This window comes from Cyprinus carpio, chromosome A9 (assembly GCF_018340385.1).
Source record: "Cyprinus carpio isolate SPL01 chromosome A9, ASM1834038v1, whole genome shotgun sequence".
NCBI classification, from domain to species: Eukaryota; Metazoa; Chordata; class Actinopteri; order Cypriniformes; family Cyprinidae; genus Cyprinus; species Cyprinus carpio.
In genome coordinates this window covers 7,426,677-7,558,817 of record NC_056580.1, presented here as the reverse complement: position 1 = coordinate 7,558,817, position 132,141 = coordinate 7,426,677, and the positions used below count along the sequence as shown (strand labels likewise).

General features: G+C 37.0%; 4 protein-coding genes across 10 annotated transcripts; 1 reads left to right on the top strand and 3 right to left on the bottom strand.

Moving 5' to 3' along the window:
- Positions 1-40,803: 40,803 nt before the first annotated feature.
- On the top strand, positions 40,804-51,390 carry LOC109055015 (serine/threonine-protein kinase SIK2-like). Its single transcript, XM_042763344.1, has 14 exons — positions 40,804-41,107; positions 41,529-41,728; positions 41,895-42,011; positions 44,391-44,454; positions 44,905-45,066; positions 45,287-45,411; positions 45,721-45,844; positions 45,936-46,156; positions 46,547-46,696; positions 46,790-46,900; positions 47,231-47,456; positions 47,541-47,792; positions 47,895-48,120; positions 48,391-51,390. The coding sequence occupies exons 2-14, from the start codon at positions 41,576-41,578 to the stop codon at positions 48,872-48,874; spliced, it is 2,415 nt and encodes an 804-aa protein (XP_042619278.1). The 5' UTR covers positions 40,804-41,107; positions 41,529-41,575; the 3' UTR covers positions 48,875-51,390.
- Positions 51,391-73,517: 22,127 nt separating this feature from the next.
- On the bottom strand, positions 73,518-85,898 carry LOC109054956 (cystathionine beta-synthase-like protein). 2 transcript variants are annotated; one of them, XM_042763345.1, is made up of 15 exons: positions 85,775-85,898; positions 84,118-84,465; positions 82,882-82,988; positions 81,048-81,182; positions 80,857-80,936; positions 80,546-80,750; positions 80,081-80,172; positions 79,395-79,520; positions 78,917-79,001; positions 78,725-78,830; positions 78,533-78,610; positions 78,147-78,281; positions 76,348-76,456; positions 75,982-76,066; positions 73,518-74,215 (listed from the first exon to the last, which is right to left on the bottom strand). In XM_042763345.1, the coding sequence occupies exons 2-15, from the start codon at positions 84,456-84,458 to the stop codon at positions 74,037-74,039; spliced, it is 1,863 nt and encodes a 620-aa protein (XP_042619279.1). In that variant the 5' UTR covers positions 84,459-84,465; positions 85,775-85,898; the 3' UTR covers positions 73,518-74,036. The 2 variants fall into 2 exon arrangements, with proteins under 2 accessions (XP_042619279.1, XP_042619280.1); XM_042763346.1 differs by having other exon boundaries at positions 73,518-74,173; positions 85,775-85,897.
- An 8,153-nt stretch (positions 85,899-94,051) lies between these two features.
- LOC109054955 (splicing factor U2AF 35 kDa subunit-like protein) lies at positions 94,052-100,630 on the bottom strand. Its single transcript, XM_042763075.1, has 9 exons — positions 100,317-100,630; positions 99,699-99,786; positions 99,560-99,623; positions 99,394-99,443; positions 97,347-97,445; positions 96,809-96,975; positions 96,643-96,688; positions 96,471-96,556; positions 94,052-94,367 (listed from the first exon to the last, which is right to left on the bottom strand). The coding sequence occupies exons 1-9, from the start codon at positions 100,358-100,360 to the stop codon at positions 94,217-94,219; spliced, it is 795 nt and encodes a 264-aa protein (XP_042619009.1). The 5' UTR covers positions 100,361-100,630; the 3' UTR covers positions 94,052-94,216.
- A 7,321-nt stretch (positions 100,631-107,951) lies between these two features.
- Positions 107,952-130,180, bottom strand: LOC109049585 (nectin-3-like protein). Of its 6 annotated transcripts, none has more exons than XR_006160774.1 (5): positions 110,228-110,332; positions 109,951-110,023; positions 109,753-109,861; positions 109,012-109,160; positions 107,952-108,909 (listed from the first exon to the last, which is right to left on the bottom strand). XR_006160774.1 is itself a non-coding variant. In XM_042763353.1 (5 exons), exons 1-5 carry the CDS (start codon positions 129,765-129,767, stop codon positions 108,875-108,877), a joined length of 669 nt encoding a protein of 222 aa, XP_042619287.1. In that variant the 5' UTR covers positions 129,768-130,180; the 3' UTR covers positions 107,952-108,874. The 6 variants fall into 6 exon arrangements, 3 of the variants coding, with proteins under 3 accessions (XP_042619287.1, XP_042619289.1, XP_042619288.1); XR_006160776.1 differs by having other exon boundaries at positions 109,951-110,070; positions 110,228-110,292; XR_006160775.1 differs by having other exon boundaries at positions 110,223-110,291.
- Positions 130,181-132,141: the final 1,961 nt, after the last annotated feature.

Here is a 132,141-nt window from a genome sequence, read left to right as displayed (position 1 = left end):
AACATACACAAGAGCTCAGTTTTGACAATAGATGTAAACCAGTTGATACTTTCCATCAATACAGTTTACTAAATAATGTTAATTTTATTTTTAAAGTTAATTTTATATTTTTGAAAAGCAGCTATTAAAAATTTAGCACAAAATCTTTATTCTGATGTGATCCATTGGTTTGTCTTATAAGAGTTTGTTCTTTGCTCCTACATGGACATGTAGTTACATACATACCTGTCAGTTTTTCAAGTGGAATCACAGCGTGATCTTACAGGACAGTAGTGGCACAGTGTGTTAGTAACAGGTTAATGTGAGGCTCAGCACATGGAAACACAATCATTCACTCGAGTGAGATTACCTTAACTTCTGTTAATCCAATGAAAGTGTGAGATATTGAAGATTTAGCAAATTTAAACAAGGATAATACTTTATAATAACTTTCATTAATACATCATTAACAAACAATACATAATGCGTAACAGATCTTTAATTATATATTCAAATAGCTAGAAACATGAGATAATGTGCTTGTTAATGTTTACTAGTAAACTTTTTAAACATTACCTAATGATTAACAGATCATTATTACATCTACATTAAAATGCTACAAATGCTTTATAATGTGCTTGTTAATGTTTACTAGTAAACTTTTTAAACATTACCTAATGCATTCAAAAAGAAACTTGTATTAATTCATTACAATTTCAATATTTATTTCTTTTAATTTTGTGATTATGTAAGGAAAATTTGTGAAAAGGTTCAATACCCGAATCACACTCAATGTGTGGTTCTCAGTCTAGTCTGTTAACTGCTGACTTGACAGTTGTCCAAAAGACGACAATGGCACCTTTGCACAAGGACAAGACACAAAAGGTCATTGCAAAAGAGGCTGGCACACAGCTCTGTGTCCAAGCACATTAATAGAGAGGCGAAGGGAAGAAAAGAGGTGTGGTATGAAAAAAAGTGTACAACATAGGGATAAACTGCACCCTGGAGAGGAGCAAAAACCCAGAGAAAAAATGTGGGGGAGAACAAAAGAGTCTGCCGCTGGAGTAAGTGCTTCAAGAACCACTACACAAAGACGTATGCAAGACACTCGTTTCAGCTGTCGCATTCCTTGTAAATCTTGAACAACAGACAGCGTAGTGTCTCGCTTCAAAAAGGAACATTTGCTGAATAGTCCACATTTTCTAATGATGAAAAATTTTGCATTTCCTTTGAATATCATTGGGTCCCAGAGTCTGGAAAGAGAGGAGATACACAATCCACATTTCTTGAGGTCCAGTGTAAAGTTTCCACAGTCAGTGATTGTTTGGGGTGATGTCCTCTGCTGGTGTTGGTCCACTTGTGTTTTCTGAGGTCCAAGGTCAACACAGCCGTATACCAGGAAGGTTAGAGCACTTCATGCTTTCCTGCTGCACTGAACAACTTTATGGAAATGCCGATTTCATTTTCCAAGAGGACTTGGACTGCACACATGCCAAAGCTACCAGTACTATGGTTTAAAGACATGGTATCCCTGTTCTTATTGGACAGCACACTCGTGACCTTAACTCCATGGAAAATCTGTGGGGGTATTGTGAAGAGAGATATGCCAGACTCAAGAATGAGATGAAGGCCACTATCAGAGCAACCTGCTTTAACTGACGCCACAGATGATCGACTCCATTGCTGCAGTAATTCAGGCAAAGGAGCACACCAACTAAGTATTGAGTGCTGTACACTCATACTTTTCAATACTTTTCAGTTGGCCAAGATTTTAAGATTCTTTTTTCTGAGATACTGAATTTGGGATTTTCCTTAGTTGTCAGTTATAATCATCAAAATTAGAAAAGAAATAAAAATTAGAATATATCAGTCTGTGCGTAATGAATGAATATAATGACAAGTTTCACTTTTGTGGAATTAGTGAAATAAATCAAATGTCAATTATATGACCAGCACCTGTATGATCATGCACTGCAAAATCTGCAAATGATTTTAACAGCTGTTATACAATCATTAAAAGCTTTTATTAATGCATGACACTTTTGCTGCTATTGAGGTGTGATATGGGTATGGTTAGGGATGGGTGAGTGGGTTTAAGGTTTGGTTAAAAATATAATTCAGTTTGATTATTATAAGGCAACACGTTTCAATCTGTTTAAATGACATTATTTTGATAAATTAACAAGTATTTTCTTGAAAAAATGATTTGTTTTCTCCTGTTGATGTATGATTCATGGAATATCCTGTTTAATGATATACAGTAGTATACTTATATAAGTGTTAAGGTAAATTAACATGTTTTGCACCTGAATCCCAATGTGTGTTATGTCTTTAAACTTAACTAACCACGCTTCACACAAACGTTGTTACAGCAGCTAAAAGTCCGATCCACATAAAGACACTAAATGATTAGTGAACATCTATAAACATTTTTAAATGATGAAAGTTTCTACTTTAGATTGGGTAAAGCAAAAACATGAACAAATAATTCATCAAAAATGATTTGTTAAGATGTGTAAATAGTAGAAGTGTACACAACAAATAAAGACCAAATATACGACCTTTAGAGAGTGTGATTATGAGTTAATGAATAATATGTTAACACGATTAGTTTGTGAGGTACACTTAAACTTAAACAGAATTACTAATTAAGATTTTTTCACAACATTTGTAAATGTAAAAAGAGCACGAGAGAATATATGAACTGATGTTTAATGACATTTGTTAGCATTTAAAAGTCCATTAACAAATTAATCATTGTATAATTTTTAAGTCATTTTTAGATTTTTTTAATAGTGCATTATCATATGAATTGAAAATTTAATGACATTTGTAAGGATTAACTAACGATCTGTTAAGCATTATATAATGTTTGTTAATAAGAAGCTTTTAATCACTGTAAACATCTGTCAAAATGTATTTGAAGATTTTCAAAAAGTGCATGATCATATGAATGAAAATCTTATTGACATTTGTAAGCATTTCCATTTACATGAAATAATCATCTGCTAATCATTATGTAATAAACATTAACATGCACATTATCTCATATTTCTAGCTATGTGAATACACACACACTAATGAACTGTTAAACATGATTTAATGTTGGTTAATGGTTTATTAATGAAAGTTATTATAAAGTGTATTAAGAGTATTTAAACTAACCTTCTGTTTGACTTCCTGCCACAAAGATGCTTAGGAGGACGACCACCATCAATGTCTTATTGTTCACCATCGCTGCACAAATCTCAGGTCAGAATTCTTTTTGTCTTCTTTCACCTTTAAATGTACTTTTTCCCTGGTCTGTGTTCTCCTACCTATTGTTTCCTTTAACAGTAAACCTGTTGTACATTTTTATATTTTTTGAATAATGTTTATCAGTTCATAATTCTATCCCACATGAAAATGCTGACTTCCTGTCTTGTTAACCACAGCTGTAATGTGAGAGCATTTTCTTAGTGCGAAAAGATTGCAGTTTGGCAGTGTGTGATGTAATGATGGTGGTTTTGTTGCTTAATTTTGTTGTTTTATCTACCTGGAGGAATGATGAGACTAACGTGACCTAACGTAATTGACGTTTAATTTAGAGTGCATTCAGAAAGTTATTTTTTTTTTAAGTTAGTATTTTTTTTTTAAATACCACATTCACCCTTTGCTATGACACTTAAAATTTAGCTCAGGTGAATCCCATTTCTCTGGATTATCTTGTACACTTTGATTGGAGTCCAGCTTCTGCAAATTGATGACTGGACATGATTTGGAAAGCACACCTGTCCATATAAGTTCTTACAGCTTAAAATGCAAATAAGAGCAAAAACAAAGCCATTAAGTCAAAGGAACTGCATGGAGACCTTAGAGACAGGATTGTGTCAAGAGCTGGAGAAGACTACAAAAGAGAACAGTGGTGTGTTTATTTTTTATTGGATGGAGTTTGTTTAAAACCAGGAGTATTCTTATTGGTGGTGGTCTAGATGTGAATTAGCAAGCAGGGAAGATATATTCACACTTGTTTGGCTCTCTTGATTCTTTTGGTCTGGACCTAAAAAGAAAATGATACATTTAAGATACTGGTTCACTTACTGGTCATTTTTAACATCAAACCTAAAGATACAAAACAAATGACAAAAGGATATGACATGTAAGGATATGACTTTTATGACGTATATATTTAAACATAGCTTACTGAACAAAACTGCAGTGTGCTCTGCTCAATACACTCATTGTATGTGTGTATGCTGCTGAGAACTCTAGAGAGCTTATGTATGTAAGCATAAAAATGTGTAAAGTAGTCAAAACAGCTCAAGGATTTTCTCCATTGCGCATGGAAAAGGTGGGTCTCGGCCCGCTTGTTTTTTGCCCACCAAGGTTCAGATGGGAGTGTTCACACTTCCTTAAATGAACTGCACTAACGGAGCAGTTGCACAAGAGTACATCTTAATAAAACCAACCTGCCAAGTGTGAACACACCTATCAAAACTGGTTAAGCTCCAAAGAGTATGCGGGGAGTTGCAAAAAACTTTGAAACTTGAAGAAGTACAACCATCACCAGTCTGGGCTTTACATTCATCACCTGCACAACACCGTCCCAGTGATGAAGCACGAAAGTGGCATGAGCTCAGGCATGAGCTCAGGGACAGTGACTCTAAACACACAGCTAAGACAATACAACAGTGGCTTGGGACAACTCTGTGAATGTCCTTCAGTGAGCCAGCCAGAGCCTGGGCTTATAAGCCCAAACAAACATCTCTGAAGAGACCTGAAAATGGCTAACAAAGTTTGAGAGGATCTGCAATGTAGAATGGAAGAAAATCCCCATAATACCTCCCAAAAACATGGGGTTGCCTCACTGCCAAGCGTGCATCAACTGGGGTCTGAATACCTATGCAATGGCTTAAGTTAATTCTTTTTAAGAAATTGAAAGTTTTCACAAATCTGGTTTTGCTTTGTAATTATGGAATATGGAATGTAGATAGATATAAAGAAAATTAAAGCAATACTTTTCATACCTGTCCCGGAGACCCTCTTTCACTACACATTTTGGACTCATCAGCTCAACATTTTAGCATTTTAAGGCTGCAACACAGCAAAATGTGAATATTATACAATTGTATTATTTTCTGAATACACTGTATTTCCTGTCCCCTTCTGCTTGGCTCTGATCCCAGTCTGCTTCCCAGAGCTCTGCTGTTATCTTAACCAGAGGAATGTAGGCTTGTACGCTATCAGCTGGTAAACATCACACTGTTTTTAGCTCTCCCTCCTACCCCGTCTCTGTTTGTCTAGGTCATTCAAACTGACCATGGGGGGGTTGTGGCCGTCATGGCAGTTGCGTCAGAAATGACCAGGTCCTACAGTGACACAAGAGAGCAATCAATACAAACACCTTGACACCAGCTCAACTCCTGGAAAGAAAAGAAAGAGCAGTGGTAGGATTTCAAACTGGCGTCAGCAGGTGTGTGTCTAGCTTCAATGTGAGATCTACAAACGCATTTTTTCATGATCCATGAGTCAGGTCTGTGAGTGCTGGGATGATGAAAGGCAATGACGCAGAGGTGTGACAGTAATGCAGACGCTGGTATATGTGTATGTCTCCATGTCTCTGGAGGTTAAAATAAAACTCGAGGTGCTCAGCCCCAGTCCAGTTTGAAAAGTATGTGTGAAACGCAGATTTGACCTTTTAGTTCGTTCATTATGTTGTGTGTGTGTGTGTGTGTGTGTACTACATTAGTTTAGGGGCAAATATACACCCTAAAGTGAGATAAATGTGACAACCTCCCATTTAGCGTCGTTATTTGAAAAAATATACACACACTCAACAAAAAGGTTAATTTAGTTAACATTAGGTAGTGTGCACTAACAGTACTTTCACAGGATTAATTAGTATAGCTTAATGTTCATTAGTATTGTTTATTAAATAATATTCTTTCATAAATTAACTAATGTGAATTTAAAATGTTAAAAATTAATTAATATGTAGAAATGAATATAAACCAATAAGATTTCTGTAAATCATTTAAATGTACCATTAATTGTTACTTCATGCTACCTAATTCATTAACTAATAATCAGTTTATTGTAAGGTCCACACACTTGGCCAAAGGAAGGTATCCAGTGCTGGCTGAAGGTTTCTTGCGTGTTCGGTCTTTTCAGCACGCAAAGTTATTCAATTTAGGTTAAAGACAAATCTGACTCCATTTTATTATCTAATCTGACTCCATCTTAATATGACCTCGAATTTAGATGGTCATACGAATTGGATGCTAGACCATTTCTAATTATTATTATTCTGACATTTGATTATTCCATTTATTCTTTAATATTATTGTACTCGTTCATTCAGGTGCTCATGTCGCTCAAAGATATCGCTTTGGCCTTAGCGTATCTTACGGTCACATTCTCCTCAGTCTTGGTTATTAGACAGAGGTAATTGGCTAATACTTTATTCTAAAAGTACTTTTAATTAGCCCCCATAGATTTGTACACACTTGAATAAAGCGACATTATTTCTAGTCAGAGGTCACGACCACTACTATAGATACAAGCCAACCAACATTACTTTCCCTGATAGTAGTTTTGGTACGGTCATGCCATGTTTCCCCATGTACACTTAACTAGAGTAATATTACAATAAACAGAGGTTAGGCTCACCATATTTAGGTTGATCGAACAACATCCAGTTGACCTAAAAGGAAATTCCCTATAAGCCCTTACAATCTAAGTACACTTGAACTAATACCAAGTGTTAGCCGGATCTCTAAAGATACAGTTGTTGTGCCCTATGCTCCATGTCAACTGAATTTTAGTCCATTACTAACCTAACGCAGGAAATGCGGTAACAAGGATACATCGTAATCTACTAGAGTCAATAATTACAGAGTAAAACAAAATAAAATCAAATGTAACAATTTATTATCAGTCAGGTAAATATGTATTTTGCCAATTACATAACCAATTCAAAAATATTAAATCAATACAAGACTTTAAATTTTCAAAGATGAAGCTAAGAGTAAGATGCATACCTGACTTTTAGAAAAATACATAGTATGAAGTTTGTGGACACACTTCATGCTGTGGGCTCATTCTGGCTACAGAATAGCCCTGATCCTCTTGCAACATTTCCTTAAGTACTTCAGACCAAGACAAACATCCCCCGAGATGGAGAATTGGAAAAATTGGAATTTGCATTAACTCAGGTCCCAGACCCCGGTTTACAGCTCAGTTGGAACAGAAGGTAATTTACATGGAAGACCCTGAAAGAGGGCACTCCCAGTACAGTAAGCAAAATAACTCTTAGGATCTGTATTATCTTTTAGTCTACTTTTGTAAGATTGAGACCATTGTACCAGTTGCACATTTCAAATGATACCAGACATGACTGTTAGTTCACTTGCATTGACATTTTCATGTAATCATTTTGAGCAGACTGAGTAGAAGGAAGGATGGGTGAAGGGATTTAAAATTAAACAAATGGACAGAAGGGAAGTAGGTTTCCTGCACCTCCACTCTGTGGGGTGTCTCGAAGATGCCCGTGCATGTTTGTATTTTCTGTTTTCTCGGGAGATCAAAGTAGCTGAGGTTCTTTTATCCTTACATTATTATACAGGTTGTAAAAACAATGGAACAACTTATAATACAACTTAACATTATTGTATATTTAAGTGTTTCCACATTAATAATAATATTTTTATTCTAAAAATTTAAAAAATAAAGACATAAAATAAATCAAAGGGTAAGGGCTAGTCTGTAATAAATATAAAATCCTGTTAAAATTATTTTGGCAGCTATGGCTGGCAGAACTTCACCATGAAAAAAAAAAAAAACAGTATATAAAACACAAAATACCATTAGGGTAACATACCTGACACACACAATAATGTAATAAACAAATTAAATAACTGAATACATAACACCATTAAGTATATTACTGATAACAACAACAACAACAAATAAAAATAAAATAAACTATATGTGGTGTGTCACACCGGGTCTTCTGGGAATGTACTTTTACTGTTTTTCACTGTAAATTATATGGTAATTCATAGTTTTTACTTGTAAAAAAACAAAACAAAAAACAAATACAGTATGTGGTACAGTACATTTATACTGTATATGGTAAGGTAACTTACAGTTAACCAATTAATAGGTTTTTACTGTAAAATTACAAACATTTAGATTTTTGTAAACGCAATAATGTAAATGTCTTATTCTCATTTAAATAGCTAAATGTGTGAGTGTGTGCAGAAGCCCTTGGCCATTGGACATTGATTCATGACTTATGATGACAGTAATTGTCAGGTTAGTGAAGTGCAAGGAAGGGCTATCAAAAGCATCATTATTTTCATGCCACATTCATGGGAATGGCTCATCGGGTTGTGCACAGTGCACACACGGACACAAATAAAAAGGTTGTGTGCCTTCATGGTGTCTCTTACTGCTTCATTTCGCTCATGATATGCCTCCCTGCTGGGTCTTGTGCATGTGTGTGTGTCATCTGCTTTGCGTAAATGTCACAGTGTGTGTGTGTGAGGTGCAGCCAATGGGGACGAAATCAGATGTGGCGGCCTGCTGTGACTGCACTGCATGCATCCAGATGTTTGAGAGATGAGGGTGTTAGGTCAATATATCAGCTCACATGTGTGTTCTTTTGTCGTGTGAGGTCTCTGGGGTTGGTGTCAGGTCAGAGTGTTTGAGAGAGAGAGATAAGAAGTGTGTATGACAGTAGCCATGCGGCCTTGTGTGAAAATCCAGCAGCCCTGGACAGGGTGACCCCATCAGGAGGGGGGTTAAATATTTATACCAGCCTTCACTGTGAAGATTCAGTCTGCCCGGGGGAGAATACCAGGAAAACCGTCACGTATAATGCTTTTCACATCACTGCTGGATCTGTGAGTGTGTGTGTGTGTGAGAGAGAGAGAGAGAGAGCATGAGAATGAGACAGCATTTTGCAGAGAGATGATGTTTTGTCCACAGAAAATGTAATTTGCATGTGCGTATGTGTTTGTTTATGAGTGTGTGGGGGTAACAGAGAGACTGTTTTGAATGTTAAATGTGTAATTTTAACATCACTGAATGTTTTTCATCAGAATGTTTTTTATTTTTTATATTAAACAGAAAACAAAAATGGTGTGGGGTTTACTTTGAAACAGTTAGAGTAAATTGCACATAGAATTACAAAGAAATTAAGTAATATTGAATTAAACATTACATTTTGAAGTAGAAAGACTGTAATAGTATTTTCTTGTGAAAACTTTGCTGCTCAATGTTTGCGCCTAAACAAACTCCTTACCTGTGGTAAAATCACTGTAATTCACAGCCTTGAGCAGATTATTAGTACGATTCAGTTTATTAGATGCTAAAAATGCTTGAAGGGTTATGGTGTCATCGGCTTTCGTGCCACTTAGACATGGTGCATTAGAATCATACTTCCTGTGTGAAATCATTCAGAGCTCTTGTGCTCGAGTGTTGGTTTTGTGTGACAGCTCTGATAGCACCTGGCAGCTCACTTTAACATGCTGACTGACTACATGTAGGGTATTTCAATTATATGAGAAATTTGCATGCATGTATTGAATAATTCATAATTCGCCTTTTTGGAAGCAGGTCATGCATGCATAACGTACAGTGTAATGGTTTCTCATGTTGTGGGCGTTGGCACATGCAGGCCCTACGTCTTTGGCTTGAAAGTAGTATTACGTTTGTTCATGTGTTGTCAAGAGCTTGAGCTGCTGTTCACATTTAGCCATATAAGTGAACCACAGACAGCAACTTCACAGCTCATACGTGAGCCATCGCTAAAAATACCCGCAGCACACATCCGCCTGCACACACAGGAACCTTGCGTTCAGCACATGCAGTTCTGGTAATGAATATAGTAGGAGGCAGTTTTTGTTGTTGAAGATGTTTATTTGGGTTGTAGATGAGTGTTATCTGCTAGAACAGTATGGCTGCTTATAAGCCTGATATGATCAAAGATTATGAAAACGTTGGAAAACTTTTTTATTTCCCAAATGTGAAGTATATAAAGATTAATGCACAGTCAAAAGGTATCATTGCAAAATAAACTAAGCCAAAGGGACTTCTGCTTATTATCCCACTTATTTATTACTGCTAAGCAGATAAATATATGGACATGGAATATTGATTTGAGTTGAAAGTACCTTGTGCAAAGATTTATTTTAATTTTTTGTTAAATATACATAGAATCACAAGCCACTATTTTAGGTACACTTGTCCAACAGCTCATATCAACACAAATATCAAATCATCCAATCGCATGGCAGCAAGTTATTTCTAACTTATTTCTGCTCATCTCCACATTTTTAATGACATCATAATTTTCAGAGATAAAATGCAAGACAAAACCATTTCAACTATAGCATGTCTATTTTGCTATTTATAAACAGGAGATTTAATAATCAAATAATAAATAGGATATTATTAAATATGAATATTCTTATTATTCCAAACATATGACATTTTATTTGCAGCAGATAATCATGCAACTGGCCACATGAGCAGTTTTAATAGGATCATAGATCTCACTTCTCCACTGTGAATATATCGCCATATGAATCAAGTTTTATCACTGAAGTGCCATGTTAATTAATTTTTTATAGATGTCCACATGAGAAACAATTACCATCTGACCAGGGCTATGGTCAAGACAGTCCGTTGAATTTCATACTGAGCATCAGAATGGTAAAGAAAGCTGATTTAAATGAATTTGAACATGTCATGGTTGTTGGTGCCAGAAAAGCTGGTCTGAGTATTTCAGAAACTGCTGATCTACTGGGATTTTCACGAACAACCATTTTTAGGATTTACAGAGAATGGACGGAAAAAGAGAAAATATCTAGTAAGCAGCGGGTGAAAATGCCTTGTTGATGTCAGAGTTCAGAGGAGAATGGTCAGACTAGTTCAAGCTGATAGAAACGCAACAGGTAATTCAAATATCTACTCTGAATGCTCAATAAATCGAACATTGAAGCAGCAGAAACAGCAGAAGAACACACCAGGTGCCACTCTTGTCTGCTAAGAACAGTTGTTGTGCCTTTTTGGAGACTAAGGGATGTAACACATGTAATGGCATCAGATTAATTTGGCCACTTCTGTACCAGATTAATTTTGTGCCAATTTTTTTTTGATTGGACAGAGTCCAATGTCAACAACACAAGATATGGGAAATGTTTTTCTTCAGTGTTCAAATTTGATAAGCCTATTTATTTAGCTAACTATGCACAGTTATATGATTTACATTTAGTATTGTTTTTCCCTGCTGTTCTTTTCCTCAGAACAGATCATTTTAAACCTGCTTTGATAGATTAACTCAGACAAAGTACCCTTTTCCTGTTTCTCTTTCTCATTTCTTTTCTACTTGAGCTCTGTATTTTGTTACTCAAGCAGCGCGCTGACGTATTTCCTCCTCCGTGATGCAGCCTGAACGTGTGTCTGTGTTTCTTTAATATTATTTTGAGTAACAGGGATGGAAAGTGTGCATGTAATTGTGTGAGTACTTTCACATGTGCATAAGAGAGATGGGGAGGGAAAGGGAAATAAAGAGTGGGAGGAATAACATTTCTTTGCAGTCTGCAATATGGAAAGTCTCCTTGTCTTGCAGGTGCATTGTAGAGATTGGAAGAAAAGGAGGAAGAGAGAGAGAGAGAGAGAGAGGGAGGGATGCTTGTTTTGTGCAGATGATGTATTATACTGATGGAGGTTGTTGAGGAGGAGTTATTAATCAGACATTACACAACACTTCCTGAGCATAAGGAGTGAAAGACGTTTCCCTCTGTGCAGGAATGAAAGACCAGAAATTCTGCAGTGAGCGTAACAAACCGGTATGTTAGCAATCATGTTGCTAAATTAAAAAAAAACAACTTTATTCCATTGGCATTTAACACATGTGGCAGAGAAGTTGTTCAAATCCTGAAATGAGACCAAAACTCCGCTAAAATGTGAGTTCTTGGGCCAGTGTTTGTCCATGTCTCATCTAGCTCTAGGTCATGCACCAAAATGCAGAGGACAGGTTACATCACAGCCCTGTCCTCATGCCTCACATTGCTGTTTGGTGAATTAAAAGCAGTCATTTGATCGCAACTGTTGCTTCTATTTAACTTAGAGGTTAGTCTTAACTAGCTTGATTAAGGTGGTTATATACCTGGATATATAGCTGCCCACTTCTCCGGGTGTGTGTTCACGGTGTGTTCACTTCTCACTGCTGTGTGTGTGCACTTAGATCGGTTAAATGCAGAGCACCAATTCCGAGTATGGGTTACCATACTTGGCAAATGTCATGACTTTCACTTTCACTTATGTCAAAGAGCTCAGAATGAAAGGCCTTAAGAGAGTGGCTTGTACTCGGTCCCATTGTAGATAGTGGATCTCTTCCAAAACCTAGTGATCTGCCTAGCTAGGTAGTATTTTAAGATATAAACCTGCTCCTGACACGAATACTGTTCCAAAAGGCAGTTTACATTAAGACTGGGTGGCATGTACAAGATGACTGTAGACAGGGCCAGAGTAACATAAGGGCTAGGCAGGGCTGAAGCCCTAGGGCTCACGGATGGAGGGGGCTCGTGATTGGCTGTGGAGGGAAGGAAAAGTAGACCTAGAATGATTAGCCAACTGGAGCACCTGAACTTTTCCCGGTTGGCCGATCACCGAAACCCCACCACGCCCTCACATATTAAGCTCTGTTATTAAAGCCCAAAGTATGCATAGTTTTTTACGCATATGTTAGTGCTTGACAGGCACTACTGGAGTGCACAGGAAACAAACACTAAAAGACAAGTGATGAAATGACGTCACCTGATTAAACAACGCGGACCAAGAGAACAGCTGGACCAGACCTGATCTATAGGGTAGTAATGTATGTCACAATTCGATATAATACACAATACTTATTTCATGATACACTGTACATTCATGATGCTATGAACAAAGCCAAATTATAGTTAAAGTGATAGTTCACCTAAACAAAATTGCTGTTAATATACTCACCCTAAGGCCATCCAAAATATAGGTGACTTTTTTCTTAATTAGAACAAATAAAGATTTTTAGCTGAAACCATGGACCTTGGTGATTCATAAAATGCTAGCCAATGGCTACCGTTACTTTGAGAGTCATAGTCAAAACATCTAGAGACAACACAAAATTAATACCAATGGCTCCTGATGATATATTGAGGTCTTATGAAGCGAAACGGTCAGTCTGTGCAAGAAACTGAACATTATTTACAATGTCATTAACTGTAATCCAGAGCCTCAGGCAAATGAACTATGAAATACTTCATCCACTTCTTGTCTGAAGAAGACGTACACAGGAATATCTGAAGCATGGCAAAGAGACGCAGTGTCTTGTTCCCTATTCTCAGGGAACCATGGTTACATGCATAACCTGAGACTATCCCTTTTGAAAGGGAATTTGTGCTGTGTCCCATAGAGGGCGCTATGGGGAACGGTATACCTATGCCACCATGCTGAAGGGATGAGTGCCTTATTGGCTGAGCTAAGTCAAAGACTCAAATGAGTCCTCACCCCTGCACCAGCAAAGTGATCATAAACCAGAGCTTTATCAAGAACGGAGGCCTCAACAGGAGAGAAGAAGCCTAACTACATTCTTATTCTTATTCCAGTGTCCAAAAAGGTTCACAGAGAGCCTAACACTCAGAGCTAACTAGCCTGCAAAGCTCTGCAGAGTGCAGGCCTAAATATACCACCTATTAAATGAGAGGTGGCCTAGCAACACTCCATACTAAGTTCAGAAGCCAAGGAGACTCCCAGAGAGCCTAACAACTTAGCTTACTACCCTATCACTTAGCCAGGGTCTAGGAGCGGAAGCCTTAGTATGAATGACTCTCCAAAACGAGAAAAGAGCTAACAACATCCCACGTTCAGGATATCTTGTAAGGAGGGTCATAAGGAGCCTACTACTCATCATTACTTTTTAAGCGGAGCTCTGGGGAGCAGAGGCCTCAACAAGAGGAGGCCTAAAAATGCTCACAGTATCCAAGGAGGCTCACAGAGAGCCTAGTCAACTTGGCAAACCTACTCTTGTTAAGAGCAAACTGAGGTCTAACACAGACAGAAAGGTCATGAAGCACCCTGCACCTACGCTTACCATAAGCAAGGATTTCAGAAAAGGCATGAAGCAGTCAGCGCATACCCTTACCATAAGCATGGATTTCTGAAAAGGCACGAAGCAGTCAGTGTGTTTTAGAGAAGGCACGAAATGCATTTTAGCATGACGACACTTTAAAACTAGAGGAGGACTGACTATACCCCATGCTCAGGACATCTTGTAAAGGAGGCTCACAGATAGCTTACAACTTACAGGACCAACTGTGGGGTGCAGGTGACCGTAGGGTGCAGATGCTCAATTCGCATCCCTCAAGACAGAGTCAAGCCTGGGTGGAACCAATTACTGCAATGCATTTTGAAAAGCATGCAATTTAACCACAAGTGCACTAGTTCAAACGACAGATTCTATCTCTCTGAAAAGAATGCATCACTGTAAGTGAGTGAAGTGATGTGTGGCCAAGTTTGATGACCCATATTTGGAATTTGTGCTCTGCATTTAACCCATCCAAGCGCACACACACAGTAGTGAACACAGTGGGCAGCCATATTGCTGCGGCGCCTGGGGAGCACTTGGGGAGTTCAGTGGCTTGCTCAAGGGCTGGAAGAGGGTGGAAGAGAGTGCTAGTTATTCACTTCCCCTACCAACAATTTCTGCAGGACCTGAGACTCCAACCCAATCTTCCGGTTACAAGTCCGACTCTCTTATCATGAGGCCACGACTGCCCCTGCCATATAGAAGGTGCCTTACAGAAACACTAACTACTGTCCCTCAGTAGATAACAGAAAGCAAAAGTCTCTTGTAGTCAGTCTCGTGAATGCATCATACCTAGTGCATCCAACTTGCTCGAGAAGAAGACAACATTCCACCCGAAAGCGCATTCCCACATCCCCCGAGAATAGGGACTCCGCGAATGGAGCTTTCATTGAAGAAATCCTTTCAATGTGTGCATTCTCAGGAACTAAACCTACCATACATTTTCATGACTATTAAAGCATTGTAAGCTTAGCTACATGCTAACATGTTGCTTCGAATAAGGACCACTATTTGTATGTCAGAGTCAGTCAGACCAAGCTATTATCTGTGTAGAGCAGTTGTTGGTTGAGGATTTCAATTAGGAAAATGCAGAAGGAAACTGCCTATGTACTGCAATAAAAAAAAAAAAAAAAAAAAAAAAAAATCCAAATAAAAATAGATAATGTCCTGGCAGAAAATTACCAGTACCTTTATTGTTAAGTTTACAGACATTTCCTTTGGACATTTTTTTTTCTTAGAGTACGCCTATACAGTAGACAGCAAGTTAGCATGTTCGGTTTTAGATGTATCAATTGGGATCTGCCAGTCACAAACACTGTCACATAGTGAAAATGTGTCACACAGTAGTAAAATATTACCTGACCTCTGATGAGTTTTGTGCATATATGCAAAAACATGCCATGGGTCGGTAAAATGCATGAAAACAGATCATAAATATCGGCATCAGAAATTTAACTTTCTTGGTGTTATAAATTGCTGCTTTGGAATAAAAGGAGGTTGTCTGCTTGTTCTTTGTATGTGCTTTATGATTAATCTGCTTGTCTGTGCTGTACTTTCAGTGGGTTCCTGGGGCTGCTGAATCCGAAATGTCTGAGTCCTGTCAGTTTTCATTTATGCAGACACGAGAGACACGTCACTTCAGAGATGAATCATGTCTGTTTGTTTGAGGGTTGGACTAGGGTTGGATCTATATTAGCATGCAGTCTTCTTGACTCACCGCCTGCTCTGCACATGCTATGGCGGCCTTCTTCTTGCAGACACTTGTTCTTTGAATTTAAACCATGAGTTTCATTAAGACTGGCTTCTAACAGTTTAATAAAAGAACAAAGACTTCCCTTTCCAGAATATTTGGCCTGGATTTTGAAATTAAATGTGTCTTTTATGAAACCTGTAAATTACTCTCTTGTGTTGCACCACTGCAGTCATTAACGGAAAAGTAACCCACACAGCCCACAGCTAATGACACCCAGCTGCTTCATCACATTTTTCTTTGTGTGTTAAGTGTGAACTATTATCTTTTTTTCTATTTTCCCATCACTTTAACATTGACTGTATTTCCCCGCCTGCCTGCACTTAATGCAGTTGTTTCTGTTTCTACCTAATGATTGTGTATTTGTTTGGTTGAAGCAATATGAATGTATAACACCTTATTCTGGGCTTTCTGTTTTCTTTAACTTGACATTTGAAGCCTGTGGTTAGGTTAGATTATTGGGAGCATTTCAGGTCATATTTTAATAAAAAAAAAATAGATAAATAAATAAGATTGTGTGTATGCATGCATGGATGAATTAAATTATTTATTACATTTAAATCTAATCATTTAAAAAAGGCATCAATTTTTCAATTTATTTTTTTTTTTTTTTTTGTAATATATAACAGAGTTTTTTTTTTGGAGTTTTGTGTGATATATAACACTTGTACATGTGGTCTTTTACATCTCTTATTTATATTTCAGTTTACCACATGTTTGGCAGGTGACGTCAGCATAGCATTTTCTGTCAGTTTATCTTCACTTAGGTGTGTGTGTGTGTGTGGCCTCTACACTGACACTCTCACCATCAGAGCCACAGGGCCAGAACCCACGCTAATCTCATTATCACAGGTAAGTCTCTTAACTCCAGTCATGATAATCTTATCATACAGAGCATAGGGAGATTCCCCTTTTGGGGAGAGACAGGTGCACAGGCTGTTTTTTTCAATCAAAACAACTACACAGCCAACAAATAACTACAGCAAAAAGTGACAGATTCGTCATGTATCAGTTTATATTGTGATAAGTGTAGTTCCTGCTGTGGATCAGTGTGTGACAGATTCGTCATGTATCAGTGCAAAGCAGGGGCCGGACTGTGGATGGAGCCCTCGCCAGGGTGTATCAGTTTATATTGTGATAAGTGTAGTTCCTGCTGTGGATCAGTTTCTCACGTGTCGAGGAGAGGAGATGATTAAGGCCAGCTGCTTTATTGCGTGCACACTTACGCACACACGCTCACACATAGTCAGACATGCTGATGCAAACAAACACACTTTTGTGGATGCAGCATCTCTGAGTCTTGGAAGACAGACAGCACTACACCAAATTTTGTTAAATAGAGGACAACTGACACATTAATTCTTCTTAAGCAATTAATTTTATTTACATGAAACAGGATGAACCCACAGGAAAGAAAAAAAATATCTAAGGCAAAAATCTCTTGTTTTAATTAATGTCTGTAACTCTCTGTTGTTTTTCCATAATGATGAGATTAAAATGAAAATATTGCTTAAGTCTCATGCTTTTCTGATATTTCTCATGAAAACTATTCTACTTATGCTACCATTGAAACCCTGTTTCTGTCCCATCTTCACCTCCCTCTTCAAAAGTGTCATGTGCTTCCTGAGACAATGCTTCTAACATCACTGTTTTTTTCTTCTTTTCTTTTTCTACCTAAATTAAGGCTTGTTAAAGCATCACTCGCATTTTCCTCAGAAAATGTAATACACATGCATTACATTAACTCTCCAGCACACAGAGTCCATCCAAATAGGAAGTAGCGAGGGTGTTGTGAAGTAGTGGTTTTTTCACATTTCGTCAAAAAATTTTTTTGGATGTGGAGTGTGTGTGTATTTTTATGTTTTTTATTTTTGTGTGCTTTTATAGGGGGAAACTTTTTAATTTTGGGGGGAGATGTCTGCTCCATTACATTTGACCTTGTTTAGTCAAATGCCAGAGAGTGCCTTGAAAGATGAAATGTCCTTTAAATGCCCCAAAGGCAGATAGATTGATCTAAAAAAGGGACTTAACTGTGATTCATGTCTACAATTTAACTCTGCACCTGTGTTTGAAGGCCAGACCTGTCAGCTGTCAGCTTATCAATCACTGCTCATAATCTTCTCAAAGTTGCATTGATTATCAGGTCAGAGACTTCCTCTCCATAACCCTGCAGCTGGATGTTATTTTAGCCTGTACCTCAGGGTCTTTAAATGAGTTTTCAGGGTTGAAGAATGTTAGTCAAAATGGTGTCAATTCACACGCCTTATTTATCCTCTGTGGGCTTTTAGAGAGACTTCCTCTCTGAAAATGATAATGTGCTACTTTTGTACACAGAATGGGAAGTTAACTGATATTTAATGGCTCATTATCTGACATATTTTCTCAGGTCTCCTTTTTCTTAGGATTACAGTATGAGAAAAACAAATGTTGAAAACCCCTTATCCAAAATATTTTAACCCTACTCATGATATATTGATAATGGACAGGAGCTTTACTTCAGGGTCTTTACTTGAGGGTCTTAAACTGGACTATTGCATTACATTTGACATGATACAATTGTTTAAAAGAGCAGTGTTAGTAGAAACATATCCCAACAGACTAAAGGCTGTAATTAAAGCAAATGGTGGTTCAACAAAATACTGACACAAGGGGGTGATCCTTTTGCCAAATCAGTGATTCTGTTATTTTTAATTCTACAAACCCGATTCCAAAAAAGTTGGGACACTGTACAAATTGTGAATAAAAACAGAATGCAATGATGTGGAAGTTTCAAATTTCAATATTTCATTCAGAATACAACATAGATGACATATCAAATGTTTAAATTGAGAAAATGTATCATTTTAAGGGAAAAATAAGTTGATTCTAAATTTCATGGCATCAACACATCTCAAAAAAGTTGGGACAAGGCCATGTTTTCCACTGTGTGGCATCCCCTCTTCTGGGGGACTGAGGAGACAAGTTGCTCAAGTTTAGGAATAGGAATGTTGTCCCATTCTTGTCTAATACAGGCTTCTAGTTGCTCTAGTAGTCTTCTTTGTGGCATCTTCCTTTTTATGATGCGCCAAATTTTTTCTATGGGTGAAAGATCTGGACTGCAGGCTGGCCATTTCTGTACCCGGATCCTTCTTCTACGCAGCCATGATGTTGTAATTGTTGCAGTATGTGGTCTGGCATTGTCATGTTGGAAATTGCAATGTCTTCCCTGAAAGAGACGACGTCTGGATGGGAGCATGTGTTGTTCTAGAACTTGGATATACCTTTCAGCATTGATGGTGTCTTTCCAGATGTGTAAGCTGCCCATGCCACACGCACTCATGCAACCCCATACCATCAGAGATGCAGGCTTCTGAACTGAGCGCTGATAAACAACTTGGGTTGTCCTTGTCCTCTTTAGTCCGGATGGTATGGCGTCCCAGTTTTCCAAAAAGAACTTAAAATTTTGATTCGTCTGACCACAGAACAGTTTTCCACTTTGCCACAGTCTTTAGACTGCAACGGTGAATGGCACGGTGGATTGTGTTCACCGACAATGTTTTCTGGAAGTATTCCTGAGCCCATGTTGTCATTTCAATTACAGTAGCATTCCTGAATGTGATGCAGTGCCGTCTAAGGGCCCGAAGATCATGGGCATCCAGTATGGTTTTCCGGCCTTGACCCTTACGCACAGAGAATGTTCCAGATTCTCTGAATCTTTGGATGATATTATGCACTGTGGATGGTAATAACTTCAAACTCTTAGCAATTTTTCTCTGAGAAACTCCTTTCTGATATTGCTCCACTATTTTTCGCCGCAGCATTGGGGGAATTGGTGATCCTCTGCCCATCTTGACTTCTGAGAGACACTGCCACTCTGAGAGGCTCTTTTTATACCCAATCATGTTGCCAATTGACCTAATAAGTTGCAAATTGGTCCTCCAGCTGTTCCTTATATGTACATTTAACTTTTCCGTCCTCTGATTGCTACCTGTCCCAACTTTTTTGGAATGTGTAGCTCTCATGAAATCTGAAATGAGCCAATATTTGGCATGACATTTCAAAATGTCTCACTTTCAACATTTGATATGCTATCTATATTCTATTGTGAATAAAAAATAAGTTTAGGAGATTTGTAAATTATTCCATTACTTTTTTTACTCACAATTTGTACAGTGTCCCAACTTTTTTGGAATCGGGTTTGTATAATAAATAAAAAGAAAACTGATAGAACATATAATGAAATCCGAAATGAAAAAGAAAAAGAAAAAGAATAGAGCAAGCTAGTGTTAGAGGCCTTTTTTTCATTGTTAACTGTATAATAAATAAAAAGAAAACAAATAAATAGAATACAAAAAGGTTAGAGAAGCTATAATTGCAATATTTCTAGGAAAGCATTCACTAATACATATGCACAGTGTACAATGTGCAGTAAACTTTAGTTGGCTCATAGTAAATGAAGCCTGGCCCTATTCATCAAGTCTTTCCCTCAGGACACCACTGACGTCAGTCATGCCATATTTTCTCTGCTTAATGACTTTATTTACGAAATTTCTACATGTTGCGTTTAGGGAAAAAGAAGGCTTTCTTGCATTTCCAAGCAGAGTGAAAGAGGCAGACGGTTGTTCGAGCTGGCAGTGCTGATCTCATTCTGTTAAAACTCTTTTCCACTGGCCAGGCTCCTCGTAAATGGTTGCTTTATTTTGTTTTATTTGGTGTCACTCTGTTTTATATGATCTTTCAGTGTTGAGTGTTAGAACAGACTGACAGTTACCCACCCTATCTTTATGAGTGTCACACAGTGTCAAAGTATGTTTGTACTAAAGGCTGAAAGTGCCTGCTGTTATCAGAACTGTAGCTTCTCTACAATTACTGCCTCTCCAAATGTTCTCAGTTTCTGGCTCTGGCCTATTTATCTCGGGTGCTTTCCAATCTTTTCATTGCGTAACAGGTATACTAGGATAAACCCAGTCTCTGAAGACAATTTTATAATCCATTCATGTCGGAATACTTTTATTACTTTACCTTCATGTCATTCTGGGTTAATAATATATCCTTATAAAACATTAATTCAATCCACAGACATAATTTTCTTTCACTGAAGACCTGAAGCGCTCAGTAAAAATGTCAGTCAGAATTTGTTTTCTGTTGCAGTGCTGTTGTCAGTACAGTCTAATTTTTGTTAAAGCACAATTAATATACATATATTATTCTATGCTGAAATTGCATGCTGAATTGCACAATTGATTTTAATACAGTTTGGTATTCGCATGTTAAGCTAATATCAAAAGTACTCTAAAAGTATTTACATTTGATTGTTTGTTTTAGTTATTTTTGTTATTGATTTTTTGGATATTTGGAATGAAAATTTGCTGACAGTGTTCACCCTCAGGCCATCCAAAATGTAGATGGGTTTGTTTCTTCATCTGATCAGATTTGGAGAAATTTAGCATTACAACATGCTCACCAATGGATGCTCTGCAGTGAATGGGTGCCGTCAGAATGAGAGTCCAAACAGCTGATAAAAACATCCTAATAATCCATAAGTAATCCACATGACTCTAGTCCATCAGTTAATGTCTTGTGAATTGAAAACTGTGTGTCTGCAATAAACAAATCCATCATTAACTTCAAACTATTGCTTAAAGCTCTATACATAGTATTGCTTTCTCCAATGAAGAAACTGTCTCATCTGAATCAGGAGAGAAATATGCACAGATCAAGCCCCATTTACAAGTGAAAACAGTCTAAAACCAACATATTTCTAAACAAATATGTCAGTGGATTTTGATGTGAGAGGATAACAGGGGATTGACTTTTTCACTGGAGGAAGCGTTGTTTGGGATTATGGACTCAATATATATTTTGTTTAGAAGTGATGGTTTAAAGTTGAAACATCTTAATGATGGATAAGTTTATTACAAACATGCAGCTTTTCACTTCACAAGACATTAACTGATGGACTGGAGTCGTGTGGATTATTGTGATGTTTTTATCAGCTGTTTGGACTCTCATTCTGACGGCACCCATTCACTGCAGATGATCCATTGGTGAGCAAGTGATGCAATGTTAAATTTCTCCAAATCTGTTCTTATGAAGAAATAAACTACATTTTGGATGGCCTGAGGGTGAACTATTTTTGGGAAATTTTGAAATTTGAAATTTAGAAATTTTTGGGTGAACTATTCCTTTAAATGGAACTGATGCTTACTGTTTTTAATCTGTATTATACTGTATTCTATTTACTTCTTTGCATATCGTATGAACAGATCAGCAAATGTTTCAAATGTTTTAAATGTATTAGTGGTCTATCCTTATGTTTTCTGTTTCACGTAGTTTCTGTCCTTTCAGCCATGGCAACGTTTTATTATGTTGATAGTGTATATGTGTGCGTGTGTGTGTGTGGCCTCATGTGTGTCTGTGGTCTCTGGCTGACGTAAATTCAACACAACTGCTTTATTTGTGTGGTCTGAACTTTAACTGGCAGAGCAAAACAACTAATGCGTTAAGCTGTCTGTTTCTAAGCCCATCTGTAGCACCGGCTGCTATCTCATGCCTAAAATCTTGTGAACTTCTGTTGCAAAAGGCAAATAGTTGCATGATATAGTCTTGGGAAAATACTTGGACTGAGGATATTCCTACTGTCTGGGTGTAATTGTGTGTGTGTGTGTGGTTGGATCATCCAGTTTGTCTTTTATTCAGTGCGTCACATGGTGCATGGTCTGGTGCTTACGACTGTGTTTCTATGATTTGTATGGTGTTGTTCTTTGTTCTTTGTGTTATTCTTTGTTCTGTATCTGTTGCACCATCCTGCATGCAAAAGCACTAGATTCGATTAGGGATACATTAAGTTGGTCAGCACTCTGAGTGCATCATACTTTCTGTTTGCTAATTGTATTTTGCAGCTGATCTCTTTGAATTTCAGTGTGATACAGCAAATTAAATATTGCATGTGCATCATTCCTGCTAAGGTGAAAGTCACAGTTGGAGGGCGCAAGGAAATCAGTGAGCCTTGGATGTGATCGATCAGCCTCATTGATCAGTCTCAGGAGAAAAACTTGGAATTTGAGAAATGATGTGTTTTGTATTGTTTCTTTTCGGCTGTGTTTTTGTTTCACAAATGTGATTTTGTGTGCATGTCTGCCTGAGTATGTATTCCTGTGTGCAGAGCCATATGCTTATATTTATGCCAACAGCTGTTCAGTTATGCACAGTTATGCATAAAATCTGGTAATGTCGCACACAGCTCTGTTATAAATGAGTGGAAACTGCATTTTGTAACTAAACTGAGTTAGTGAACCAGTTCTGTGTGAATGAAAATGATCCAAAACTTGTGTTTCGATTAGAGTTCATCCATCAAATCTTAATGGTTTATTAAATAACTTAGTGTTTATTAAATAACTAACTGTAATTAGACTTTCCTATGGTCATTTTTCAAGTGCACTTCTATGATTGCAGGTAGTTTTCACATCCACTTAGAGAACAGAAAAGATTTGAAATAAGTTATTCATTCACACGCACAGTATTTGTGCTGTTCCTTCTATACTAAATAATAAAATAAAAAATAATCTAAATAATAATATCAATAAATAATATAACAATATAACAATACAAACACACACACATTGAATTATTTCAAACTGAAAATATGTCTGTGCTCGTTTTGTTTCTGTTTTATTTTTGCTGTATGGGCTGTAAATTGTTGTGAACAGGATGATTCAGGAGTCACACTTGTTAATAAACGCGGTTGTCAGTGGCACACACTGACATAGCATGTGTCGATCTGCCCATTTTGAGTAGTGTGCAACGCGCCTCTTTCATTGCCTGCGAGTGAGAGCGAGCACATGCGCCTTGTGACTGACGCACTCCGCTGACATCATTCCACATCTCACCATCTGAGCCACACAGATGACTCCGAGAAGAGAGAGAGGGACAGGAAAACACGTGCTTTCTGAGGTACAGAATGAAACTGGCAAGGAAATGTGAAGAAGATAATAATGATAATAAGAGATTACAGTGTGCATGGACAAATAAAAGAGTCACAGAGTATGACATCTTATGAAGGCTTAATAAAGATGTAATCCAAAATAGCAAAAAGAAATACGAACATGGTGGTTTTATGATGAATAAATTCATTCCGTTTTGAATCATCTGAACTGAATCACTAAAACAAATGGTTGATAAATAAACTGGTTCAGCTGGAGCGGTGGCACAGAGGGTAGCGTGATGCTCATGCTCACATAAGGAAGTGTGTTTACAGGGAGTCCGGGTTTGAGTCTGACCTGAACCTGCTCCCTGTCTTCTCTGGTACTTTCTTGTCTGATCTCCAGTGTACTGTATAATTACAAAGACAAAATGCCAAGAAAATGGGTGTTTCTCTATACCATTGTGGCAGAAGTCACACATTCAAATGTCCAAATTTGCTCAGACCAGTTGAGTTGCAACTTCTGCAAATCATTTGCTTTAAACAGACATTTCTGAAATCATCCACCCACATCAAAATCAATTATTATCAAAATGTCAAAGCTGTCGGGACATTGTACAACAATGCATCACACAAACTGTTTGTCCTGTTTAGTTTTTGCTAAGTTTACTTAGTGAACTAGGACTGACAGTACTAAAAGGCTTCTTCTTCTTCTTTTTTTTTTTTTTGGTCATGCCTTATGTGTGGCACCAATGAATTAATGAATGAAATGTAATATTAATAGAATCATTTTTATTATTTATTTATTTTATAAAATGTAGTATTAATATAAAATATTATTTCTTCACTCATTCATAAATTAATGAATACATATAAATATAAATAAAAATAATTAAACATGTTATTAATCCATCAATTTAATCATTCATAAATAAATTAATAAATTACTAAAAATTTAATATTAATATCAAACCTGCTATTAATTGATTAATTCATAACTAAATAAATACATTAATTAATTTATAATAAAAAATGATATAAATTATAAAAAAATATATTTATTTAGTCATTCATATATTCATTCACAATTAAATCAATTAATTCACAGTTAATAAAATTAAATAAAAAAATTACATTTTAATATGAAATATGTTGTTTATATAGGTATATAATAGAATAGTAATATAAAATATTTGTTTGTTTGCAGTCCTGACTTTTTTTATTTTAATTTTCTTTTTTAGGTTTTATCTTGAGAGGTCACCTCAACTTTTTTGAATAAACGCAATGACAATCAAATATCACCCACCCCCAAACTCACCATTTCAGCAGTGGGTGTGCTGGTTCACCTCATGTAGGCAGAGAAAGTTTTGTTACAAGGAAAAAGGAGTGTTACAGAGCTGTTACATGAGTGCAAAAAGAGCATGTTATGTATTTGTTCCTCACAGACAGTGACATCCAGAGAGTGTGAGATGTACGGACACATAACGAGTGAAAAAAGGCTGAGGGACCACACTGGAGATTCATCTAACCTGACACCCTTCTTCCCTCCAGCTCTTTATTTCACTCTGGTTGTTTGGACTGGAAGGTCACCCTGCCAGGTAACCCAATCCTGTCCTGCGTCACACCGCTCTCAGTCTGGCCCAGTGACGTCTTGCGCACACCATTGGTTGCCTGGCGTCGCAGGCTCGTTTTCACCAAGTGAATGGAGATTGCTTATGACGACAGATGACGGCAGGTGACCAGCAGCCAACAGCTCTGGGTCATAAGCCAGAGGGTAAATGCTCAATTACTGAGAGAGACTGAGAGAATGATGTCGGAAAGAGAGAGGGTAACAGATAAAAGCAGAGAGGCAGATATGAGGACAGACAGAGGCAGTGAATGATGGCAGGATGTGAGAAAGGAAGGATGAGACAGACAACATTGTGCTGATGTTCACCCTCACTTTACCAGCCCATCTGCTCTGTCAAATCTGCCATTTTACAACACACACACACAGTCAGAGTCAGATATTACAGCTATAAGAAGAAATAGAATTCAGAGTCAATTATTACAGATTAGTGATCATTACACAAAAATACTAGGACTGGGCAATACCACTTATTTTCTTTTCAGTTTATATTCAGCTGAGTGCAAATATTTTGTGGGAAACAAATGCAAAGTTTAATGATGGAATGAAACGTTTTGTAAGAAATCGCAAAAGTTTAGCAAGCAAACACAAAGTTTCTCAGTCATTTCTTAAATGCAAAGTTTTACGGGAAATCACAAATATTTTGAAAATGAATGCAAAGTTTCATGAGGTAACAGAAAAGTTTTCTTAGAAAATGCTACATTTCTATGAGGAACGCTAAAGTTTTTGCAAGTGAACGTAAAGTTTCTTTGGGGAAGCACACTCATTTTGTGACAGAACAAAAATAATTCAAATATAATGTCATCTCATTGTTTCCCCATCATCATGTCCATTTAGTGGCCCCAAAAGTATCTGAGATATTGATATGAATACTGATACCTCTATTAAACGGTTTTAACATTGTATTTGAATACCATTTTTATGTTTAATAGGACATAATTGCATGATCTTTTTTTTTTCTTTTCTTTTCATTTAAATGATCTTTAATTTTTTCTTTTTTTTTTCTTTTCTTTTCATTTAAATGATCTTTAACATTAAAATAGATTTTTGTTTGAAAAATATATATATATAAAATATATATATATAAATGATTTCAAAACACTTAAGTATGATATTTTTATGTGGAGATTAATCTCCTCTGTATTGATATTTCAGAATCAATTTAGTCACCCTTAAAAGTTCTTCACCAAAGAGTGCGGCGATTGACCAATCAGATTTAAATAAAGCTGTGAATGTTGTCCAGGGAGCTGTGATGACTAACTATGTAAGGCCTTCCTGTTGGTCCTAAAAATGTCCTCTTGGACCTCGTGAATTGTGGTGACAATCCAGATTATGACTAATTGAATATCTCAACAATTACCTCAACATTAATATCTTAGTGACAGCAGTTTTCTCCTCTGAGTTAAGATCATTTCTAAGCTCAGCGTGAAGAGAGGGACGAGGGGGAGAGAGTGTCTCACAGGATTTATGTCTTTGGCAGAGGACCTGGCTATTTCTTGGAAGAGGAACAAAGAATTGTGGGAAGAGGGAGTGCAGAAAAGATAGTTAAACAACTCTGGATGAGAAGAAATATTTTGTCAATATATCACTTGTATTTTATGCAGACTTCTCCCTCTCATTGTGAGTAAAGTAACTACAAATGTCTTTTGAACTCATGAATGTTGAGCTAATCCTGTGGATGCATCTGCTGCATGGCTGGGCGCAATGCTGCTTTACTTCTTATAAATGCATGCACTCTTTCTTTCGCATAGTATAATTTGCACAAGAGCTGAAATGCTTCACCATATCCTGTTTGAGGTTTAGCAGTACCTCTGACTTCAGTAGTTCCCAGGGTGGCTGTACTACTTTGCTTTCAGTGTGTTTGCATTTTTATGTGAGGTATACCATTTAATAAATTACTGCTCCTAAATCTGGAACTTGTCAGAAAGTCCAGTGCCACAGTGTCATTATGTTAACTGTGTCAGATGCCGTTTCCACTGTGTTTAGCTTGTTCCTTCTACTGGTCTTCTACTCTCTGTGACGCAAGTGCTATACCATGCTTTCCATTTCCTCCTTCCTGTGACGCTCCTCCTACTTCCTGTGATAGAGACCCTTAGGAGTGATCGACACTTCCTGACATCGGTCTCAACAGACATTTTTCTATGAAGAGACATTTCCCAGCATGCCATCTTTCCAGTGTACCTTTAAGCATACGGGAATAAATTAGGCACTGCCTCTGAGCCTTTACGCTCAGTTAGCAGTGTTTAGTAAACACCATTAAAAATACTGGTAGATTTAGTTGTTTAATTTGTTTGCTAAATCTGGTCCTACCTGTTAATTATGTCAAGTACAGAGTAATGGTGCCATGGGATGTTAGTGAGTAATATTAAACATGGGTTTCCAGGTCTGTAATTCCTCAAGTGATTTATCTGTCAGCATTAGCATTCCCTGAAGAGTAGGCTATTCAGCATTTGAGTTCAATGAAGGGTAGGATATGTGGAGGTCTTTGTTTGTGATTGGTACTATTTTAGTAGTTATCATAATCCAACTAAAAAGCTGGAACTCACAGAATTTATCATTTCTATGAGTTTGTATTTTCTGTATTTTCTGAGAGCTCCAAATGCTCAAACATCATGTGTGAACACAGTCAACATGGTTCTGTCTTTAGCAGTAAAATGTAAATAAGTAGTTATCTAGTAATATCTAGTAATATCTAGTAATTTATATTTAAAAATGCCTATAATTGACTGTTTTTAATATCTTTTTTTTTTTATCTAAAAATGCCAGTTCTGTCTTGAGGGTAGGGTTAGGATAAGGGGATAGAAAATACAATTTGTTTTTGTATCCATTACATCTATGGAGAGTCCCTGAAAAACTAATAAAAATGTGTATAATGACATGGGTACTACAATGTTAACATGGTTTATGAGAAAACTTCCTGTGTCCCCATAAAACAAAATGCTTAAAACATACAAGGCTTACAAAAATGGATGCATACAAGGCTTAAAATACAAAACAGGTTTTATGAAATTCAAAAATTGCCAGTAGTTTTCTGTAGGTTTAGGTGTAGGGCAATAGAAAATACAGTTTGAACAGAATAAAAACCATTATGTCTATGGAGAGTCCCTGTAAACCACAAATGCAAGTGTGTGTGTGTGTGTGTGTGTGTGTGTGTTTATCTACCCTCACATGGCAAAGACAGCACAACAGGTGTCCCTCACCCAGCGTCCCCTCCTACGCTTCACAAACAAACGCAAACAGTACATCCTCTAATCCATGATGAGCTGCTCTTTTTACTGACACATTCGACTCCAAACACACACACACACACACACACACACACACACACACACACACGTTTGTTTCCCTGTGCAGATTCAAAAACAAATCACTCCACCACTGTCATCCAGAAACACGAATCAACTTTTTAATATTAAAGGGGTCATATAATGTGATTTTAACTTTTCCTTTCTCTTTGGAGTGTTACAAGCTCTTGGTGCATATAGAAGGTATGTAAAGTTGCAAAGACTAAAGTCTCAAATCCAAAGAGATATTATTTATAAAGTTAAGACTCTGCCCCCCCCCAAAACGGCTCGTTCTAATACGCCCCCACATATGTACATCACTATGTGGAAATATTTGCATAATGCTGCACAAATGTTCACGCAAAGAAAGAAGGCATAGTTTCAGTAACCGCAGTTAGTGTTGAAGCGGCAATGTCAGCAGCAACGCATTTTATGGACGACCGTGTGTGTGTGTGTGTGTGTGTGAGGTGAGAGTTAGATGTGTGTGAGAGAGAGAGAGAGAGAGAGGGTCACACAGTGGAGTCAGCTGTCTTAACCGTCCGTGGCTTGTGTATTGCAAACACATACGAGCTTCATCACTATGTCTGTCACGCGACTCTGTTCCCCTTTTGGGCTTGAACTGATGTTAAAACTAAGGACATTATTAACTGTCTTTACATTTATTTTGAAAGATGAAGCTCACGATTATGGAAAGGGGCATTACATTTCCGACAAGTGCTAGTTTACCCAAAAATGAGTAAAAGTTTTCATTTTTGGTTGAAATATCTTATGAAATTGTATTAATTCTGAGTTATGAAAATGGGATTATTCCTGGATGTTCTCTCAGCATTTAAAACACCCAGTTTTTAAAATGTTTTAAAACATTGCATTTTATCATTTTGCAAACATTATGGGAACAATACTTTTGAATGTTCTCTGAACATTCTGAAACATTTAGTAACATTAAAAAAAAAAAAAAAATGTTAAATGAATGTCCAACTAAACTGTTTCCAAAAAAAGGACCATTAACGATGTGTAAACTGTTTAAAGTTTTGAGAATGTTATTAAATACCAGATAAATTAAAACAAATTTTCTGTTAAAGTTACTGGAAGAACGTTTATTTATTTTTGAGAGAACCTTGCCAGAACATTAACATAAGCTCTGAGAATGGTCCCTGGATGTCACAGGTCTTGTGCAGGTTTTGATGTGACTTTTTGCTGATTTCACCCTCATGTATATAGAAGCACTACGATGATGACAAACCCTGCAGAGGCAAACATGTCAAGAGACTCAAGAACATGAGGATGACTAAATGAGAAGAAAAAAAAAATCACATGGAAAGAATGGTACATGCTGTCAGACAGATATGGAAGGAAGGACAATGGTGCGTCAGAGCATCAGGGTGAGGAGAGAGCGTTCTGGAGGAGCTGTGTAAGCCTATTAGACTAAGTGGGGTAAATCCAGCACTGCACGTGCATTTGGCAAGAGCAGCCTGCAGAAACAACCCACCCACCCTAACACCCAGAAAACTCTCCAGCAGCAGAGACAGATTAAAGATTCCTGAAGACAAAACAAACCACACACAGGACAGAAGGCAGAGGGAGGGAGCAAGAGGAAAAGCCCCTGATAGAAGAGGAAACATAAGAAAATGAAGGGCAGAGATGCCATACCAGATATTTTGCTAACAATAAACTTAATACCCAGACATAATTGGTTGAAGGCTGTACTCCAAGCAGTTTCTTTCACATTAGTTTGGCAAGACAAATAAGAACGGTGCAAATCATATTAAAGTAAAACAGCAATAATGCAGATGCACATAATGTTGATAAATAATTTTGCAGGACTTTACTGGAGCAAGAGAGTGCTATAAGGCCAAAAACTGCATATTGTTTTTTTGAATGGGTTTTTGGTCAAATGCCTAAAATAAGGTCTGTATTTAACACAAGCTCAAGATATCTTTACGTTTTATTCTATGACATAACATTCATTCTATAAGAAACATCAGTCATTTTTAAAGATCTTGTCTTGATGCTAACATGTGGCTGTATGAGACTACAGAGGGGACATTAAATGCTATCACACCGAACAAGACAACTCACTTTTTCGGTTTTGTTTTGTTTTTACAGCCTCATTGTGTTTGTATTCACACTGTTGTATTGAATGCATGCAATTGTGTTTATTTGTTAAGATTATCAGGATGAACAAAACGTGTAAGAATCATAAACTTCTAATAGTGCTTATTTTCTCTAATAGTTGAAAAGGTAATGGAAAAAGTCCTGTTAGGTTTTTGTCAAGGAAACCAGGATGATGTTAATTTCTACAGAAATACAGATTCACTGCAGTGATCCAGAGCGCTGTTGGTTTGAAAAATGCAGCATGGCCAATCACATCAGAGGACCAGAACCAAGATTAGATAAAATAACAGATGCTGCGTATGTGTGTGTGTGTGAGAAAGCAAAATAGCAGGCTTTTTGCTTTTGAGGTAGCAGAAGCTATCAGTAAACTAGACACCTGTGGCTCTGTGTGTGTGTGTGTGTGTGTGTGTGTGTGTGTGTATGTGTGTGTGTGTGTGTGTGTGTGTGTGTGTATGTGTGTGTGCCTGTGTGTGTGCACGATAGGCTTCCCAGGTGGGAGAGAGTGTTGAGCTTTTGATTTTTCATATTTTATCTGTCACACACAGTATATGTGACATCTGCTATTAATATAGACTGAAGTCATATACCATCTAGCTCATTTCTCTCCACTCATACGTCTTTGTGTTGACTCACTGGGCCTCTGAGAGACACTCTGTCTACTCTGACATATTTATTTAGCTCTTATTTAAAATCACCTCCTACACATTTAATCAAAACCCAGTGGCCTGCATATTAAATTCATTCATTTCATAGAAATAGTATCCTGTGAGTGATCTCCTGCTCTGTCTCACATATACACCCCCGCTCTCCCTCTGTCTGCCTTTCTGCTGTTTACAATAATTACTGCTGTCTGTGTGTTTGTGTCTGTGTGTATTTGGCTGTCTAATGGATAGGCCCACACAAAATCTGCTCTCAGAGAATTAATAATAATAATAATAATAATAATTATTATTATTATTGTGTAATAATAATTTAATAATAATGTATTCTCCAATTCTTATTATAGTTTATAGATAATAATAATAATAATAATAATAATATGATTATTATTATTGTGTAATAATAATTTAATTATAATGTATTCGCCAATCTAAATTATACTAATTAACTATAGATAATATTATTAATAATAATAATAATAATATATTCTTTAATTTGGGTTTATTGGGGTCATTAACTTATTAATTAAAAATTTATTATTAATTGAATAAATAAATAAATGAAGTATAAATTAATAAAACAAATAAACAAATCTGAAGTAATTATTTTATTCTATTATTCTATTTATTTATTTTGTATTGGTTAATTATAACAGCAATCATGATAATAATAATATTAGCAATAATAATATACTGTTTTAATTTATTCAACTTTAATTTAATTAAGCTAATTGAAATAATTTATACATTTATTATTAAATGAAACTTTATTAAATTATTAAATATTATTAGTGTAAGAAGAAGGGTATTAAGATAAGAAGAAAACAACACAAATAACGTAATTATTTGATTACATTTAATCGTTATTTTTTATAACATAGCATAAATTAATGTATAATTAATGCATAACTTCTTGTTTCAATAGGAAATATGTCAATATGGGAAATAAAATGTTTTTTTTTTTAAAAGAGTTCTAGAGATTTTATTTAGATTTTATTAAATATACAAATAATAGTTGCATAACAAAACCAAATGTTTGACCTCTTTATCTCTCTCTGTTGGCCTGCCTGTGTTCCTTACATTCTCTGCTCTCTCTCTCTCTCTCTCTCTCTCTCTCTCTCTCTCTCTCTCTCTCTCGTCCTCTCTATAGTTCATGTTTCTAAATCCTTTTTAGCTTTTACCCTGATTTTCTCTTTTTTCTCCATTACTCTCTGTATCACCCCGTCTCTCTGCCTCTCTTTTTCCTTAGGGACAAAGGACTGTCTACCAGCAATGACGCACATAGGGCTTTTGTGTAGAGAGGCATTTGAGCAAACATATTCGTGTCTCTACAATGGGAGGGGGAGAGAGAGACAGAGATGCAGGGGATGTGAACTGTACATGAGCCATGCGTGTGAAGGCATGCCAGGTTTTTTTCACTAATTAAACCTGGCTGTGAGGTACAACTCATCTCACCTTAGCAGGTGTAAATGGGCTCCTGTTGACTTATTCTTCCGATAAAGTTATGCAAGTTATGACTCAAATTTTACAATACAGTGATTCAGAGACAACTGAATAAGTTTGAGAACCTGCTAATGAAGTTTTTGTTGCTCTTCTCATCAGAACAGATTACATTTCTCTGAATCACCTCTGTCCTCCTCTGGATCTTATAAAAGGCTGCTTAGAAGTGATGTAAAAACTGCTTTGTGATAACATCACATGCGTTAGGGAGCTTTACACCACGTGAGCGTACCTCACTACTGCCCTTACCGACATTGCCATATTTACAGGAAACTTTGTAAGCTGCTCAACAGTTGATAGAGTGGTTGAAAGAGACTTTGATGTTTGTTGTCTAAACTCAGAGAGAAATTCTTAGAAAAGACGTGACAGGATTTTTGTAGACCTGCCAGCAGTAGGGTTTCATAACATCAATCACCGGAAGTGTTGGGAAGCCACTTTGAAACTGGAGCTTGTTGAGCTGCATAATGCTCATACGTTTTAGCAGAGCTAAACATAGTCTATGTAAAAAATTAGTTAGATACACTACTGTTCAAAAGTATGGGATTGGTAAGAGTATTAAAGAGTAATATTGTGAAATATTATCACAGTTATAAAATAACTGTTTTCTATTTTAATATATTTTAAAATGTATTTTATTTCTGTGATGGCAAAGCTGAATTTTCAGCATCATTACTCCAGTCTTCAGTGTCACATGATCTATATTTTTTCGGATTCTTTGATAACTAGAAAGTTCTAATTTTATTTTTATTTATTTTTTTATATATGAATGTCTTTACTGTCACTTTTGATCAATTTAAAGTATCCTTGATAAGTAAATGTATTTGTTTCTTCAAAATAATAATAATAATAATAATAATATGACTGACCAACAAACTTTTGGAAGGAGGCGCACATTACAATAATCTCAATTAATGTAACTTAAAATTATAAAACAACATTTGAACAGATCAAATTACATGAATTACCACCAATAAAACTCTTTTTATATGGTTTATTTTATATTGCTCAGTGTAATTTTTTTCAATAAATATTATAATATTTTATATTGCTAACCACACAAACATTACACAACATTAAAAACATTTTAAAAAGCAACGAGATTAATTTAAATTTGAATTTGAATTCGAAAACACACTATAATACTCTTCATAGGCAAATGCATCAGATAACTGATTCATTCAGATGAATCATTTAAACAAACTGATTCACTAGAATGAATCAGGTTTCCAAATGGAAGAGGGCTTATTCAGTTATCTCAGTATTCTCATCTGTAAAGCATTGACAAAAGTGTCACGATACACAAAAGCTGCACTACCTTGAAAACAGCTGAACTACTGTCACGCTACTGAAACATAAGCAGCGTCACTACTTTTAATTGGTTATTTCCCATCAGCCCCATTCAGCCAGCCCTCTCTGTGATTTACTGACCCACCGCTAACATGCATTTTGATGTCAATCATCTATAGAATGCCATCTACTAACTGTTGTACCAGAAATATTTACAACAACACAGCTGAAGACATTTGCTAAATTTTTCAGATCATAAAAACGAATACACTTGGCGATATTAGGGAAATTATAGAAAGGAAGCATCAAACGTAGTGTCAGCATTGATTGAAATATGCACGTCAAGATATTGATTCATTGAGAGGATGATCCATAAATATTTGGAGATGCCTCTCATTTAGCTGATGGGTCATTGATTAGCACAGCAGGGATGATTGAGTCACAGGAAATGACCGTTTGTTTGCCTGACATACCCTGGATGCCAGCACTCCTTTGCTTTACACTCTCAGAAAAAAAGGTACAGAAGCTGTCACTGGGGCGGTACTTTTTTATAAGGTACACTTTTGTACCTAAAGAGTCCATATCGGTACCTTAAAGATACATGTAAGTACCTTTTGAAAAGGTACCGCCCCAGTGACAGCTTTTGTACCTTTTTTTCTGAGAGTGTATGAACTTTGAACTCTGACTCATTAACCAAATAGGGCATTGAACAACATACTGTTCTGTCCTCCAAACATACACTTCCTTTGTCTGTGTTTGTTTGTGTGCATTACATTATGTGTTTTCAATAATATTGAGCGTTCTGTTCCGAGGACAGAAGTTCCAAATAGTCAGTACTGTTCTTTGAAAATGATTCTTTGACGTACAAACTCACGAGGTGGGGATGTAGCTGCCAAAATGAACAGATAGCGGGCAAAACAAATTCAGGCATCAGTCAAAGAAGAAAGCATTCTCTATTCTCTCTTCCCTCCCCTCTTTTCTCTCTCCATCATCCCCACAATAGTTTTTGGATCACCACAGTGCTATAACAAGCAACTACATAGACACATTTTTGCCCAGTGCCATTAAGTCTGGTCCAGTTTCCAGCTATTTGGGCCCAAAAAACTAAACGATCTGGCCAACCGACATGAAAAGTGACATATTAGAGTAGATTGCACTGGTCAGTCACATTTGAACTGCCATTTTCAGTAAGCGTTTCCATTTTTGTGTGCGGTATGCATGTGACGGTCAGTGAACGGACTGTGGATGTTACTGAGGATTAGATTAACAAGAGACCAACAACGTTTGAACATGTTTAGCCTTAGCCAAGCAGGCTAGCAGTATCTGACATCTGGATTGTCTTTATGAGAGCACAAGAAAGACTAAACTTGAAACAAAATGTGTGGTTACATGACCATGAAGATGAAGATAACAGAGAAAGACAATGATATATAGTATTCTGACATCAATAACTAATGTGAAATAAGAGGAGTGTAATTCAGTGGGAGTCACATTTCAGTATTACTGTGGTTGGCAACGGTGGTTGCTTTGGTGGTATTTCCTAAAAAAAAAAACACAAAAAGTTGTGGTAATTTCCATCACAAACACTGAAATCCTTTCTAACACACTCTAACACACCAGTATGAAATATGAATGTTTTTTTTAATGGCACATGCTAACAAAGGCTTGTGATATTTTGCCCCTCCTAGCATAGTTTCTACAGTTTTGGTATGACAAGACTTTAAACACGTTCATGCCTTTCATAATAGCTTTGTGATATGAGGCCAATTTATCATGCTGTGGTTATATATGACGTACGCGTGCAAGGAATTTGCAAACAATGGGGTGGTACAGCAAAATGCTGCTTTCAAAAGCCCATGTGATGGCATTAGTTTTGCAAACAATAATATCTGAAAAACTTACTGAGTATGCCATGCATGTTTATATGCAGGTATGAAAAGAAAAGATGATAGCCGTTCATTTTTTTAAGACACAAAAAGTGAAGGTAAATAGGGCGCTGCTGGATAATGACATGGCAGCATGCTAATTCTATGGCTTTGAGTAAACAGTGAATGTTTTGTGCGCCAGCATATCTGTTTTGATAGGGAGAGATGTTTACAAAGCAGTATTGGTGGGTTAAACATCATCAGAGCACAGCTAAATCACTTTTTTTTTTGGACATGTTGAAGTAGGGTTATTAAAATTAGTGAAAGCACTACACAGTGTTTGTGACAGGCTGTTTTATTCTCTCTCTCATAAACACATGCATCCACACATCTTCTTGGGCCATAATCTTGACAGTGACATCACAGGGAAACTGAGTACAATGAATCATCTGCATGCCAATAACCTTCCTCAACTGTTTTGGAGACATCTGTGTATGTATTTGCGTGTGTTGTTTAGAATTTTTTCAGGGTAATCTTTACATACATTTAGTGTTTCTTCAAATTAATGAAGCTTTCAGAAAATGTGCATTGATGTAGCTTTGGTGGCACATGCAGTTTATGTAAATAGTGTCATTTAGTATGGGAGTTTAATATGTGTAATTAGTTATATTAAATTGTAATAACTTGTGTCTTTAACTAATAAAATTTGTCTGAGGGCTCATTAGTGTGCTGTCCTTTTAATGAATTGGAAGCAGTAATGTCTGATTTATGAATTATGGAGCTGACTTGAATGAGCCCTTACAGTAAAATGCATTCATTTTTTTTTTTAACTAATAAGATATGTCTGAGAGCTCATTAATATTGTCATATTCTTCTTATTCTATTCTGCATAGCTCAATAATGCATCTTTATTTGCATTTTATAAACCTTTCATTTGGTGCAGAATAGGTTACATGTCAGACTAGGGAATTAAAATGGTTTGGAAACGGCCTTTTAATATGAAAAGGGCACAGTTTCTCTGAAAAAGAATTGATATCATAACTGTGCAATGACCTAAATGTCTGTTAGGATTAATTCACTCAAGGTTAAGAGTCTAGAGCAGGGCCCAGGTGGCATCATGCTACAGGTTGCATAACAGATAGGATCATATAACAATCAGATTACATTTAAAGCAGAGAGATATGCAAACAGGTTGGGTTAAAGTCATCTGCAATGCAAACGGTGTGCTGCGGTAAGTGCCGGCATAGTTTCACTGCTAGCGTGTGACCTTTAGGGCTGTGCAGTATTGGTGCTTTAGGTACTGTCAGGTGAAAGTATATGACATTTGAGTCAGCTTGTTTCTTTGCATCATGTTTGCATTCCTCCAGCTGAGCAAAGATTAACCAGCAGCGTGGGATGATCTGCTTTTTTTTCACCTCCATCTGTGGAGGAAGTATCGTGTTGATTTGCCTTCCCCATCAATTGTTTCTACCTAATTTTCTTCCCCTTTTCCTGTTCTTCTAGTGATGATTCAGCATTTCTGCACTGCAAAATGATTTTCTTACTTGGGATTTTTGTCTTGTTTTACAGTACAAGTGATGGTATTTTCAATATTGATAAGCAAAATGGCATAAAATATTAAGCCTTGTTTTCTGAAAGGTTTTTTTTAATTAAGTTTAAAAGAATATTTTACCCAAAAATGAAAATTTGCTAAAAATGCACTCACCCTCAGGCCACCCAAGATATAGATCATTTTGTTTCTTCATCAGAACAGATTTGAAGAAATTTAGCATTACATCACTTGCTCACCAATGGATCCTCTGCAGTGAATGGGTGCCGTCAGAATGAGAGTTTTTTTTTTTTTCTTTTTTTTTTTTCAGTGTGCAGTTGTCCAGTGTCTTGTCCAGTGTCTTTTAGTTCCATCATGACTCAGAAAACTTTTTGACACCAGCGGAGCGGAAAAGTTTGTGTGTTGTTGAATGTGTTGAATGTCTTACCACCAAAACCAAGAAACTCCTCCGGAGACTTTCATAGTCTTTTGCGTGGGCAGCATATCCACTGTTTCTGAAAGGTTGTTTTTGAGGGAGACCCCTCATTAATGTCACGCTGTGAAGATACTGTACTGGGGTTTCTTTTTCAGAGATATCAAAACCAAAAGGAGTCCCCAATCTTCATCTCGTGTGAAGAAAGAAATTTAGGTGCATTCCGCAACCCAAAAGCCTCTAAATTGTGTACTCGCAGATAGCGACTAAGCCCGATATTGCACAAAAATCTGTGACAAATAAAAATAGATTTCTTTCAAAACATAGGAGATGACAATATGTGACTCAAAAGAGACATCTTTTGCGTAAGAGAGAGTATTAGTAAAGCAGTCCACTTTCTTTTTGAATTGCAATGAATGAATTGCAAGTAGCAATGTCTGATCTATGAATTATGAGCTGGCTTGAATGAGCTCTTATTCTGAAACATATTTTTTGTCTGGAAGATAATCTTCGTCATCTGTTTGCCAGATGAATTGAGGTCACCGAAAGTAAAACATTACACCTGCTGATAATAAGGGTAATGCCAACTGTTTCATTCCATGACAAACAAGTATGTTTTTTATGATCCTGTCTTTCAAACTGTCATCTTTGCTATAGATGTACTGCTTCCATCATATTAGCCTTCTACGTCTGTTTCAGTGTTGACGCACCAATTGCCAGTAGATCTTTATCTGTATCAGCCATTTCAAATGACTTTATTCCTCTGTGGGGTTGCCTCAGGCATGAATCTATGCACAGGTATATGTGTGTGTATGCATGAAAGAGACTATGTGTCCACAGGCAGGGGTTTGCAAGCAAAAGCTTGTGCATGCACATATTTGTGTGCACATGTAAATTAACTGAAAAATGCTAATGCCAATGTGGTATATGCTCTCTGTGGACATCAAGCATTGTCATATAGATGAGTGCTGTGCATACGCAATGAATTATGCACCCCTTTCTCTCTTAAACTGCAGAGCAGATTACTCACAACCTTGACTTTCAGAAGGAGACTCGATTCTTGTAAACAGCCCTGCAAGCGGTGTTTTCTTAGAGCTAAATTGTGCATTACAATCACTGCAGATATAAACGTGTACACTCATATTTTGATTGCAATGATTGCAATGTAATGTGCATTTTGAGCATTTAATTTTAATAAGCATTGGGTGTAATATCAAGTATGAGTGTATACTTTATTTTATGTAATTGTTAGGAATGGGTGTAGCTGAAAAAGTCAAACCTGTTTATCAGAGGAGGTTGGCCACATACCTGTGGCTATGTAGAATACCATATAAAGTATTATTAATGACAAAATGCAATATATGACATATGCATGGCCAATTCAGCCTGCACAGAGATGCATTTATATGCATATTCAGTAATACTTTACAATAAGGTTCCATTTGTTATCCATTATTAAAATCAAAAGTTGCATCTGTCAGTATTGTTTAATAGATCTGAACTATCATGAAGTAACAATGAATAGTTGTATTTTTATTAACGCGGTAACACTTCGCAATAAGGTTTCATTTGCAAACATGAATTAATGCATTAACTAAAATGAACTAATTTATGAACAATATGTTTTTACACTATATATCAACCTTTGTTAAATTAAATTAAATTAAATTAAATTAAATTAAATTAAATTAAATTTAAATTAAATTAAATTAAATTAAATTAAATTAAATTAAATTAAATTAAATTAAATTAAATTAAATTAAAATTTATGCATTTAGCAGACGCTTTTATCCAACGCGACTTACAGTGCATTCAGGCTATCAATTTTTACCTATAATTTACCTACACCTTTGTTAATGTAGTTATCATGTTAATGTTAGTTCAAAGTGCATTAATGTAAGCAGATACAACTTTTCTTCTTAATAATGTATTTACAAATGCTAATATGAACATGAACTTAGATTAACAAATGCTGTATAAGTTTAATTCATTGTTAACTCATGTTAACAAATTAGTAAAGTGTTTCTGCATACTGGTAATGGAAATATTTTTCTTATATTAAATTAGATGTGTGTATATGTGGGTCAGGCTTCTCATCGGGGTGACAGTCACTGTATTACACTAATAAATCACTATGGATTTATAAGTATTTGCTACATGACAGCTTACTGTTTGCGTGCTTATTAAATATCCATCTAAACATGATATTTATGCTATATATATTTACGTGTAAATAACAGATGGAAAGTGAAAAGAAATGACATTTGACCCTGGCGACAAATTAGGCTAATCAAAACTCCCTATTAAAATAGCAAAATAAAAGTGAACTAAATTAACTGACGTGAGGAAGTCCAAATATGTCATATGGGTGTAGATATGGAAACAAAATATAGCAATAATAATAATAATAATAATAATAATAATAATAATAATAATAATAAAAAGTGTATTTTATGGGTTAATTTATACCTGGAACTCTCCAAAAACAAATAAGCATTCTCAGTTGCGTTCACACAGCAAAATCATAACTCATAAATTATTTGTATTCCTTAAATAGACACAGCCATGTCGAGCGAGTTGACAGCTCGCGGAGTGCGCATGCCTTCCAGCAGGTGGAGCGGAGCCTCGTCTCTGCCATTGGCGTGATCGTCCTCATCTCCAAGCAACCCCTCCATCAGCACTGGCGTCAGCGTACGACGAGCCCGCACAGTTGCTCAGCAACTTCTGCCCTCTGACGCGAGTGTGACGTTAATGAGGCGGGTATCCGTTTGTTATGGCAAGAAGGGGAGGAGGCGGAGTCCCTCATCACACCACGAGCCTGTAGCGTTTGTCTCAAGCCTGCAGAGCTGCTCGAGAGCGGAGCCTCGGTGGACGGAGCGGCACCTCGTACACAGAAGCGCGCTCCGTCAAAGTGAATACATCACTGTACACTGGAACTACTGTGAAGACAGAATAAAAACAAAAGCAAGTTTTTCCCTCAAGAGCTGCATAAGGAATGACTTTTAAATGCAGAATTAAAAAATCATTTGTACTGTTGAAGGAGGTGGAATTTATTCGTGTGTTAAAGGTAAGATTGCCTTCGCTTTTGTTATTTTCCTTGACATGCGTGTTTAAAACAGATATATACACTTTCTCATTATATACCTAGATTTATTATTATTATTATTATTATTATTATTATTATTATTATTATTTACGTTTCTCTTAAATTCAAGGACATTTATGGACGTTGAGCGCTGGTTTGACCTGTTAGACTATTGTGCGTTTAATCTGAAGTTTCTTGTATAAATGTAGGCTACAATTTGAAAGACATTAACTTGCTTTTAAGTGAGTTAAAATGTGTTTGAATGTCAGTGCATCTTTGAAGGTTGTGATGTTGCATGTGTAAGAATTATTGTTAATAACGAATAATAATGATTGTAAATTTGTCGCTCAAGTTCAGTAGTATTCGTGTGCATTTATATCCTACCATTTTTGGTTTATTGCAGATAAATTAAAGTTATCGCTGCGCCCCGGCACAAACAAAACCGGCATCATGGTTATAATGACGGACAGCAGCGCGGGCTCTCAGTCAAGTTGTGCCCAGGCCAGACCTCTGCAGGTCGGCTTCTATGAGATCATCAGAACCCTCGGCAAGGGAAACTTCGCTGTGGTCAAACTGGCCAGACACAAAGTCACGAAAACACAGGTAAGTCTCGTGAGGACTATTTTAAACTTTTTACATAGTAGCCTAAAGTTATTATTATTGTTTTTTTATCTTTTAATATTTTCCTACAAATTGGCAAATAATAACAATAATGTTCAGTATATTCAGCTGCATTTCTAAATGTGAATTTTATTGTATTTTCATGCAGGTTGCAATTAAAATAATTGATAAAACAAGACTAAACTCTTCCAATTTGGAGAAAATCTACAGAGAGGTTCAGATTATGAAGCTGCTCAACCACCCTCACATCATAAAGCTCTATCAGGTAAGTTATAGAATTTGTAATGATGCTATAATTACAAAGGCTGCCCTGTTGAAATCACTAGATTAAACCGAGGGAGTGTTGTATATTTTAGCATGCTCAGTGACACTGAGAGAATGGTGAGTGAATGTCTAAGTGTTGGTCAGGCACATGAGGTGGAAGTACTCTTCCCTGGAAGTACATCTGGATAGCATGCAATGTATAATTAGACTGAAGTTATTTTGTCCCTTGCATTCAGCTTCTGCATAGCAACTGTCCACTGCATTACACTGTTAAATACGTTTCATCAGGTTACCTAAAACTGGTTTTACTGAATTAAAAATATATTATATGACAGAAAAAATTATTATATTGGTTGACAACTGCATGGTTTGGCTAATAATGCAACTTTTGTTCGCAATTTGGATTCAAGGCTTTTTTGAAGTGATTTGTTGGCTTTTAAATCACATAGATTTTAAAAATATTATTATAATAGGCTGATCTGTGTCCAAAATGTTTTTATTGTTGTTGTTGTTGTTGTTGTTGTTGTTTTGTCTGGGAATGAGAGGCACAGAAAAGCAGAAGAGTGTGTTGGATATAAGGATACAGTATCTAAATCTCTGATTAACTAGCACTGGTGGAAGTCAAGTGCAATGTGTCTGCAGAGTCACGTGAAGCTAGCCAGAGGAAGAATCTCTAAGAAGTATAATCTGATTTGATCCCTGGGCTTGTTTTGTCGCCATACTTTGGCTCGCACATTCATGAACACAGTGGCAGGCTAATACTGGGTGCTAATATGTCAGCACATTCTTTCTATAATTTAAGTTTATTTTGTTCAGAGATTAGCATTTTGCAGATTATACGGTAAACTGAGGCTGCGAGAAACTAAAATCCTTGTGAATAACATCACACCTCACTTCTTTGGATCTGACCTCTCACATTGTAAGAGGGTGAAGTTTTTGGGAACTGAGCAGCAGCTTTGTATTTTGATACGAGCTGGATGTGCCATTCCTTCAGCATACCCTTTCATATGAATTAATTAAAACATAGCCTAGTGTCATTCAACATGTGAGTTTATGACTGCAGCATAAGTAAGAATCCTTCACGAAAGCGTCCTGGATTTTCAGCTTTCAGCTTGATACCGGTTTAGTGTCAGATAACCTCAAATCTACCTCTCCTTTCATAACTGAAGCCTTGTTTATTTAAACCAAAAAGCCCTTGAGATGAAAAAAAATGTAGAAATGTAGTCCTTTTATTGCCTTTAGCTTCTCATTCACTTTAGAGAAACTATTCAAAAGCTTCCTTCACTCATCTCCCTCTGCGTTAGTGACGGAGGGAGATGTCTCTGTGGGCTGAACAGGATGGGGTTTCTAAGGAAGCTATGACATCATTGGCCCCTCTGGGTTTACACTAATGACTGAAGTCTTTGGATGCCGGGTTTATCTAGAGATAAAGACCCTTTTCCTGCTGTTGCACAGCCTGACTACGTGGGTCATGACACGTTGTGTTACGCACTGACCTGAAGAATTGAGTATATGAGTGCATATGGATGGGTACACAGGTTTTCTCAGCAATAGAAAAAGAGGACAGCATAAAACCTGTTGTGCAACTCTTTCTGGTATAGCGCAACATGCAGCGTTTAGTATTTCTCCCTCAGGCCTCTTTCGGGAACTTACGGGACATTCTCATAAAGGGCGAGGACGTCATACACCCTCTCTTTTATAGATTTTTTATGTTATTAATTGTTGAAATACAGATCCTTTTATGTCACTGCATGCCTTTGTGCTCAAACTAGGTCTTATGTGTGAACGTGTATTATGATTCAAAAGAAAACAGGTTGGGGAAGATAAAGTTTCAGCTGTCATTAGCTGTTTCAGTGGTACTGATGGATCAGACAGCAGGCATCTGAGAAAGTGTGTGTGAGTCTGTGTGTGTGTGTTCAGGGCATTGAGAAAATCCTTGGCTACATTTTAATGCAATGGCGCATATCATTACAAACTAACCTGTCATTTATGAACAACAAGAACTATGATAGAAGTTGACAGAAAGAGGAAATTTGGTTCGAAAGAGAAGTAGAGATCAGACAGTTGGCTTGTTGATGAATAAAATGTACATTGACACATAAATTACAATTGAAATGAATGTATAATAACAAGTCTATGCTGTTTATTTTTTTTATGTGTGTATTATTGTATTATTAAACCATTTTAAATGGCTCTATATTTTATAAATGATTTTTTAAAACTACAAATATTCCATGCATCTCTCAGTATTAGTTCATAAAAGCTACATGCACAAAATGTTTAAAGAATTAGCAAAATGTGATCATTTGTAATAATAATTAGAATTATTAATTGATTCAATTATTATTTATCAAATTCTATGATGTTTTTGTCTTTACAGGTCATGGAGACCAAAGACATGCTGTACATTGTGACAGAGTATGCAAAAAATGGAGAAATGTTTGGTAAGTGGAAACACTTTTGTAAATGAATGACTAAGTAATCTGTGAAAAGACTGATGGGTGTCTATTTTTAAGTTTATTTGACATCTGAGGCTCTCCCAAAACCTCTTGTCCAGTTGTTGTGGATAATGAGGTCCGATGGGGAGAGAATTATTTAGATCACCACTGCTGTCAGAGCAGTGAATCAGTGACTGGGCACAGAGCGAGACAGGTGTTGGATTTTCAAGCTTTATGTAACCATGTAAAAGGGATAAGCTGCTCTACCTCTGCTTGTCCTCACCACCTAGGGATTTAAACAGTATAACATATCTGTCTCTTCACCTGTCATATACTCAGCCTTTAAAAAAAAAACAATGGCTGTCTCCCCAGATAAACCGTAGGCTTGGCTCTGTCTTTATATGGTGTTTTTAAGGTGATGTCTCCTCCCTTCCTAAGCCGTCCTCTTTTTTACAGACTATCTGACGTCCAACGGACGGATGAGTGAAAACGAGGCTCGTAAGAAGTTTTGGCAGATTCTGACGGCAGTGGACTACTGCCATCAGCACCACATAGTCCACAGAGACCTCAAAACTGAAAACCTGCTGTTAGATGCCAACATGAACATCAAGCTGGCAGGTGAGCAAAGAAAATAAGCTTTTAAGTGTTCACATACTGATGTTCCCTGCTCATAAACACTTCTCATAGCCAGACTGAGCGCCCTAAAAAGAAAGCAATTACTGAATTCACAGTTAGGATCAGTAATAAAATTAAGTAATCAAACCTGATTCTCTGTACTGACACAAGCCATTCAGTTTTTTCATTAACAAAGAACTCACTTCTCCTCCATTTCTTTCAGACTTTGGATTTGGAAACTTCTATAATTCTGGAGAGCCTCTCTCCACGTGGTGTGGAAGCCCACCATATGCTGCCCCAGAGGTCTTTGAGGGAAAGGAATATGAGGGGCCACAGTTAGACATTTGGGTATGTTTATCAAACTGATGCTTTGCTTATGTCTTACACAGCTGCTGAAGATGCAAATATAATTATGAAATTATAAAAGAACAGTTTACACTACTTAGAAAGCAAAACTCTGTTTAGTATTTATAAATTAACCAATTTCATTGATGTCATTGTCTAATTTGCAATGTAAATTGCCACTAGTCCTTTAGCTAACACCTATTTGCATATTGAATTTAATATAATATGATATAGAACAGTATTATTTTCTGCCTTGCAAGCACTGGTATAAATGCAAATCTAATACATGCTACAAATGTGTGTCTTTCACAGAGTCTAGGTGTGGTTCTGTATGTGTTAGTGTGCGGGTCCCTGCCCTTTGATGGGGACAGTCTTCCAGCTTTGAGACAGAGAGTGACAGAGGGCCGCTTCAGAATACCATTCTTCATGTCACAAGGTACAGCTCTTCGCTCCCTCTTTTCATGTAAAATGCTCAATCATTGTAAGAAAACCAGTTTTGAACGAGACCTCCTTGTCTCTTTGTCCAGACTGTGAAAATCTGATTCGTAAGATGCTGGTGGTCGACCCAGCCAAGCGGATCAACGTGGCTCAGATCAAGCAGCACCGCTGGATGCTTGCGGATCCCAGCGCACCCCACCAGACCCTTTCTCTCTCCCTTACTGACTACAACTCCAACCTGGGAGACTACAGTGAACCCGTCTTGAGTATCATGCAGACCCTCGGCATTGACAGACAGAGGACTGTTGAGGTGAGAAAAGGGGCAGATTCGGTTGGCTTGTGGAGACATGTGTCTCTGTGTATGTTACAAACAATACGTGGTTAGTTGTTTCCAGCAGACCAGAGCAAGTGTTAATATATGTTATTCGAGGGACATAAATTATTAATTTGTCATCTCAGAATAAAAACAACACCCTATCCAGCTTCCCATAGCTTTACTTATGTCCTTCTGTTGGCACAGAAAGGATAAACACAGTAGCATCTGTTTTGAAAGCTGCCATGCTGTGTCGCTTTTATCTTTTGGTAATATCCCTTAAGAAGTTAATTCTTGACACAGACTGCCTGCGTTTCATTACACCTATTAAAGTGGTGCTCAGTATGGTCACTGTGTCTAAAACAGTTTTTCGATTGCCTTCCACAGTCTCTCCAGAACAGTAGCTACAACCACTTCTCAGCAATCTATTACCTGCTGTTAGAAAGAGTGAAGGAGCACCGCAGCCAACAGCTGAGCCGCCAATGCGGGGCCTGGAATCAGAGGTCGAGGACAGCATCCGATTCCTCCCCCCCAGAGGTGAGTGTCGAGGCGAGGCCAAGACAGTCTCCTGTTTAAGATGAAATCTCCCTGTGCTAACTCAGCTCGTTCTCTGTCCATCTCACTTTCAAGGTGATCATGGAATCGTCTGACAGCTTCAGAACCTCAGCCTTACCCGTAGCCACCAAGGTGAACACTCCTGTCCATTCAGAGCTGGAATTTGAACAAGGAGGCCTGTTTCAGGTCAGTACTTCCCTTGAGCTTGTCGTAATCCCTCTCTAGACTAAGGGTGGGTAACGAGAGGTCCACTGTCCTGCAGAGATTAGCTCCAACCCTGATTATACACACCAGAACAAGTTAATCAAGGTCTTTCTGGATCACTGTGTTTGGGTAGGGTTGGAGCTAAAATCTACATGAGTTGCCTGCCCCTGCTCTAGACCCCTCTCTTCCTAGTTGCTCAGCAATTAGACTCCCTGTCCTGTTTCATATTGCAGATATGCAGTGCACCCCCTATCCCCCTCCTACATTAGAGACAGGCAGTGGCTAATGTGAATGCCTCCTTCCCTTCCTTAGCGCGTGGTGTGCCCAGTGGAAGCCAGCCTGAACGGGCTCCTGTGGAACCGATCCATCTCCCCCAACAGCCTGCTGGAGACCACCATAAACGAGGAGGTGCGACCTCATGACCTGGAGGAGGAAGAGGGGATGCTGCAGGTCCAGCTGCCCCATTTGCCCAGCACCACTTCCCGAAGGCACACACTTGCAGAGGTCACCGCTCGATTCCACCAGTGCAATCCACCCTGTAAGTTAAATGTTAATACTAGGGTGAATTGAAGGACTTAATGCAAGGATTGGGTTGTTAATTACATCTGTCATCCTCTCTCAGGTATTGTGGTCAGTCCTTCAGACGGTGCTTCCTCTGACAGCTGTCTGAAGTCTTCCTCGAACCCCAACCCTGCTCTCTCCACTGCTGTAGGGGATCTTTCATCACTGCTTGCCTCCAATACAGGGCCTGAGGCATCAGCCCCTGCTGGGTCGCCCCTCGCTCTTTCCTCCAACCTCCTGCAAAATCAAGGTAGCTTGCTTGCAGCAAGCTTCCAAGAGGGGCGTAGGGCTTCAGACACCTCCCTTACACAGGGTGAGTTTCAATAAAAATGAAAAATATACTTTAAAACACATGCTAGATTTATAGAATCACATGGCTAAGTAGTTTCTAACCGATCTGCAATTATTTCTCTAGGATTGAAGGCGTTCAGACAGCAGCTGAGGAAGAACACTCGTGCAAAAGGCTTCCTGGGGTTGAACAAGATCAAAGGTCTGGCACGACAGGTGTGCCCTCCGACCTCATGCTCCAGAGGCAGCCGGGGGTCGCTTGGCCCACCCCTGTGTTCTCCCTCAAGCCTCCAGAGCTCTAGCAGCCCCCGTGAGCGCCGCAGCATGCTGGAGGAAGTTCTGCACCAGCAAAGGTGAGAAGAAATCCATACATATCCCAGACTACTGAATATTGGAAACATCAGTGTTTCCCAACCCTGTTCCTAAAGCTACCCCAGTACCCCACAATTTTTAGATCTTCCTAATCAAACACACCTGAATCAGCTCATTAGTAGAGACTCCATGACCTGAAATGGATGGCTCAGATAAAGGAGACATTTAAAATGTGTACTGTTGGGGTGCCTCAAGGAACAGTGTTGGTACATTTCTTGAATATACCTTAACTCTGTTGTTCTTTCATACAGAATGCTGCAGATCCAGCACCAGCCTCAGCCCCAAGTCCAGTCTCAGCAGCCCATGCTCTTCCTCTCGCAGGCCCACCCCTCATCTCCTCCCTCCAACAATCTCTTTGCCCCTGCCACCCTCTTTTCCAACCCCCCGACTCAACCTATCCTCCCACTGTGCCAGCAGACCCCCATCACCTTCCAGCACAACCTGTGGCAGCAGCAGCAGTCTCTTGACTCATCTTCCTCGTCCTTGTCCCCCGTGGCATCTGCTGCCCGTCTTCTGGAGGCTCGCCTGCACATCAGCCAGCGGCCACATCTCCACCCTCAATCCCCACAGCACCTGCAAATCCACCCCACCATCCTGTCCCAGGGGCCTTTCTCCCTTCTGCCCCAGCAGGGCAGTTGGAGCCTAAGCACCAACTTCGAGCCTGAACCTGATGTCCAGGAGCTGGTCTGTGCTGGTCAAAAGCAGCAACTCAGCAGCTGTGTCATGGTCAAGTAAAGAAGGCAAAGACTTTGAAGAAGGTCTTAGTGGGATGCTGACTGCTTCCACCACTCTTAGTCCAGAGTGAGCCAATGGACAATGGTGTTGAGCATCAGAACTAGAAAGCATCTCATTTTTATGATGTTCTCAGTAGTTTTCTAATGTATAGGAGAGAAATTTTACTCTCTCTGGACACACAATTCCACGATTATGTCTATATGTGTTGGAATGACCAGAGAAAAAAAGAAGAAGCAATAACCAACCTCTTCATTGAGCCCATGACCCTTGAGGGGTGCTCCTGTCCACACAGCAATAAAGGACGGGTCGCTGAACAAGGAACTGAAGAGTGTGAGTTTTCATTCATTTGCGAGTAGTTCCACTCATACGTAAAGCTGGCCTCCACAATCGCGAATGATTATGTCAGAGACGCTTGTTAATCCTCTATACAAGTATGAAAATAGGACAGTCATGTCTTCCTTTTTATTTTGTTTGTTTGTTTTACATCTCTAGAGAAGACCAAAGCTGATTGCTTTTTTGCCTCTTTGATTTCTTTCCTCAAAGTTGAAAAAAAATGCAGTATCTGACTTATCCAAAACTTCCAAAACTGAGAAAAAAAATGCTGTCATTTCATCTGTGATGTGAAAATGTGTGCAAACTAGCCACACGATGCCTCCAGTGATGTGTGTGCAATGAAGAGGCGCCTTAGCATGAGGGGAAAGTCAAGACAAATGAGAGTAAGCTAGATATAAGCACAAAAGGTACTGCATAGTGTTTACTAGACCAGCTCTTTGGGTTTTCACTGTCTGTGACAATGACTTTAATGCTGCTTCATGTTTAGTCACATATATACAAAGACACTAGACAATTATGATCATACAAATGTGCACCTACCAATGGCTTAATGAATTTAGGAGACATTGTCTGGCCCAGCCATTCAGTTCTGGTCCCTCAAGACTCTTCCATCAGTCCACTACCTCCTCCATAACTGATCATTCTCCTTAAAAGGCTGTATCTCAACACACTGTATGTGAAGTTAGGCCCATTACAATGTCTTGAACCCATGATCCTCATTAATGGTGTAAATTCGCTTTTTTTTTTTTTTTTTTTTTTTATACAGTGAACAAAGAGTATAGTGCAATATTTCACATTGAAATGTAGAGCCAGGAGAGGAAGCTGTTGTAGATAAGCAAAAGGTAATTCATGCCTGATAATGTTATTTTATTCTTTCATTTATATAGCATGTTTTTTAGTTTGTTTGTTTTGTTTTGTTTTGTGTTTGTAATGATAGTATGTACGAGATTGTTTTAATGATGTATTCTGCATGAGCATTGAAAATAAGAGCCTGGCCATTTTTATACAGCTTGTTCTCTTCATGACACAGATTGCCTTTGCGTCCAGGCTGGCTTTGTAGAACGGCAGAACTAGAAAAGTTACAGGGAAAAACCAAAGAGAGAGCGCATGCAGGGAAGATCAAGAGAAACATACTTTTTCTTCAGATGTCAAGGTGGTGAAAAGCTCTCCTTTAATTAAAGCGTAGCACGTTTAAATCTTCCAAACGCAGTTGTACTGCACAGATGTAAAAAGTAGCTGCCTCCTGTTGTTAACAAATATTTGATAAGCAATCGTTTTAGGTTCTCCCTTTCTCAGAAAGGCCATGCATTTACATACACATATAATTTTTCTTGATTAAAATGCACACACAGATGCAGACACACATAGCTAAAGATGTCTGGTAGCAATAGAGTAGAATTTCATATATATTATTTTTAGCTTACAATCTAGGTGCTAGAAGTAGATTTCAGAAGTGTTTCTGGGTTTGTGTGCAATTTATATGAAACAATAGTGTGTTACCATTGTTGAAGCTCCATTTGCTTGAAGCACTGTTTTTATAGCTCTCAATGATCCTGTTGCTTGTTTGTCTTTTGTGAATTTGACATATTTGTGCAATGGTTTTTAGTAGTATAGAAAAAAATCTGTATTGTGTTTCCAAATTGGGTCATAAAACAGTGTTTGAAATCAGTGCAGGAAAAGATGAGTTGAAGGTAAAGCTATTGAAGGTAATGTGAGAAACAGTGTTAACACCCCTTTCTTTTTCACCCACCACCATACTTGTGCCTTTGTCTGAACAAATCCAGTGAATTTTAAGTTTGATTTTAGGATATCAGAAAGCTGCAGAGGTGTGTATTTTATGCTTTTTGTTAGTTCAAACATCCCATTTTATACTTTCATTTCATTTGCAGTTTGACAATTATGCACTTTATGATGACAGTTGCTTTTGAAGATAGTGTTTGTTTCCACCGCAGATATAGATGAGTCTGTAGTAACTTTTGAAACACTATGTTTTTATGCTGAATTGTAAAGATTCTGATTGATTCTGAAAGAGTCTGATTTTATTTTATTTTTTCTTGATTATATTTCCCTGATATGCTTGCTTGCTGTATGTGTGATTACATGGCTGTGTGAAAGTATATGAGAGATAAAGTTTTATTTATGTGGCTATTTATTTGAATAAAAAAATCACATCTTGAAATGTATTTCTGTGTTTCAGTTGTTTTCCCCCATGTTTTTCTAGATTTCATTTGCTTATATGGAATTTTACTTTGCAATTAAAGATCTAAAACATAATATAGTTTCTGAAAAGTATCAGTGTTACTGGATCAGTGATATTAAGCATGTTTCCTCTAAAACAAAATGCCTATTGTTTCTTTAAAGACATTTATCATATATAAGATTATCGGGATTATCTACACATGCATGATTATTTAACTACAAATTTATATGTATGCTATATACTGTACATACACCTATATCCTGCAATGCAAAAACTATTTATTTCTTCATTTTAATATTTAATATTTTGTCTATTTAGAGAAAAATATCTAAAATGACAATAAAATAACACATTAAATAAAATGAGACAAAATGTGCAAAATAAAGCATGTTTTCGAGAAATATTTTTCAAATCGTTTTATAAAATTTCTCTATTTTTTGTCATTTCTCATTGGCTTTTTTCACCCTTGTTTTAAGCATAGACATAAGAAATTATTAAACTACTTTCTTGTGGTATAAGAATACTAGAGTACATTCAATATACATTTCAAGTATTTATCTTGTTTTAATGGAATTATTATTAGTTATTTATTTTCCTAGAGGTACAACAACAACTACTATTTTTGCAATGATAGAACAACGTTTAAATAACATGAAATTTATTTCCAGACCGTAAACAACTGAGAAACCTGAGAAACCAGCAGAAACATAACAACTGTCTGTAATATATAATCTACTGTGACAGTTTCTGTGGAGAGGATCACAGGTACAGTGGAGGACAGAGCACATGTAAACACATTCCAGCATGTGTGCGCGCATCGCTCCAGCTGTAAGCTAGCAGATGGCTATGTGCCCAGAGAGCTTGCATTGATCTGTGCTGGGAATTCCATGCTCATACGTTCAGCTCCAAAGCCAGCGGCCCATGCCAATCATTCTGACTGGATGCCCTGCTCCAACTCGTCAGCTCAAACGTCTGCTCACAGCGTGTCAAAACCTATGTCACACAGACTTTGACTGATGAAACTCCCTTAAATATCTTTGTTTGTACATCCTGATCTCTCTGAAATCATAGTTACACTTCTGATCTCATGATGAGGGCCTGCAGAAAAACAGCTATTACCAGGAACAGACATTATACTCTTCACGCTTCATCATAAATATCATCATAAGGTAAATAACAGATGCAATATTACAACTGAAATGCTACAAAAACGTTAATGTAAAAAATAAAACATAAAGTAAATATTAAGCATGTTTCCCCCAAAACAAAATGATTTTTCTTTTATCATATTAGATTATCAGGATTATCTGTTATTATACTAAAAATTAGCATGTACAAAATACTACATAGATATATAGATATTGGAATGCAGGATATCTTATAATTGTAAAATGAATGTAATATATATTATTTTGTGAATGATACAATATCCTGCATTCCATTTTTTTTTTTCTTAATTTATATTTTATTTATGAGTCCAGATATCTAAAGTAACAATAAAATAGTACATTAAATAAAATTATGTATATAGAAAATTTAGTATGTAGACTAAAATGGAGTTCAAACATAAGTATTTCAGCCTTATAAATGAACAGGGTTTTAAAGACACAAGAAAAAAAATTGTCAAGTGTGTCTTTTAACTGGCACTGATTAGAGGAAAGTTCAAGTAGGTCCAGTATTTGAAAACTATTAGTGTTTGTGATGGTGTGTAATGTTTTGTTTCTCTTGGGAGGTAAAGAAAACGGCTTTCATATTTTCATTGTTTGTTTGGAGAATAATCCAAGTGAGGAATGCGTTTATTGCTGAACACTTGACTCTTGAGACGTTCAATAGCATATGATGAGTATCAGGTTAAAGGTAGCTGTCTTTAATGAGGTAAGCATGTGGATGTAATGACATTACATGGGTTATAGGGTGCAATAGTTGTGTGTATGACAGGTAAGTCAGAGGTATTTTGGTACCGCACTGCTCTATCTTTCCCCTTTGGGACATGCTGTGGCTAATGTTGTAAACTGAGATAAGTATTAGAGAGAGATGAGTTGAATCTGTCAGAGGTCATGCAGTGCAGCGCTGGGAGACTAGCGGCTAGCAGCTCTTGAATTTGAAGCTCAGAGAAACCACTTCAAAGTCATTTTAAAAATGCTTTTAGCTTTTAGTCTATTCTCAGTTGTCCAGGTAAGAGTAAACAGCAATGGGAGATATCTGATATTTGATATTTGAAGACCTTTACTTAGAACCTCCAATGGGAAACATGTACGAGATAATGTACAGTCAGCTGCTCATTATCGCAAAATATACTCTGACAGGATGATCAACACCTAAATGTGAGCAGAGGAGTCTTATATCACACTGAAGAAGTTTATTGTGAGATAATGACTGGCTGACTGTACATTTTCCCATGGCTACTAAGCAAATAAATAGAAATATGGATATGAAATATTGATTTGAGTTTAAATTATTTTATTTCATAACTAAAGAGAGAGAGAGAGAGAGAGAGAGAGAGAGAGCTACATAGGAAATTGTTTTTTGGACAACAGTCAAACTAGTTTAACAGTAAAAATATTTGAGCCCAGAAGGCCATGACCGACCAATCAGAATCAAGTATTTCAGAGAGGCATGTCATAGCTGACCTCTAGAAATGTCATTTAGAAGATTAAAACCAATATGTTCAGTCTAAAGTCAGTAAGTAGTGACCATGTTCTGTGGTAGATTAAAACTGTAAATATTGTTCTGCCAAACTCTAGGGCCCATTTACATAGTATACATACTGAGTGTGTGATGCAAGGAAGTGGAATAAAAAAGGCCCAGTTCACAAGAATGATATCTACAAGGATAACAATAACATTAACTATATTTAGCATCATAATAAACGATGATTCCAGCAATATTGTTCCTCTGTGCAGTTAAAATTATAGTGGTGGTATTAACAGCTCTATCCTCATAGAATTAGAACCCTTTTAAAACTTTATCATTATCATAGGGGACATTGGGGGGGGGGGGGGGGGGTAATTAGTAGGGGACTAAAACATTTCCTTTATTCTTAACAAAAATAAAATGTCCATTTATTTTTTGTCATGATTATTGAAATGTGTTTTCATGATTAGAATTTAAATGTCCAGTTTTCTTGTCATGATTAGAATGTCATTTAAAGTTTATGAAATCATTTCTCACAACATTCTACTAACTTTAGTCCTTGGTGTGAATGCATATTAACAGCAACAGGTTAGGCTAGGCTGCTATTAAATAGTAACCTGTTTCAGTGAAAGATATTATTTTGTTGCTTTTAAAAAAGGGCTGCAATTTTGCTACTTAAAATATATTAATATGTTCAGGATCAAGTTAAAAAGAAAGAGTTTCAGTTTTCTCCAACAACAGTTAAGACAGGTCAAGAAACAATCAAATGACCAGATGATCAGATCATTTAGTGTATGAACTTTACAAATAGCTGTTTATTCAATACTTCATAATCTTCTTGTAATAAGCTGGACAGTACAGCCAATGCTGTTGGCATCAATCACATCAACAACAAACAACAAGTCCAAGCTTGCTAAAATCAAAGTTCTTTGGTGCACTTTTTATTTTTATTTTTTCTGTGATGATTTTGATGTGATGGACATTTTTAGGTTCCAATAAACTTCCAGCGGTGAATAATAATCACTTTCAGGAGACTAGATCTGGCAGCAGTGTAAATTTTAAACAAAGCAGAACACACAAACCACTTTAAACAGAGTTGTGAAACAGTGAGGGGTTTAACCTTTGTTATAATGGAGTCATTATGAGACAATTCCCATTCAGTCTGTTGCATAACTCTTCCTTACAGTCCACCGGGACACTCCTGGGGATCATTAAAGGAGAATGTGTGGTTCACAGGTTGAGAAAAGCTTTGCGTCACTAACCAGAAGCAGCCGGTACTGGGTTAAGTGTAATAGTGTGTTTCTCAGAAAGGCATCTTCACTTTCGGAGAGACTTGGTTTAAGTTTGCTAGACATTTGCATTGTCCGATTCGTTTTCACCACAGGAATTTACAAGTCAATAGTGCATTTACTATGATCATGTATTTAAAAAGCTGACTCAGTAAATACTTTTTTATTATTATTATTTAATTCTCTATGATTGTTGCGCATATGGTTTTCATGACATGGAATATGTGAAATACTTACACTTTAAAAAGTATTTATCATTCTACAGGGCCATTAAAAATGAACACAAAAAAGTGATTAAAATGTTGAAAAATAAAATAAATGGTTTATCTATGATACACACTTTCTCTTATAAAGTAATGAGAAAATATTAACCCAAATATAAATTGATACTGATAACAATAAAAAACTGTTATGTGTCAGCGTCAGCTACTAATGTACAGAGAAATACATCAAAAAGTACTGTTACAAATACTTGCTCAAATGTATTTACTTTAAAATACAAAATACTGGCATAAGAAATCTACTCAAGTAATTAGAAAATTCAAAAGTACAAACAATATTTACAAGTAATCATTTGAAGTGCAAGAGACAGTGCCACTGCATTTAGCAATACTTGAGTTAGATTTACAGATAAGATAAAAATAAATATCCCCTCCATGTACAACTTATAAACAACATTCTTTAACCCTGACACTAGAAGAGTACAGGGAACAGGAAGCTGAGACAGGAGACACCAGGATGGTGAAGATAGTGGGAGGAGCCACGATCAGGAGGAGCCAGATGTGGATCCAGCACAGAGACCCATGGTGGAGTCGACGGTGGGAGGAGCCATGGTGGAGGTAGAGCTAACGACACCAGGGGGCCGATTGACGGAGATGGAGCTGGTGGAAGAGGAGCCCAGGATGGAGATGGAGAGCCAGGGTGACATCGAGGTTCTGGAGGGCCAAGGCAGAGGAGATGGCTCAGGTGACCGAGGAGGGGATCCAGAAGACTGCGATGGATCCGGAGTGACAGAGGACCAAGGTGGAACCTGAGGGAGGGGGTAGCCCGACTGAGTCAGAGGGATGGAGGGACGGAGGGACAAGGCGAAGACAGAAAATGAAGTCTCGAGGTAAGGGCAGGTGGATAACTTACTAAGGTGTAGCCAGAGGGACAAGAGAGCCCAGTGGAGCTGGTGGGATGAGGAGCCAAGGTGGAGCCGTTGGGTCAGAGGACTGAGGTGGAGTCCAGGACTCAGAGTCTGGAGGCGGAGATGGGATCCTTGCACCTAAGTGGAGCTGGAGACTGGAAGGCTCTAGTCTCAGCCTCAGACGTCACGTCCTAGGACCGTTGGCTAAACGTCTGATGCATGGCACACAAAAGTGGAAATACTTCAGGAGTTTCAAAGTCGTCGTCGGTTTAGTTGAATTATACAGGATTTTTCTAGAGATGTGCGTGTCGCGTCCTTTAACGTTCTACCTGAAAACAAAGATGCCTTGAGGCCAAACCCCCTCACGAAAGAAGAAAGCCATCCTGTTTACAACTGTGACGACGAGCGCTTATTAGGATCAACTAAACGCTGGATTTTCAAAAGTATGTGAAATATTTAACGTTTGCAGCATAGAATCTTTAAAAAACATCCGAGAGTTTTACACACTTATCTGTTATTGTGGAGACATTTCCACGCCCCGAAATGTGATGATGAACGAAACAAACTGTGATTGATTGTTTGACATGTCGGTCAAATGGCCTCATGGGCAGGCTTTGGCCATTGAAAGCTGCCATGAATTCCAGACCTACGCGAGACTAGGAAGGCTCCAACAGGCAACAGGCTAGTTCAGCGGTTCTCAATTCCAGTCCTCGTGAGCCCCTGCTCTGCACATTTTGTATGTCTCTCTTTGTTAACACACCTGATTCAGATAATCAGCTGATTAGAAGTGAGCTCCGTGCATGAACTGTGTTACGAGTGACATGGTCTCTACACAGTGTTCATTGCTCCCTACTCCCTGAGCAGGGGAAATCTGTTGAAGTTTACTTCACTTCGGAACATTAATTCATGGATTTGTGCTGCACAACGTCTTCACACATGGACAAGTGTGGATGTTTATAATTATAATGGACATATAAATACAATTTAAATTCACGTCTTGCACACTTCAATGCACTTTGAATGGAACATATATGTTCACTTCGAACTGGAATCATGGCGGAATATCCTGTGATGTCCACTAGAACCGCTAGTTGATCGCGGTGGGTGTGGACTCTCCATCTGCGGTGGGTTCTGGCGTACACTCCATGAAGCAGGATGATGGTGACAGCTGGCTGGGCTCTGGATCGGGAGTGGGGCTGCTGAAATCCTCCTCCACTGTGCCGCTGGTGTACTCTGAACAAACGTGGTAAAGCTACCTTGAGGACCATCCCCAAACAGCTTTGCCTTCATCAAGGTGTTTAATCTGACGTAGTAATAAGTACATAAGCAGCTGTCTGTGTAGTGTGTATGGTAGGCTAGATCTAAAAAATCCTTGTGTGGTCCTCGAGGGAGCGATCCTCTTGCTCCAGGCAAAGGAGCTGAACGGCTGGTAAATCCATTAGTGGAGGGAAAAAAGGAATCAAAACAAAAAGAAGTGCTGCAAAATATTATACTTTTTAGGCTGGTTATTCTGTAATGTACTGTGTTCTACAAAGTGCATGATGACTGAGAATATTCCAGAAAAGTCCTTTAATGATAAATCCACAAGAAACACACTAGAAATCCCAGGAGCAGGCATAGCACAACACAAATGTAAAGCAAATAACCGGCAATGAACTGAACTTATCAAGGAGTATATATATATATATATATATATATATATATATATATATATATATATATATATATATATATATATATATAATTAGGCTAATTAACGAAGGACAGCTGCAATTAATCAAAATCCATGGAAATAAATGATGAAAAAATCAGAACTAGAGCAACAGAACTAAACAGGGGTACGTTTCCCAAAAGCAACTAAGGTTGCAAGTTCCACCATTACCAATAGAGTTCAATGGAACTAACAACTATAGTTAGCTAACAATGCTTTTGGGAAACGCAGCCCAGTGCAGGATAACAGAATCTAAAACAAAACACAAAAGTGCATAACTGTCACAAAAACATCAAACATTTCTACTCTTTATTTTCTCATGTTCTTTATCGCTCCTTTATCATTTCTTTATCAGTGTGTCAAAAATTAAGCAGTCCTGTGAAACTGTATTGTTATACTGCCTAGTCCTACTCAAGAGGATGCCTCAAGCTGTTTCACTGTCAACAGTAAAGATTAACTCCTAAAAATGCTGATATTTATCTGTTAAAGGGGCTCTATGTAGAATTCAGAAACCCTTGTTATTAGTGACACCAGTGGCCGTTAAGTGAGCTGTAGCCAGCAACTTATTGCTAATGCTCTTGCACACACTCTATAGTAATGCGAGCGAGCAATGGCCAATGTGATTCATCGACATCATGTCAACAGATGATGTTCATTAAAATTACTCTTATGATAGTTTCCCTTGGATTTTCCCAGCATAAAAAAATCACATATAAATTACATGCTCTCATTTTTTAAGTTTTGTTACATGCTGTTCACTCATTGGCAATAAAAAGCGTTTAATACTTGAAAATTCTTTCATAAAGCCCTTTAAAAAATGTCTCTTTGTCCATAGAAACAAGTAGCTAACTTTAGTAACTTTTAGCAAGCTAATGTTACTTCAGCTAGCAAGCAAAGTTGTAGAGCAGCACAGCTTTTCCTTCTGTCCTGTTTAAAGTTTCAGTTTTAATTATGTGATAGTATATATTTCAGTACTTGGCCAGTTTTCATTTATCTCTTTATGATCCAATTTCATTGTTCTTTTGTTTTGTTTTGTTTTTTCCAGTTGGAAGATGGAACCATGGACAAATTAAAGGGATAGTTCACCCAAAAAGTCAAGTCAAGTCAAGTCAAGTCACCTTTATTTATATAGCGCTTTAAACAAAACAGATTGTGTCAAAGCAACTGAACAACATTATTAAGGAGAACAGTGTGTCATTAATGCAAAATGACAGTTAAAGGCAGTTCATCATTGAATTCAGTGATGTCATTCAGCTCAGTTCAGTTTGAATAGTATCTGTGCAATAATTTGCAATCAAGTCAACGATATCGCTGTAAATGAAGTGTCCCCAACTAAGCAAGCCAGAGGCGACAGTGGCAAGGAACCAAAACTCTTTTTGGTGACAGAAATGGAGAAAAAACCTTGGGACAAATCATGCTTAGTTGGGGGGCCAGTTCTCCACTGGCCTGACGAAACCAGCATGGTGTGGTTCAATTCCAGGCTGCAGCAAAGTCAGATTGTGCAGTAGAATCATCTGTTTCCTGTGGTCTTGTCCCAGTGGTCGTCTGAGACAAGGTCTTTACGTATCTGGGGCTCATCTAGTTGTCCTGGTCTTTCAGGGTTGTAGAGGTCCCTTCTAGGTGCTGATCCACCATCTGGGCTGGATACGTACTGGATCCGGGTGACTGCAGTCACTATCTGATTTGGATACAGACTGGATCTGGTGGCTACAGTAACCTCGGAATAAAAGAGAGAAACAGACTAATATTAGCGTAGATGCCATTCTTCTAACGATGTAGCAAGTACATCAGGTGTTATGGGAAGTGTTCCTGGTTCCTGTTTACCTAATTAATGCAGCCTAAAAATCCTTTAACGGATTTGGATATTAGAAGCGTATTAGTGTGTTATGTGTAAGCCAGGTTAAAGAGATAGGTCTTTAATCTAGATTTAAACTGCAAGAGTATGTCTGCCTCCCGAACAATGTTAGGTAGGTTATTCTAGAGTTTGGGTGCTAAATAGGAAAAGGATCTGCCGCCCGCAGTTGATTTTGATATTCTAGGTATTATCAAATTGCCAGAGTTTTGAGAACGCAGCGGACATGGAGGACTATAATGAAACAAAAGATCATTCAAATACTGAGGTGCTAAACCATCCAGGGCTTTATAAGTAATAAGCAAGATTTTAAAATCTATACGATGTTTAATAGGGAGCCAGTGCAGTGTTGACAGGACCAGGCTAATATGGTCATACTTCCTGGTTCTAGTAAGAACTCTAGCTGCTGCATTTTGGACTAGCTGGAGTTTGTTTATTAAGCGTGCAGAACAACCAGCCAATAAAGCATTACAATAATCTTACCTTGAGGTCATAAACGCATGGATTAACATTTCTGCATTTGACATTGAGAGCAAATGTCGTAATTTAGATATATTTTTGAGATGGATAAATGCAGTTTTTCAAATGCTGGAAATGTGACTTTCTTAGGAAAGATTGCTATTAAATAGCACACCTATGTTCCTAACCGATGACGAAGAATTGACAGAGCAGCCATCAAGTCTTAGACAGTGTTCTAGGGTATTACATGCAGAGTTTTAGGTGCTATAATTAACACCTTTGTTTTTTCAGAATTTAGCAGTAAGAAATTACTCATCATCCAGTTTTTTTTTATATCGACTATGCATTCCGTTAGTTTTTCAAATTCGTATATTTCACCGGGCCACGAAGAAATATAGAGCTGAGTATCATCAGCATCACAGTGAAAGCTAACACTGTGTTTCCTGATGATATCTCCCAAGGGTAACATATAAAGCGTGAAGAGTAACGGCCCTAGTACTGAGCCTTGAGGAAAAATTGAAATTCTGTCATTAAGTACTCACCCTCATGTCATTTCACATACGTAAGACCTTCATTTCTCTTCCGAACACAAATTAAGATATTTGTTATATATATTCTGTCCATCGCAACTTATATGTTCAAAGACCAGAACGTTGTGACTCCAGTAGTTTAACCTCAATTTTATTAAGCGACGAGTGCTTTGTTTTCACAAAATAAATAAGTAAATAAAAAATTACAACTTTCTTTATGAAAATATTGATCTGCATTGTGTGTTCACAAGATAATCACAACACATGTTCACGCAACAGAAGACTTGTGTGTCAACAGTGTTCACTAGAGTACCACGATGAATGTGTTTGGATTATATTTTAATAAATAAAGTGGTAAATTATGTTGTTGTGTTTTTTGTGCAAACAAAGCACTCGTCATCTCATAAAATTGGATTACTTGATGTACTTAATGACGTGGATTATTTGATGATGGCTTTCCTACCGTTTTGGATCTTGAATGTGTAAGTTGCATGGCTGACTGTAGAGGCGACAGAAAGCTCTTAGATTTCATCAGAAATGTCTTCATTTATGTTCTATGGATCCAAAAGGATGTCATGATTCACCTGCATCTATCCAAAAACTGTGATAGGCTTTTGGCACTTGGCAGTACTTTAGCACAAATGAAGAAAGATATTATATTATCTGAGAATAAAATGACCTACTTGATTTAAGTATTTCAAATTCAAAATATTTTACAAATTACAAATGTATTTTAAATACATTTAATTAAAATACTGACCATCTCTGCCTATCTGCAGTACAAGTATCTATGGTAAACAGGAGCAAAATAAACTGTTAGAATTAGACCAATTCAAACTTTGCTGTGCAATGAACTCTTCTGTGTCATAGCCATTGATCTGTATTATGTCCTTTCTCTGTAATCATGGTAAATGACCCAGACTTTGATCCCAGGGCAGATAGAGAGAGAGAGGCATGCTAAATCAGTGCACAGCTGCTTAGTGAACTCAGCATGAAAGGCCTGTAATGGAATGCTCAGTCAGACGCCAATGCCTCCTGTACAATATTAACTGGGGCTCGATGTGCGTCATTCGGCAAACAGCTGACCCTGAGAGCACTGGAGCAAGTGAGAACCTCTCACCCTCACACTAATATAACTTTCATTTTTAATACCAAAACTGCTCTATTTTGCCTTTTCCCTCAAACTATGTGACAATAATTAATAACAACAATACTACTCCTCCCATTAATAATACTACTGATGAGGATGATAATGATAGTGCAAAGGGTACTGAATTGTTCTCAAATGTTCTTAAACCTACGGTATATATATTTTTTTGACTTTGCTCAAATATATGCTGATAAATGTATAATAATGATTTATATTTTACAGCTGTGTAAAATGGAATGCATTGTCATGTGCCCATGTGTATCATATTATCTGTACACAAGGAAAAAAGTAGCTCTGGCTGGGAGTATCATGAAGCTGAAAGATTGTTTTCACAATGAATGTGAAAAATTGACCATGGATCATTCAAAACTGCAATTCTCAAAGAAAATCACTAGTTGTATAGACAAACACATTATTTATTTTTGCTGCTCTCCCTGAGATGTCCGGTAGCCATGGGTACACCAATGGCTAAAACAGGATTCATCTGTGTACTAGCTTATACACCTTATAAAATATTGTTTTGTAACTTACTCCAGTTACTACTAAACACTGACAAAATCAACAGATGAAAACATTTAAAATGTACAATTTTGTACAAAAAAAAAAAATGTACAAAAGACCAAACAGTCAAAATAATCAATGACTCATCTTGCACTCATGGTTGTGTCCCATTTACTCCAATCAAATTCTGCATGACAATGTCTTTCACCACAGGCTCCTAATTTGAAATATCCTGGATGGTCCAAAGGTTTTTACAGGATTCTGTATGACTTTTAAATTATTATTTACAAACTAACACATTTAAAAGTAATGCATACACTTAGAAAACAATAATTAAATATGAATAATTTAATGATTCAATGGCAAAGTGCATACTAAAGCAGCCTGTTGTAGATTGTGCAACATTACTGATGCTGAAAGGAGATTTTGCATTTTGTTGACTGTCCCGTGGTGAGCTGTGTAGTAAGGGTGTGTGAGAGGCGGCAGTCTGTTTCCCATTCCAATGTAGGATGTGCAGATCAGGTTTCCTGTCACGTGTCAGAGTTGAGGGAGAGTGCTACGTGACCAGTACTGCATTGTGTCATGTTGTGATGACAAAACACTCCCCAGCTTGACCGATTTCTCTCCCACTTTAGCACAATGTCAGATGAATTAACATTTTAATTGCATTAATTACTTTATCTGTTTCTAATTCATCAAAAGGAATTACAAAATAATTATATGAATTCAATATTTGTTAGGAAATGCACCCAAATAAAGATTTCATTACATTACTGTGAGACTAATGCAATAAATTGACTTTACAAAAACTGGCTTTAGAAGTCAATATATTGTATTTCCATACCATTGAACTAAAGCCTATTGAAGGTCTACAGTCCACAGCAATCCATTTAGCAAACTGTTGTTCCCTGCATTAGACAGATAGGCAGTCAGTCTCTGGCCACTGCATCACTTCTGTACTAAATTAACACATTAAACTGACAACCTTAATATTTATGAAAAATGTCAATGTGTCCTTTAATGCTAGAGAAAATTATTTTTCCTATATTTCCTTTATAATTATAACTAAGATTACTAACTATATTCTCTTTTATATTAACAAATCAATTTATTAAATGATTTAATATATGTACAGAATATTATATTGTGTTAGAATATTACAGTATATTTAATAATACATGGGAATTGTTGCAACATTGTTGAATGTCCTTGCATGGCCTAATCAGAGCCTGGACTTAAACTCCATTGAAAATCTGTGGAATGACTTGAAGACGGCAGTCCATAAACGTTAACCATCAAATTGAACTGATCTTGAGCAGTTCTGCAATGAAGAGTGAGCAAATATTGCAAAGTCTAGAAGTGCAAAGTTAGTAGAGACAGAGACAAATCCACACAGACTAAAGGCTGTAATTAAAGCAAAAGGTGGTTTAACAAAATACTGACACAAGGGAGTGATCCTTTTTCAAACTCAGTGATTCTGTTTGTTTTTTGTTTAGTTTTTTTTCCTGACATGTTGGTGTTATCTCTTTCAGATGGATGTTATAAGTTGAGTAAATACAGCTGAATAAAACAAAAAATGTGTCCGTCTTCATTTCAGGCTGCAAAACAACAAAATGTGATTATTTAAAAGGGGAGTGATTATTTTCTACACCCACTATGTGTGTGTGTATATATATATATATATATATATATATATATATATATATATATATATATAGTAAATATACACACAGTAATTAATTCAGCATTTCAATAAAATGATTACAAATAAAACTATTGCATGCAAACATATAGTGCAGTTTTTGCCTTCATTGCTATATATATATTTATCCGAATCAGTATTTAGAAATACATGGTCCATGCATATATTGCAGTATACTGAAAAATATAAGCACTCATTTCCCAGATATGGAAATGTATTATTTAATATATCACACTAAATTTTCTATTATTTTCCCATATGATTTTGCTTCGTAAGGGAACAGAATCTACAACGTCCAAAATGATACATGATAATGCCAATAGGTTGGTACATTTCTGTCATTTTGACTGTGAAGTGTCTTGTAATGTTGAGAAACTCGGCCATGGGAGACAGGATTCGCAATCGTACTTCACTGAATGTGTCAAATGGCTTCCTCAGTGGAAAAAGAGGAACTGGCCAAAGATACGTCACGTCACGCTCATCTAAGTGTGTCAGAAGTATAGTCCTGAATGTTTACATAAGAGATAAACAACTGTGTAACCAGTGGAAAGGAAATGACCTCATTGCCTCCAATGATTTTGGGTCACACAAACATGATAGTGCTCTCTGTCTGTTGCTGAACCCAGGATTTTTATCCTGCTTCGTTTGCACTGGCTGTCACCTCTGTTTGTGCCGCCTGCAGCATAGCACTGTGGGGACCTGTGATGTCATCCATATGTGAGTGCACTTAAGGCCTTCCCACACTGAGCTATTAAAATTCAAACGGCTGCCCGAGACAGTGCCATATCTCAATGAGGAATGAACTGCCGTCTCTTCATGAGAAAACACAACTTAGATAAATACAACTTGATGAACAGTATCCTGTTACACAGGCTGCTTATTGACAATAAACTGCATTTGTTTATGTAATCGAGAAACCCACAGATGACGCAGACAGAAAACCGTTTATTTTCATATTTGTAGATCTTTCCTTTTTTTTATCAAGCTATAAAAACATAGACTGAAACAGAGAACAGACTCAACGAGATGGTTTGAGATCTGATGACTGAAGAGAAATGGAAATACACAAAATAGCTTCACTGCAATGAAAAATGTCCCATGAAATATCAGAGACAAAGACTTTTGAACTGACTTTTAGAGACAATTTTAACTTCATGGATCATATACATCATGGATTATTATGTTTACGTTTACATTTATTAATTTTGCAAACACTTTCATCCAAAGATTACAAATATGGAATACAAAAGGCGTTTCATCATAAAAAATAAACACAAGTAGTGCTCATAAAACAACATTTCAGACATTGTTTGGAGTAAGCTATATTGTTGTTTTCTATTATTATTATTATTAATCCATATTTTCACTCAAATTATTGTGCTGATGACATAGTTGATTTACAGTGGGAAAAATGAAATGAAAATTTAACATTGAATATATTTTAATTCAATATAAACAGCTGGTATGAGAGTGGTGGTTTACTGACAAACACTACTGCTCAAAAGTTTGGGGTCACATGATCCTTCAGAAATCATTCTAATATGCTGATTTGCTGCTCAAGAAACATTCATTAAAAAATTATCAATGTTGAAAACAGCTGCGGTGCTTAATATTTTTGTGCATACATTACTTTTTTTCAACACTCTTTAATAAAAAGTGGGGAAGTCACGTGTGCAAGTGGTTAGAGAGTTTGACTCCTAACCCTAAGGTTGTGGGTTCGAGTCTCGGGCTAGGATGAGGTGCCCTTTAGCAAGGCACCGAACCCCCAACTGCTCCCTGGGTTCACGGTGTGTGTGTGTTCACTGCTGTGTGTGTGCACTTTGGATGGGTTAAATGCAGAGCACGAATTCTGAGTATGGGTCACAATACTTGGCTGTATGTCACATCACGTCATCACTAAAAATGTCAAAAGAACAGCAATCACCATAAGTAATATTTCAGTTTCCAGTTCAGTCACATCACAGATACACAACAGTATACAACTGATTACAGTGGCACAGAGGCTGACCCTGTCAAATATACATAGCCTACATTAATTAATTAATTACATAAGATGTGCAAAAAAAAAAAAATACGTCCATAAGCTATATGTCCATGTATACTAGTGCTGTATAGCACTAAAATCCCTTTGCTTCTAACTATAATTTTGTCTGGCAGACGTTCTGATCTTTGGAGAATCCCCGGTGTGTAAAGACATCGAGGCTGTTTTCCCTGAATAACGCCAATCTAATGCAGTTAGTCTCTCCCTGCGGAGAAGAAAAACTCCTAATAATCCATTTGCGTCAGCAACTTCGGAAAAGCGCTTTTGTGTTGATTCATACGCATTTCAGTAATGATGAAATATAGTCCTGTCCCTGAATGGAAGGAGCATTGTTAGCTGCTATGGCAGTCTGCGTAATTACAAATAATCACCCCAATGAAGGATTCATTAGAAGCCAGTTTATCAACTGCTTTGGCACCTTTTCTCAGCCAGATATTCAAGACAATAATGCTTTTAGGCAATGCACATTCATGTAATTTACAAATGGTATGTGATAAAGGAGATTGCAGCGTAGTTATGCATTGCTACAAAAATTTGGCTGAAAATATGGTGACGTTGACGTATATGTTGAACTTTTTTTAGTCTAAGTGTTCCCAAGAGTTCCAAAGGTTAAGTGCTTCAGACCTCATGCCAATTCTAGGGCGCCCTCCTCTGGTCCAGACCAGACCTCATACACACATCTGAGGTACTGAAAACACAGTGACATTAAGAAATACAGACATTTAGTGACATCATTGTTAGTAATAGTTGCAGCAAGTAATTGTAACAGTAACAGATTATAAGCCTCATTATAATTATGATCTGTCCGTTTATACAATGAAATCAAGTGTGAGGGTCAACAAAGCCACTAAAGGCATTGGCCTTCAGGGGGCTGATTCACAACTGAGCTCAAATGTTATACAATAACAGTACACGTTGGAAGTGCAAGGTTATTAACCGCTTCCCCAGAATGTCTTCTCACAGTCACAGGGTCAGTTACTCACTTGAATGAGCCGCAAACGCTTCTCCGCAGTCCTTCGGTTCAGAGAATATAGAGTCAGACTGCTTCTGACACCCAGAGGAAAACAAGGTGCAACCAAATACACTAACAGCAGCAGGGAACTGTACAATTACTGATATATTCATCCCTTTATGAGTTTGTTTAGTGGGGATCCATAAAATTATTGTGCTCAAATAAGTTACTGCTGCTCAACTAGTAGAGCATAGTGATGCCATGGTCATGGCTATGACTAATACAGCTTATTTTTATATGCAGGGTCCAATAATAAATGTGCAGAATTAGTTTTTAATGATTTTTTTTTCTGAGTTTTGACAATTCTACAAGAATAAAAACATAATCTATAAATGTTTTGTCTACTACTACTACTACCACTACTAATATAATAATAATCATCATATTCATCATCATCATCACAGTGCATGTTTTATTACAATAAAACTGATTGTTGTTGTTGTACTTACACATGCCATTATTTTTATACAAAGTTGTTCTGCAGTCTAGATATATTCATTATTCATCTCAAATTATTATTATTTTTTTCTCATAGAAAAATCATTATCATAGTTTTGGGTTTTGTGTAAATGGATAAGATATGCATTTCTTTTGAGAATTTATCATTGCTGATTTAATGTTTTTATTTTTATATTAGAACAGGAGTAATTTTCAATTATCAAACAATATATTGAAAAAAATAAAAAGACTTTGCAGAATGTCTTTGACTAAAACAATGTGCTATTTAATGAAATGTATTAGTATTATTTTAAGAAATGAAATCCTTGTCAGGCACATTTTGGTACACTTTACTGATTTCCAAATCCAAGCAGCTGACTAACCCCATAGTCCCCAAACTTCAGAAAACAGAGAACATAAAACTGCTGCAGCTGAAAATGCAGAGCTTATAGACATGAAATCAGGCACTTTTAGAATCTAAAAGTGAAAAGGTGAAAAGCCAAGCACATGTTTTTGCTCTCTGCCTGAAGCTGCGCTCTGAGCACTGGCTGTGACGTCAGTTCATCATCAAAAGCACACAGCTACTCCTCTTCCCTTCTTTTCACTCTGCCCTCCGGTTACTGTCTAGTTCTCTGACTCTTCAACAGCCTCTTTCATTCTTCAATCTTCTGATAACCTTTTCATTTAGACTCTCAGAGCCACTTTTTTCTGCTATCATGGTGCTTCTCTCTCTTTCTCACTGCACAGTGATATTTCATACCTCGTTTGCCATATGAAGAAGCAGCTGAAGGTGGAGGGAGGCCTGGGAGGGAGGAAGCCTGGAGTGGGGCTAATGGGATGTCATTTCCATGATTTATTATGGCATTCAGAGGAATGACGCAAAAGACTCAAATTGAAACCAAAGCTGTTTTTCCTTACGTCATGTCTACCCAACCATCAACCCTCCCAGCAACTTCCCCATTACGATTTTCAAGTGCAAGCACAATCACCACCTTCTCCTGCTTCTCAGAATCAAATCACTCCTCACAGTGCCTTGTATTATGTGGCGTTCTGGCCGGCTCTTTCAGTAGCGCTCTCTGGAGGGGTCGAGTAGATCTAAAACACCTCAGCCTTTATTAAACATTGACTTTCCCAGCAGGAGAATGTAGATGCGTCTGTGTTTCTCTGCCAATTAATGTCGGTGTGTTTGCGTATTGGACTTGTGTGTTTGTGTACATGTGCATCTATGTATTTTGGGGTAGACAGACAAACTTGTTCCTGTTCAGTCTCCACAGGTTTGACAGGACCAATATGCTTGTTTATTCTCTGTCAACTTTTAAAGGTTTAGACAGGTCTGTCAAAAGTTCTGAAAGAAACAGGAAAAAAAAGTGTCCAGTGCTTAAAGGAGTTGTGTGTTATTTATTTCAAGTGGCTGAGGACCAATATGCTTGGGGGGGGGGGGTTTGTCTAATAAACAAAGTGACTTATGTATTAAATTATTTATCATAACATATTTAACCATTATTAAATAAAAGCATTAAATTGATGTTGAATTGTAATGAATCAACAAAAATGAGATTTTTTGTTTTTTAATTTTAGTTTATATTTATAAATGAGGTTTCAATTTTTTAAAACACTTTTGGCATTAAAATTGTGTCTGTGGTTGAATTGTAATGAATCAACAAAAATGAGATTTTCAATTTTTTAAATTTAGATTACATTTTTATTTTACATTTTTTAATATATACTATATAGCATATTCCAAAGGCTTATTTGCTTGTATCATCGCAAAATGTAAACTATATTATCGGCCAACTCTAATCTGCTAAATATGGCAATGATGCTTGGAGATATTAATATATTATTAACATTAACATTAACATCATGATTTGAAAAAATGTGTATTGTGAAAGGTGCTATGCAAATAAATTTGACGACTTTTTTGACTTAATAGACTACAAGTGTTCATATGCATTCCACTTGTTCTCTCTGACCATAAGTGAACTGAGATCAGACTGAAATTCCCCATCCCTCTCACAGTGTCACAGCCATCACTGGAAATGAGAAGAACAGAAACCAATAGATTGAAGGATGTTGGAAGGGACGGTCTGTTGGAGGTTGTCCAGTACTCTGGGTTTAAAGAGGGCTGAACAGCAACTGATTCAGACTTTTACACACATATTCCTTAACGCTCTTGTCTGCGGAGCTTGAAAACATAATGATCAGTTTTGACTGACCACGGCCTGAGGCTGAAAAACCACTCCATGTTCTTGGCAGTGAAAATCTGTGTCTTTACAACATTCCAGCATACAAATCATCCTGACAGACAAAGCCACAGCAATGTTTCGATTTCAGGGAATTGTGTGGCTGAGCACTGTAGCCACAGCAGTGAATGATAGATTGCATGTTACCAATCACAGTGAACTCTTGAGTACTGGCTCCCTTCAACACACTTTTGGCTCCTTTTTATTCTAGGCCAGACTGTAATATTTGTTTGTTTTTTGTAACATTAAACAAAACAAAATTGTCTTTTCACAAAATGGTGGTTTTGTCCATATAAAAGGGCCAAAGTCCTGCAGAGCTAAACTCTGAATAAAAAGGACAACTCTAACTTAAAACATTTGTCTAGAAAAAAAAAATGGATATGTTCTCTTTTTGTCATGTTCTTCAGCAGATATTCAGCAAGGCATAAAAACTTAGAAATCTGATTAAAGCTGAAGCATCTCATTCAGTACCATCATCAGCTCTACTGAGGGGCATTTCTATATTCATTGCTGTCACTCAACAGGTGGAGCAAATGTTTGTCTGCATTTAAAGACTAGTGCACATAAACTTTTCTTGAAAACAAGAGATAGAACAACTTGTCTTCCAATTTAGCATTTAATTGTGTTTGTAAATTATTTGCTAAAACATGCTGGCTAAACCAAAATCATCATTGTAAGCAATATTGCTTTCATACAACAGTAAACAATAATTGTGTAACTTAAAGTGCTCCGCCAACGACCTTTACCACTGAAACCAAACCGCTCTCATAAAGTGCTGTAAATCAATTCAATTCTATTCAATTTGTGCATTATTGGTATGACAGTTGTTACAATGTATTGCCAAAGCATGGTGTTAACACTGAATCTACAACAGATATATATATATATATATATATATATATTAAAAAACATGCATGCATATTAAGAAGTAACAAATTTTATGAACAATTTAAAATTGAATGTGGTGTGTGTGTGTGTGTGTGTGTGTGTGTGTGTGTGTGTGTGTGTGTGTGTGTGTGTGTGTGAGAGAGAGAGCACATTTACACTCTTCAACAAGTCGGTTCCTGGTTGTACATGATTCATTGATTTACAAATAAAGTCATAGCCTACTGGAGTAACCATGTAATCAACAGAAAGAGCATCCTGACTGGAACATTTCACTTCAGAGAAGGGTATTTGATTTCAGGTTTTATTTTATCTCTGTGTGACTTTGGATAATAATCTTATTCTCAATATGAATGATTTTCTAATGAATTTCCTCTTGGTGGTAGTGACGGGGACTGAATGACGCAGAAGCCTTCATGAGTCACTCACAGAAGATACAGGACTGTGCATGAGCTGAGCAGATCTCCGCACGCTCACAATGTGTGGAAATGATGCTTTTAAACAGAAGCGCTTGTAATGTTTTTGTTGGAGCAGGACTTCACATTCGCCTCACAGCTTTCCAGGCATGTCTCCTGCCACAGCTGTAGTGGCCTTTCTGCCTTATTAAACTGAGCTGCGGTGTGATTGTGGGATGGAAGGAAGTACCATAGGGCTCTTTCCAACACTGTGGCAGTGAATTCATGAAATGCAATCCAATAAAATTGCAAAGAAATGCTATTGCAAAAAAAAAAAATAAATACTCATGTGAGGTCAATGCTCAATTAATGTCCATGTGATTTGATTTATTTAGCATTAAATAGCTAGATAATTATTAAAATTGATAATTTCATTGTAATATTTTATCATTATATTTTATGTAGGATATATGTAATATATGTAATGAGGTTGGTAAGATTTTTAACGTTTTTGAAAGAAGTCTCTTATGCTCACCAAGGCTAAAAACACAGTAAAAACAGCAATATTGCGAAATATTATAATTTAAATGAAATTAATAAAAAAAATAACATTCATGTGATGACAAAGCTGAATTTTCAGCAGTCATTATTCCAGCAGTCTTCAGTGTCACATAATTCTTCAGAAATCATTCTAATATGCTAAAAACAACAACAACGAAAAAAGTTGTGCAGATGTCTTGAACCACTGTTTTCACTGTAATTTACCCTTTATTATTATTATTAATATTAGCATGAAAGCCTGCAGCCTGTATTGTGTTTATATTTTTTTTTACACTGTTTTATTATTATTTTTATTTTACGCAAGCCTGTTTTGGGACCATGACAACGTTACTGAAAGAATCTAATCCAAATCAGCTGCAGCACTAACCACAGAGACTCTAATCCAGATCAAGCACAATCCTGATAAACGAAGATGTGAGGGGAAAATATATATATTTAAAAATATTTAAGAACAAGTTCCTGAGTCAAAATTAGCCGTGATGTGTGTTCATACTATTGATTGAGTGAGGAAGGGTCCTGGATGACAACAAAGGCATATTTCCCATAACAAGCAGAGGCCCAGTGCCAGGAAGCTTCAAAGGAAAAACAAATGACGTTATTGATGGTCAGTGGAGATGGAACGGATATTTAACAAAAAGATGAAACGTGTCCAAAACCACCTCTACACACTCATGCAGGCCTGTGCAAGTTCATGCAGAGCACATTACTTTGACAGGTCTCCTGTTAAACTTGCACACACTTTCTTGTTCTGCTGGCTAAAATGTGAGCATGTGAGAATCTTTTGCAGGTCAGCTTGACAGGACAATGAAGAATTTGGTTATTAATGAACAGAGGTCAGAAATCAAAAAAAGAAAAAAAAAAAAAAGAAATTAGTATTAAATTTTCATTTATGAGCTAAATATGGGCAAAAAAAGGGGGTAAAATGCTGCTGCTGCTGCTACTACTACTATTAATAAACCTCTTTACTTTTCTCTAAAACTGTGTGCGTGATGATTTATTAGGGTGAAATGACAACGCTCTTGGCCTTTATAAAGATGCAATGCTGCATAACAGCATATGTATACTTTCATACTTTTTAATACCACACCAAAGATACCACTGAAAAAAATAACTGGCAATAAACAGACAAGACAAATATTGAGCTCGCATGCAGTCAGTCAGTCTGAGACCACATTATTACATCTAGATATTACTTGTTATCTTCATTACCCCAGCAGGTGGCGCTGTTGATCAGATTTAAATATTTAACAGAGGCTGAACGAGACTTTCATGGTCATTAAAGCTTATGTGTTGTTAATAGAGCTGCATATGAAATTATTGTCTTGGTTTTACTAGAAAATTAAACGAATAAATAGCTTGACCAATTATTGTTGACAACATACATACTAATAATTCCATAACTTTCTACAAAACTCAACTCAAATTGAATAAATTTATACTAATATTTACTTAAATTTTTTGTGTAGTAGACTCAAATACTTTGTGTAGCAGACACATAACTCTGTTGAAAATGAACAAAATGTTGTTAAGCAACTCTTGGAGCTATTGTAGTGATAGTGATAATTTGCACAATCACTATTCCATCCAGAAATAAAGCCTTTATTTGTAACTACTACGTATTACAGCGATAATATTAAAGAAAAATCAAATCAAATGACATACAGCAAAGCCATTCTGAGCCAGAGACTCCAGCTGCTTGCACAGAAACCATAAACGAGAGAGCAAACTAACACCTCACACATTCATTCACTTCACATTAACTATACACAAACAACCTTATTACAGTTCTTTTTTTTTTTGAAGGAATAAAAAAATATTCATTCAAATATATACACCTTAATGAAACCAAATCTGCAAAGTAAACAAATCTGCAAAAGGTGGGAGGTTAACTGACCTGTTAAATTATTTCATTATGGCTAACAAAGCAGCTAAAATGTAAAATAAAGAGAGATTAAAGAAGAACGTGATGCGGTAAACGGAGTACAAATCTGTCAGATGACATGTAAAACTATATTGACTGCCTCTTATTCTTCTTTAAAGTTGAGCATAAGACTTGCAGGGAAATAAAGAGAACGAAACTCTTGTGTTCTTGGTTGTTCACTGCTCTTCTGAGAGCGAGCACTCGGACAGCGAGCGTTCCCTCCTCGCACGAGTGGCCACGTGGTTCAGCAGGTCAATGGCTGTCACCACCCCAAACACCATCTGCCTCATCTTGGGGGATCCATCGCTCATGTCTGTAAGACAGGAACTGCAGTTCAGACTGTGGACACCACCCACTGCAAAGACAGCATGGCCTGCGTTTACTGTGCGTTATCTGAATGAATCATTTAAAGGGAACAAAATAGGTCCACACATTCTCTAAATGTAAATTAATAGGGAGCACACAATGAGCTACCAGCAACTTTTTAATTCATTTTACAAAAAAAAAAAAAAAATAGGTTTGACCAACTCTGCTCCTAATCACTGAAATATGGAAATAGCTTTTGCTGTACCTTCTGATCACACTGTTTAAAAAAAAATAAGGAAGGAAAGAAAGTGACTTTTAGAAGTATTTTTGTCTTGTTTCCCAGAGCAAATGTCTAAAGATTCTTAAATCAAGATACATTTACTTGAGAAGCAAAATTACTTGAGATAAGAAGTTGTGTTTCCCTGAAAATTGATCAAAATGAAGCGAGTGTATGATAAAAACAAGAGCAAACATCTGCAAATGGGATCAAAAAATATTTCATTCAAACGGAAATGTTATCTTCATAACCCATTGACAGATATTTATCTTATTTTAATCAACCTCACTTAGTTTTGTTCAATTTCAAGACTTAATTTCTTCATGTTGCATCTCAAGTAAATGTATCTTGATTTAAGGATGTTTAGATAATTCTACAACAAAAACAAAAATACTGGAAGATATTAACTTGCAGTGCATGCAACATTTATCGCCACAACTGTGAATTTAAAACTATGATTTTAGAACTTTTTAAAGAACTTTGTAAATGTTTGTTTTAAATTGAATAACTAAAATTATATATATATGTGTGTGTGTGTGTGTGTGTGTGTGTGTGTGTGTGTGTGTGTGTGTGTGTGTGTGTGTGTGTAACAAACTGTGTGTGTGTGTGTGTGTGTGTGTGTGTGTGTGTGTGTGTGTGTGTGTGTGTGTGGAAAAAAAAAAGTACACAAAAAAAAAAACTATAATAGTTTATAAATGATGCTACAATAACACTGTTGGGGTCCAAATAATTAGCTTTACAGATGTGCCAAAAAGTGCAAAAATGATTTTATGCAAGCAGCCCTGTATTCTAATGTAATGCTTGTTAATTGTCATTTGAAAAGAAAAGTTCCCAGTAGTGTTTTTCTAGCACTTGGCCGAGTTTGCCACAGCAGGTTGTCCTTGAAGAGGTACACAATGTGGGCGATTTCTTTGCCACCAAGAGCAAAGAAGGGGGAGCAGTAATCTGGAGTTCAGGAAAACACGTGTCCTACATCAGGAATCGGTGCTGTATTCATTGCATTAAGCTCTCTGAATAAGACTGTTGTTCCTGAACAGCGCTGCGTTTTGTGTGGAAAGACTTTTGTACACTTTGTACAATACCTGTTAATTGAGTCAGAAGAAGTAGATGCTTGTGTGAGAATGCTTTATATTCCTTACACCAACGGTTTTGCTCTAGGAGCCACCTTTTATATTGGACATCAAGTGTGGACCCAATGCGTTACTAAATGTAATCTGTATTTATTGTAGTCTGGGTCAAATTGTGTTTGAGGGCATGTTGGCTTCTGTCTAACTTGAAAGCTTCTACCAAGTGAATATAAAGTTCAAAAGAACAGCATTTATTTAAAATGGACATCTTTTGTAACATTTACCTGTTTTTACTATTACTTGATCAATTTGATGCATCCATGCTAACTGAAAGTATTAATGTAAATAAATAAAATACAATTTCTTACTAACCCCAAACTTTTGAATCATAGTGGATATGACTAAAATTATGAAAATGGAGAGAAGCAGATTGGATAGGGAAGCGGTATAACAGAGAGTCAAATGACTTACACTGAATCTGTTCATGCACAACAAGGGCGAAATGGTCCGTCTCAAGGATACGTGAGAGTTTGCCCAGGTTATCAGTTAGACGCACCTACCAGGAGAGAAACAAGATGACCACTGAGCGATCACATTACCTCTGTCAGTAGAACTGAGTGTACTGATATTTTCTCTGACATGTACAATAAACGTTATTATTCAGCTATTATTTGCTTCTCTGTCCAAGCCCCAGAAATCAAATCAGCAGAAGTCTTTGTTATAGACCTCAGCAACAGGTAAGTATTATTTGAACATGTTGTGTGAATACTACTCGGTCCTATTGTTGCACGTACACTGTGACAGAAAGGGGGTGTGTGTCTGTGTTTGTGTGCCCACCTGTTTAAACTGTTTGTAGAGAACTTTGTTTATGGGATCGGATGGTCTGACTCTCCCAGCCAGAACGGACGAGAGCATGTTCCCCAGCGTGACCATGCCCAGAATCTGCCTACAGGGAGAAAACCAGACACCAGACTGAGCCACACTTTACCCCACTTACCATCCAAACCATCTAAAACTTATGTTTTTTCCTAAAGATTTTTAAGGTCTCAATCTCTGTCCCGGAAGACCACAGCACTGTGCATTTTGGACATCTCTCTTATCAGACAGTCTTGAAACCTCTACTAATGAGCTGGTGATACAAATCAGGGAGATGTGAAGTGCTGGGGTGCTCCAATGACCAGGATTGAGAACCAGTGTATTAAGCTTTTTTAAAATAACTAATTAAACAAAACACACAACACAAAAAAAAATATATATATATTGACACTGACCTCTATAATGACATTTTTTTTCAGTATCTGAATTATAATTACTTTTAATAATAATAATTCTACATATACATTCACACATAAATATACGCATAAACATACATACCTACGTATATTACACACACACAGGTTAGGTTTCCATGTTTTATGGGGACATTCCATGGTTTTTATACTGTACAAATTGTCTTTTCTATTCCTTAACCCTAACACTGCCCATCACACAAAACTTTCTGCATTTTTATATTTTCAAAACACTTCATTCTGTTTTCCTCATGGGGAGCAAGAAAAAAAAAATCCCCACAAGGTCAAAATGTATTATTACTATCCTTGTGGGGACATTTGGTCCCCATAACATTTACATTTAGTCATTTAGCAGACGCTTTTATCCAAAATGACTTATATATTATTGCCCTTTTGTTGGTTTTGATTGCTTCTATTGTCCTCATTTGTAAGTGCTGCGACAAGTCTCAGTTAGCCTAACGCAGTACAGATAGCAATTATTATTATTATTATTATTTATGATAAATAAAAAGAAAACAAGAAGATAGAATAATAAAAAAAGTATAGAGAATACTAGTGATAGAGGCTCTTTTTTAACGTAGTGAATACCAGTACACACACACACACAAATAAAAAATTAGGAGGGGCAAAATAATGCTGTATAACTATCTGGAAAGTTAAAATTTGTATTAAAAGTTTAAAATTATTATTAAAATCCAAGTAGTTTAGCATTGGCTTTTTATTTTAATTTTAATATCTTACATATTTATTTTAATATTGTGTGTCCGCATTAGTAAGTAACCTAAATATAGATATTTGGACCTTTATAAAATACATTAGTTAAAGTTTTCATCTGTCAAATAGAATAACCCAAGAAAACCTCATGATATTTGTTAAATATTTCTACCTAAAATATATTTATATATATTTAATGTTTTTTAAAAGTATATGTACATTTCACATGATATTCAACATGTAAAGGAAATGTACTTGGCATATCATTAAATGTTTTTCACTATATTAACATGTAAAGGAAATATATTATTATATATTATATTATATTATATTATATTATATTATATTATATTATATCATATTATATTAATCATATTTTAAACATGGATTTTAAAGGATTTCTCCTTCTCGTTGTCTGACATCCTTATTTGCATATCCTTATAAATGTAGTCCATAATGTTTCAACTGAACCTATTCTTATGTAACACTAAATATGCAGTAATTGTGACACTGCATTGATTTAAGTGATTAGCACTGATACATGATCTCCTTGAGGCCATGGGACTAAAATCTTAAGAGGCTTGACAAAATGGTCAAGTTCTAAATAAAGCGGTTTCTGGATGAATGACCTACCCGGCCTCGTCCACCACAGGGGCTTGGTCAAAAGCCTTCTCTTTCAGGATCTGAATAGTCTTCTTGATGGACACTGAAGGCAGCACAGTCAGTGGGGCGGAGAGTCTGAGCTCCTGCAGAGTCAGATTCCACCACCTACAGAGAGAGGAGCGCAGAGAGACGGGACGGTGGAGGGGGAGGAGAATAAAAACTCACGGTAAGAAGACACACGGACAGACTCATTCGGCAGACTGAACACGTCTCCACATTTAGAAGCTGTAGCTGTAATGCAGTCTAGTGTAGCAACAAATACAGAGTGTGTCTATATTTGCACAGGATATCAGCGTGTAAATAACAAGGGTGCTTTCAAAGAAAATATGCTTATGAGGGTATGTGTTAACACTCACCATGGCTTGCTGACAACAAGATCCTCCTCACTCAGGAAGCCCTTTTCACACATCCACTTGTCGCTAAGAAATTTAGACCTGAGGGTGAGGAGAACAAAGAATTTGTTTTTAAGGGTACATCAACGTAACGCTTAATGCATACGTTTTTAAATATAATGTAGCCTATAATATGGCATGCAAGGATAGATGTACATGTAGTTGCGGATGGAATCGGGGAGGATCACCACACAGCGCTGGCCTTCCTTCAGCTCTTTGGCTATATGCACTGCTGCAGCCATGGCTGTCCCTGAACTACCACCTACAAAGAGTGACAGACAACAGGGATTAGATACACACTTAATTTCACATATGTGAAATGTGAGAAATGTACGACAAGTCACATACCGCACAGAAGACCCTCCTCTCTGATGAGCATACGAGACATGGCAAAGGACTCTTCATCACTGGACTTGTACCAGCTATCCACCACCTGAGACACAGTAAATGTGGTAAAAACTTATTGGATATTGCATTGCATTTGCTGGAATGAAGTGTGACATCTTAAACTATCTATTATTATCCATGTTCCTAAAGAGAAATTGGTTACACAGTAGAAAAAAAAAGGGGGTGAAACATCTATGCACTTCAAGATTTAAATTTCTGGAAAAGACATGTGCATCCTCTCTTGGTAGCTTGTGTCACTATAAATAGCATATTTTTGAATGATTATGCTTTAAAACTATGCATACTGGCCTATTTTAAATGTGATAATAGACCACACGGCAACCTTAAGATGGGTTTTGGCGAAAGGTCAACTGTCATTAGTAATCATCAAAAGGTCTTTTCAGCTGCATCAAAGCCTACCGTGCAAATACACACTTACAGATCTGTCCATAACAGTGGGGATGAAGTCATATCCAATGCCCTCAACCTCATATTGAGTCATATCATTCTGATTCAGGGCCTCTGGATCAGCAAGGATAGAGCCCTCAGGATCCACTCCAACTATCTGATGAACAATGACATAAACACTTGTTACAGGCTGTGTAAAAATTAGTTTCTAAAAATAACTTTTAATCACTTACAAAAACAGAATACTTTTAAGACTACGGACTACGGATCAGAAGGTTCTAGGTTCGACTCCTGGCTGGCTCGCTCTGTGTGGGGCAGTCGAGGCCTAATGGTTAGAGAGTCGGACTTGTAACCCGAAGGTTGTGGGTTCGAGTCTCAGGTCTGGTAGGGATTGTAGGTGGGGGGAGTGAATAACCAGTGCTCTCTCCCACCCTCAATACCACGACTGAGGTGAGACCCTTGAGCAAGGCACCGAACCCCCTGCTCCTCGGGCGCTGCAGCAATATGGCTCCCCACTGCTCACGGTGTGTGTGTGTGTGTTTGTGTGTGTGTGTACTTGGATGCATTAAATGCAGGGGCCAAATTCACCATACTTGGCCACACATCACTTCACTTTTTTTCAGTTACTCTCTTAACAAACAAACAAATAAATAAATAGGAAGAAAATAGGTTCATTGACTGCTATTATCAGAATTCATGAACTGATCTAAAGGTCACCTTGATATTAGGGCATTTCTCCTTCAGCTTGCGAGCGACGCCGGTGATGGTGCCACCAGTGCCAGCTCCAGCCACCAGCATGTCTATTTTACCTGCAGAGGGCAAGCACAAAAACATAGCATCAATATTAATCACATGCAGTGATTCTTAACTTTTTTGTCAATATTCAAATGCCTGTTCAGCCTGTCTCCCTTAAAAAAAAAAAATTGAAAAAAAAAAATAGAAAAACTCAAAGATATGATATCAGTTAAATGTTGGAAAATTTTATTGTTTTTTTAGCATTGCAAATATTATTATTAATAACTACATTTAAATAATTTTTTTAACATTTGGGGCTATCCTGGAAGTTAAACTGGGCACTGGTTATTAACTGGAAGCGAGTGATGAGCTTGGATCCAAGCAACTAAAAAAAGAGTTTATTTTGACAAAGTCACAATGTCTCATGTGCACAAGTTTTTAATTTACCGTCACACTGCTCCAGAATCTCCTCCGCAGTGGTGTCATAGTGGGCTAGGGGGTTGCTGGGATTGCGGTACTGGTCCAGAATGTGACTATTAGGAATCTCGTTCTTCAAACGCCAAGCCACCCCCACATGAGACTCGGGAGAGTCAAACCGGGCTGAGGTAGGGGTGCGAACGATCTCGGCTCCGAGAGCACGGAGCACATCCACCTGGAGGCATGTGAGGACACAAACCACATCACTATGAAAACACAAAAGTATTGACACAAGAATTGCTGGATTTACACCCACACCATATTTATCTTCATTATCCCACCTTTTCCCTGCTCATCTTCTCAGGCATGACAATGATGCAACGATAACCTTTGACTGCCGCTGCTAGAGCAAGTCCGATACCTGAAAACACACACGACAGTCACACAGTCTGTACCACTTTCAGTGCTTGCTTTCAAAATAAATACTAAAGTGAGAATAAACATTATGATGGCTAATGGTGCAGACACACACCTGTGTTTCCTGACGTGGGCTCGACGATGGTGTCTCCAGGTTTAAGGATGCCGTCTCTCTCAGCGTCCTCTACCATACGCAGACTGATTCTGTCCTTCACGCTGCCACCGGCGTTGAAGAACTCACATTTACCCACTAGACAGATATAAAGACAAAAAAAAAAGCAAAGAAAAGAAAAACACCTTTTCCACCTTTTCCATTTGTGCATGTTGTCATTACAAATCATCAACTTGTCCCTTAGATTATAAATACAAACATTTCTGTATAGTTTTTCCCTTTACAATGGGAATGTATGGGGCATCCAGATTGCACTATTAATGCTATGCCTGTATGAAATACCTACACAGAAAATACACAGTGTAGTTAAATTCATGGAAGCCCTTTACTGTACAGCTAGACCACCGACTCCATCATAATGGCACAGCCACACATGCAAATATGTGAAATGTGCACCTACTCCGATGCAATTAGTCAGCTAATTCCACGTCTATAAGGCCAATGCTGGGCGGCTGAACTGGCCGAAGGGTAATCTTATTCACATGAAATCGCTAGACGTATTGAATCCCCATTTCAAAGCTCATTAAAGCATTTTGACTCAAAATTTTGACTCAATGCTTGTTTAATGGGCTTAACTAAAGTTCGGCTACACTTTTGACCCATGTGGCTAAACTCGCTCACCTTACACAAAATGAAAGAACGGCTAGGTTTTGGTCTTTGAGTTCACCCAGACAGAATGAATATTTTCCAATCCAAAACTAAAACACAATGCAACCATATGAGGTATTCATCTACTGCATTCCTTCCTGCAGGAATTGCTGAGGGGTATTTTAATGGCCTCTGATTTTACCTGATAAAATGATAGAAATGCACTTTCCAGTTCAGTTTTTAAGTTTAATTAGGGTGTAGAAGAGCCATCGTGGATGTGATACCACAGATTATGCACAATATTATATTACATAGTTATAGAACATATATCACTTTCATATTACACCTCAACTTACAATAAATGTGGAAGCAAAAGAGAACATATATCACTTTCATATTACACCTCAACTTAGGTTTCTTTGCAAGCACATACTAGTTCTGCAGTCTGGACGAATCGATGCTATTTGCTGAAAGTCAGGGCAAGTCTGCAGATTGTGGGCAGTCGTCATATTACAATTTTACTTAAAATGGATGTGTGAGTGAGAAGTTGTGTAGCTTCAGACTTTGGTTCCTTCCAGTCGGATATTAAACATTTTTGATATTTTGAGCCAATTTCAGTAAACATATTGCTTTCATTTGTCACACACCTCCTAGCAATGAGGCACATGCTTCTATGAGTCTGTTGTTTAGAAAAACTAAAAAGTCAAGTAGTGTGTGATCCTAAGTTGTTTAGTTTATGATGCCCAGGGTTTCTCTCTAATCATTTACAAAGTCAGCAAGTATGAAACTAAATATTGTGAATTTAGACATAATACTCTTTTCACAGACTGTTTTTTGTCTACTCTGTAGTAGGGAAGTAGGCATATTTGGATGCAGTGTATATCTTAAAAAAAAAAAAAAGACTTGGTGCCAACTAAGAAAGTATGTGAGATTAAATAAATAAAATGCCTGACTGAAGTGTGTCTCAGTACACACTTGAGGAGGAAACCTAGCACCTGAATTCTTCATTCCAGAACACAACCACTTACTTCCCAACCCAGACACATGTGCCAACACAGGCACTTTCCAGGCTGGCCTTAAATGATCATGTGATTTTCGTGTCCTCATAGGACACAGCAGAAAAAAACAACAACATTGTGCTGCAGGTGTGAAGACACATCCCTCACACCTATATGGTTTAGATACTCACAAAGCTCACACTTGAGGCCAAATGCTTTAGGAATCTTGTTCATGCGGACCAGTGGGGTCTCTCCAATCATGCTTAAAATGTTGGGGAGGATACTGGGTGCTTTTGTTCTGTGAGAAAAAGGAGCACATTAAGTGGTTACACACACAAGCAAGACCACAGCAACGTCAACCATTAACAAACCACAATGGAACTGACTGAACTGAATCACAGTGACTCTGCACACACTGATGTTACTCTCTGGGTAAGGTAAGGGTGTGGTAACTGTTATATTTCTATTCATTCTTCCTGAAAGAACACTGTTGTTAATTGCAAGGTCATGACAGTTCATTAGACAGTGTTTGTACCAAAAAAAAAAAAAAAAAAAATGTCTGACATTTTAATACCGGGAGCATAGATTTAAATAATATAGAGGGTAAAAAGTCTCTAACAAGGTTAGAGATTACTGAATAATCTCTACCAATATTTCAAGCAAAAAGTTGTGAAACTTATTGCATCATTTCTGTCAAGTTTTCCCTTATGAATGTATTTCCCTTTCTCAATTTAAATCATGCCGTCAAGCACAATCAAAAAATTAGATATTATACTTTTTACTCAAAACAGTTTCTTTTTGTTTGTTTGTTTGTTTTTGTTAGTGTAAACTGTCCTTTTAGATCTAAATGGTTTGGGGGGAAAAAAAGAAAAAAAAATTTAATGTTCACACTTGGGTAAAACAACTAACAGTGAACAGTAAAAAAAAAAAAAAAAAAAAAAAAAAAAAAAAATTAAAATTATATATATATATATATATATATATATATATATATATATATATATATATATATATATATATATATATATATTAATATAAAAACATTAAAATAATATCTATTACTAATCTAATAATACTACTGTTTCAAATGAAAATGAGAATTTTATATTTATATTAATAATTAAATATTGATAATAAATGTATTGTACAACTGTCCAAATACAATACTAATAATAATTATTATTATTATTTACTGTACATTTGATTATTTAAAATATATATGATTTATAAAACCTTTCATTTAAATATATAATAAAATCAGGTGAATTTATGTAGCACACAAAAGGTAGCAACAAATATAAATTCAGTTTCACTGTGCAGATGAACACATGATGTACCTGCTTAGCTTGATTATAAAACATTCTCTTCACTGACAAATATGAATTCTGAGTTAAGGTTGTAACAGATTTATTGTGTCGATATCTCACCGTTGGAAGTGCTTGTGGGGCGACTCTGTATTTGGCTCATCAAGTTTCCAGGTGCATCTGCTGGGCAGATCTGGTCGAATCCATTTCCTCTCCATGCTGCCTTCTGATCCATTCTCAGTGTGCTCTACATTCATATGGTGACCGTTTCTTTCATTCACATGGTCTGTGTTATTTACACTTAGCTTGTGTCCAGCCCTTCCATTCAAAACGGCATCAGTTTTCAGCTTTGCGTCCCCGCTGATGCCAGGTTCTCCATTTGCAGCATTTGTGAGGACTTTGGCAGCATGTGGCCAGACGGGACCAGTCCCAACTGACTCTGAACTAGATGGTTCTGATGGCATGGCTTACCTGTGAGAGGAAAAGATTATAAGTCTCATTCATCAGGCTTTTCTTTGTATAGTACTCCGATCACCCAGTGAAGGTTATAAATGTTATTAGGAAACATTACGCAACCTCTCTATTGCTCCAGATATTCATTCTGATTTTCAGTCTATTATATTTTAAAAACTCTTCTCATGTTATCAAGTGCTTATATAACACTGACAAATCACAGCATGCCTTAGATAAAGCCAAACTACCGTATAAAGTACCATGGAAATCTCAAACACCACCTAAAAAAAATATTATTCAGTTAAACAAAGAAAAGGTTCCTAGATTGGCAAAACACACTTTCTGCTCTCAGCTGACAGCATCATTAGCTACAGAAGAGTCATCCATACCCTGAAAAAAAAAAAAAAAAGCTTTTGGCAAAACCAGACAAAATAGAATAAGAAACTTCTGCTTTCCGCACACAACCTTCAGAGAAGAACAGTGACTTTCCGGACAACTGAGATGATTGCAAAGATAGTTAGGGATTCACTCTTTCAAACCCTGTTTAGTCATGATACTGTACACAACAACACTGAAACAATTTCTCAGAAGCACAAAGCTTCACAAAATGTTGTAAAACTCTGGAGAATGTATGAATAAAAATTGTAAAAAAAAAAAAAAAAAAAAAAAAAAAAAAAAAAAAAATCTGGTAAAAGTGTGTCTTGAGAAATATCTGCGACTTAAGATCGTATTCATATCGAGCAATCAATATACATATATTTTTTTTTTCTGCATTTATATACTCTTCAACAGCGGGCTACGTTTTCAGTGCCAGGCATTTCAGAAAAAGCAAGGACAGTTTTGATGGACTTTAAAAAGAACAGCCAGTCATCCGGCTTAAATGGCAGAGAACTGATAATGGTTAATAAATTAATTACTCAAAATGATTCTCCACCACAGCAGGTGTAGGTATGGACTGTAAAACATGTAAGAGCGTCATGTTAACGAAAGCTCATGAATATAGTTAAGGTAAGATGACTTAATCGCGTGTCTGTCGGCTTCATTGTGCTCGTGCTGACCGTGATGCTGTGACACAGAGCTGGATTTCATCATGCTCGCGCCGCAGTCCCATCACTTGGGGTAAAGGTCCCATCATCACTATATCGTAAACGGTGTGTATAAAACTCTCTGGAGAAATACGAGCGATGAAGACGCGTTCCTCATCTACAGTCATCAGTGTGCATTAATGTGTCAGACTGATGCTCTTAACGTGTCTTTGTTAGGATGAATAAAAGGGTTTTCTTTGATGGTTTCGCGATCAGAATACGAACCGAGAGTTTTTACTCACCTGACTATCAGATACAGAGCAACTTTCGAGCTGATGAGGTCCGGTTTCACAGATGACCTATCCGTATGTGAAAAGTCTTGGGCTTGCCAGCTGCTCACATGCGTTAAAGAGTCACGCTGACGTCCAATCAGGTGTCAGCATACCTTGTTGGGATCGAGCGCTGATTGGCTACGACGGGGCTGTCTGTTCTTTTCTCTTAACCAATGGAATATCAGCATTTAGTCGTGCCCTCGTCCATAATCTTTTTTTCAGGATTCTTTGATGAATAAAAAGTTAAAAAGAAGAGCATTTATTTAAAATATAAATATTTTGTTCAAAAGTTTGGTGTCAGTAAATTTTTGTTCTTTCTTTTTTTTGAAAGAAATTAAAACTTTTATTCAGCAAGGATGTGTTAAATTGTTAGGAGGTGATAACAAAGATTTATATTGTTAGAAAAGATTTATATTTTGGATAAATGCTGTTCTTTTTAACTTTTTATTCATCAAAGAATCCTGAAAAAAAGTATGCAGTTTCCAAAAAGGGTGGCGGTAAATTTCTTTATGAGTCATTGATTCGAACGGCTGATTCAGTCAGTAACGAAGTAAACGGCTCTCTTTTGAATCATTGATTCACACGATTCGTTCAAAACGCGGATTCATTCAGAAACTAAACAAGTGACGCTGTGCTGCTCAGAGACGCGAAATAATTCTGCTATGGTTTTAAAGGTAATATGTTCTCATCAAAACTGAGCAAAAACATAATATTGTGTTTAACATATAACAATATTAACTTCTTATTTACTGAACTATTGTATAAAATCAACAGTCAACTGTAGATGACGTACAGATTTGGGGGCGGGGCCAGTGCGTTAACTGCGTTAAAATATTTTTATCGCGTTATTTTTTAATAACTAATTAATTTACGCGTTAAACTGACAGTTATAATATAGGGAAAACATTATAATAATTTAAACTTAATTAAACAGTGTAACAAATTAGAATCTGTGTGAACATTTGATACCACAGTGTTTACCATGTAAACACACTCATGCTGAGGGCCACTGTGGTGGACAATAGGGAAACACATTGAGGTCAGATACAATACATACACTACACACATTCACCGGCTGTATCTCAGGCTGTGGCACATCCACACATATCTCTTAGCCAGTGCTGCTGTCTGTCCCTCTCCTACTATCATCATTTGTTCCTCTTAACTCATGGCTGTAAATTTCTTCATGATGTTTGTGAATTTGTTCATGTATAGGTCTCTTATTGATTTAAATGTGTAACACTGAAGTAGGAAGTGCGCCTGTCTCCCAATGTTACAGATATATATATTTTAGATTGTTTGATCATTTGATTAGTTTCGATGTTTAGGTGAGAAGCAGTGCTGGTCTGAGACTGGTTAGTCTGTTAGTAAGTCTCAGAACCAGCAAACTTAGAGAACTTTTTCCCTGGTTCAGATCTTGGGTTTGTAGCGCTTTAAAATGTAGCGATTCTGTGGGACTCGATTTTAGATGCATCCAGAATTTTAGGGATCTGTTTTGAATATCAATAATCAATAGGAATCGGCCTAATTCTGCCCTACATGCGTTTTTGTGTTCTCCTTTGTAATTTCAGAATGATTTTGCAGAATTCTGTGTGTAGGGTTTCTGTTGGATGTCTGTTATATCTAGTGTAGCTCTGATCACTGAGTGGACCCCAAACCTCACTTCCATACAGCGCTATGGGCTGAATTACACTATTGAAAATTTTACACCAAATTTAAATTGGTAATTCAATATTTTGGAATTCTTTCTTAATGGCATATAGAGCTCTTCGAGCTTTATCTTTGAGAGCATTCACTGCCAAACTGAAACTCCCCGATGCAGTGATGATCAGGCCGAGGTAAATATACTGCATCGTGTGCTGCCTAGACTGAACTGGTATCTGTGTTCAGCCAGCATTCATTATAAAACACTCGTGATTTTAGGCCAAATACATGCTGAAAAGAATCATTTACTGTCATCTGGATGCGAGTCACTATTCTCTCCGCCATCTCTGATGAAATCGTCCATGTTTTCTCTGCATTAGCACTGTTTTGAATGTATTACTAATCTAATGCATTCCCTTACTGGATCCTTGAACTTTCCAGAAGTTTACCAGTTTCAAATGACCTTCTGGGTAGTGTTCTTTATAGTGTCATTTCTAATCACCCAGACACTGAAACTTTGACTCAGTATCTGCAACATGTCAGAAGTGCCGATACACATGAAAAAGTGCCAGTATGCGAAATAATAAAATATTGAAGTGGTGCATACCGGTGCGTACCGGCCCGATTCAAGCACTGGTCAGAAAGCAGTGTGACAGTATGACAGTGTATCGACTGAAGGAGGATGGGTCCATGTCAGTGATGGCATAGTCAACTACACTAGCTCCAAGACCTGAACAACATGTGAACCTCCCTAAAGAGTCCCCTCTGCTTTTGCCAGTCGTGAACCTGCTGGTTTGGGGTGAAGAGCGGGTCACTGAATAGATACTACACTCTTAGAAAAGATCTGTTAAAAATGACACAACCTAAGTTAAATTTTATGTCCTGGGACAACGTTTTTTGTGTTAATTGATGATTTTAACACAGTAAATGTGTCAGAAAGGTTATCACAAAGATGTGTAAACGTATAATTTAACACATTATGTGCTGTCCTTCACTACATACATTATGTTAAAAAACATTCATGAAATTCTAAACAAAATGTTCGCATTTGACAAAATGAATGGAAAAATCATTGGTTGTTTAGCTTATTGTCAAAATATTTATTATGATGAAATATCAACAATTACATTCATAGAACTGCAGAATATATATATATATATATATATATATATATATATATATATATATATATATATATATATATATACAGATTTAAGCAGTCAAAAGGGAAATGCCCAACACGGGACAAAACAGTTCTTTTCATCTCATTAGATAACATGACACATTACCCCACCTTCATAATCTTTTCACTTTTGATGTACACTGGTGGCCAAAGTGTTCTGAAAGAAGTCTCTTTAATGTTTAAAAAACATTTCTTATTATCAATGTCTGTACTCCTCCATCTTTTCCGCAGCATAAGAGTAAAAGTCATTATCAAAATAGCCTTTTAAAAGCCTACACAATGTTTTTGTCCACCTTCGGGAATAAATGAACTTCTCCGAAGACTGGCTCCTGATCAGAACATGACTGACAACATCAGAATGTTCCCTGGTCTGTATGCGTGTCTACAAACACAAATGTACTCAGTCCTTCAGTGGAGATCCCAACACTATATTAAAACAGAGATAGAGGAGAAAATTCCACATTAGTGTCAATTTATTTTTAACCTACATTTTTAAACCTTTTAAACCATTTTTTTTCTAACATAAGAATATATATTTGTAAGTAACAGCTTGTCAGTAACATATACGAACATTTCAGCTGAACTGTAAACTAAATTATGCCAGATTTAATTTTAATACTTACATATCCTAAATTCTGTCCAAAAATACTGAGATCCATACAGAGAAAGACTCCAGTTGAGGATTTAGCCTTCAGCTTGTCTGCAGTGAAGGGGTAGCTGTTTGAGACAAAAACACACTAAGACACATGCAAGCAATCACTATGTGATGATCTTTCTCCTTCCTACAGTAGTTAACCAACCTCTGCGCTGATATTAGGTACCTTCCTGGTCATAAGGAAGTCAATATAAACTAACGAATGCTTGATTTGGTATGAATGAATGATTTAGTGTGTTTTATTGCGGTGCTTACCTGAATGGTGAACGTAGAAAATGGTCCATCTTCTGATTGATTCAGTTGCTGTGTAATAAACATAATGTAAGACATCACTTATTTGATATAATGTAAGCAAATTTAGATTGTAAGATAATGTTACCTGGTCTGCACCAGTGGCTGAGCACTTATAACATACTGCTAATCATTTCAGCAAATGTCAATTACGTAAGTTATAAAATGTGCATTTTCTAATGTATCATCTGTAGCCTGTGTAACTGTAACTATTTCAGCAGCACGGGTAATTTGAAACAAGTAGCCTCTTGCATTGTTCACAATTGACTGAACTATTCACACTGAATGTTGCGTTATGTTTCAGATTAAACCCAATGTTCTCATTACATATTACAATAATCTTGTATTTTGAAACAGGGATTACACTCTAAAAAATCTTGGACCCCCCCCCCCCTTTTTTACCCAAATGCTGGGATGAGAACCAATTTTTTGGGTTATTTTTCGGTGTTTGGGTAGTTTTTGTGTTACTCAGATCATGAGTAACAGTCTTCCTACTTTCACACCGTCAGCTTTTGGGATTGACAACCACATTTACTTACAGGTGTGAGTCTCAAAGTGTCACATTCACACAGCAACTTACAGTAGCTTCTTGAATACTGTCTGTATGAACGTGCAACTGAAGTCAAGCCCATAATTTCTTACCAGTAACCATAGCGACAATGACCAAAGTATAACAAAGATGGTGACGCAAATGGAACTGAAAGTATTGTCACTTTCTGACACTACAAGAGTCCAGTTAAGCCACAAATTCATCTGTCAAATCTCTGTTAATATTTTATATTTGGGTGGAGAGCGGAGCAATGAGTCGCGTGCAGAACATGGCTCCGGTGGAGAAGACTGGATCTAAAACTTTAAGATTTAACAGAGTTCATTTTTTATTTTTTGTTTGTTAGTGGAGCATTTGATGAAAACACGCAACACATGGTAAACATGCATTTGTGCAGCAGAGCGGCTCTTTCTCACACTGTATGATGTGACAGACAACTAGCTGTCCAGTCCTGTTCCGTTCACACAGCGCAGGTTTTCCGAGAATGTGGTTGTACCTGAAAATAACCGTTCTTTGTGTGAACATAACCGTATTATTTAATAATTTAGGTATTTAGAGGGTCTGCTGCTGTGTGAACGTGGCCAGAAGAGACTGGTCAATTACACGTGAAATAATGTTGAATTTTTACTTCTAATGTTTGTTAAAAGAGTTATAAATATAGTCGATATGTATAGTCTTAAAAACTATATAAAAAATGCTGTAAATGATATACCGTCATGGCCAAAAATATCGGCACCCTTGGTAAATATGTTCAAAGAAGGCTGTGAAAATTAATCTGCATTATTAATCCTTTTGATCTTTTATTTAAAGAAATTCACAAAAATCTAACCTTTCATTGGATAATAAGAATTTAAAATGGGGGCAAATATCATTATGAAATTAATGTTTTTCTCAAATACATGTTGGACACAATTATTGGCACCCCTAGAAATTCTTATGAGTAAAATATCTCAGAAGTATATTCCCATTCATATTCACAATTTTGAGCACTCCAGGGTGATTATGAACATAAAATTATCCATCCATATAAATATGAGGGAAAACAAAGCCCAAATTCTCTTAATCATCCATCAAAATGAGAAAAACCAAAGAATATATTTCTGATGTACAGTAAAAGATAATTGAGCTTCACAAATTAGTGAAGTGGCTTTAAGAAAAGAGCTAGAGCAGTGAAAATTCCCATTTCCACCATCCGGGCAATAATTAAGAATTTCCAATCAACATAAAATGTTATAATTCTGCGTGGAAGAGGACGTGTGTCTATATCATCCTAATGCACGGTGAGGAGGAGAGTTTGAGAGGCTAAAGACTCTCCAAGGACAACAGCTGGAGAATTGCAGAAAAAAGTTGAGTCTTGGGGTCAGAAAACCTTAAAAAAAATTTGTCAAACAGCACCTACATCACCACATGTTGTTTGGGAGGGTTTCAAGAAAAATTATCCTAGCTCATCCAAAAACAAACTCCAGCATATTCAGTTATCAGACACGACTGGAACTTTAAATGGGACTGGCTTCTATGATCAGATGAAACTAAAAAATGAGCTTTTTAGCAGCAAAGACTCAAGATGGGTTTGGTGAAAACAGGGATAAAAAGTACCCCATGTGTACAATGAAATATACTGCTGTATTTTTGATGTTGTGGGCCTATATTTCTGCTGGAGATCCTGGACATCTTGTTTAGATACATGGCATCATGGATTCTATCAAATACCAACAGATAAAAAAAAAAAAAAACACTAAGTGACTGACTCTTATAATGGGCAATATTTGGATCTTCCAACCATACAATAATCCAAACACAAACCTCAAAAACAACACAAAGATGGGTCACTGAGCACAAAACCAAGCTTCTGCTATAGCCATTCCAGTCCTCTGACCTGAACCCTACAGAAAAAGAGTGTGGTGAACTGAAGAGGAGAAGCACCAACATGGAGCTGGGAATCTGAAGGGTCTGAAGTGATTCTGGATGAAGGAATGGTCTCTGATCTCTTGTCAGGTGTTCTCTAACCTCATCAGGCATTATAGGAGAAAATTTAGACCTGTTAAACTGGCAAATGGAGGTTTCACAAAGTATTGAATAAAAGGGTGCCATTCATTGTGGCCAGTGTGTATTAGAGAAAAACATTTATTTCATAATGATATTTCCCCCCATTTTAAATTCTTATTATCCAATGAAAGGTTAGATGTTTGTAATTTTTTTTTTTTAAATAAAAGATCAAAAGGATTAACAATGCAGATTAATTTTCACAGCCTTCTTTGGTCATATTTACCAAGGGTGCCGATATTTTCGGCCATAACTGTAAATAAAGGAAAATAAATGAAGTTATCATGCAAAACAGTTTGTATGGAGTATTTGACACAAGTTTAGAGGATTTAAGTTAATCTGTAAACATTATTTCATATAAAGTAAAACCTTAGCTAGTATAATAGTAAAAATGAATCCGCCCATTAGCTGGGTTAAATAACCCAATTTTCTGTGTAAAATGAACCCAACGTGTGTTCTGTCCTATATTTACCCAGCCCTTTGGTTAAACCCCAAATTGGGTTGTTTTTAACCCAGTGTTTTTTGTTTTTTTGTGTGTGTGTAGGTAGACGGAAAATGTGTAACTGTAACTTAATCAGTTTGGATTTTTGTACTAAGAGTTTTGAAAATGTAGGGGAGACGAGGAATGCTTGTAACATTTTTGCCATTTTCTATCTGTACCTTGTAGTTCTTTAAGCTGTTGCATTCCAAGTGTGATACATACTAGTTACTAGTGCTATTACGTGACGCAGGTGTTTTATTTGCAGCACAAACAGAAAATTAATGATTTCGTTTCAAACATGAGGAGTGAAATGTTACAATTCACCCATAGTCCAAGTTAGTTGCAACATAGCATGGGAACGGGATTATGACCAAAAAAATTGATTTATTTATTTTTTTTTAACACTGACTTTTCAACATAATTGAAAAGTGCGTGTGTGTGTGTGTGTGTGTGTGTGTGTGTGTGTGTGTGTGTGTGTGCGTGCGCAAGCAGGTTTCTGTCAATGTAATGGCAGTTGCCTATTATAAGGGTGTAGTTGAACACTTGAACATTGTGTATGTTTGTGTGTGAGCATGTTTGTTACTGTCAGGTATAATTAAAAATGCTGAGAGACATCACTCAGTTTGTCATTCTCTTCCAAGACTTAGCCATACTGAAATTCAAATAATACTAATACAACTCAAATTTGCTTGGGGTAGTTTGCAAAATGTTTCATTGATGTTACATTGATAGCATGGGAATGGGATTATGACCAAAAAATGGATTTTGAAGTGTTTTTTTTTTTTTCAACACTGACTTTTCAACATAATTGAAAAGTGTGTGTGTGTGTGTGTGTGCGCAAGCAGGTTTCTGTCAATGTAATGGCAGTTGCCTATTATAAGGGTGTAGTTGAACACTTGAACATTGTGTATGTTTGTGAGCATGTTTGTTACTGTCAGGTATAATTAAAAATGCTGAGAGACATCACTCAGTTTGTCATTCTCTTCCAAGACTTAGCCATACTGAAATTCAAATAATACTAATACAACTCAAATTTGCTTGGGCTAGGTAGCAAAATGTTTCATTGATGTTACAACTGACATTAAATCAGACTAACTGAAATAAACCTGGCTTATTTGGTAAACCTGTTTTATGAAACAGGCCCCAGGTCATTCATTTTGTTAGGTGGATATTGATCCCTGCCATTAAAATAGCTTTAACAAAATGCGTTAGTCACCTATAGGAATTACAGCGAATTTAAGAACAGTTTGATCATTTCTGCTAAAAGAAAAACAATAAATCAGTAGGTCAAAAATCCTGAAACTTAATTATTAAACACTGCTTTCATTGTTAGAAGGTACATGTGAAAACCATGTAAGCCTAAAATAGAATATATATGAAATAATGTAACTACTGAAAGGCAGTAAAATGATGAAGGTATCTTTATTGAAAAGCAAACAAATCTCGCATAAAAAGGTCAGCGGACAAAGAAATCGGGGAGGAAATAAAACCAACATTTATCACATTTCAACAGGAAAGACTAGGGCAGGGTTTGGGATTGAATGTTGTTTTCAAGAAAGAAGGACATTTTAAAAGCGTCCGGAGCGTTCTCTATCTCTTGACCTCCGTCTCTCTCGTTCTCTTCCTCCTCCTCCTCCTCCACCTCCTCCTCCTCCTCCTCCTCTATTGCGTTCCCTTGAGCGAGAACGACGTTCACGGGAACGTGAACGGGAGCGATGCCTGTGTAGAACAGAGAACAAGCTTACTAACCCATCCAAAACCAGTCCATTTATACAGTACCTTTCAAATGTTTGGAAGCAGTAAATTTCCTTTAGAACTTTCTATTCAGAGAATCCTGAACATCACAGTTTCCACAAAATATAAACTCTTTTGAAAAATTCCAATAATAGCAGGGCTCAATGATAAGGATCTTTTTACTGGCCCAGTGTTTTACTTGCCCTGCCACAAAAAAAATAAAATGAAATAATAATAAAATAAAATAGTTTATATTGTTTTTGACCCATGTTATCATGTATTCTAATAAATGAGCATATATGATACCAAAATTTTTTATTAAAAATCGGTTAAAAACAGTTCATTCTTACAATTCTCAATTCCAATTCCACAGCACAAACTACTAGCCTAAGGGCCGTTTCACAGTCAACGCATCTGTACGCATACGCGTCCCCAAGGCTACGCATCGTTACGCTTCGGCCGCCATTATGCGTCGGTGCGTAGCCAAAATGTGTCGTCCTAGTTTTTGATACGCGATGTGCCGATGCACGCAATACTATGCGTTGTCGGTGGGGGCGATATTGCAAGTATTGTACATTAATTCAAGTATATTATGTTTACAGAAGAAGAAGGTTTAAATACAATGACGGGCGAAGAGGAAAAATTATGCGAGCTTATACGCATAACATACCACCGCCTATCTCTGCACTGCCTTTGTTGCCGCCGATGTAAAATCAGCAATAGAATGCACTCCTCTTCAGTTGTCATTGTGATCTGAATATCACGCCACCCGACTCTACTAATATCACCCGACTCTACTACCACCTGTTGCGTGAGCGGTGTATTGCATACACGCATCGCCCGTGACGCTTGCGTCCACTGTTTAGACTATGAAAAGGAGTGCGTCGTTCACGTCGCTCGCATTGCTTGCTCGCGTTGACTATGTATCGGCCCTAACAAATATGAAGTTAAAAGATGATTAAAGACAAGTGAACAGACGGTAAGTAAGAACAAATGAACAAATTACAAGCAATAGCACATAAATAGAACAAACCACTATGCTTTAGGTATGTATGTGTTCAGATACTGTGTGTTTTTATTATTATTATTATTATTATTATTATTATTATTAACATTAACATTAACATTAAGGACTTTAAGAGACAATGCATGGATCAAATATAATGATACACACCCGACTTTTTGCTCAGCTGTTTAAGTTCACTTAAGACATAACCGACCGTTTCCGAGGATACTCGCCAAGATGGGTATTTTGACATACTTTTGTATGCATTTGTCCATTCAAGCACAAGAAACACAAGAAGTTGTGGCCTAGTGGTTAGAGAGTTTGACTCCTAACCCTAAGTTTGTGGGTTAGAGTCTCGGGCCGGCAATACCACCATAAATGGCTGCCCACTTCTCCGGGTGTGTGTTCACGGTGTGTGTGTTCACTGCTGTGTGTGTGCACTTTGGATGGGTTAAATGCAGAGCACAAATTCTGAGTATGGGTCACCATACTTGGCTGTATGTCACGTCACTTTTTTTAAAAAAGAAGATGCGAAAAGAAACACAAATACGAGGCCTGGACGATGCCTAAGACGCGACTCTATATGTGTGCGCTGTGCACACAGAACACGCTGAATGAAGCTGCTATTCTTCTCTTCTTGCACTTGAATGCTTTAAAATCTCTTGAATGTTCAAATTGGTAAGGCTTAGAATACGTGCATATAACTAAACATTTGTGACAATGCAGCAGTTGCCCAATCGGGCCAGTGACGAATCTGTCAACTGTCCGAACGTCTTTCACGCTGGCCCCAGGCCATCAGGCACTCCTTATTGTCAAGCCCTGAATAGGAAATGTTTCTTGAGCAGCAAATCAGCATATCAGAATGATTTCTGAAGTGTCATGTGATACTGAAGACTGGAGCAATGATGCTGAAAATCTAGCTTTGCATCACATGAATAAATTACATTTTAAAATAGAAAAAAGTTATTTTAAATTCTAATATTATTTCACAATATTTACTGTATTGTATTTTTTTGTGTAATGATATTATATGTATTATTTGTTATTCTTTTTGTTTTTTATGAGTTTTAAATCAGACAGACCTCTTCCTCCTGCGGCCATACAGTTCTCTTCGGAGTTCCCTTGAGATTGGCTTCAGGTGTTTGAGGTTGCTGATGGAGTGCACTCTCTGCAGAAACACACAAGTACTGCAGTCAGTCACAGTGAAGCCAGTGGAAAGAGTTTAAGGAAACACAACACTATTTCAGTACACACCTTCACCTGAATCAACATATCATGTGCAACGGGACAGTTGCTCAGGCTTAGGCACCAGATATCAGTAAACATCAATTTGAAGAGGGACAAGAGGTAAACATTTATCTGTGGGAATGCAGCATTAGAGTGTGCGGGAAGGGAAGCTGATGCTTATTCAGTCACTTACCCCATTTCATACTGTCGACAACAGGCCTCTCTGAAATCAGTGACGAGGGGGGCTGATGCCTCCCTGAAATCGGACAGGTGACTCTCTGAAATCAGTGACAGCTGGCCATTAAACCAGCGGTTATTCAAATTAATCACCGCTTTCTCTGCATCTTCTTCACGGCGGAACTACACAAAAAAAGAGCAAAGTTTTAGTTGTTTCTCTGCACTAAGGGGTGTTCTTAAGCACAAAGATGCATTTAACCACGATAAAACAGCCTCAAGTTGAGGCAAAACTAAAAAGATAACAAAAACAAATTTCCACAAATTACTTTTAATAATAATAATAATATCATATCATATAGGTATGAGTTGCCAAAAAATAAAGTACCAAGTTACACCAGCTATAACAAAATAGCATACATAACTTAAAATGTCGAGATACATTTAACTGTTGAATCACAAATTCTGAGTTTGAACTTTATTACAAATTCAAATTAGTAAATTAGATTAACAAGTTATTATCACAATGTAAATAAATACACTGCAAATTCTCTTACCTTCACATAGACATTTCCCACCAAGTGATCTCCTAAATTATCACACACATTCATCTCCTCAACTTCTCCATATTTCTCCTCCATTTCAGTGAAGACCTCCTGCAAACAATGAATTTAAAGCCATAGTGGAGCGTGAAATCTGCAATTTGTGATTTTTAGCTTAAAAACACAACTGATGCAACTAACAGGGCCAGACTGTATCGTCTCTATCTGTCCCATCATTCAGAAAGAATAGCTATCATAAGACACACACCACCATTCAAATGTTTGGAGTTGGGAGGATATTTCGGTGTTTTTGAAAGAAGTCTCATAGGCTCACTAAGGCTGCAATAACTTAGAGTTAATACGGTGAAATATTACTATTTAAATTTGAATATATTTTTAAATGTTTAGTCCTGTGATGCAAAGCTGAATTTTCAGCATCACTGCTCCAGTCTTCAGCATCTACTCCAATCATAGAAATATTCTGTAGCAATTAAAGAAAATTTCAAGTTCCTAAGAAAAAATTAAAAAAAGAGCCAAAACGTTTGAATGGTAGGGCCGAGGTTATAGCCACAGTAGTCATTTCTGACATCACGATTGCCTGAAAGAAAATTTACTCTACACAGCAATACCTAGCAGGGATGGAAATTAGCACCCGCCACCAGCCAAATGCGGGTGATTTTGTGTTTTGGCGGGTAAACTCGCTTCAACTACCGGCCACCGTGGCGGGTTAATAAAAATAGCATACTGTTTCACCCGGCCGGTGGACAAAAAAATTAATTTCCATCCCTGGTGTGTGTACAACACGCAATAAAGTGTAATATCATCCGAAGCAGCTCCGTGGAGAAAGGCGGTGTAAACCGGGCTCGAAAGAGCGGCGTTGTTCCCAGTACAGTGTTTGCTGCTGAAGTTAGTGCCGCTGGCGGAGTGATATATTTGTTGGTTATTTACAGTACGTTTTATAGCACGCACTCATGATATACAAGATCGCGTGAAGAGTTGAATTTGTTATAGCGCACAAATTTCCGCATACTGTCACGTCTCTGTAAAACCCCGGCAAGTTAATTCTCCTCCAGCATTATGCACAGTTTGTGTTTACCTTATTGTTTTTAACGGCATAATAAGCAAACTAACAAACAGTATTATCGGCCGCGTGTCTAATAACTGCTGTCCTGGGGATGCATTTTATTTCCAGTCTTCAAGTACTTTTTCAGAAGTTAGCTCTGTGGCTACTAAGTTGTTACGCTGTTCATTTTTGTTTGTAGAAACAACATTGTATCGCTACACATGTTTGACAGCTCTGGCGTGATGAGACGCGTAAAAACGATGTATTAAAAACGCCGTGCATTCGTTTGTCGACGGCGTAAAAGTTTGCGAGCCGAGATTTCTTTCAGTGATACAGTGATGAACAGGGGACTTTTCCCCAAGTGTTCCCTCAACCACAAAAAAACAAAAACAAAACACTTATACTGGTGAATCCTTTCCTTTGGAATTAAATACAACATTATTAATGCGTACGAGAACTGTTTAGAATGTCGCAAAATTGTTTCTGTGCATTAAAAAAGTTGAGTGCAGTGTATCATCCGGTTGGGCTCCGGAGTTGAGAGAATGAGCTACTTCAGCAAGAGCCGGCTGTTTCAAAACCTAGTAAGCTGCCTAGAAAGGCAGCATTTTTGAGCATCACTGAAAGAGAAAATATCAGTATTTCATTGAGACTTGAGATTAAGTATTGTATTGTAGATCTTGTAGTATTAATTTTCACATGCAGTTACACATTGTCGGTTAAAAACAAGAAAGTGGCTGGTAAAATCATTGAGTGGCTGGTAGATTTTGAAGTGGCTGGTGGACAAAAAAGTTAATTTCCATCCCTGATACCTAGCCTATGAAATAATATAGAAGATGCATACTAGAAATGTCCATGCTTTGAACTCTGAACTCACACAATTTTGAAACCCCCTAATACTCCCATTGTTTCTCTGATTGTGTGTAATGGCTTGAATCATAGTTATATTAATGTTTTTTTGTACACGACCCTTCTTCTTCACCGTTCCCCCAGTCCACCTACCTCAAAGAACTCATCATAGTGTTCCTGCATCTCCACGTCACTGACAGCATCTGGTAAAAGAGAGAAGACACAGGCGGTCAGTAACGAGACGGTGGCTCCCGGACGCTGTTTGTTTCTGTGAGCGTGTATAGCCTGACTTCCAGCTGTGCGTGTGAGCGAGACTCACTTATGCCATCCGCAGACTGAGCGGTGTTCTGTGGGTTCCGGTAAATGTTCAGCAGAGCGATGGTCTGAAACACAAATCACACGCGAATTACAACGCAGAACTGCATCGGAGCACCACTGGTGTAAAAGCCGGCCAATACCTGACTGAAGGTGGGCTTGTTGTGGAGTCTCGAGCATCGGTCTCCATGGCGACATGCTCCAATTTTAAAGTAGAAAGAGCAGTTAACCCTGTTGAAGACAAGAGAGGTTCAAAACACACACACTTGCTCTGACTGTTCACACACACACACAAACACACACGCTCGTTTGTTTTGATTTCTGTTCACACGACTATTCCTTTCCCCCATATTATAACACAAAATAGCGAAAACTCAAACGCAGATTAATAAACCTACAATGAGACACAGAGACGATGGGATTTTGCAGTGAACCGATCGAGCAACACAATGAATGAAACGCCATGGAGCCAGGACGAGGCTGAGGCTAAACTACTAAAAATATCAATAATAAAAGATTATAATATAATGATTGTTCAGCATATGAAAGCTCCGCACTGTGATGCAAGTATTTAGTAGTGTTATTGTTTCGCTAAACGCGAGGATGGCGAACAGGTCGGATGGTGAAGCCCAGACGAGGCACGAGAGAGAAAATACTAATAATCTCACATTCCACCCATTATCATCGGTTTGTAACGATGCTTACGATTGCTGTGAATAATCGAATGAAAGCAATATCTAATGGATATTTCAATTACTTACTTGTCTTTTTCTGTTCCGAAAATCGACGCCAAGTATTCGGCCATTTTGAAAAAAAGAAAGACGGTGGGAGGCTTTTCTTCTGCTGGAGAATCAAGAGCGCGGAGACGCTGAACGCGAGGGAGCGAGTGCTGCCCCCTAGTGCGGCGACGCGCGAACAGCAGGGCTAATACAAAGGACGGAAATCACGTCAGGCGCGGATATATAACCGACTCGGGTGTTTCTCAAATGGAAGGCTGCGTCCTTCCTAGTTCAAGTCCAGTGTTGCCATCTTAGCGACTTTTTTTTCCCCAAATCTAGCGACTCTCTTGGACAAGCCTTATTTAGTCTCTGAGACTCTCCGGTAACGTCACTGCCGCACGAGCGCGCGCTCTCTCTTTCCCAGCGCGCGCGCACCCCTTTCTCTGCATCTGCTCTGTTAAGCAGAGAGGAGCAGCACTTTCAGTTTAAAAATAAATAAATAAATAGGCTAAGATATTCTGTTGCTTCTAACTCTATTTTACATGCAAGTCAAGCCGAAATCCCAGCACAGCCATTGTCTTAATCGTATATGTGTTTGATTTCATTAGACTAGGAATTTAGTGCAGATTAATATCTTTGAGAGCTGGTTATGTAGTCTTCATGGACCGCGTTTCAGTCATTATAATATTCATTCCGTTGTCTGACACCACGAACATTTAAATATATTAATAAAACAGTTTTACTGAGCAGTTTATTACGCCATCTAGTGACATTTAGCGACTCTTCAGGCGGGGTTTAGATGCTTTGCATTGAAAGAAGTTGGCGACACTGGTTCAGTCTTTCAGGGGCCTGTAGGCTGGAGTCATCCTCGGCATTAAACGCTAGGATGAGAGTCTAGTAAGTGCACTAGAGTGTACTTTGCATTACAAATCATTATATTATTTGGCTTTCTATTAATGCAATACAGTAGCTAAATCACAGCTGCCTACAGTCTCCCGGTGGCTTACATTATTGGCAGTTTAGCTTTTGGTGAGTAATTTACACCAATAATAATAATAATAACATCTATGCTTTCATGTCTGAAACCATTATTTTAGTCTTACATTTCATAATAGATTCAGATAAGCTCAGTACTGAATAATTTTTCATCCTATGCATCCTTCAAATCCAGCTGAATGAAGCACGCGAAGCGAAGGCTGCCTTCCAAGAATCTGGAGATTTTTCTGTTTTGTGGCTATCGTTAAGAAAATGATTTTTGTACCCTTTTTGCTGTTTTTGTTAAATAAATTCTTCTAAGTTAATTTAAGAACGCGTCTTACTGGGTTCGACAACCTTCTGTGGGTCAGTGGTGGAAATTAAAGGGTTACTCCACCCCAAAATGTAAATTTTGTCATTAATCACTTACCCCCATGTCGTTCCAAACCCATAAGAGCTTCGTTTGTCTTCGGAACACAATTTAAGATATTTTGGATGAAAACAGGGAGGCTTGAGACTGTCCCATAGACTGCCAAATAAATAACAGTGTCAAGGTCCAGGAAAGTATGAAAGACATCGTCAGAATACTCCATCTGCCATCAGTGATTCAACCGTAACGTTAAGAAGTGATGAGAATACAAACATCTGAGAGTCCGAACAAAGCTTTTACGGGTTTGGAACGACATGGGGATAAGTGATTGATGGCAAAATTTTTATTTTGGGGTGGAGTAATCCTTTAACTTCTAAAAACATGGCTCATCATCTTATCCATTTCAAAGTCATCCACAGAGCATACATAACTCCTCACAATAGGTTTAAAATGAAACTGCAATCGACCAGTAACTGTCCTATCTGTTACACTGTATCATCAGGTACTTTTCTTCACATGTTTTGGGAATGTCCAATTGTTGTCAACCTATGGACTGTTTTATCAGTTTTATGTGATTTCTGTTTTATCCTTTTTACTACAGCTTGATTGCATGTCTAATCCAGGTTTATGTCTTCTCAGTGACAATTCTAACTCCTGTAAGTTCATTAAAGAAGAGAATGTTGTTTGCTGGTTTTACAGCTGCAAAGAAGACAATAATACAAAACTTGTTTACTCAGCACGTGTGTGCAAAAACATTTTGGATTCATAGCCTCCTTGGGATAGTGGCCTGTGAATGTACAACGGCACAAATTAATAGAGCTAAACCTGCATGGCACTATTGATGCATGGATAATGTTCAATGCTTCTGACATTTTGGACTATGTAAAAGATTGACCATGTATTTTTTTTCTTCTCTCTTTCAAATTGTAAATTATTATTAATATGTCTGTTGCTCACCCTTCCCTGTTTGTTTGTTTGTTGGTTTGGATGGATGTTGTTTTGTTAATATAAAAAATAAAAAGTTGATCACAAAAAAAGAAAGAAAGAAATACTGTGATTAAATAATAATAAAATAAACCTATGTTTTCTATTCTGCCATAAAGGAATAGTTCCCCCCAAAATTAAAATTTGCTGAAAATTTACTCACCCTCAGGTCATCCAAGATGTAGATTTAGTTTGTTTGTTCATCAGAACATATCTGGAGAAATTTAGCATTGCATCACTTGTTCCACTTGCTCACCAGTGGATCCTCTGCAGTGAATGGGTGCCGTCAGAATGAGAGTCCAAACAGCTGATAAAAACATCACAATAATCCACCAGTAGTTGACACAACTCCAGTACATCAGTGAATATCGTGTGAAGTGAAAATCTGCATGTTTGCAATAAACAACTCACGAATAAGACATTTTTTAAATTATTTTAAACCGTTGCTTCTGGCTAAAATAGGCCTATGAGTCTTCTTTCCATAATATTGCTTTCTCCAGAGAAAAGCAATGTGTATGTAATAAATAAATTCATTATTAAGATGTTTTAACGTCAAACTATTGCTTTTGCCTAAAATACAAATCTGTAAACCATAATATGTTTCTCCAATATGTGAAAGGAAAATGTCAGAGGTGTTTGGGACAAACATTAAAACAAAAGTACTAAGGTCAAAAAAGTGTATTTTTTAAAAAAATAATTTTAATAGCAATATATATATATATATTTTAAAGTAATCAATACCAAAAATAAAATAATGTGAATAGATTGTCAGTATCCGAGTGCGAGTGTCGATGTGCCCATCTTTCCCTCAGTGAAACAGGAAGTCATGGCTTACCATGTTCCCAATCCCTCATATATTAAAGTAATCAATACCAAATAAAATAATAAATACATCAGTTATTGTACTCTTTGCTCATTAGGCAAAAACAAAGCAATTAAATTTTATGTTTTTCTGTAAAGTTGCTTTGTAATGATTGGTATCGTAAAAAGCGCTATATAAATAAACTTGAAAAAATTGATCAGCCATATGAAGAAAGTATCTGTGGAAAGTGCCATTTCACTCTGGGAAAACATATCCATCCAGTGGTGTCCTCGCTAGTACGTTTACCTGTCCTGACCCAATGAGAAGTCCTCTGTCACCTCTAAGCACAAGGAGTGGCTTGCAGGGAACCCTCCAGCCCTCCAGGAACAGCCTTGGACACCTCTGCCATAGCTGAAGGAGCCATTTCACTGACGATGTTCCACTGTGTGTGAGGCACCTGAACAACTTCTGAGTGACCAGCATGAACATAAATGTGGTTGCATGAACATCAAGTCTTTTGCTTGAGTCTTCTGCTTATCATATTCATCTCCTGAGACAAAAAACTCATTGCACATTGGTCTCCATTAATACCTCAGCACCATTACACAGTGTGTGATCTTGTTGACATTGCAGAGTGTGTCCAGGGTTATTGTTCAAGACTACTAAGTCAATCTTGATAAAGACATCTGGAACATGACTGTTTCCAAGAACAGATGATGTGCCCTATGCACATAAACTATATACAGCTCTGTTCTCTTAAGGAAGTCATGACCTAAATTTACATGCATGCAAAATGGGGTTTACACGACAAACAATTCAATGTAATACAAATAAATAAATAAAAAATTGTTGTGCAACAACCATGAAGCACTTGTACTTAAATTATTTAAAAGAAAGCATTTATCTTATACTAAACTTCAAACACTTATTTAATCCCTTTCTAATGTGTTTGGAAAACTTGCTACATATACAGTGATGGATTTGAAGATAAATTCATTCTTAGTAATCCTTGATCTTCTGAAATGTAATTATTACTATTTAAAGTATAGTTTCAATATCAGGACAAATATAACATTTATCATTTTTCATAAAATAAAACTGAAAACATCTGAAGACAAAGTTGATACCTAAATGAGACATATAAGAGAATCAGCGCTACCCTGAGCTTAGAGTAACCTGTGTCAGAACTTCGAGTCTGGTTGAAAGAACTTTCCTGCTCCTGTTCTCCTCCCATTTCTCACATGGGCCCTGTCTCTCCTCCTACCCTCTTACAAACAAAACAAAACAAAAAAGCCTATGTGCAATAAAATATTTTTATAATAGTGTCTTAAAAGAGATTACAACAAGACAATAAAGAGATCTCTTATCTTTCTCACACCATGTTTCAGTTTTGACTCCTTTTCTTTTAAACATTTCTCATATCTCATTTGTGTCTACTTGTATATTTCTCCTAAGGAATATTAGGAGAAACATCCAAAACACTAAAATGAGAGATATATGAGATTCACAACTAAATCTCCTGAGCTTAATATTTTTTGTTCCTCTTGGACAGCCTCAGCCAGGCAGTTGTTGCAGATGTCTATAACCTCTTTCATGCCATCAGGAGTAAGATTGTTTTAGTTTACAAAGACATGTACATCATGATCATGTTTCTGCAAAAAAGTGTATAAATTCTTTCATTTATTTTGGTCATATTTGAATTATTGTGTTTTATTGGTTGCATGTTGCACCTGTTAAGCAGCTGTTGCAGTTGAACACTTTCCGCTGTGTTGCAAGCATTATGACACCCAGGTCTGCTGGGAAAATCTCTTTATTAAAAGCCAGCTTCATAACTCTTCTAGTTCTAGAATTTATATTGGTGTATGTCTGTGCTTTAAATGATTACACTACAGTCAGATCTGTGGTCAGAGCATCAGTACAGTTTCGTTCTGTTCTGTCTGCTTAGCAACTCATATTTCCTGGTGCTATTTAGACACATGACCATTTAGATCTCTGTGGCCTGTTGGCTGGTGTCACAGATTGCTTAAGCTAAGTATAAGCGCACGACGAAGAAGAATAGTTTAACACAGCGTCTTTAATAAATCCACAGGGAAACTAAAAGAGGAAATGCAAAGCAAAAGCATATTCATATTAATAACCCACAACAGAGAGAACTAAAGGAGGAGAATTTATACCAACACAAGAACTAATGACTTTAACTGAACACAGGAAACCAGGTCAAAGGAACTAACTAAGGCAGGAGAACAGGAATAGAAGAAAACACAAACAAAACCGTGACAGCTGGCACTCCCAGAGAAGGACAGTTTCATTTGCTAACACTTGCATCACTACATTTTGTGGTTTTGCTGCAAGGGAAAAGGCCAAAGTTGTACCTCCCCTTGACACTAGGTAGCAGATCAATAAAATAAAATTGAAATAGACATATTGCCATAATATGGTCTGCTGGGAAAATCTCATTTATTTAAAAGCCAGCTTAGGGTTAGGAGTCGAAGTAGACATATTGCCTTAAGTTTGTGCTTACTGGGCATGTAAGTGTGCTTATTTGCACAAATATAAAACAAAGATGTTCTTTCTCCCCAGTTTGTTCATTTTTATTCCCTTTAGTTTTTAAAACTAATGAATGCTAATTCATCATGAGAGTATTCCTCGCCATTGAATTATATATCACAATGTGATCACGATATTAAATTATTTAAAAACAATATAAATTAAAACAATTTTATTACTCTTCTCTGGAAAGCCTCATGAGAAACTTGTCCGAAATGAACATTTCAAAGACCATACAGTAGACACACTTTTGATGTGGCCCTGCACCTGTAGTTGTATTGTCATGTGCATTGTGCACAACAAGCCAAACTGGAATCCAGCTAGGCACTGTTGCTGTAAACATTCAATGAACTGCATGCATGTACTGAGAGCAAAGGTCAAATCAATGCTCAGTGTGAAAATATTTGTGATTATGATATAGAATTGAATGCAATTTTATTTTTGGGCTGGTCATTTTCATCAATCATTTTAGAGATACTGAAAGATGTACAAGAGTGCGGTATATGTGTGCAGTTTGAATTAAGACCAAGGTAAAAGCCATATTTACTGAGACTGAAACTTTTAATAGCACTTGTGATAGAAATCCCCCTGTGCAAGTGATGTACCTGATGCACCTTAAGTTAAAATGGAGCGTCTACTGGCAACACTCACAAATTTTCCTCTTGTGTACATCTACAGGTGAACCCCTGGTGAGTTGGACGAACCTTTTGATCATCACTTGGGACTAAGATCTTTAGTGTTCCACTAATCTGCTAACAGACTCCAGACAATGCCTTTAAATATGCTTTGATCACGGGTGAGAGGACCTCATATAAATCACAGAGAATCGCCCTGACAAAAAGAGTACAACAGTTTATACAGAATGTGTCTGACAAAGAATATTTGGATTTTGATTACGTCTTGTCACTCGAATCATAGGGTTGTTATGGTTATTGTCCATATGGGGGTAATTATACCAAAAACTCTCTATGTTATATGAAAGCAATTATGTTCCCATTAACAAGACAATAAAAAAAAAAAGATGTGAATATATGGGAATTACTCCCTCTAGATATGAGTAACTGAACAGAATCAGATAAAATGAATATAGTACCCCGGCTGCTATCTATTCCAGGCCTTACCAGTTCAAATTACTCTGAAACAGTTCCATGATTGGGACAGAATCATTTCAAGATTTATTTGGAACAGTAAAAAAACATGGATTAAATTCATAACTTTACAATTAGCAAAAGAAAAAGGGGGAAGGTCCCTACCTTTCTTTCAAGACTATTAAAGTGTTGCTCAGTTGAGAAATTTGGTGCGATTCTAGCTATTTTTCAAAATGGAAACAACTAGAAATGTCTCAAAAACCAATCCCTATTCATAAAGTATATAATATAAAACTTAAAACAACTAGAAATGTCTCAAAAACCAATCCCTATTCAGTCACTTCTAGGTGATAATATACAGTTATTTAAACTAGAATTTAACATCAGGTGAGGATATTAGGTTGGATTGGTTTTGATGCACGATTTCTCCCTGACCAGCTAGATAAAATTTAAACTAGAATTTAACATCAGGTGAGGATATTAGGGTTCAATCATATAAGAGGGGGAAATTCTAGATTTTCAGAATTATAATATGACCTATTACCTGGAGAAACAGGATCTTCACAGATTTTTACAAGTTAGACATTGTTATGAACACTCCCATCTGAAAAGCATATTTATGAAAGCATACATATCTTGTATCCAAGATATGATAAGTATCTTAAAGAAAAATGGGAAAAAGAAATGTAGATCCATACATGTTTGACAGTAATTCCAGAGCTTACAATATGTTTCATTATTACTCCAAAACTGAAAGCTAAACAAATGGGAGTAACAAACCAAGGATCTTGCTGGAGGCAATGTGGGACATTATCAGCTGATCATGTTCATATTTGTTTGGTCTTGCCCAGATTTAAAAGTGTTTTGGAAAGAAATACATGCAATTATACAGGATATCTTAGAGCTTGAGATAGAAGATATGGGTTTTATTCTATACCTGGGATTTTTTGCCATCACCCATCTATGGCTTCAGCAAATTGCAAAAGGAAAATACAATAGGAACAGATTGTGACAGAGATATAGCATATGGAAACACTGATATTTAAACTGAGATTGCAAGGAGAGACTTTTGAAAGTCAAAACAAAATGAGGAGAGACACATTTGTTTATGAATGGGGGAAGGGATTATGTGTACTCATACCTATCTAATACATGTATGAATATTTGGATACACTTTGATTGATAATTATATGTCTATATATGTATAAATTAATATATAAGTATATGTAAAGAAGTACATGTGTGAATACTTATATTGCAACCCATTTGACTTCAATTCAGGCATAACTTTTATTTTTTTAAATATACTTTTTCCTACCTCAAATCAAGAAAGGAGACCAATAATTGCATTCATGAAGTTGTTCTGACTGTTTGTCTATTAATGTTTGTCCATGTTTCTTAATGACAAATATAAATAAAGTTTAACAACCCTAAAACTAAGGCATTCTGAAATTCATATTTTTCTATATCTGCTAATATAAATATTATGAATATATTTTTGTATTGTATTAAAAAAAAGTCACTGGCAACAAATAAGTTAATAAAATATAAAATTCAGAGACTATGCAAGGCAGCTGGTCCACTCATACATAGATGGGAGAAAGCACAATGCTAAGTATGGCAATATGTTATCATCCCTTTCAGTTAAAAGTTACCTTGTTGATATCCACTGTGAATTAAATTTGCATCTTGGCCTGCCTGAAAAAGATAGATTTTAGTGTGACTTGAATTTAAGAAGCATAATATAATTGTTGCCAGCTTTTATTCCTGAATTTCCTTAAAGGGACTTTGATGACACTGAGAAAATATTAAAATTTCATCCAGTATAAAGGACTCAGAGCTCAGAATGAATGTCTTCTGGCTTTTCTCCTAAAAAAAAAAAAAAAGAGATAACGCATTATAAGCACTGTTGTCTAAAAAGCTGTCGTATCTGCCTTCATCAAAACATGCACAAAAGCTTTCACTTTTCACCTTTTTGCCAGTAAAGTGAGCCGATTCCTTTACCATACTCATTTGAAGCCTCACAGATATACAGGCCACTGAGGTCAGACGTCAGTTTCAAGAAGTAGAGTTTATTTCCTTCTGCTTTAATGGCATCATTAGGGATAGTCTGGTGTGTGCTACTCCATGAACAAGAGCAAAGAATATAAAATCAGACTGGCAAAAGAATGAGTATAGGGCCTAAATTAGAAAACAAAACCTAGTAGGTTTTACAAACTTTTTCAAGTTGTTCTGTACATAAACATTAATGTCACAACAGTAATTTACTTTGCAGAATCGTTCTTCACAAGCTGATTTACATAACGCACATATTCTGTATGTCAGTTTGTGCAACACATCTGCAAACCAAATAAATGCAAATTAACCACAATGCATTGCCCTTCACGTTGATAGGTCACTCTCAACACTGTTTTGAGGAAGCAAATTATGCCTATAGCACTTCCTACTGTTTGTGTCTGTATTGCTTAATTTATTGCCATGCATTAAGTTGGGGAAGTACAAGGATCTGCAGTTGTTACATCTTGCAGTGTTTGATGAAATATAATGAAATATCCTCTATTCATAGATTTTCAGTTGAATGTACTAATGATTCAAAGATGATTCTTACTTATTCCCATTATATATATATATATATATATATATATATATAGATATATATATATATATATATATATAATTATTATTATTATTATTGCATATTAGATTTCATACCTGTGCCAGCTGAAGTGTGTAGCTGAAGGATTGGCATCTGCCTCACACTGATACCCCTCAGCATTAGAGAGATCCTTGAAAGGTGTCACAAAGACCAGCTGAGGTGGATCTTTAAAACACACAAACACACACATATGACTGCATAGATATCACTTATATGCTAATTACAATCCATCTAAACAAATTCAGATGGTTTACCAAGTCTCCACGAACTGCCAAAGGTGAACTTTGCCTCTATACATTTGTGTAATCGATACAACTGACAGATCAGCTGAGGAGTCAATAATCAATGAATAAATCAAATACATGTATCAACTCCTGGATAAACAGATAAATCAACAATTGTAATAATATTTAAAGTTAATATATTTAAGTGCACTAAACTGCAATTTCATTCATGCATTATGTCAAATATATTTAAATACATGATCTACAAGTCTAAATAGAAATGACATTAAAATATATTTTACATCACCGTAGATCAGGGGTAGGAATGTTGATCCTTGAGAGCCACAGACCTGCACAGTTTAGTTCCAACTCTGATTAAAAAATACTCACCTGTCTCTGTCCTCAGTTATCCTGAAGACCTTGATCAGATTCAGGTGTCTTTGATTAGGGTTGGACCTAAACTGTGCAGGGCTGTGGCTCTCCAGGATCAACGTTCCCTACCCCTGCTGTAGACGTTTGTTATTCACTTTAAAAAAGTGAAAGTGACGTGACATACAGCCAAGTATGGTGACCCATACTCAGAATTTTTTCTGCATTTAACCCATTCAAAGTGCACACACACAGCAGTGAACACACATACACACACACACTGTGAACACACACCCGGCGCAGTGAGCAGCCATTTATGCTGCGGCGCCCGGGGAGCAGTTGGGGGTTCAGTGCCTTGCTCAAGGGCACCTCAGTCGTGGTATTGCCGTGGTATTTAACCACTTCCCCTTTAACCATATTTTAAAGACAATAGGATTATGAAATTACATGTACAGTAAGTATACATTTTATTTAATTGTAAATAACATCAAGTTAAGTGTCTTCAAATATCATTCAGTTCACACTTAAATGTATTCTTTTCAATTGTATTATTTTTGTAATAAGAACTGTTTTTTTTAGTGTAATTATTTTTCACAAGGAAATGAATAACTGACAATCTTTTGTCACATTAAAAACTACAAATATTACTTTTGCTTAAATTTAGTAAAGATTTTTATCCAAAGTGCCTTTGTTTGTGTGTTTTTTTAATGGCACTTCCCTTTTAATTACCAATTACTGACAACAAGCTGAGGCAGGAAGTGGCCTTTAAACGACAGAGAACATGCTGAAACCAAGCTGCAGTACCAAGCGCACAAGACAAGACAACCTGCTAAGGATGTCAAATATTTGGGTTTCCTTATAAAGGCTCTTGCCACTTACAGTGCACAATGATCTTGTGATCAACTTGCAGTTCCTCTTTCATTGAAACATGTCTGATCAAACACTGGACATGTTGTTGATTCATCTGTACAGTTGGAGTGGCAATCAGACTGCTTGTGACTGTGAACGTCCCATCTAAATGTTTCACAGTGTTTGTTGTTATCTTCACAGTATCAGATAAAGCACCCAAATTCCATGACACCTCGGCAGCAGGCTTCGTTCTAGAAGTTGTACAGGTTGCCAAGGTAACCTCAAGGCGTCCAGCGACAGGGACGACATCCACAGTCATGCTCACATTCACAGGGCTTGTGGCTGGTGACCATAAATCATCACATCATTAGGAACATTTTAAGTGAAAAAAAGATTTAAACATTAATATAATTAAAAGCAAAACATCACTAAACATTTATATTTATATAAAACATTAATAGTTTTAATGAAGTGATACCCAATAACAAATGAAAGAGTTTGCTTATGTGGAATATTTCTTGAATGTTTTGTCTTGAACAAATTCTTGAGAGATGGGCACTTTTGATTAATTTTGGAATTGGGCATGGGCCAGAAACATGTTAATCACTGCAGTAATGATTCTATCCTTTGCTTACTTAAATCTAGATGACAGTTTTGGCCAGGCAGTGTATGTCTCCTATCACAAAATAGCATCGTCCCAACCAAAGTTAAAAAGCTACACAGGCATCATTATGGTCATTTAAATCTGGAACCTTTAGCTACCATGCCAGCCTTTCTATATCTGTGTATGTTTCTAAACTGTTTAACTCAGGAGACACTTGCTGCATTTGCCTACTTGTGAAAAAAAGTACACACTTTTGAGTGTGTAACAGAAGAGTATGCAAGTTTTGGGACACACTACCTTGTCAATGTCAATGCTGTCAATTTATTTTTAGAGCAGTTTAAAGGGGTCATGTAATTTTGCTAAAAAGACCACACACCTGTCACTTATTACACCCTCAGCTGTTCCCCATTATCAAGGACTATTTATACACCACACTCCCGCTACTCTGTCTGGCTTATTAATTATTTGTTGAAGGTTTTGGTTGATGCAAGCACCTCCTGTTGCTGTATTTGTGTCCCAGTCCTGTTCTTGTTTGAGTTGTTTTTCAGATCTTGTTGATCTGTTTCGGTTTTGCTTAGTCTGTTTTTGTTTTGCAAATAAACCTACATTTGGACCCAGACCCCTGTTTACACAGTGTTCCCTTACCGCACCATGACACATCGTACAATTATTTATTGTTTGATTGTTTGTATTGGTATGTTATTTATAAAGAAAATAAGATGATTTCTGGTCAGAAAATATGATTACTCTATACCAGGGGTGCCCAACCCTGCTCCTGGCGATCGTCTGTCCGGCAAAGTTCAGTTCCAACCCTAATCAAACACACCTGAAGCAACTAATTAAGGTCTTCAGGCTCACTTAAAAAGTAAAGGCAGGTGTGTTTGATTAGGGTTGAAGCTAAACAATGCAGGACAGTCGATCGCCAGGAGCAGGGTTGGGCACCCCTGCTCTATACATAGTTATATACAATATGATACTATATACATAATAATATACAGTGTTGAATATTACAAGGCTATATAGTGACAGTGAGTATAGATATGGCAGACATTGTCATAAACAAATGCATTAAAATAAATCAGAATAGTATGCTGATTTGACAGAAATTAAAGTTTAGAAAGTAATGTTGATATAGAAAATGCAGTAGCCTCTGTTTGCTTACTTACTAACCTAAACTATGAATCTGTCATCAGATTACTTTTCACTTTGGCTATTTAGCCATTGTTACGCCCCGTCTACGGGTAGAGCGTAACATGGAGAAAAAAAAAAAAAAAACGAGTGTGAACAAACAACTTCTTTTGAATTTTTATTTGGGAGTTCACTTTCAGGTGCTGACGGTGCCAAAATAATAAACAATATTCTAAATATTAAACCCTCTAAATTACCTATCCAAAATAAAGAAACAAAAAATAAAATAAAAAAATAATTCTCTAACCTAACTACCTAATCCAAAAACAGACATCCAAACATTACAAAAACAAAAGATGGTGTCTGACTCCTTACTTTCCCCAAAACTATTTACAATATTCACAATAAATATTTACAAAGAAACATCAAGTTCAGAGGGATATCCAAAATCATACAACAGGCAAGGGTCGAGTAAGCCAAAGGGCCATTACAAAACAACAAATATCCAAACAATCTCTCTCTTATTATACAAATGGGGTAAATCAGCATAGCACAAACAGCATAGTTCACAAAATGGCCTAGACAGAGAATCTGCTATCACGTTTTCAGCACCCTCCTTTTAATTGATTTGCAAAGTAAAGCTCTGACAGACGAGTGACAAACGCATGAGTCTCTGTTTTTTGTTACACATTCTTTGGAGAAAAATTAGGGGATTATGGTCAGCGTATAGAGCAATGGGTTGTGGACTAGAACCAATATATACTTCAAAATGTTTTAGAGCCAATAAAAGAGCTAGGGCTTCCTTTTCAATAGCACTATAGTTTACTTGATGACGATTAAACTTTTTAGAGTGGTAACATATGGGATGGTCAACTCCTTGGTCGTCTTCTTGTAATAGGACAGCAACCCGCACCGTTTCCACTGGCATCCACTTCAAGTTTGAAAGGTCGACTGAAGTCAGGAGCAGCTAGAACAGGAGAACTACATAACAGACTCTTCACAGAAACAAATGCACACTGACAGTTATCATTCCACTCAAAATTGGCATCTTTGCGAAGGATATCTGTGAGGGGTTTCACAACAACAGAAAAATTATTGTAGAAACTCCGGTAGTAACTGGCCATCCTAAGAAATCTTCTAAGATCTCTTTTTGATTTAGTCACAGGAAAATCAACAATGGCTTGCACTTTGGCTTCCACAGGGTGAACAGTACCATGACCAACTTCTTTGCCTAAATAAGTGATGGTAGCATGACAAAACTCACATTTTGCTAGATTATGTGTTAGATTGGCATCTCATAATCTGGTTAACACTTCTTTTAGAGTTTTCAAATGATCATTCCAAGTATTCGAGTAGCAGACCACATCATCTAAGTATGTTTCACAGTTTTGTACATTAGCCAAGACACAATTCATTAGACGTTGGAAGGTCGCTGGGGCATTTTTGAGCCCAAAAGCTAAGATCTTATATTGAAGGAAAACATCTGGGGTAGAAAATGCTGAAATCTCTGAAGCACGTTCAGTCAGCGGCACCTGCTAATAACCCTTAAGTAGATCTAGCTTAGCTACAAACTTAGCGCTGCCAATGCGATCAATGCAATCATCCATCCTGGGAAGAGGATAGGAATCTGCCTTGGTTAGTTGATTAACCTTTCGGTAATCAGTACAGAAATGTGAGGTTCCATCAGCTTTTGAGACCAACACACACGGAGAACACCAAGGACTACAACTGGGTACAGTCAAACCATTTTCAATCAAATACTACGTTTCTTTTTTCATGATTTCACGTTTCACAGGGTTTACACAGTAAGCATTCTGCTTAATGGGTCAATGGTCACCAACATCAATATCATGCATTAGCACATGAGTCACAGTAGGTACATCCGAGAAAAGCAATGAATACTTATCAGTCAACTGCACAATTTCACTTTGAGCTGATCTAGATAAATGTGAGAGCTTAGAATCAAGAGTTACTAAAGCTTCAGAATTTAAGACGTGCACTAGAAAGACATGCACTTCCTAACCGAAGATCATCCATGCTTGGAGAATAATCAGAAGAAGCTGCATTTACAGAGGCTACTACAACTGGAGTCACAGAGGTTACAGGAACAATGATACAGTTTTTAGAATTAGAATGAGAAATATACAACTTGAGCATGTTTATGTGACAAACACGAGTCTTTCTTTTCCACTCAGGGGTCTGTACTACATAATCAGTATCATTCAACTTTTCTTCAATCACATCTGGCCCAGTGAACTTTGCCTGTAGTGCAGAGCCAGGCAAAGGTAGCAACACCAGAACTTGATCACCTACTTCAAATGAGCGTTGAACAGTCTTTTTATCAAATGTTCCCTTCATACCGGTTGGGGAAGCTGACAAAGACGGTTTTGCTAACTTCCACACAGAATGCAAGCACTCACAAAATGAATTTACATAAAATGAAAACACTTACCTCCATGATCTAAGGACACTCTTCCGAAGACTAACTCAGCCGGAGTGAAACAAAGGGATTCCTGAATGGTGCTGCAAACAACAGAAGAGGAATCTGCTCACACTGTCAGATCCTGAAATCTTTCAGGATACCTTGCGAAGTAAGCACTAGATGCTGCTTGTTTAATACTCAATTTTCAACCTTTTTTTCATTACCTTACAGAAAAGTCTTGACATAAAGTTGGATCCTTGATCGGATTGGATGAATTTCAGAAGACCAAATGTTGTATTTAACTTTGGTATGGGTTTTTAGTTGGTGTGGGGGAATGGCTTCAGGGAACCTAGTAGAACACATCAGCATTAACAGATATACATGATCAGATTTAGTTCTTGGCAAAGGACAGACACAATCAATAACTGGTTTCTCAAATGGTTCACTCATTACAGGAATGGGTTTCAAGGGAGCTGGAGAAATAACTTTGTTTGGTTTTCCAGCAACCTGACACTCATGGCACGGCTGACAATACTGGGTAACAGCAGACTTCATTCCAGGCCAGAAAAAAATAGTTAAAAAGATTATGGTAGGTCTTCTTAATACCCAAATTTCCGGACAACTCATGATCAAGCCCCACACTCAGTACATGTTCTCGATATGACTCAGGAATGACTACCTGGAACACAGAGCTACAATCTTGTTTTAAACTCTCAAGTCTCCACTTATGCATTAGCACTCCGTCGTCAATAAAATACGCGATTGTATGGTCAGCTATCTCAGCTTTGTCAACCGCAGCAGAAAAACATGATTTCAAATATCATCAGCATTTTGTGCCTCCATCAGCTGTCTCTTGTCAAATGGGAAATCGAATTTAGGTTCCAGCTTAAAATTTTGTATAGGCCTACAAGCTTCCACATTTGTGTCTTCAGTGCCACCAACATTTGAATTCATGAATGAATCTGAGAGATCAATCTCATTTTCAAATTTACACGCCTGTGCACGAGTAACAACACATGCATGAAATACACTTGGAAATTTTTGAATTAACATATCATTCTGAGGTACACTAGGGACTTCAGTAACTCCAGGAAGACAAACAACTTTACTTCCCGCCAAACCATTGCCAAGAATTAGAGCTATACCCATCACTGGTTGCTCATTACGTACAGCCACTTTAACTGAACCAGTCACAATGTCTGAACACAAGTACACATTATGCAAAGGAACTCTTACAACACCAAGTTCTATTCCTTGAACTAGAACTTCTCAGTTACAACTAGACTGTGCTGAAAATGGAAGTACATCTGCCAAGATGAAGGTTTGTGCAGCACCAGTATCCCGAAGAATACGTATTGGTCTAGAATTTGAATCTGATTCAGACAATGACACTACACCTTCACAAACAAACAGTTCAAAAGTAGGATCAATAGAGGGTAATGAGTCAGGAGAATGAGTGCATACAAAAGCTACAGACTTAGCTTCATTCTGCGCCTTCCTCTGGCTTTTTCTCTGTAATGCAGAACAAGTAGCAATCAAATGTCCTCATTCATGGCAATAAAAACATTGTAAGAATTTTTAGCTCTTTTCTTTTAAAGAGATAAATTCAAAGATTCGAATTGATTTAATTGAGCTGATTCCAAATTTAATTAGTTTATATTTCCTCAACAGTTCGTCCAGCGAATGTTAAAATCAGTATATCTTAAACAGTTCTGTTTATACTACTTTGTGGCCAACGAGCATATAAACAAAATGATAATTTCTAAGCTACGAGCTGGGTAGCACAGGATCTGGGCAAAGTTTAACTTCAAAATACAATGGAACTACTCTAACGAACACTCGCTTGACTTGATCGCTCGATGTTACAGCGCCTGAGCACAAAGGCTAAAAGCCCAAAGGTGCGCAAAAAGCAAAACAAGCCCAGATCTGTTCGTGCCATTTGGTTTTAAAGCGAGCCGATTTGGTCCCTCCCAGAATTGACGGTCCCAATCGGACGCTGTTGCAGGGCTTAGCCAAGCCCCGTACGGTTTCTTTCCCATGCATGAATTAAAACGCTGTTTAATTCATCACTGTGGAAGTGTCTTTGCGGGTTTTGTTAATAACTTCTATAAAGTTTCTTAACGTGCGTACGATTCCAGATTTCAACATTTCATTCATACCAAAGCAGTGCAAATAAAACGAGCTTTCAATCAACACTAAACTATCACTATCTTACACATAATTAATAGATTTATCTGCTAAAAGGGGTTATAAAACATTGGTTAAAGTTGCACCGGTTACATGAAACACATCAAGCATATATAAGAGATAACACATGTTATTTGTGAAAATAGTTGCCCTTTCATACTTTTAAATGATTGTCTTTTGAACTCATCTATATGAGTTCTATGTTCCTTTGTTTGTACAAAGAAAAAGCGAAAATTTTTCTGGAATGTAGAGAAAGGAGGGGGAAAGTGGGGACAGTCTGTTGTTCATAATTATATAATTAAACGTGTCACGGGGTGAAGAAACACTCGACAAGAGGTGCGTGAATTAAATGCCCCGGAGGGTGGGTTTATTGACAAGAGAAGGGTGCCTGTTGAAGTGTCCTGATCCGTTTTCCGCTGGTTGGTGCTTCCCGTGTGCTCTCCGTGCTCTTCGGTGCCACTCAGGGTGAAAGTGGGTGTCCTGACGTGCTCCCAAGGGTGTGGGCTATCGGTCACTCGCTGCTTTCTGTGGAAGAAGGAGAGGGGGATTAGTCCAGTGGTGCATTCGGTTCGAGAACCCCTTCTGTGTGAAACATGTGCTCCTTTTAAACGTGCTGGCTGATGGGGAGCAGCTGTGACCGATCAGCCGGTGACGAGGACGTGCAGGTGTTTTACTTTGGTTTCCAGGGCGACGCTGATTCCTCTGGGAGTGCTCGTCACAAACGTTATAGCTGTTCCTTTGATCCTTGTTTTGGAGGCCTGAAGCTTGTTAGCTAAATTACTCTCTTGTTCTGAAACATGAAATCGCGTCAGCAGGGGACAATCAACCATTTGCTGTCATGGTTCTAAACAAAAGGGTTTTGTTTCTTGGATTACCACCATTCTTGGTCCTATGACTGCTTTAGACGTCTCTTGAGACAATTGGGTGCCTTGGTTAACCCCTTTGATCAATTTAACGACTTGCAAAAATGGTTAGGAGGGAGAAGCTTTAGATGTCTCAGGAATATAGAGTTTCAACAGCTCATGTTGTGATTCACAGGTTTATTTACACAGCCATATCACCCTGCAGACCAAGACTGGTTGCCCACTGAAGCTAAACAGGGCTGAGCCTGGTCAGTACCTGGATTGGAGACCTCCTGGGAAAACTAGATTGCTGTTGGAAGAGGTGTTAGTGAGGCCAGCAGGGGGTGCTTACCCTGTGGTCTGTGTGGGTCCTAGCGCCCCAGTGTAGTGACGGGGACACTATACTGTCAAGAAGCACCGTCTTTCGGATGAGACGTTAAACCGAGATCCTGACTCTCTGTGGTCATTAAAAAAAAAATCCCATGGCACTTCTCGTAAAGAGTAGGGGTGTAACCCCAGTGTCCTGGCCAAATTGCCCCCTTGGCCTTTGTCAATCATGGCCTCCTAATAATCCCCAACCACTTGATTGGCTCTGTCTCTCTCTCCTCTCCGCCTGTAGCTGGTGTGTGGTGAGCGCACTGGTGGATGCTGCAGACTGGTGGTGGTTGAGGAGAGACCCCCCCATATGATTGTAAAGCGCTTTGGGTGTACAACAATACACAATAAAGCGCTATATAAATGCATCATTCATTCATTCATTCATCTGTGTCTGTTCGACAGGGTCAACATTCTCTTGATGTAAATGATAAACCAGTTGTGTGATTATCTGGGGACACAGCATCTGCAATCTTAGAACTATAGTTGCTATTCACAACAGTGCGACGTGACAAACGTGGGGACTGAAAAGCAACTTTGTGCGTGAGCACGAATTCATCTGCAAAAACCGAAGCTTCAGTTAACGATGACACTTTTTGTTCATTGAGATAAACTTCTACCTTTTCTGAAACGCAGTTTTTGAACTCTTCCATCAAAATTTGTTCCTTTAACTGCTCAAAAGTAGTGACTTTGCTCGTTACCCCTTACTAAAAAGTAGTATACTTCAAGTTCATTTTATTAAGTATACTCAAGTAAAGTTCAAGTATATTTTTGAGTATACTTTATGTAGCAAGTATACAAATATCAGTGTTCTATTAGTATACTTGTAAGTGTACTGTTTCAATACTTCTTGGGACTAAATTGGCCCACTTTCTAGTATATAAGTATAGTATAGTATATTCTATATCTAGTATAGTATATCTAGTATATAAAAGTATAACAGTAGCAAACTTTGAGTACATGACTAGTTTACCTCTATGTTTGTAGTTTGTACTGCATTTATACTAAAATTGAACTTTATACTGACAGTTTACTAATTAAATACTTTGTACACTTTGAAGTATAGTCTCAGTAAACTACTAGTTTAGCAGTTTTATACTGCAAGTATACTCATAAGTTTTCTTTAAGTGAACTATACATCATACTTTAAGTATACTACTATGTCCCTATTTAGGTTTTAATTTGTATATATTTTGTTATATGAATATCTGAACATACAAAACATCCAAAGAAAGAACAGTGTGCTGTGACTGACTGCCACACATACTCCTCAAAACATTAGATTCATCTGCGCTGGAGCCATGCTGGTGCACAACCCACGCAAGGAAGATAATTGCAATTGCAAGTTTTCAAACTGAGATCTCTCTCACACACACACACACACACACACACGTGGGCACACACAAACACGGTGTGCAAAACTCTGCATTAGAACAGTCCATAGGAAAATCTTAAATTAATAACAAAATACATACTTACATTAGCTGATTCAGAAGCGCCAGATTGCCGTAGCAAAGTCAGTATTACCTTCTCTCCTAGGTTCATGAAATGGTCGTCCATAAAATGCGTTGCTGTTCTGTTGTAAGTAATCTTAAAGATTCCTAAATGCATCTACTTTCGGAAGGCCAAATAAAGTGCTTTTGTTTTTACCTAGATACACACAGCATCTTCCTGACATGGCTACTTTAACACTAACTGCGGTTACTGAAACCACACCTTCTTTCTTTGCGTGAACATTTGGGAGGCATTACGCAAATATTTACACATTGTGACGTAGACATGTGGGGGCATGTTTGAATTAGCCGTTTTAGGGGGACGTGGCAGAGTCTTAACTTTGATAAAGAAAATCTCTTTGGTTTTGAGACTTTAGTCTTTGCAACTTCAGGGATCTTACACTGTTAAATGTTTCTGTTAATTTACACCCAAATTTCAACATGATTAACCTGTTATTTTTGATAACTGCGCCTTACTGTTAATTTTAGGAAATATATGTTAAATAACAACTCATTTTTTGTTATTTAACACCTCATTGTTAAATAACACCTCATTTTTGTTATTTAACCGCAAAATCTAAAATTCAAGCAAAGATGTCGTATAGAGTAAGATGGTCTGGTATGTTTGGAGATAAATGCTGATATGCAATTTTGTGCTTATTATAAAAAAAGTTATTATTTATTAGTGGAGAAGTTAGCAATTTCATTTTTTTTTTTTTTTAGGCTGCTAAACAACAACTGATTCAACCAATAGTCAACGGTGCAATCCATTACTAACAAACTAAATATTGTATGCATTTACTGAATGAAGATTAGACAAATTAAACACCTGATTTCTCTACTGCAAATGTTATCAAGAATTATTTTGCATAGCCTATTCCACAGACAGTAATAAGAAAGTTTGCGGTGTTTTCTGTGCATGCGCAAATGTGTTTGTTATCGTGGGTGTAATAGCCTTTTATTATCCTATTAATACCCTACACTCGGGAAACGATTTCATGCGAGACGGCCTATACATTTAGTTGAGGAACTGCGCTCCCAATGTGTGTGTGTGTGTCTCCCCTGTTCTTTCTGAACATGGTGTAAATATCCGTATGACACGCAGCATGCTGGCAGGCACCACTTTATTTGGCGCCACTATCTGAAATAACATGTTCATACAGTATTTTTTTGCATTCTGGGAAGGAGCGTAGAAGAAGGCATTTGAACCTGCAACGAACACGGAGATCCATGTCTGAAGATCGCGGTGGTTACATCGACCAAACTCACAATAACCTGATGAGATTATAGAGTTTCTTGAAAGTCATGCGTAGTTTTAACATCTATCAGTGATGTCGATGTAAATGCCACGGACTTACACCACATGAAATGAAGTAACTTAGCTAGCTAATGAGCCAAGGTGATTCAAGCTAGCAACATTTCGATAGTTTGTCCATTAATTTTAGAAACAATGCGCTTATTTTAAAGTCCATTTATGTATACGATCCAAATCTATAAACAATAGGCTAACGTTAGGCCTATAACGTTTAAGTAGCATTCCCGTGGTCAAGTTTGTGTGGCATTCTTGCCATGTCTGGTTAAAGCAGATTCAAATCTAGCAATTTACTGCTAATCTATCAATAAGTCTAATTGGCTTGCATAATGTTTTCTTGCCAAATTTGTGGACAACAGTCAGCCACCTCTGTGGCCTATGTGAGGCACATAAAAATTCACAGCAACATACGCAAGAGGAGGCAGCCTGCACGCTTGAATTCATCCAGAGGTAAGATATTGTATGCTAACACCTGCATTTTTTCTGGCCTAGCTGTGGTTCAAGCATGGTCTGGTGATGGGATTTAGCAATTAACTTTGATTTAGAAAGTTTTAGTGCAACTTACAATATTCACAGAGGCAAGAAGATACTGCATGTTGAGGATAGTTCATGTACATTTGTTGTGCTGTTAGTCTGTGTAAATTACTAGATTTTTAACCAGTGTATAATTTTTCAGACGCTTTGTGGGTATAAACCCAGAAAAAGGGACAAAGGTTGCAAAGGGAAAAAAAAGAAGAACTGTCAATTCACACGTCGCCAGCCTCTTGCGCAAGCTCATGGACTTTCAGTGGGATTTCATTTTAAAATGCTGAGTAAGAGCATTACACATATGTTCAAACAGCAGTGACTCAGGAGGCTGGGGAAATTCATTCTAATATTCATTCTCAACTGCCCTTCAAAGTTAGAATGCTGAACTCCTCTTCCATGCTCTTTTGCCATTCTTTTTTTGTTCTTTCAATGAATTGTACTCATCACACTTTCTATAATGTTATGTTATTCTGTCTGTTTTATGCTCTGTTTCTAAAATTAGCTTTTGTTAGGTCAAGCCATGTGATATAATTTTGGATTAAAAATGTGAAGTTATGGAACTCATCTCTCTCTCTCTTATTCTCTCACATATATAGACCCAAGACTTTGCAAAGAATCCTCATTGTGTGCTTTGAGAAAATGGTTAGTGGTCTAAGCAGTGACAGTGTTTTTGTTTATTGCTCTTTATTGATGAAGAGTTCCATTAAGTGTTAAGTATTGGTTTGAATGTATTCATACATGTTGAATTTTAATGGTTTAGGTAACACTTAGTGTTGAGGTTCAGTATTTTGTTATAATGAACAATGTATTTAGGTTTAAAAATGTATTTGCTACTTTTTAAGCCATGAACATGAGAAAATCAGATTTGTTTGTGATTAATCTTAGCCTATGTGTAACATTTTTATGTGACCAGGAGTCACAGTGTATATCCTTGGTTTGAGTCTTTTTAGTTGAATTTTAGCAGTTCAGGAACATTAAATGTTGAGGTTTAGGGCCCTATCTTGCACCGACGCAGCGCAAAGCCAAACGCAAGTGTCTTTGCAGACGCAGTTGTTATTTTGCATCCAGCGACCACAGATGTCAGCAATGAACATGATATACAATATATTTCTGTGATTTGTCTGATCCATGTGTGCCTACGTTTGTATTTGTTTGTATTTAAGTTTTTGTGTTTGTATTAAAATAAAAAAAGTTAATTTCAACACGGAACTATTAGTTTTCTTTCACTTAAGTGTTATCTGATGGATTACGCCTATTCTTGTATTAACTCAAGTTAGAATATGTCTATAACAATCAGTGGTACACGTCACTATGCTAAAAATAATTAACAGTATTTAATGGAAACTAAATAAATGGTGATTTAACAGGAAAATAATGGTACCGCTGCTTCCAGTTGTTTCCTGTTTTTTTCTGTAATTTATTGTAAATTCCTGTTAAAAAACATTACGGAGAGTGCACTGTATAAAAAATTAACATGAATTAACTGTTAAAATAACAGGAAAATAATGGTAACCCTGCTGCCAGTAATTTCCTGTTATTTAACAGGGAAATAATTAACAGTGTATGCATGCAGCTTGTAACACTCCAAAGAGAAAATGAAAACTTGAAATCTAATCAAATGACCCCTTTAAGAAAGCCTTGGATAGGCCAGGGGTCTCACTCTAACTTTAACAGCAGAGCCAGAGGTACTGCTACTGTTATGCATTAACGAGTTCATTTCTCCCCTCTCAGATTATTGCAGATCCCAAGGGTCGTTATATCATGTCCGTTGGTAGTCTCTTTCACTTCTCAGTTGTGTGTGTAAACATTTTTCTTTTCTTGTACTTATAACCCATATATGAAATAACATGACCTCGAATTACCACTTTGAATGTTTCCCATAATAAAGAGAGTGAAACGGATTCTGCCTTATTAGTCTCAATAAAAACATCAATATTATTACTGACACTGTATAGTCAAGCTGATAGAATGTGGGGCGTGATCTGAAATAACTATAACTGCATATCCAGAAGAACTAACTAATGGCAAGAGAGCTTTATCTAAGAAAAAGAGGTCAATACGTGAGTAAAGATAAGTGAACACTAGAAAAAAAAAGAAAATTAATTTTTTGACGGGTTAAGATAGCGCCATGGATCAACACAACCAATCTGATCCATGAATGCTGACATTGCCTTAGCCATAGCTGTTTGCTCTAAAGATTTAGTATTTGACCGATCATACCTTGGGTCCATAACACAATTGAAATTGCCTCCCAGTATAAGATAATGAGAGTTTAAGTTCAGAATTCAGGAAAAAAGGGAAGTAAAAAATGTTGGCTTATCGCAGTTTGGGGCGTAACTAAAATTACAAGACCAGGGGTCTCATTTATTAAACTCTCCATAGATTTCATCCTAAAAGTGTACGTATGCACAAAAGCTAGATTTTGCATACGCACAAAAGTTTTCAGATTTATAAAACCATGCGTGCGCCAGAACCCGCGCAAAAATCCCTTTATAAATCCCAGTCAGGGGAAGATTGTGTGTACGTGCATTTCCACCTCGTCCCCTCTCCGAAATCACCATATATGGAGCTTACAATGCCTTGTTTTACTATGCATAACCTCATCTGCATGTCATATCCATGCATATTCCCATGCACGTGACACCATGTTTAACACCGAGACATTAAGGAAATATGAGATGGGGACTATAATGCCATTTGTGCCATACACATAAATTGTTATTGCTAAAAATTATCCAGTATCCTGTTATGTTTTATAATAAATATATGAAAATATCCATAAAAACGGTTTAAAGTTGTTCTCAGATATATTTTAGAATAGAGTTGATCTCATTATTTTACACTGGCCAAATAGTATTTCAATTGTTTTAAACAATTCGAATCAAATTAAATGTATGCAGTTTTGCTGATTAACATCTTTTAGGTATATTTAGTGGAAACAGATAGGCCCATATTTATTGCAGTGTAAACACAACTGTCTGATTCGGCTCGTCCCTGACAAAGTATTTTAAAAAGAAAACGTGCTAATCTTACCGTTTTCTCCTAGTAATAACCTTCAAATATAGTGGTATTTTTCATTATGTTGTGGAGATGCCTTCACACGACATCAACACCTCCGTGCAGCTGCGGTTGTAAGCTATTATCATTGGTCCTATACTGGACAATAGTCCGTTCGACCACTGAATCCAGCAGTGTCCATCATAATATCGAAGTAAGTGGGCATCATTGATCATTGTTCTCACTAAAATATTTCTCATAACATGTGATCTGTAGTTTAGTTTAAAGATAAATTATTGTGCACCTATAGCACTCCTCACCGTCATTAAAACATAGCATACCACAGGAAAATGATTTATTTTGTTAATAAAATTATGTAATTATGTTTTTGTAAAATTATGTAATTTCAGTGCTTATCTCTATTAATGTGAGTGGAGTATTTAATGTAAATGTGTATATCGACATGAAAACAGAGTTTAAAATCACTGTTTACTTAATTACATTTCTCACTCCAGGAAAAAGAGTGTGTACGCATGGTCTAGAATGTCCGTACGGTGCATACATATTTACGCCAAGTTTATTTTTTTGTAAATCACGATATGTGCGTGGTAAATTGCGTACGCATGTTTCTATGCCCATTTTGTGCATACGCAACATTTATAAATGAGACCCCTGGTCGATTACTGGAATCCCAGCTTAAAGGACTAGCTGCCTCTCGTCTAATTAATCAGATCTATGATTCTTCTGGCTCTTTAACTAAAAATCAATTTGATATCAATTATGTTTTTTTCTCTTATTATTCCAACCTTTATAAATCAGAACCTCATGGGGATGATTCCATCATGGATCCTTTTTTAGCCAATCTAGATATTCCTCGTATTGATGCAGCTGTAGTTGATGATCTTGATAAGCCTCTACAGTTAGATGAGATTTTGAAATGTTTTCATCTTATGCAAAGTAGTAAGACAGCAGGTCCGGGCGGCTGTCCAATTGATTTTTATAAATAACACCTTTATTGTTATATATGTACAATGATTCTTTAGTCAATGGCTCTCTTCCTTTAACTCTCATGCAGGCTTCTATTTCGCTTATACATAAGCGTGACAAGAATCCAGTTGAATATGGCAGTTGGAGGCCTATTAGTTTGTTAAATTCAGATGTTAAATTATTAGCCAAGGTGCTGGCTTGCCGTCTGGATCCCTGTCTTCCTAAAATAATCTCTGAAGATCAGACTGGTTTCATTAGGGGGCGACAATTATATTCAAATATTCAACATCTCTAAATATTATTTTTTCTCCATTCACTTCTGCATCCGGTGAGATGATTATTTCAGTCAAGGGTGTCCTCTTTCTCCATTATTGTTTGCCTTAGCAATAGAACCTCTTTCTATCCACCTTTTTCTTGCCGTAAAAATGGGTACAGCCATTTGTAAATTTAAAAATCCCTTGCTCTTTTCAGGTATCACTAGTGGAGGGATAGAACATTGTGTCTCACTCTATGCTGATGACCTTCTTCTTTATATTTCAAACCCGGCCGGTTCAGTCTCTGATTTGTTTTTGTTTTTTTTAAGACTTTTGGATCCTTTTCTGGATATAAGCTTAATATAAATAAAAGTGAATGTTTCCCAGTTAATAATTTGGCTAAACAAATTCCAGCCGGGGCGTTGCCATTTCAGTCATCCTCTACAAAGTTTTGTTACCTGCACTCTTAAAAATAAAGGTGCTTCAAAAGGTTCTTCAAGCTATGCCATTTAGACAAAAAGGTTCTTCTATGGCATCGTGAATCACCTTTATTTTTAAGAGTGTGGGAGTAAATATTTCACATTCCTTTGATCTATTGATATAAAATTTAATTTTAAATTTTATATCAATAAATTTTTTCTAAATTGCTCACACAAGTTAAATTAGATTTGCAACGTTGGGATAAGCCACCTCTTACTTTATTTGGTAGAATTCAATCAGCTAAAATGAATATTAAACCTAGGTCTAGCACTGCCTAATTTTTTTTTATTTATTACTGGGCAGCAAATATTAGCAAAATTAATATCTGGCACAACTCTCCCTATTTAGATTGGTGTAAGTTAGAAGCAAAGTCCTGTTCTTCATCTTCACTCCTTGCCTTTGTACAAACCCGATTTCAAAAACGTTGGGACACTGTACAAATTGTGAGTAAAAAAGGAATGGAATAATTTACAAATTTCATAAACTTATATTTTATTCACAATAGAATATAGATAACATATAAAATGTTGAAAGGGAGACATTTTGCAAAGAGTTTGAAGTTATCATCATCTACAGTGCATAATATCATCCAAAGATTCAGAGAATCTGGAATAATCTCTGTGCGTAAGGGTCAAGGCCAGAAAACCATACTGGATGCCCGTGATCTTCGGGCCCTTAGACGGCACTGCATCACATACAGGAATGCTACTGTAATGAAAATCACAACATGGGCTCAGGAATACTTCCAGAAAACATTGTCGGTGAAAATCCATTCACCGTTGCAGGCTAAAACTCTATGGGCCCTATTTTAACAATCTAAATGCAAAGTGTAAAGCGCACGGCGCAGGTGCACTCAGGGTGTGTCCAAATCCACTTTTGCTATTTTAACGACAAAAAAACGGTTGGCACGCCCAGGCGGATGGTCTAAACGGGTTGTCCCTATTCTCTTAATGAGTAATGGGTGATTTTTGGGCGTAACATGCAATAAACCAATCAGAGTCTCATCTTCCATTCCCTTTAAGAGCCAGTTGCGCTCGTTCCATGATGGATTTGTTATTTACACGGCGGAATTTGGCAAGCGCAAAGACGGAACGCGTCTCCGAGATGAAACGGAGCTGCTCGTGTGCGAGCAAATAGATAGCCTGTTTGATACATGTGATGACTATCCATTATGACATGTAGGCATTTTTACATTTAATTAGCCTACAAAAAATTCTTATGCATTGCAATCCTTTAATTTTTAATATATGGCATATTTGTGTGCTGCTGTGCATCCCTGTGTTTAATAAGCAGCATGTACGCGTGTTGTGGACCAGCCTATACTAACACGCTCTTTAAATAACAAAGAAAAAACATTGCGCCAGACTTTAGACCAGGCCAACTTTTGAGATGTGTTGATGCCATGAAATTTAAAATCAACTTATTTTTCCCTTAAAATTATACATTTTCTCAGTTTAAACATTTGATATGTAATCTATGTTGTATTGTGAATAAAATATTGAAATTTGAAACTTCCACAACATTGCATTCTGTTTTTATTCACAATTTGTACAGTGTCCCAACTTTTTTGGAGTCAGGCTTGTATGTGCTCCTTTATCCAGTCGTCCCTCAAAGTTTTCTACAAATCCAGTAGTATGCCCTTCTCTTTTAGGATCTGGAGGCAATTCAGACAACATTTTAAACTCGCTGCTCCTTCATTTATGACCCTATTTACAAGAATTATTTATTTATTCCTTCAACTCTAGATTCTGCTTATGCTTCATGGGAAAACAAAGGCCTTGTATATTTTTCTGATTTATTTATTGATGGAGTTTTCACTACTTTTTCTGATCTTTCAGTAAAATTCAGTATACCACAGTCTAACTTGTTTCTTTCTTTCGAGTACGTAACTTTGTTCATTCTCATTGTCCTTCTTTTCCAGTATTGCCTGAACCCTCCTTATATGAGAAGTGCCTAATACAGAAACACATCTATATCCTTTTTATATAATTTAATTCTCCCTTATGTTCTCCCTGCATCTTCTCAGTTTAAATATCAATGGGAAGAAGAACTCGGATGTAGTTTGGATTCGCATTGGTGAGAATTTGATTGCTGGTAGAGTTAACTCTTCTTCATCCTGTGCCAGACTGAGTCTGATTCAATTTAATTTTTTTCATAGAATTCATTTTACTAACGTGAAATTAAGTAAGCTATTTCCGGGTGTGTATGCCACTTGCAATAGGTGTTCTCTGGCTCCTGCTGATCATACCCATATGTTTATATATCTTTACTGATTTGTAATATGTATTTTTAATTGTTCTTTGTAGTCTCTTGTTCATTTTTCTGTTTTATTTAATTCTGTATAATTGTCATTTTTTATTAAATTCTTTTGGAAAATGTAGGCTACTTAAGTTTTATTCTCCTCCTTTGGGGTGGGTGCGGTTTGGGTTTACTGAGGGTTGTGACTGTTCATGTTTGTGTCCACCCTTAGTAGTTGTTAATAGAAAAAAGAAATGTATAGATTTATTAATATTGCTCTTTCATTGTATTTTGTATATTCCAATAAAAAAATCCACCACACCTGATTATAAAATACATAAAATAAGCTCTCTACAAGAGGTGTTGTGTGCATCTTCACCCATAATCAAAAGGAAAAGTAAACCATACCAGAAGGAATTAAACGCATCAGAAAAGTTATCGTAAACTACACGATATTATTATAGACTGGTTGCATTTAATTAAATCAGAATATGGTATATTGATTTGATATGGTATATTTGAGTTGAGAATGCAATAGCCTCTGTTTGCTTACTTATCCTTAACTACCTGTCATCAGATCACTTTTCACTTTGGCTATAATAACCCATGCAATGTAGGTATTATGAATAAAAGTTTCTGCATTTATGTTTGCCGGTTATAAACCACGATATTATGGCTAATTATTAAATTATCAGACATGTTCTATAGAGGTGCTTACCTTCTGTCCCACTGCTGAGAAGAAAATAAACAACGGTCATCGTAATGAAGTGACGGGAAAACATACGGGCACTGAGTCAAGACACTACCGTCACCTTAAACAGTTCTTGTCAGCTCCAGTAAATGCCACTGAACGAGTCAGGGAGCGGATCCGTGACAGTCTTAAAACAACCGCGCTCAAATGTTTCGAGGCACTCGGGTAAATTGAAGAAAATGTGCTAAACCGAAACTCCCTTCACGTGTGCTATCGTCTCAATCAGAGCCGGGCAAACTATGTACTGTATGTTATGCAATACTGTTCTAAATTCAGCTTTCCTAGTCAGCACGTCTTTCAGAATTAACAAACAGAAATTATTATCTTGTAGAAATGATAATTTAAAGAAAAACTACCAGGGCTTTGAATTATTATTATTATATTCGAAATCCTCCTCTGTTGTTAAGACCAGATGTTTTCATTAACCACAGTCGATTTATTCCCTTAGCCACCAAAGGGGGCAATTGCAACACACTTAGTTCCTCCCATCAGAAAGTGTTGAAACTTAATCTGCACATGCTCAGTAGGATTCTCTCTCTGCCTGTGGAAAAGAAGCACGATCATTTCACCTCAGCAGAGGTTTTCAACAAGATACTGATTTTGAGGTATAAAAGTTACTTGGATGTACAGTATTTTTCTTCTGATTTGTAATTTTTAGATGACTGTGAATTTAAAGATACGTACATGTTATCTCTATGTTATTGATAAAAAATTAACATGAACAAGCATGTGTTGCTTTTAAATCTTAAATATATATATATATATATATATATATATATATATATATATATATATATATATAATGAATATTATCTCCACATGATGTTATTCTGTTAATATGTTAATATATCTTGTACCATTTCATTTAAGTTTGGTTAAAGATTGTTCTTAACTCTTCAGCTGATTAATGTATATGAGTAAAATATATTTAGTGCACCTATATTTGTTTTGTGTATGAAAAGATGACTAGTGTATTTCAAGTAATATGTGGGTTATGAAGGAAAATGTAAAAAATGTTACAATTGCCCCCGGTCTCCAATCATGGTTTGTTTGTTGTTAGCAGATCTTTCACAATGAGAAAAAATTTAAACTTTGAGTGTAGATTGAGCGATTAGGTTTCATGCCTTAGGATTTCATAATCACTAAAAACCTTGTGTCTGAATAATTAGTTTAAATGCACTTAAATACTAGACTGCTTAAGTTCCAAAACTGTTAGTTTCTCTTATATGTTATAGGCTACTCAAAATGTACTCGCAGTTTTTCACAAACAAAATAAATAAATAAATAAATTGTAGAAGATTCACATCTTCTACATGGCTTCACCAAGCTGTTCGATTCTCCACCAAGCTGCTGTGTGTGGTGGGCATTCTTGGACATTGTGGATGCTGCACACATGGAGGTTGAAGAGATTTCAATTTAAAGAGCGCTTTGAGTGTTGAGAAAAGTGATATATAAATGTAACTGATTAATATTATATTAATAATATTATTATTACTGTACTATCGAAGTATTATTCTGGTCACACACGGAGTGCACACATTATCTGCAGTTATTTATTATATTAATAGTTTGGGGAGGGGTGAACCTATCGAAGGGTTGTGAGTTCTACTTCTTTCGGGCCTTTCGCAGGAATTGTGGTGGGGTAGTGCATGTACAGTCTCTCTTTCACCTTAATACCAGAACTTAATTGTGAGAACTACCCCCACTGCTCCCCGGGGCGCAGCATAAAATTTGCCGCACTGCAGGGTGTGTGTTCACAGTGTGTGATTTTAGTACTGCGGACTGCCTTTCGGATGGGTTAAATGCAAGCCGAATTCTTATGTTAGCTCCTACTCCGGAGCAGGGTCTAACCAGCAACAAACCAAAATTTTACTTCAAATATTGGTAACACCATAGACATAAGTGGCTGTGTCACCAGTGTTTGATTGAAATTATTTAAAAAAATATATATATTCTTAAGCTTCTATTTTAATGGATATAGCATATTAAACTAATTTTAAATGTACAGCTATACATTTTATTAGAAAAAAACAAACAAGCATTTTTACAAATTCTGCCTCTCATTTGCCACCCCAATTGAAGAATGACCCGGTTGGTTCAAACACAGATTCAAACACACTGTGTTGCTTGCAGACATGCAACTTCGGAAGTCGACTGGGGATAAAATTATTATTATCTCATGAACTGAGAGATCAAATTTCAGTCTTGAGCACTTACTTCCACTCCTGCCACTTGCTTGAGCAACTTAACCTAGAAATCAAATGCATAAATAATATGTTTTTATATATATATATATATATACTATATATGCATATATATATATATATATATATATATATATATATATATATATATATATATGATGTTTAAACGAATGTCTGTGAAAGAATGTATAACTGTACTGT

Coding starts and splice junctions, on each gene's coding strand:
- LOC109055015 (XM_042763344.1), top strand. CDS start 41,576: ATGGTTATAATGACGGACAGCAGCGCGGGCTCTCAGTCAAGTTGTGCC. Junction 45,067..45,286: donor CATGAACATCAAGCTGGCAG/GTGAGCAAAGAA, acceptor CATTTCTTTCAG/ACTTTGGATTTGGAAACTTC. Junction 47,457..47,540: donor CCACCAGTGCAATCCACCCT/GTAAGTTAAATG, acceptor ATCCTCTCTCAG/GTATTGTGGTCAGTCCTTCA.
- LOC109054956 (XM_042763345.1), bottom strand. CDS start 84,458: ATGCCATCAGAACCATCTAGTTCAGAGTCAGTTGGGACTGGTCCCGTC. Junction 78,282..78,532: donor CTTGTTGTCAGCAAGCCATG/GTGAGTGTTAAC, acceptor CTCTCTCTGTAG/GTGGTGGAATCTGACTCTGC. Junction 76,457..78,146: donor CCTGTGGTGGACGAGGCCGG/GTAGGTCATTCA, acceptor TTCTCCCTGTAG/GCAGATTCTGGGCATGGTCA.
- LOC109054955 (XM_042763075.1), bottom strand. CDS start 100,360: ATGGCCGAATACTTGGCGTCGATTTTCGGAACAGAAAAAGACAA. Junction 99,787..100,316: donor TTCGGAACAGAAAAAGACAA/GTAAGTAATTGA, acceptor TGTCTTCAACAG/GGTTAACTGCTCTTTCTACT. Junction 99,444..99,559: donor TCAGTCTGCGGATGGCATAA/GTGAGTCTCGCT, acceptor CTCTTTTACCAG/ATGCTGTCAGTGACGTGGAG.
- LOC109049585 (XM_042763353.1), bottom strand. CDS start 129,767: ATGTTTTCCCGTCACTTCATTACGATGACCGTTGTTTATTTTCTTCTC. Junction 109,862..111,168: donor TCACAAGATCATTGTGCACT/GTAAGTGGCAAG, acceptor TGTGTTTTAAAG/ATCCACCTCAGCTGGTCTTT. Junction 109,161..109,752: donor ACACACTTCAGCTGGCACAG/GTATGAAATCTA, acceptor TTCATGGAGTAG/CACACACCAGACTATCCCTA.